Genomic DNA, 144,179 nt, shown 5'->3' with positions numbered 1-144,179 from the left:
CTTGGGACTTTTTAGGCTTCCTGGTTCTGAGGATTGAACTCTTTCAACAAACATTTCTAGAAAATTCTCAATTATTTTTCCTTCAAATATGCCTTTTCCCATTTCAAAATCTTTTATCTCTTTCTGGAACTCTAGACCACCTCACTGTCACTCTGTGTATTTTAACTATCTTCCATACCATGTCTGTCTGTTACAGCCTGGGTAATTGAATGAGATCTAGTTTCCATTTCACTAATTTACTACTCAGCTATGTCAAATCTGTCTAACATATCCAGTGAGTATTTTTATTGAGGTGAAATTCACATAAAATAAAATCAGCCATCTAGAAACATACAATTCAGTGGCTCTTCGTACATTTGCAATGTTGTGCAATGCCCATTTCTGTCTTGTTTTCATCAGAACATTTTCACCAACCCAATAGAAAACCTGTACCAGTGAACTGGTCCCTCCTCATACCCCCTCCTCTGGGAACTATCAATATGCTTTTGGTCTCTATAGCTTTAACTACTCTGGATATTCCATATAAAGAGCATCATACAATGTGTGACATTTTGCTTGTGGCTACTTACGGAGCATAATGTTTTTGAGGTTCATCCATGTTGTATGTCTCAATACTTCATTCCTGTTGATGACTGAGTAATACTCTCCACAGTGTGGTGTGTTTATCCATTTTTTCATGGGCATTGGGCTTGTTTCCAGATTTGGGCTGCTCTTAGCCTGTTTTTTTCAGATGGGAAAACCAAGACACAGAGAGGCGAGTAACTTGCCCAAAGTCACATATCTGATGAAGTATGGAGCTGGGGTTCAATTCTAAGCAGTTTATCTTCAGAGTCCTTGTTTTTGAACATGCCCATGATTTGATGGTGAGGAGAGCTTGTATTCCAAGCACCATAGCATTTCTTCTGCCTCCCCAGGCAAAGCTGATTGTTTCCTTCTCCACTTTCCCAAGGCATTGCTTATTTGAAATCAGCTGTTCCATGAAACTTAAAGATTCCTGGGCACTAACTTTCCATCAAAGTGACCTCTAGCTTTGGCTTTATCAAACTTGAGCAAGATAAGGAAATGAAGAGGATAAACCAAGACATGTACTTAAAATGATCCCATTCTTTTCTCTTTTTTTCTTCATAATGACCCCGTGTGGAAAATATTATTATTTTGCAATGGAATGTCAATACTAATAACCAAGCATGCTAAAAACCAATAAAATGGATGAAAATTAAGAGATTAATGCTCAGCATCATACCTCATCAGGGAAAGGGAAATTTTAAAAAGCAGTGAGATATTACCATAAATCTATTGGAATGGCCAACATCCAAAGCACTGATAAAACCAAACACTGTAGGATGTGAAGCAACAGGAACTCTCACTCATTGATGGTGGGAATGAAAAATGCTATAGCCACTTTGGAAGACAGTTTGGCAGTTTCTTACAAAACATACCATGTGACACGGCAGTTGTGTTTTTTAGTGTATTCTCAAATGTGATGAAAACTTATGTCAATGCAAAAACCTACACATGGATGTTAGTTGCAGCTTAATTCACATTTTCCAACATTTGGAAGCAATTGAGATGTCCTTCAGTAGATGAATGGATAAACTGTGATATATCCAGACAATGAAATATTATTCAGCACTAAAAAGAAATGAGCTATCAAGTCATGAAAAAACATGGAAGAACCTTAATCTATATTACTAAGTGAAAAAAAAAGCCAGTTGGAAAAATGCTATATACTGTGATTCCAACTACACGACATTCTGGAAAAGAAGAAACTATGGAGACAGTAAAAAGATCAGTGGTTGCCCAGGGGTCGGGGGGGAAAGGAGGGGATGAATAGGCAGGGCTTTGAGTATTTTTAGAGCGTTGAAAGTATTTTGTATGACACTACACTGGTGGATACATGTCATTATATATTCATCCAAACCCATTAAATGTACAACATCAAAAGTGAACTCTAAAGTAAACTATGAATTTGGAGTAATAATGATGTGTCAATGTAGGTTCATCAATTGTGACAAATGTACCACTCTGGTGGGGGATGTTGACAGTTGGGGAGGCTATGCATGTGTGGGGTCGGAGGGTATATGGGAACTCTCCGTACTTTCTGCTCAATTTTGCAGAAATTGAACCTAAAATTGCTCTGAAAAATAAAGTCTATTTTTAAAAAGATTTTATTTATTTATTTATTTGAAAGAAAGAGAGACAGAAAGAATGAGCAGGAGCAGAGAGGAAGGGGCAGAGGGAGAGGGAGAAGCTGAGAAGAGAGCCCAATGCGAGGCTCCATCCCAGAACCCTAGGATAGTGACCTGACCCAAAGATAGATGTTTAACTAAATGAGCCACCCAGGAGCTCCTAAAGTCTGTTGTGTTTTAATTAAAGGAATGCATCTCCTAGGAAGTCTTCTGCATGAAGGAATACAGATTACAGTGGGAGGATGGAGCAGAGAGAGACTCTTAAGCAGATTCTGAAAGTACTTCTGGGTACTTTCGGGGATTTGAAGCTGATAGACCTGGTACACTGCCAAATGAGCAACACATACAAATAAATTAAAAGAGGTAAGAATTATTAACCCCAGTTTGCAGTCAAAAAAAATGTAAGACCTAGAGAGGCCATACAACCTTTCCATGGTCATACCTAACAAGAATCAGCTCAAAAATTCAAACCTCCATCTGCTTCACTCTGCACCCTGCCCTCACCTTGGGTCCTGACAGCCCACCCAGAGGAAATGCACTGGAAAGTGGGAAAGGTTCACTCGACAAAACTTGATCAGACTGTTTCTGGAATATTGACATAATTGATGAACAGTTGGCAAATATCAGTCAAGAAAGATTAAGGCAACTGAAAAACAAATTACCTTTTAAAATCATGAAATTGGTCATTTTGTGTGTCGATAATATTTAATTTAAAAATTAAGAATATAAAAAAGAATGTAATATACAAAAATTATCATATAATAATATTGGAACAAAGATATCATCTTCCAATTCCCATCCTTCCTAACAAGGTAGAAAACATAGATGTCCATCAACGAGGGAATGGCTAAAAAACGGGGTGTGTGTATGTGGTATATATGTATGTTTTTGAATAATATACAGCTATATAAAAGGACAAAAAGCTCTCTGTATAATGATATAGATAGTTTTCCATGAAATAAATACATTTGAATGAAAAAAGTAGCACAAAGTAGTAGCATGAGCCTAATGGAATCCCATACGTTTAAAACAAAATCATATAAACTTTTATCTGCCAATTTATCTTCTTTCTCTTCAAGCCACAAGATATGATCCCCAGGAATTAGTACCATGTCTGCCACATGGTAGGTGCCCAAAAAACCTGTTAAATGACTGAACATGTAGTTGCAGCTCAAAACAGTAAAAATTAATATAGTAATAATCAATGAGGAAAAGAAAATAACATTTGTGGGGCCCCTACTCTATTTCAAGCACTTAATTAATAATTGCTTTATACTTGTTCTTCTACTTAATGCTCACAAAATCCCTATGAGACTGAGAAAATTAAGACTCAGAGAAATTAAATAATTTATTCAAGGTCACACATTTAGCCTGGGATTCAAAAGGAGGGCTTCTTTCCATAGCTCTTGAGCATATTTTTAAGTCTGATCAGTAATAAAATTCCAGCGCCTTCTCGGTGGTATCTTATATGTCATCTTGATATGTTGTCTATATTATGAACCTACTTATAAAAAGCAAAAAGGAAGTGCAAAACCTGGCATTTCATTCATAGCTCCCTAAGGAATCTACTCTGTAAATTCAAAGAAGGAAAAAGATTTTACTGACTAAGCTTGTATGAGGCACCATCGTTGGTGTTTCCACGTTATTCCACCAAAGCACATGGGTGGGCAGGTCTTATTCTCCCCCTTTTGAGAGATAAAGAAACTAAGGCTCTGAAGGTGTCAGCTGCTTATCCCCCAAAGTCAGATATATGTGAAAGGTTTGAGCTGAGACCCCCCAGATTTGTGTGACTCCAGAATTCTGGCTTTTCCCAAACTTCTCACTTTTCCATCACAGGGTCAAGAGAGGTACAGGGGTCAAGGACACAGCCCTCCTAAAAGCCTACACTGGTGGATACATGTCATTATATATTCATCCAAACCCATTAAATGTACAACATCCTCCTTCTCTCAAAGGCTCAGATCTGGCCAAGTGAAGACACAAGGAGAGAGCTGGGCTTGCTGAGCTTTGGCTATGAATTTTTGGTTAGTAATCCTTGAAGACCTAGTGTCTCTGAAAATCTGAACCCCCCCCCCCCAGATGATGGCAGACAGATAAGCCCCACCGCACAGTAAGCTTCATCATCTCTGTCCTCAGACCATACAATCCGTCATTAAATAGCTGTCAGTTTCTTCTAGATCGCTGTATTATGTATGGGTTGCAGGGCTACCAATTAGTTTGAGCAAGTGCTAAAAATAAATAAATGATGAGGAGCCTTCTATTTTCATCCAATGTAATTAGGACCTGCGTTTGGGGTGATGGGGTGGGGTGGAGTTAGGGAGTCTGAGTGAAACATTAAAGACCACATATAGTCCTTGGACTCCATTTGGCAAAACCAACGGTCTGCTCCATAGTTTGTTTACAAATGGACCGATTGCCCCAACTGGGCCCCTTCCTTGGGTCCGGGGCTGAAGCCTGGAGAAAGGCAGTTATGCAGTGCTCATGATTTTATTCTTTCTTAAGATCCTCTTATATAACCGATTAGTTGTGCAATCGAGCAGTTGGTGGTTCACGGAAGCCGGCTCGTACCTATAGATAAGAAGTTGAATTATTCCAGGGGTCATTTGGAGTCAGGCAGTCTGGGAGACAGTGAGGAGTAAACTGGGCCTCCCACACAGGACGTGGTACTTTCGCTGAGAAGTTCCCTATACGTAGAGCCACAGGAGCCCCCCATTTCCTGAGCATCTGTATCTGGTGAGCACTGGAAACCTCTTGCTTTCCCACTGAAGGCCCCTTGCTTCCTCTTGGTAAAGTCAAAAACATGACCCAGTTGCAACAGAGGCACAAAATAGCAGTTTGGTGTGAGGAAGGAGGCAAGGTGGCAAGAAGTCTCCGTAATTGAAATGATCCCAGAGAATCACAAGAGCAGTAATAAGTCGCTTCAAGATTCCATACGTATGGATGTGCACACTCAAGCATGCACATGTGTACCCATTCGTGCAAACACTCACACCTAGGACAATAGCTGGTGGTGGCAGATGGGAGTTAGAGGAGAAAAGGGGAGAAGGGGATCTGAATGCCTTGTCCCGAGAAGCCTAATGATCTATACATTGACTTCAGTGTTTTCTTTTCGGAAAAAAAAAGTTGAAACAAATCCTAAAAATACTACATTAGAATTTTTATTTCCTTGCAGGCTTGCTTCTCAGTCATAACAGGATGTGGGGAGCCGGCGGTGCTCTGTCTTCCACTGTTCCACTCCTCATGTGCAAAATACCTGATCCTGGGTCTCCCCAAGGGAGAGGTGGAGGAGACTGACATGTTGTTCAGGCCTTTTTCAAAATCAAATACAATGACCAAGAGAATGATGTTCTCTCCCTCAGTCCCCGCACCTTTATGGTTTTTCCATTTGCAAATCCAGAGGGTGCTGGTAGCAGAGTAAACGCCTCCTATGTATACACATTTTGATTAAAAGAAGATAGGACTGTGCCATAATGATCCTATGCCCAAGGGATCCTAGTGACTTGATGGATACTTGAATCTCCATATTTGTGGTCCCAACCTACCTTGGGTAATAAAGGTGTTAGACTATCCTGATTTGAGCTTTCTCTCACTTCAGAATTGGGTGTTCCTCTTTACAGAACTCCAACCCTCTCCAAATAGAAACTTCCAAAGATCCAGGAAAGGCCATGAGGGCAGCTCTGTCCTGCTACATGCCTTGGTGAGGAGAGAGGCCTTCGGCGCTCAGGCGCAATGGAAGAGCTCCCTTTCTGCTACGTCACTCCTGGTGGGAGACCTGCTGCTGCCCTGCCTCTGTCAGTGCTCCTAGGTCTTTGGACAAGCAAAGGGCAGAGACTGATGATTAGGACCAAGGGAGAAGATGAAAGCCAAAGACTATAAAAGAGTCAAGTGCAAGTGAGAACAATAGAGAAAGGAAGGGAGGTGATATAACAGAAATGGGAGATGCCCTGGTCCATCAGAATGAAGGCACGTAACACAGAAATAAGACTACAAACAACCAACACAAGCCCAGGATGGCTCAGCACCAGGACCTTGGTTTGCTGAGAAAGATGTACAAACCTAGGGAGAGGAGCCAAGTGCCCCAGATGATGGCAGGCTATTATTATCCTCATATGGGGATTTTTCAGAGTCTTTTGGGGAGAGGAAACAGAATCATCTAGAAGAGACAAAGGGAGAAGACTGAGATGCCAAAGGGGATGTTTAGGATGTTCACGTCCAGGAAAGTCTGCTTTGCACCCCAGTGCTTTGGAGTCAAGTTTGCATTTTAGGGGATGGGAAGAAAGGCTGAGTGTGGGCTCAGCAGGGGCCTGGTGAAGAATCCCAAGCCATCCTCAGCTGGCCTAAAAAAAGAAAGCGACAAAAAGGAGAGTTCTCAAAAGGAGAATTCTCTCCCTCTCCAGGTGTCCCCCAGCAGCCTGTTACATTAGTTTTCAGTGCAAAATGAGCATCTTTGGAATATCGCCTCTTGTTTTCCCAACTTCAGCAAACACTTGATTTGTCTTGAGCCCTGATTTCCAGTACATATGTGATATGATCTGTCATTAAGTCCCTAAGTGTTTTCGAGAGTCTACTATACACCTAGAATGGGACAAGGAAGTTTGGAGGCTCTAAAATAAGCAGAGAAGAGAGTCAATGGCCTCGAGTTGATTGGTCTTTTAGTTTCTGAAGCGGTAAGGAATCCGAGAGACAAACTGAGGCAGTACAAATACATGACACAATTATTCCAAATATAATAGGAATTTAGAAGATGGGAACAGCTGGTATACCACCCACCACTTATTGGCGGTGATGGGGTCCTGCGCATCCACCATGCTCAACGCTTGATTTATGTATTAGTACTTTTGCTCTTCCCAAAAGCCTAGTAATACTGTTGCACCCATTTTACAGATATCAAATTGAGGCTTAAAGAGGTTAGGTCAGCTTCCCAAGGCTTTAATCCAAGAAAGCATTCGAGGTGGAACTTAAAACTTACCTATCTGACCTAATGTATGGTATCTTAAGTACAGTCACTGCATCTACATTCCATGCAGGAGCAAAGGGAAGACAGAGGAAGGAAAAACTTGCACTGGTTGGGTCTTCTTCCCTTTTATCAGGAAGGCAATAGCTCTCCCAGAATCCTCTCCTAGTAGAAGTGCTCATCGGTAGAACTAGGTCACCCACCCATAGATGCTGAGCAGATATTTTTACCTGAGCATATAGCAACCCCCCTCCCAAATATTTGGAAATCTTTTAATAAGTGAGGAAGGGAGAATAGATACTTAGTAGTCGACCAGCAGCCTTGGCCACACTGGGCACCTTGCATATGTGGTGGCAGGATGCTGGTGTGAGGTCCTAGAGTCTGGACTAGGATGTTGGAAGTAGGAATTCGAAGAAAATAATACAAATATCTAAGAAATAATTTTAAGAAAATAACTCACTTGGAGGTGGATTTGCAGAGCTCCTGAAAACGAATGATGAATGAAAGAGGAAGCCAAGGAGAACAGGGATGCAGTGAACAGTATGTGGGACTGCAGGTGGCTGGGGTTTGGGACACTGTGAGCTTGACGTGATGGTAGGATATCCAAGTGGATGTGCCCTCCGAGTCGGGGCTAATCACAAGTCCTGGGGGCAAAGGGTTAGTCAGGGCTGGGGGTGTCGCCTCAAAATGATGTCGGCGTAATGGATGGGTTTCTCAAAATAGAAAGCCTGATGGAAGAATGCGGGGTCCAAGGAGCTTGGGGGAGCATCCCCACTTAGACGTGGGGAAGAAAGGGAGCTGAGGAGGTAAGCAAAAAACCTTGCTGGCAGTTCGGAGGCGAATCAGGCAAGTGAACCTTTTACAGGAGCCTGGGCTCTAATGTTTCAAGCAGGAGGTTAACTGTCAGGTGCAGCTGAGGGGTTAAAGAGGAAGAGGACTCAGGAAGGCCTGTGATTTGGCAAAAGGAGATAATTATTATCTAGAGGCAGCAGAGTGGAGAAGGATGAGGGGAAGAGAAGCCAGAGAGTTGTTGTTCTCAGCAGTGGCCCAGAGGGTCTTTAAGAAGGGCGTTTGGTTTAATTATGTTCCTTCCAATAATGCAGATATATCATATAATTACATAGAATATCATATAGCATATGATAATTATGTACTGTATTACTATAATTATACAATTATATAATAAATATATAATATTTATATGATCATGTATTTATAATGCAATGTAATATCTAAAACATATATAACAAAATAGAACATAATCTATAATATAATTTTATTACTTACATATGTGAATTTGTTATTTTACATTATGTTATTTTATTTACATGGATTTTCATAAGTACAATTGATACTATTATATATTTATATGTATATAGTGATATATTATACAAGCAGAATATATTATTTTATGACACTATTGTCCTTTAAAATTTTGCTATTCTTACCTAGTAGGTATGTGGCAATTTTTTAATAAAATTGAATATTGATTAAATACTTTGTGGCCATTCCCCAACCATAGCAGAAAACTTGTATTTTTTTTAAGATTTTATTTATTGATTCATGAGAGACACAGAGAGAGAGGCAGAGACACAGGCAGAGGGAGAAGCAGGCTCCACGCAGGGAGCCCGATGTGGGACTCGATCCCAGGACCCCGGGATCATGACCTGAGCCAAAGGCAGACGCCCAACCACTGAGTGAGTCACTCAGGTGCCCCGGAAAACTTGTATTTTATAGGATTACATGGATCAGGTAACAAGCAGAAAGATAAGCCATACATTTACACTCTGTGTTTTTATTTCATCCACAGTCCACTTATGTTAAGAATCATCCACCCTTCCTGCCTCTGAAGAGCATTCCCACATGTTCTGTGCCCCATCTCCAAAGCCTGGTGCTCCCCAAGTCCGGTTGTCTTTGAAGTCTTTGAAGTCTCCGTGGGAGAAACTGGAGTTTTTGAGATAAAAAAGTGCCTTTAGGTGATGTGAGTGCCAAGTCTCCATCACCACCTCTTGAGACTAAAGACAATTTTAAAGTGTAATGTTTTTCTCCCTTTCTATGAAAGAAGCACCATCCTGAGCTATTGATGCTTCAAGGACAGGAACCTGGGGGAGCAGCCAACTGTGGTCCAGGATTTGTCAGGATGTGGACCATTCACAGTTTTTAACTGAATTCCATTCAAATAATTTCCCTATAAGCTGAAAACATTGAATCATTTGGGTACACACACACACACACACACACACACACACACGTGCATTTTGCCCTCAATTACAAGTGGTTCATAGACACCCCCCGCCCCGCCGCCCCACTAAAGTCTATCTGTGGATCCTGAGTTAACAAACCCCAACCACACCTAATTTGACAACTATTTTCTTAAAGCTAGTTTACAGAGTCTTTCTAAAGCAAAAAAAAAAAAAAAAAAAAAAAAAAAGAAACCCTAGAAATTTGCTGACTGCTTGGTTTTGTTTTTAGTGAAATCCTTGACATCAGATTATTTTTTTATGATTATCTGTCCTACAATTTAAACAGAGCCTACAGTGTTCTGGAAATTGAAGTTTCTGGTTAACCAAGATTTTGCTACCCCTTATCTATTTCTCTATAGCTATCTAGGAGGTGCACAAAGAGTAACCCACAGAATAGAGCCAGTAGTATCTCAGGAAGATGGTGCAAAAGAGGCCACAAACAGCTAACAATCTAGAAAACTCCAGTCATCACCAATGGGAGTGAAGGTCAATTGAGTAGAGGACGAAGCAGCACCTCGTAAGGAGGTGAGGCTGTGAAGTAAGCTCAGTTTGTGTTTTGGCATATTTCAGAAAATAAAGAGGATCAAGAAGACATGAAGTGACGATATAAAATAATCCAGAGTCTCCTGGCCAATTAGCCCTTAGAAGGCTGAGTCCCTGTGCCCCTGCACCCCCACAACACCTTCCCACATCAACGGGAGAGGTCACTTTTAAGCCCTGGAACTTTCAACTGATAACATGTCATCGGGTGACCTTAATCATGGTGCAAGAACCAACAGTAGCCTCTTTGACTGCCATCATCCTCAACTTTGGCAGCACATTGCAATAATCATAAAAGGATCTTGGAAGAAAAAATGTGGTCCCCACCCCAGACTTACCAAAACAAAACTTCTGTAGGTGAACCCCAGGCATTTGGATTTTTCCAATCATCCCAGGTGATCCTGTTGACCAAACCAAGCTAAACTCCTACTTGTGCTGAATGACAACCACACACTTAGTTGGCTGGAGATGCAAAGTGAGTCCTGCCCCTTCCCTATGAGGTAATTCGTCATGCCTCTGCATTTCAGTGACCTTGGAGTGTGCTCTAATTTCTACTTTTGTTAAGGGAAATAAGTATTTTTGCACAGAATACATATACATCTATGTGTTTGGGGGAAAAACACACCAAAATGTGAAGAGTATACATTTTGAGGTAGTAAGATAATAGGTAATTTTTATCTCTTTGTCTGTATGTTACATTTTTATATAGGGGTGTTTTACTGAATGTTACATTTTTATAGAGACCATATATTTCTTTTTTTAAAAAAAGATTTTATTTTTAATTTTTTAAAAATTTTTATTTATTTATGATAGTCACACACACACACACAGAGAGAGAGAGAGAGAGAGAGGCAGAGACATAGGCTGAGGGAGAAGCAGGCTCCATGCAGGGAACCTGATGTGGGACTCGATCCCTGGACTCCAGGATCACCAAAGGCAGACGCTCAACCTCTGAGCCACCCAGGCGTCCTGGGACCATATCTTTCTAAGCAAAGCTTATTTAGCTAGTATAGCTATCCCTCCATTTATTGTGGGGTACTTCCCAGCAAACACATCGTAAGTGTTGAAAATAGTGGAAGCCCAAAATGCATTTAACACACCTAACCTACCAACCGCCATAGCTTTCCAAATGTACTCAGAACAGTACCTTAGCAAAGAGTGGGCAAAATCATCTAACACGGAGCCTATTTTACAATGAAGGGTTGAAAATCTCCTGTAACGCATTGACCACTGTACTGAAAGTGAAAAACAGAGTGGTTCCCTGGGTACAAATGGGTTGTAGGCCGCAGTGGTTTACCCTCGTGACCCAGTGGCTACCTGGGAGCAGAGGCACGCTGCCCCCACCCAGCATCACAAGAGTGTACTACCTCCTGGCTAGCCCAAGAAAAGGTGACAATTCAAAGTCCCAAGTATGGTTTCTGTGTGTATCTCTTTCACACCAGTGAGAAATGGAAAAATTGTAAATTGAACCATCGCAAGTTGAGAATTGTCTATATTTCAGGAAAAAAAAATCGAGGAATAATTTCTGACAATGTGCAGGGAGTCCCAGAATCCAGTTATGTCCTAAGGAGCACCCCTTGCTAGAAGGTGCTTCTTGGGGCCAAATCAGGTGGAGTTTTGGCTGAAATGGGGGAAAAACAAAGAAGGAAATAAAAGAACAGAGGCACAAAACTGAAAAACAACAACAAAAAAGGAAGTGATAACAGAAAACTCAAACAGTCCAGAGCAGGAGGGGAGGGGGATGGCAAAGGAGGAAGATGAGAGTTTTAAAGACCAACTCTTGAAAATATGGGGGCTCTCGGGACAAAAATTTCTCTTAGATGTGATGAGTTTTGAACCAGAAGGCAGTGGATGGTACTGATATGTTTGGAATCCTAAATTGAACCCTGAACACGAAAAGTGAATTAATCTAAATCCTCAAAAAGAAGAGTCCATTTTTCTCAATGCTTCCCTCAATCAAAACCAAGCTGATGAAAAATAAAGTTCAGCCCTGGTGAGAGGATTTGTTAAAGCCAAGCTGGAGAGAATAGTCGACATTAGGAGAGGTGTTTAGGGGGTAAATAGAGCATGAATGATGGGTAGAGAAGGGAATGCAAAAAAAAAAAAAAAAAGCTGATGGCCATTATCTTACTCTTTAATTATCCCATGGTATCAGGCATATGACTGGTTTGAGTAAAAAATTTCCAATCTAAAATACAGAGACAACAAGAAAAGCTACCCGCTGACAGCTTTATCCTCTGAAGTTTAAACCTAAGCCATCAACAATCCACAATCATCGCCCTGTCCAATGGCTGATTCCTTTTTCCAAGCCTTGTCCTTTTGACTCAAGTGGCACAAACATGACTTTTAACCCAGTTAGAGCGGCTCTCTCGCTGGCATTTTCTGTCCTTGCACAGAGGGAACATTTGCTGAAAGCTGACACTTCACCTCCTGGAAGGCAGAACAACGTTTGCGGCTCTTGGGCACCCTTGTCCCTTGAGACTGTCTCCCTTGTCACAGAGTTGTCAGGAACTGTCCCCTGCTGACGTTTGAGCTGCCAACCTCTGGATCAGCAGAGACCAGAGTAAATTGGAGGTAAGGAGCTCTCCTTGGCTCTTCTGGCTATCTCAGAGAAAAAAAAAAAAAATTGCTTAGTGCCCAATTAAAAATTCCTCCATCGGAGACCCTTCCCCTGCCCTGTCTCCCCAAAGCCCACCCTTTCACTCAGTGCTGTGGGCTACTAGCTCCCTCTCAATGCCCAGTCCTGTCCTAAACAACTCCCTGTAGAAACAGACAGATGGAAAAAGGAGATTTTTTTTTTTAAGTCAGTACTTTGTAGAATGCATTTTGGGGGAAAACCACATTATTCCTATTCCTATTATTATTTGCTTTTCACAACCTGGTCTAATGTGGGGTTACCTCATTGCCCCATATCAACATAGAAATAAATTGGGAGTATGTTCTGTTTATGGTCTTTGGTGGCTATGACCGAAATCCCAGGCTGTAGGCCTGGAAAGAACGTTAGCCGAACATTAGCTGGTTTGACCTCCCCTACGCTGCTTAGCCAACCCCCTTGAACATTTTCCCAACCATCTGATGATCCAGCTTCTATTTAAACATCTTCATTAACAGGAAGCTGTTATAAGTCCCATATGATCCAGTTCTGGGGCAGATGTGGGTGCTTGAAAATCCCTTCCTCCCCACGTCTCCACATCTGGGTTAGGACCCCTCGTCTAGGTACTTATGTCACCTGTCTGACCCCATCCTGACATTACCACCCTTGCCTTATAGTTTGTGCATTAGCTTCCTGGGCTCTATCCTCTCCTCCCCATGCTGTAGACTCCCCAAAGTCATGTTTCTCTTCGACATCGCGTCCTCAGCCTATAGCACAGCACACTTACTAGGCAGTCAGGGACTTTCTGTTGAATGACTCAAGAAATGAATAGCATGCACAAGTCAGCATCCTTGTGCTCAGCAGATAAGGCTGGAGGAGAAGATTAATGACAGCTATTTAAATCCTGCACAGCAACTGTGTGAGCAGTTGCTACGTGCCTTCTGCTTCTGGAGCCTCTGTTTTCTCACCTATACCAGAGAGCGTTGGGCTCCACTGTTTGCCACCAGGGGCAGTGCCAAGCCTTTGTGGGGGGTGGGTATTGAAATACGTGGGGGCCTCTTTGGCTGTCACAAGTTTGTCAACTGGATGCTACTGGTGGAGGCCAGAGACTCAATGTGCTCTGCAATATGTAGGGCAGTCTAGCGCAGTGAAGAAATGCTCACCACCAGCACTATCCCCATGAAATGTCAATAGTGCCCCATGGAGAACCACTGTGGGCTGAACACGGGTTGCGAGTCGGAGGACTGGGATTCTAGTCTACCACCAACTAACTGTGTGACCACGAGCATCCTGACTCACCCCTCTGTGCATCAATTTCCTCATGGAGATAAAGATATTTGCCTGATGTTTTTAAGATCAAGTAATCTGGGGTGAAACAAATAATCGTGGTGATCATCCTGCAAATAATGCAGGAGGGCCATATGCATAAGGTCTCATTGCTGTTCCATGAGAAGCAGAGCAATTGGGCCAACATTTCTGAAAGTAGGAGCTATTATCCCTGAGCAGAGCCCTGCCAAGGAGTGGCGTCTGTTAGGGCTCCGACTCTGTACGCTGACCCTGACCTCATGCCATTTCAAGAGCAATGCTGGGATGGGAAGGAGAGGAGGGGGAGGCGAAAGAGGGCAACACCGACCGAGGAGGCACATATGTGGAAGGAGCGTTCTCTACCCTTGCCCAGAGTTGCCTTCTTCTGGACTTCTGCTGCCAAACTCCTGCTGCAATCACCTTTTAAAGCCAGAAATCAGATCACAGTCCTCTCCTGGCTATGGCCCCCAGTGGCTTCCCATTGCATTGAGGATACTGTTCGCCATGACTCACAGACAAAGAGATGGTTCTCTCTGACCTCATCTCAAACCATCCTCTCCCTCTCTCCCTGTTCTCCAGCCACGCTGGCTCTTAGCACGTTCCTTAAGCTTTGTTTTATTTTGTTTATGGTTAGATCCACCTAGTTCTTACCTAAGAGCCTCTACCATTTCCTCTGCCTCATGTGCTAACTCTGGATCTCTGTATGGTTTGTCTTGACTCAATATTTCCTTCTCTGGGACACTGACCCAAAATAGTCTCCTCCAGCTCCATGCCCCCATCCTCCATCACTCCCGATTTTCTTCTTAGCATTTTGCATTGCTGCCTCAACTCTTTATATGTTTGTTTGCTTATTTATTTTCTTTCTTCCTTCAGCAGAATGCAATTCCCATGAGAGCAGAGGCTTTATCTGCTTGTTCAACACTTTAACCACAACACTTAGAGCAATGTTTGGGCATAGTAAACACTTCAGATATATTCTCTAAATAAAGGGATGGATGGATGGATGGATGGGTGGGTGAGTGGACGGACGGGTGGATGGATGGTTGCAAGGATGGATGGATGCAGGGACAGATGGATGAGTGGGGGGATGGATGCATGGGTGGGTGGGTGGATGGATGGATGGGTAGATAGATAGATGGATGAGTTCTTCTAGGTTTGGTTCAGGCATTATCTCCTCCAGAAAGCTGTTGTTAGCTTCTCCAGGCCCATAATGCTCCCTGCTCACTTGTCAATCACAGAGTTGACCAGCTCACCAAAAATTCTGCTTATCCATTTGTCTCTCCACCAGCCTATGAACCCCTCAAGAGCAGGGATCTTGTCTCATTTATGTTTGTGTCCTCAGTGCCTTGAATATTGCCTTGCCTATAGTCATTCAACTCATTTGGATTAAATATTGGCCTTGGGCAACCCACATTTTCTTCTTGATGTGCAGTGAAGTGGTGGAAGGGATGATCTGCCCACCTCATAGTGAGCAAACTTCATAACCCCAAAAGTCTTTGGCAAGGAGTAGCAAATGGCCAGCTAACCCTGAGGCATTCCAGTAACCACTACCTGGAAGCTGATAATAGAATTTTAGATGTTGTTGGTATCTGTTATTGAATTTTAGGATTTCCTTTTATTTTGGTTAACAGATATCTTCCCAGAAAAATGCATATAAATCAAGATTTTGCCCTTTTAGATAGAAAATTATTTAAAATTCAAATTCAAGATGAACTATGAAAGATTAAAAGATTGAAAAATATTTTTGATATCAATCTTGTGCCAGACACTATACTAGGCATTTTGAAATGTGTTATTTCACAACAGCCTAAAACAGAAGTATTTTGTATGTCCAGAGGACAAGCTTGAGGTTCAAGGTGGTTAAGTAGCTTGTCCAAGGTCTCACAGCTAGTATGTAGCAGGATCTGGATTTACTCCTATATGTAAATTCTGTGTATCATGAACAACACCACTAGAAAACAGCAGGGAACCTCTACTTAACCTGATTTTTTGGTTAGAATTCTTGGGTGTTGGGCTTTCTTGAAGAGAGGGTCCCCACAATTCCTTATGCGGCTCTCTATCTCCACAATTCAGCTCCTTTAACTGCTGGCAGGGGTTTAGCATGAGAATTATACTGACTAGGTCTGACATATGGGTATTCCTACTTGAATGACAGATCGTTTGTGTAGCTAGTCCCTTTATAATAAAAATGAAGTACTTGGGAAGATTGAAAGCAATTTGGGTTTAAATCATTGTTGGCTTTGTGGTCCAGGGCATATCAGCAAATAGATGAACAGCTGCTTTCCTTAAAAATTGTACAGAAAAATGTCATCACTGGGTAAAAATCAAGTCTCCACAAACCGAAATATTTTGGCTACAAATCCCCATAACAATGATCACATTGTCTGCAAGTTCTGGCCATATATTATTAATGCATTTTCAGAGACAGAGTTTTAGTAAATGCAAGTTTTATGGATCTCACTTCAAGCACAGATACTTTAGAGATGTTCCAGGTAGAGTTTCTTCATTGGATATGTTTTGGCAAGTAGGAGGGGAAATTGCAGGGGGGACTTGAGATTTGCTTTAGTTTATTTTGGGATTCAGATTTTTTTTTTAATGCTTGTGTTAATACAATCATGTGGACTTTAAATCTAATATAAATGTCACATAATCTTTAAGCCAACTCTGGCCTTTCCTGTCATTTCTCCTTGGCACCCCTTGTTCAGAAGTCCTGCAGCATCAGCATGGCAAGGCAGCATGGCGAGAGCCGGGGTCACCTAGTCTATGACTTGGGCACACCTCTTTGTATGGAAAGTGTGTGTCCAAATCTTGGCTCCAGCCTTTATTAGCTGGGTGACCTAGAGCAGGTTTCTTAAGCCCTCCAAGCCTCAGTTTTCTTAACTATAAAGTGGAGATAATAGTGCCTACTCCAGAACATTTTTTCAAGGAAAAATGAAATAGTAGATATGAAAGAGCCTGGGATAGTTCTGAGGCCATAGGGGTGCCTCTTGCTTTGCCAGTTACAGGATAGAAAATAATGGCATATGGATAACTCAACCTTGTATTTCAAAATTTTTGACAAATTAGGTGCAGATTCATTCATCTGTTGGATTCACCCAAGCCCAGTCTTTGGGTTGTATGTATCTCTACGTGTGTCTGCATTTGTGTGCTCTCTGGGAAAAAAGAAATTAAGTTGTGATATGCAGAGACCACCTAGATAATGATTAAGAACGTGAGTTCTGTAGACAACACTATATTGATTTAACTTCTTGTTCTGTCTCTTATTGACCGTGTGGCTTTGGGTTATTCCCTAACCTCTCTGTGACACAATCTGTTCATCCGTAGAAGGAGGGGATGGGGGCAATAGCTTAGGCTTGATGTGAAAATTTATCATATATATGTGTATATACACTCTTAATATCAGCTGTTTTTATTTAACCCTGTTTTGTGATGGAGCTGGAAACAGAGCTCTGTCTGGCTTTTTAAAAATATTTTATTTATTTACTCATGAGAGACACAGAGAGAGGCAGAGACACAGGCAGAAGGAGAAGCAGGTTCCCTGTGGGGAGCCTGATGCGGGACTCAATCCCAGGACCCAAGGATCATGCCCTGAGCCGAAGGCAGACGTTCAACCACTGAGCCACCCAGGCATCCCTCTCTGACTTTTAGACCCCAAGTCAATAGTTGTGTTCTCCATTTCTAGGAGCAGCAGAACATGACAGAGGAGAAAACTGTGGCAGTGAAGGTGACAGAGATTCTAGGGAGGCTGGTGCTCAAGATGATGCCAGGTCAATGATCCATGATGGGATAGAAGCCAAGAGCCTAGAAGGGTCCAACAAGATGGGTAGAAGGGAGTCATTAATGGTATAGAGCAGAACCCAGGCCCCAGGGTGCTAGGGACACAGGGATACTCTGCCTCCTGTTGATGACTAAAGTTGAAAGTAGGATTTGCAACTTGGGGTTTGGGAATATTGCAGGCTTTGGGGGTCACCGCATGTGGAGATGCAGGTTAAGCAGCGTGGAGGAAGCCTGCAGCTCCTGCTTGGCATCTGCTGAAGTGGTCAGGCCCCATCTTGTAGTGCCATGTTGAGGGTGCTGGCTGGTGGGGAGAGCAGAGGGTTCAAGGAGGCACGTCTTTCCAGGAGCCAGAGAAAGACACAATCACTGCCCTGCATGGTGATGTGGGGTGAAGGCCTCCTGTACGGTTAGCAGGTGACAACTACAGTTAAGACAGAAGAGAAGCGTAATTACATAATCTGTGCTTATTGCTTTAATGTCACTCAGGCCACTAAATACACTGAGTTCTGGGAATTGGGACCTTATTGTCAAGCTAAATATGTTATAGATGATAATGTACAAAGGGGAGCCATACACGGTCATGTCTCATTGCAAGGACTCGGGAACCAGACTTCCTGGGTAGGAAACCCACCTCAACAACCCGTGCAGTAGAGTTTAGGGAAAATCACTTAACTTCTCTTCGACTGAATTTCCTCATCATTATGGGCTGAACTGTGTTCCCCCAAAACTCGTCTGTTGGCACCTCAGAATAGATGGTCTCTAGAGGTAGGGCCTTTAAAGAGATGATTCAGTTAAAATGAGGTCATTAGAATTGGCCCTAATCCAATCTGACTGGTGACCTTATAAGAACAGGAAATTTTGACACAAAAAAAAGGACACCAGGGATGCACCAGCATAGAGGAAAGAATGTGTGAAGGACAGCCATCTGCAAGCCAAGGACGGAGGCCTCACAAGAAACCAACCCTGACACCTCAATCTTAGACTTCTAGCCTCCAGAATTGTGAGAAAATTAATTTCTGTTGCGTAAGCCACCCAGTCTGTGATCTTTTGCCATGGTGGTCCTAGCAAATTAATATGCTTGTCTATAACATGAAGATTAAAAATAGTATGTGCCTCGTGGAGTTGTTAGGAAGTTTAAATGAGATATTCCTTGTAAGGCACTTGTCTTCCCTGGGCCGTAGTTAACACTCCATAAATGTTAGATTATAAAAAGTGCACCTATAAGTTCTGCTGTGTTGTGGGTGTTGAGTGGAGAGGGGACAGGTTCTCTAAAATGCATAGGTCATGACTTAAGTGACAGCTGTCATGTATTAAGTGTGTGGATCCTCTTTAGAATTAGAATTCCTGAAAAAAAAAAAAAAAGAATTAGAATTCCTGAAAGGAATAGAGAAGAAGTATTTAAATAAGATAAAGTGTATTTCTCTCTCCCCTGCCAGTATCTAGAAGCCAACAGTCCAGGGTAGTTACGGTACTCCATTATGTTAGAGACCTAGGCTCTTTCTAGTTTGTTAAATCGTCATGTGTGGATTTCTTTCCCCAAGTCTCCATATTGCCCAAGATGGCTGCAGGAGCTCCCGCCATCGTACCCCAGTTCTCTCCAGGGTGAAGGACAAAAGAAGTGCAAACCTTCATTTTAAAGACACTTCCAGGAAGTTATGCATACCCCTTCCACTCGCATTTCTTTGACCAGAACTTGTTCCTATCACCTCACTTAGGTGTCAGGGAGTCTGGGAAATATAGTCTTTATTCCAGACAGTCAAGAACCCAGCTAAAACTCCAGGATTTTATTATCAAGGATAAATAAAAGGGGAGAGGAGATATCTGGAAACAACAATTGTCACAATGTACAATGTGTGTCCTTGTGAAACAGGCATCATTATTGTGTTATTTTTTTCAGATAGGGAAACTGAGCCTTGGTTTCTTCTTCAAGGGCCATACAGCTAGAAAGTGGCCAGGGTGTGATCCGATGCCCAGTCCCTGTCTCTGATGTTATGATCTACCTCTTAACAAGTAAGATCGACTGTATGTAATCAAGGACCTTGAGGTGATGGGGACAAGCTTCCCAAATCCCCACTGTCATCAGATGGAAAACTGTAAGTTGGACTGCAGTCACTTGAGTCATGAAGAAGAAAGTGTTACATCTTACCACAATGATGTGTGGCAATGGGTCTGGAAGAAAATTGTGACATCATCTTGCCACTGCTAGGAGGTGCTTAGGGACAAGCAAGAGAGCACTGCGTGGGATGCTTTGGTGGCTCCTCCCTCCACAAGTTGGCCAATGGTGAATCTATGATTAGAACGAAAGGGGCTAATATACATGAAGAAAAAGTTATGATGGCTGTATCTGGTTAGGTTAAAGGTCTCCAGAGAAGAAAGAAATCTGACAGAAAAGTTGAAGGAGCAAATGTTAGACTGGAATAGAAAAAAAAAAAAAAAAAAAAAAAAAGCTTTCACCAAAATGTCAGGGGAAAAAGAAGTGCTGGGAAGTGAGACCATTAATAAGTGAGCACTGGATAATGCTGGCGGCAGTTCTGAAAAGGGGGGAGCTACTGGGCTACTTTTTTAAAAATGTTCATTTTTTTTTCTTTTTATTCAGCTCATTTATAGGTGTCCATTACAGAACATCTAATCTCTTACAGGCAAATAGACTAAATAGAACATTGAAGTAGTCTCGATCCAATGAATTAGGCCAAGTCTGCAGCTCGAGGAAGCTCAGGAGACTGCATGGGGTGCTGGGAGCAAGAGTCTCAGGAAATAAAAGTCTTCCCAAGCACTGCTTAGTTGAAGCCCTGGCTGGGTTGGACTAGGGAGGATGTGGGGATGGATGACTGAATTCAGACATCATCAAGGCAGATGGACGACAAAGAACGACCTAAATCCTACCTGACAGCTAAGATCTTTGCCAGACTTTTGTTGTAAGGGTTCTTTTAAAATGACCCTGACCAAAATTTTCTTTTATTGGCCCGGAAGAGAGAAAAGAGTGCTAGGACTCATCCAATGGTATTCCTCAAACACATCAATCCTCCAAGTGTGCGGGACGTGTGTGGAACGTGTGGTAGGCAGCCGTGACGAGGTCTGAGGGATGCAGGGCAGTTGGTGTCCCACCACAGATCTGGCCTTGACCATCTCCTCATTTTAGAGTATTTGAATACTTATTTGTTCTAGCCTTCCACTGGGTTAAGGTGTTGTTCATCCAAAGCAGAGGCTGAAAGGCAAAGACCCAAAGCATAACCCATTCGCCCTGCAGGGCCTTCACACAAGTGTTTCTTAGATTCAAAATCCAGAGAGGCCCAGGGTTGGCTGACTAGGCCTCACTGAACTTTAGAGACAAGTGGGGAAAGAGGAGGAGGAGAGGAGGGGATGGTGGTGGCTGGGATGGGTACTTGGGATGGGTACTCAGGATGGGGGTGGCTGGGTGGGGATGGGACCAGAGTGATGAATGGGAAGGTGTGGGGCCTCCTGATGGTTTACTCTTTCTCCCTGACAAGTTCCACCAGGGTCAGATCTGTTCTCACCTAAGGGCTCTTCTTCTTCCTCAAGCCCACTGGGCAATTCACCCTGGAGTAAGCATCTGGAGAGGAGACATCTCGATTCCTTTTAATTATTAAAACAAAAAAATAATCATTAAGCATTGGTTCTTAACTTGGGAGAGAGGTGATAATGAAAATCCTCTGAGAATCTGATAAAAACTGTGCTTCTCCTTCTCAAAAAAATGCATTTTATGCACAGCCACACAAAATATATTTTCATTTGATTTATGGACACTGTGGGAGCCCATCTTCAGATCCCATAAGAAGCATGGCCTCCTGGTGTAAATGCTCTGATTTATTTTTTAATAACCTAACACAGATTTTGGTTTTGTGCATTATTTCTACATCTTCCATATGCATGCAAAATTGTTACTGTGCAATCATAATCTACATACAATTTATGTGTTCTACTTTATAAAATCTGACATTATCTTGTAAACATTTTTCCATGTTGCTATATAGTCTTCATAATTATAAATTTGAATGAATGCATAATATTATATTGAATCGTTGCAGTGTAATTTTCCTAACTGTTCCTCAATGATTAGTGCTTAAATGGCATCTAATTTTGTAGTATAGATAATGCTGCATTGAATATCTTTATACATTTATCTTGCTTCTGTTTAATGTTTCTTTCAGACCAATTCCCAGGAGCGGTTTTACTGAATCAAAGAGTAAGAACATTTTTAATGGCTCTTGTGGCATGATGTCATATCGGTTTCCAAAGGGGTTATGGTTTTTGCTATTGCCAACAACATAGAAGTAGCTCAACTTCACTACACCTTTCCCTGTAATGGGATAGAATCACTGAAAATTTTTTTTTCCTAATTTAATAGTTTTAAGAGCATCAAGGGGACAGACAGCCCGATGTTGGGTTGCCGGGGGGGTGGTGGGGGGGTGGTGAAGTGGAGAATGAGAAGTGTGTTGGGAGAGTGGGAGAGTCTGAGTCTATAATGGGAGTGGGTAACTCTCTTCTACTTTTAAGTAGGACCAGGCAGGAGATGTGCATTAAAGAACAGACCATTTGATTTAAGAAATAGTACCTCCTAATCGTCTGTTCAATCCCTTCTCAAGCCTTCACTTCTAAATTCAACCAGTCAAAATGGAAACTGGAAGCTGGGGTTCAGTCAGAACCAAAAGGGTTACCCTCAGTCACTTTATAAGGCTACTATTTAATAATCCATGTTATTGATCTATCCCCTTGGGCACACTGATCCCTCAAGCAACTCCTTGTGCCAGATAGCAATGTCATTCAATAGAAGCATGATACAAGCCATACATGTAATTTTCAATATTCTAGTAGCCACATGAAAAAGAAAAAAGAGGGACGCCAGAGTGGCTCAGTGGTTGAGCTTCTGCCTTTGGCTCAGGTCATGATCCTGGGGTCATGCAGGGATCGATTCTCACATCTAGGTCCCAGCAGGCAGCTGGTTCTCCCTCTGCCTATGTCTCTACCTCTCTCTCTGTCTCTCATGAATAAATAAATAAAATCTTAAAAGAAAAAAGAAACCAGTGAAATTAACCTTTATATTTTCTTTAACCCATCATACCCATAATCTATCATTTTTGAGCAGGTCATGTTAATCAATACAAAAATTAGTAATTAGATATTTTACATTCTTTTTTTCATACTAAATCTTTGAAATCTGGTGCCTATTTTACACTCATAGCACATCGCAACTCCAACTGGCCACATTTTTTTTTTTTTCCAACTGGCCACATTTTAAACTCTCGTTTAGCTGCATCGGTCCCGGCCACTCTACCGGACAATGTAGTTCTATGGTCTCAGCCTGTCAAAGGTGGATAGAATTTACCTCTTCATGCGTTGAGCTACTGGGAAATCAAAACCATCTTTATCAGAAAAGAACATTTTATTAAAAATATAAAATATCCTGGGTTCTATGGCTCGTTGCCCTTGTAGAGGAAACACAGGGAAATTGGGCCATGTGCTGCCATCTATCAAAATACATAGATTCTCAGGCCTCACTCAGACACACTGAAATAAGATCTTTGGGGCAAGGGGAGTCCAGAAATCTGTACTTCTAAAACATATTTTTCATTACAGGTTTTAATGACATAAGACATGGTGCTTGTTATCAACAGGAGGAAACGGAATCCCATACAGAGTAAATGACTTACTCATGTTCTCGTAGTCAGGGGTCAGCCAGCAAAGGACCCTGGTTTGACCCATAAGTTCATTTCCACACCATCACACTCACTGCCAACTCATCTTCCAGCACAGTTCCTGCCAATAAAATAATCAGTTGGCGAGTGACAGGTTTCGGAACAGTCAAAATAACTTTCTGGAAAGGTAACGTATATTTAACCATTAACACAAATAAGAGGAGGAAGGATGAATTTCTTTCTCTAATCTGCCTTTGTTGAAATTGCTCTCTTGGCCAATTACAAACTAATCATGGCATAAAATTAGTAGGCCAAAAATGACCCTCGTGACCTGTCTTTAACAAAATATACAGCTCTAGTCCCTCTTCCTGTTATCACTGTAGAAATATGCAGGTGCCTACCCGGAAAGGAACATTTGAAACAAACGCCTCTGACAAGTTTCAATCACAGAGAAGAGCCAGCCGAATGGCCTGCGTCGGCCAGGGCCATGTGGCCAAATACTCTTCAGACCCAAGTGCGATCATGAAACAAGAACGTCGAGAACAGCAGGTCTGTAAACATCCTGATGACAATGGGGGGACAAACAGCTGGGCTGAGGCCAAATCAGTTCAGGCCAACGTGCTCATGCTTTTGATCCAAGAGCAAGATGAACGGATGCAGGGGAGGCAGCAGCTGCAGCACAGCTGGACTCAGGAGGCATGTGACAGCGTGACTTGCAAATCATGCTTGAAAAATTCATTCTACTGAGCTTGGACGTGAACACAGTCACATGGGCCCCCAATCAGCTCGCACACTGCAGCCAAGAGGGAGACAGATATGTAACTGGGCTAATAAGAAGCATTAGCCCCACTTCTGGCTGGACATGGCTGCCTTTCAGGGATGGGACTGCACAGGATATGTACTATATTTGGAAATGACCCTAAATTTAGAGCTATTTGAAGGATGGGGCTGGCTCAAGCAGAGAGAGAGAGAGAGAGAGAGGGAGCTTGGCTGAGAGTTTGCATAAATGCATTCTGTAATCATGTAAGGCATTTGTTGGGGTCTCTATCTCAGTGTCTTTGTTTTTTTTTTTCATTTGTTTTTATTGAAGTTCGATTTGCCAACATATAGTATAACACCCAGTGCTCATCCCAGTGTCTTAAAGGAAAGATTATTCTGACCTCTTCTAGTGGTCTGGCATTTTGGGTGTGCAAAGAGCCTTACGTTAACTTTCACTTCACAGATGAGTAGATGAGCCTCATAGAAATCAAGTAAACATCGCATGTGTGCGTGCGCGCACACTATTTATGTGTATCCTCCGTAAGCATATTCCCGACACCGCATACTTTTATACATCCTGTATTTTAAGATCATATGCACTTATGGATGTATATATCTCTCTCCACATAGTAGTAGAATCGTTCATCCCACAGATATTTACAGAGAAATCACTAAGTCCTAGATTAGTCTATAGGTGCTGCATCAATAAGGGGCGGGGATGCAGACATGGCCTCACCACTCATCCAACTTACAATCTCGGTAGGAAGAAAAGGTTAAATAAATAATCACACATGAATATATACTTAGTCTGGAGAATGTGCTACCAAGGAAAAGCACAAGGGGTCACGAGAACGTACAGGAAGGGCCTGGCCAGCCCGGAGGAAAGGCCTTGGAGCTGAGGTATCAAGATGAGCAGGTGTAGACCACAGCCTATACGCAGCATCTGCTGAGAATCTAGAAATGAAACCACGGGTATGGGGGTTCATCACGCTGTGGATGAGGCAGGAGTTTCCTGAAAAGAGACCAATTTCACAAAGCTAGATCCTAAGTCTCAGCCCAGATCAAAAGGTAGGAGGGCTTCATGGTTAGCTGAGGTTAAAGTCCAATCAATTAGTGACCACTTAGAACGTGGCATGCTGTAGAAATGGAAATCTGAACACAGATGAGCTCTCCAATAGGTTTTTCTGCTCTTTAAGCTTGAAAAAAAAAATAGCAAGAAGCACAAGACTTGCTTCTGGCTGTCAGAGCTTCCTGGTTTTGATGTTTTTCTCTCCACTCCCCATCATTTCTTTCTTCTCTGCCTCTACTTCTCTTTCCTCTACTTCTGGATTACTCTCAGCTACTCTGTTAATCTTGATTATAAATACCCATCCTCTTCATGTTGAGTGCTGACCAGTTGTCTTCTAAGGTCCAAAATTTAAAACTATATATGACATGGCAAAGCCTTTTACCGTATCACAGAATCAAGCTTTTATTTTGTATTTACACACACACACACACACACACACACACACACGATCAATACCAAGGGTTGTTGGTGCAGGCTGGCATCAAATAGTTTTCTGGCGTCCAACACTGGAGGTTCATACACATTCAGGAGAGCTCAACCTGCTCCTGGATGGTTGACTTAGCCTGGAGGGCCTTTGCAAGCAGGTAGTAAAACCAACACAGCATTACATTACAGCAACGTTCTCAAAAACAAAGAGCTGGATGCTTGCTGTTGCCTTTCCTAAGTAAAGGAGAGATTTCCTGCCTTCCTTGCTCCTATTCAGCAGTTTCCAAGAGGCAAGAACATCAACACTTGGGCAGAAGCCGGGGTGGAAGGGGGGGGGCGAAGCTAGCCAGTGGCCCCCAGTGAAGTTTCCACACAGTGGTTGCCTTGGAGCCCATTTGGAGGTTAACTTGCTCTTGTTTCTCCAACATTTCCTTGCTCAAGGAGGTTTGTACTCCAATTCCTCCCTGGTTCCAGCTCCAATAAAACAGCGATAAGATGCCCTGGAGGGTTGAAGTCAAGCCTGAGGGGCAAACGGGGTCAAATCGCATCATGGGAACAAGATGGGATTTTACATAGTTTGAGTGTTGGCTGTTTCCCACTCGCCAACAGTAGGACGTTTGTTCTTGTTGTTAAATAATTAAATAGGCAGTTTGTATTTATTTAACATACAGGCTCCAGCCAATTCCCGCTGACAGCTACCAAAATAACCCCGCACTGCCTGGGCCCCAGTGGCTGGGGAGGCTGCTGGCTGACTGTGGGGGCACCTGGGCGAGCGAAACTCCCCTCCAAGTCTCCGAACACCTTTTTTCATCACTTGGAACAATAAATCAATTCACAGCGTGGGATCCAAAAACAACAGGCCGGTTTTATTGGATGAGATTCCCGTGCTCCGAGGCGCTTCCCGCCACCAGAGCTGAGCTGTCTTGAAACTATGCTGGGCTGCGAGGAGGATGAAAAAAAAAAAAAAAAGGCTATATTACGTTCCCTCGTTTGTGCCTGTCCGGGAAGGAAAGTGTTCTGTGCTCTGATGATTTAAAAATAGCAGAGGGGGTGGTGGGGGGAGTGGATGATGAGAAAGGAGAGAGTTTGGGAGACGCAGGCCATGGAGGGAGGGTCGAGGAAGGATGTATTTCAATGTCGGGTTGGGTCACCTGGGGAACTTTGGAACAGTCCCTGGTAAAGTGTAGGCCCTGGGTGGTTCCCAGAGGGGGGTGCCAGGAGCCACCAAAGACCAAAGATCCTCTGGATCAGGAGAGGGTGCTGCTGAGGGGATGCTGGGCATCTTGATGTATTCATTGTCAAGGCTTTTACCCTATCACAGGTGCAGAAAGTGTTAGCAGAGGAGCTAGAAACCAGACGCCCCTCGAGGTTTCCATGGGCTAGTGCTTGGGGTATGTAGACAGTGCCTGCTCAGGAAGGGGTTTTAGTGGAAGCTGGAGCCCGAGGAGGAAGCCCTCTGGGCCTCCCTGTGTAGGGAGCATCGCCCATTGGCCAGCAGTGTGTCGATGTGTGGGTGCCACCAGGCCACATCAGCTTCCTTCTGATGCTCCCATCAAGGTGGGCACCAAAGGACCCCCCCACCCCCGACCCCGGGGAGAAGCAAGCAAAGGAAGCAACAAGGCGGATGCCCAGGGGGAAGAAGGTTTCTTTTCCAACTCCCCATTCTACCCTCATCGCCTCCCTGACTCTGGAATGGTCCCTCTTCTGGGCCGTTTGCCTCTTCGAGTGGCTCTACGGAGGGTGGGCACCGGGAAGGCCTCTTTATGGTCAATGTGAAAACTAAGCATCCATGAGGCAAAGTGGCCCCGCTTTGAAGGGTTCAACTTCAATAGCAGCACAGGTTGGAAGGAAGGTAAAGAAAACCATCCACACAAGTCAGAGGTAAGAACCTGTTCGCATGGCGCAGCATTTCATCTGGAATGTGATGCCCGAACCCTGTCACCTGTACATTTTTAATGGTCTGGCCTCAGTTTCCTCATCTGTGAAATGCACCCCCCCCCCCATCACTGTGTCATCCTGAGGACTGGAAAGCATCGTGGGAATGGAAGTCACTCTCTGCCATTCATCATTAGTGCCATCCTGTTAACCAACCTGGGGGCACCAGGGTTCAATTTCTACCTCTTCCAAGATGGGAAACTATGGATCAAACCTCAGAAATAATTTGTTGTTGTTGTTTTTTCTTTTTTTTTTTTATGAAATCTTTTTTTTAAGAGTTTATTTTGTTTTTTCTTTTTAAGTGGTCACTTCAGCCCCTGATTTTCTCATTTGCAAAGGGAGGAAGTTTTCCTATAAAATCTCCAAGGTTTCTTCCAACCTTAAAGGAGAAGAAGAAGAAAGAAGAAGAGGAAGAAGAAGGAGGGGGAGGGGAGGGGGAAGGGGAGGAGGAGGGGGAGGAGAAGGAGAAAGAGAAGAAGAAGAAGAAGAAGAAGAAGAAGAAGAAGAAGAAGAAGAAGAAGAAGAAGAGGAGGAGGAGGAGGAGGAGGAGGAGGAGGAGGAGGAGGAGGAGGAGGAGGAGGAGGAGGAGGAGGAGGACAGTCTTCAGGAATGTCACTCATAGGGTCTTGACCAACTTTGGAATGAGAAGCGACTTCTCATTCCAGTAAACCTCAGCTCAACCTCTGTTAGCTCAGCCACAGAAGCAGATGTTCTGGGCTTGGACAGCTCAGGAGCGGAGGCAGAGACCTTGGCATGTTTGAAGGCGTGTTGAAGTGGGCGTGGGTACCAGAGAAGTGTGTCAAAACTGCGCGTTATCCGGGACCACACTCCTAGGAGGCCCATGCAGCTATTCATAGCCAAGAGCCATTCCTGGTCACGGTCCCAACTCTCCTGTGGGAAACCTGCTTCGGGTGCATCACCTGTCCCTGGTGAGCTTTGCCATTCCCCCAGACCATGAATCAAGAGACCACTGCCAGAAGCAGTCAGGTGGCTGACTCTGGATTTTCTAGAAGGGTCGCTCACCTCTCGCTGCACTTTATTTCTTCTGCCCTTCTTGCCCCACCCACAGGGACCCTCTACTTTCTTCACTATCATCCCTTTTCTCTCCTGATCCTTTCTCTCCCCTTCATTTTCTCCTTCCTCAGCACCTCCGCTGATGGCAGATGCTGTTTTCCATATTTCTAAGCTTCTATCAGAATCCACACAGCCAGCTTCACTTACATTTCCCTTCCACCCCTCCTTGCCTGTGCCATTATGATTCCTCCCCACGGAGGACAAGGGGGCTGTGTCCAAACTGGGACCAAATGCAATCAACAGGGACTTTAATAACGCCCCACGCCCACAGTACCCTAAACCCCAGTATCATGTTCAGCAGGTCAGAGGACCAAACATCAAGCCCTTATTAGGATGGGATATTTTTGATCCCTGTGGAGACTTCGCCTCTGCCAGTCGAATCCCTTGACATCCATCATACAGAACTGGATAATGGGCAAAGAAAAAAAAAAAAGATCACAGTTTGGAGGTTATGGGAAAAAAAGTCAGAGAGACAAATCAAAGTAATGTGATAAATACCGAGCGAGAGACATAGAGCTGAATGAGATGGAGAAGCATTTTGTGGGAAGGGGGGCGGGCAGTGTTAGTGAATGGGAACAGCAGAGTAACACGGGGTCCAAGAGAACTGGGGCGACAAATAGGAGGTAGGAAACGTGTCTCTGGGTTATAAGTTGGATCCTCACAGCCGTTTTTTAAAAAAGAGATACATCTTGGAGGCTGGATTCCTTCTTGATTACTTTTGGCTGTTTGATCTATCAGTCTTTGAACATACGTCTCTCTAGAAACGGAGCCATGTGAGTCAAGGAGGCAGATGGTTACACACTGGAGTTTAGGTAAATACAGGAACTTCTGGGTTGTCTTCAGATTAAGCTCTGACCACTGAGGTTTAGGAAGGGTGATAATCGCTGGAATTTCCCCTACAGCACTCTCTCATCAGACAGATATTTTTTTTCCCCCAAAGGGGAGTCATTTTAGCACAATTGGATAAAGAGATAAATGGCATCCCTATGAGTCTGGTATTTGATGCATCCGTCCTCCCCTGAGAAGCTAATGCCTTCATTCCAGGCTTACCTGAAGCCATTAGGAGACTACCAAAGATTTAAAACTCCTGTGCTAGGCTGAGAGTCAGTAGGTTTTAAAGCTAGAAGAATTCTCTCTCCGTAGTTCAAATGGCATTCAGAAATCCAATTAATGTTTGGTTTTTAAAGCAGAACCTGTAATTGTGTTCAATACCGCCAACTGTTCAGTCTGATAATAAAATAGGCGACTCCGAAGATGACTTTTAGTCATTAGGGAAGTCTGGCTCTGTAGGATAAACTTTCCCTTTGGAATAATAATATCTTACATTTTTATAATTTCTTTTATCCAAGAATTTCACAGCATTTTAAAATAGTTTGGGGGTAGATGAGAAATGTAATGTTTCATAAGTTATGTTACATATGTCAATACTTCGCCTGGGGCCAGAAATTACTTATGCTATGGCAGTGATGTGGGTATCTCATTTTATTCCACTTACGCTGTGAAAGTATCACTGTTAATCATTACAATAGCTATTATTTGTTGAAAGCAGAATGCTTCTTCTGTTAGGCTTCACTGTATTAAGTGCTTTACATGTATTAGCTCATTTAATCTTCCCATGAATCTAATTCTAAACCTCGAGTCATCCTAGTACGAATCTTTGAGACAATTACTGTTTTTATCCTTCCTTCACAGATGATGTAGATTAGACTCAGAGAGGTTAAGTAACTTGTTCCCCTGTCACACATCTACTGAGAGTGATCGTGTCCCTTATTGGGTGGGGATCAGTCAGTAAAAGTTCTGGTGGTCAGCCACTTTTCCAAATGTCATCTGCATGGCAGTTTATGCAACCTCTTAGATCATGAGGCGATGCACTTCTTAATCCTGGAACTGTGTGGCTGAAGTCTCTGCCAATTCTTCAATGTGCTAAGGGGTGGCTCCATTGTCCCTTGACACCTCAGTAAGTAGAGAAAACTCAAGGGTGATTTTGAAAATACAGCAAATGACACCCCTTCTCAACTGTCAGCCAGTTCTCTAGAATTACAGCTACACCACGTACCACAGCCAAAAATTCTAGTACTTGGAGATATAGGGCCACCATCTTTCCCCTGGATTGTTGCAATATCCTCCTCTTAATTGGTCCTCCTGCTTCTACTCTTGTCCCCCACAATCTCATATTGATTGCACATTTAGAAAAATCATCCTAACATGTAAAACCAAGTTAATGCCCTGCTTACCATCTCCCAGGGCTTTCTCATCATATTTAGAATCAAGACCACAGTGGAATGCTCTACAGGATCTAACCAAGTCTACCGTCAACTTGCTCCCGTCTTATACCACTCTTCTGGTCCACTCCATCCTAGCCTGACCCATTCAGCCTTTTTCAGATCTCTAAACACACCGAGTTCATCCTGCCCATGGGTCTTCATGAATATTGTCACTTCCTGCTGAAACCTCTTACCCCTGGTCTCCTCCCAAATCCTTTCCTCTAGTCTCAGGTCTCAAAAGTCACACCTAGCTTTTAGTGACACGCACACACACGCTCCTAAATTCTCTCCTTGCCACATTTTCTCCTAATGCCTTGTGTTTTTCCTTCATAGCTCTCATCCATATGTGTTTCCTATTTTTTTTTTTTTGAGTAATGAGTGCCATGAGGAAAAACTCCTTATCTTTTTCGTCACATTGGACTCTCAGCACAGGAGACATTGCCTGGCATGCTAGGTACCAATGAAATATTGGTAGGTTGAGCAACTCAAAATTTGATTCCTTATCAACCACCTAATTGCTAGTTACTTTGGAAATATATTCAGTTTCTCTAAGTCTCTGTCTCTTTCTCCGGTAAGTGGAGCTCACAATAACTATGTTACAGAATCTATGCAAAGAAGATGTACGATATTGTGTATACCACGCTTCATAAATTATTAAACCTTGTATTATAGAATTTTAAATTTTAAATTTCAGATTCAGCTTCACCCCTCGGAAGCAAAGGGCACTTCCTCCTGTGTGCTAGGCTAAGCTTGCAGAAAGAGCAACATGTGGGCAGTTTTCGCAAGGCTTGTAACTGGACTCCAGGGCGCTCAGGGGCTCAGAAAGGAGTGAAACGGGTCCAGCTTGTCCCCTGAGAAGTGCACTGGCCCCTCAATGGAGCTAGATGCTCAGATTGCTTATTTAGGCTTCAGAGATTCAGCCACCTCCTGTTGGCCTTTCATCCTCTTTCCTAACTGACTTCTCCCCCAAAGCACAAAGCCAAAGGGAAACCCACAAGGGCATGTGTATCAACAGAGCACATGTCCTTGGAGGGGCAGGGTGATCTGTGGTTATTTTAGGTAATAAAAAGATGGAAAGGCTCTGCAGTCACCTCAAACACGGGGCTCTTATCTATACTCAAAGTAGACATCACCCTCTTGACTGCTTATAGATGTTTGGAAGGAAGGGCTACGTCTGACGCAGACTAGGACTTTCCCCAGGGGTTTTGATGAAAACCCCCTTGCTTCTTGTTGATCTGGACCTAAAAAAGCAGTAGCATCAGTAACTGTATTAGGGGAAAGGTCAGGATGACTTGAGGCCATTTGCTAGGGGAAGAGGTCACCTGTGGACACCAAGGTCTAAGATATATGCTTTCCTTTGACTTTTTTCTTTGCATCAGTGGGCGAAGCATCTGTGGAACCATCCTTGGAAGTTCTCCAATCTTCTCTAGCACCTCGAAGTAAACAGAGTACCTCAGAGCAGACTACAGAGCTTCCTTGCCTTACAATCACTTACATCTTGATAAATCCATTGAAATATCATAAGTAGAAAGGCATTTAATACACTTCACCTCCTGAGCATCGTTAACTTAGCCGAGCCTGCTTTCAACATGCTCAGGACACTCACATCAGCCTACAGCTGGGCAACATCATCTAATGTAAAGACTACTTTATAATAAAGTGCTGAACATTTCACACGATTTCTTAAATACTGAAACTGAAAACCAAAATAATTGTATAGGTACAGAATGGGTCAGTGGTTTGCCCACATTCAAACCCAGAATTGTCAAAGTCTGGAGCCCAGATTCCAATCTAGGATGTTTCTCTTGACCTTGAATAATGAGTAGAACTCTGGGATGAGTATTTGAAAGTACTTCTTAAAGTAGGAGTCATAAAGAAAAAAGAGAGGGTGGGGTTGACATGGCACCAGCCTGGGAATCGATATTGGAACAGAAACTTGAAAACTGGTGTGTCCTGCCTGGAGGAGAATGTGCTGAGCGGGCCCAGCTGTGGTTGGTGCACACCTGGTGAGCAAGCAGCCGCAGTTCACATAGCACCCTGGGCTGGCAGCGGGAGCTCCAGGGAGGGGAGCACGGACTCCCTGGCACTCCCTCTAACCAGGCTGCTGCTGCTGGGATCTGCTGTGAAAGCAAAACACTTCCCTCCTTAAACACCAGGTAGGCCCCCTCCTGTTACTCTGACTAGCTGTAATAAGAGCTGAAGGGATGCATCAAAGAAACAGCAGAGCTGGGGATCCCGTTCAGCAAACTTTAATTGCTCCAAAGGAACGGTTATAGTGTATCTACATAAAAGCCCCTAATTATCTGTTAACCCAATAAAACAAATTTCAAAGGGCCCACAAAGACCTATTAACCAAATGTGTAATCTGTAATTACAAATCATCCATTGGGCAATCAATAGACGTTTTAGCCATTACTTGAAAGTTTATGTACTTCTGTGGGAGGTGGTTTTCCTGAAGCCTTTTATGTTTATTTTTCAACTGAAATATACATAAAAATTGGATCATGGGTATGAGCTACCCACTGTTAAGGGAATCCCACATCAAGACGGAATATCTGAACGCTGATGGGTTTGCAGATGCAGACGACGATGTTGAGAACAGTTCCTAAATTGTACTAAAGGCAATGTACGAACTTGAAATTGGGTCTACAGGAATAAAATGCTGGTCTTAATTCAAGAACTAACAGCTTTTGGTGTGTCTCAGCCATGAAACTAGAGCATCCTGGCCCTTGGGCTGAACGAGACCCTCGTAGGTGGTTTCATCCACGTATATGTTCATTCAGCCAACAAATATTCATACTGTACTCCTATGCCAGACACTTTGCTACACAGGAGGATTAGATTGACAAGGCCCTGCTCCCAGTGAGCTTGTATTTGGATGTTGGCAAGAAATAAGTAAATGGATAAGATAATTTCAGAGACTGGGTCGCTATTGAGACACTAAAGAGAGATGAGGGGATAGTGATGACCCAGTAGGAGGCTGGAGAGGGACTGATCTAGATTGAATAGAAGGCCTCTTGGGGAATGGGATTCTTTAGCAGAAGATTGATGAGAAGGATCCAGGAACATAAAGATCAACAGTGAGCTTGCCGTGTGTGAGAACCAAACAGAAGGCCAACGCGGCTGGAGCACAGTGAGCAAAGTGGTTACAAAACAATATCGGAGAGGCAGGCAGGGGACCAGCTCATCTGGGAAGTTGTCATTCTGTGTTTCATTTTAAGTGCAGTAGGAAAACTGTAGGAGTGTTCAAGTAGAGGGATGACTTGAAAATATACATTTAAAAATAAAGAGCATTCTGACTACTGAGCTGATAATAGATCACAGGAAAGCATGAGTAGACAAGGAGACAGCTCAGAGGCTATTGGAATAATCCACACAAGAGGAAAAAAGAAAAAAAAACATAGGCTTGGATTACAGTGATAACAATGGAGATGGTGAGAAGTGGTTGGGCTTGGAATCTATCCTGGCCTCAGAGCCAACAAGGCCTACTTCATATGGAGGATGACGGAAAGTGATAAATGGAGGCTAATTCCTGGGATTTGGACCTGGGCTATTGGGTGGATGACGGAAGTGGTCGCTGAAATAGGGGAAGGCAGATGAGGAGGAAGTTTCAGGAGCTGGAGCTGCAGGAATCGATAGGTCTACTTTGAAAATGAGTTGCATCTGCCTGTTGGGTATCGAAGCGAAGAGGTCAAATTGGCACCGAATGACTTAGAGCTCAGAGGAGAGGTCAGGATTGGAGCTTTTACATATTGAAAAGTATCCCCATGTCAGGAAAACGGAGACTTGGGCAGAGGGGTCGTATATGATTGAGGTCCTACAGCTCATGAACATAACCTCCCAGACCCCCGTGAGGGCCTCCTTCTACCCCTCAGCGGCATTCACGGCCCCCTTGCCTGTTGAATCTCCAGCCACACTGCCTTTCACTCTACTCCTCAAAGGTCCAGAGCTCCTTCCTGCCTGGAGCCTTATAGCTTCAGCCCAGACATTCTTCTAGTTTTCTATCCAGCCCAAAGTCATTTCTCAGAAAAGCTTTTCTGACCCCCTGAAGTAGATCGTGTATATCTCTGCAATCCGTATTCACAGTTCCTTTTATGTGTTACTACGTGCCGTAATCAAATTTAAATAGGTGTGATTATTTGATTAACTTCTGCTCCTCCCCTAGAACATAAGCTTCATCAATGATCTCTTACTACCACAAATCCAGGACCTGGTAATCAGGAAATAGACACTGAAATTGGCAATTCATAAATAGTGGCAATCGATAAATACATGTCAATATATGTTGAAAGAATGAATACGTTTTTAAAATGTTATGATTTTCTTATTGAATTCTAAAAATTAGGGCAGCCCTGGTGGCTCAGCGGTTTAGCACCACCTTCGGCCCAGGGCATGATCCTGGAGACCCGGGATCGAGTCCCACATCGGGCTCCCTGCATGGAGCCTGCTTCTCCCTCTGCCTGTGTCTCTGCCTCTCTCTCTCTCTCTCTCTGGGTGTGTCTCTCATTAATAAATAAATAAAATCTTTAAAAAAAATAATTGATGACTAGATGGATAGTTTTGTTGCCTGAATGATGTCAAGGAAGTTATATAGCTTTCCTTCATCTTCTGCTAGATGTATAAAATTAAAGTGAAAACATCTTCTTTATCCTTCTGGGGATGTTAAAAGGCTAAAGATAAAGTGCTTTGCTAGTTTAAAGATAAGACCTGTATAAGTATATAAGGGTATTTCTAGACACAGAGAAAATATCCGTACTAAATCCATACTAAATATCGTTTAGTTAGCAGTCTACTTTATCAAACCTTTTCTTAGAGTGGCAAACAAATTCATTTGAACAGATTCATGTTTTTCCTCCCTTCTCATCCTTTGCTCACCCACTTTTAGAAAGTGGCAATATTTAAAGAAAATGTTTCAGTTTGAGAGGGACCAGGAATGTCCCTGGTAATCTTCTAATAACTACGGAGTTAATCCCCAGAGGTTAGAAAAGCTGAGTATTTTTCTCTCCTGTTGCCTTCTTCATTGATGGCCAAAAGACTTGGGACCCAATAAAGCCATCACAGGGCATCTGTGGGCCATGGGAAAAAAAGTGCCCTTCGCACTTGAGCCAAATGTAAGAAGCCCAGCTACCTGCTGGAAAGACCATGTGCAGAGGGGAGAGGTCCTGGGATTACACCAGGGTCACTGGGAGCGTGAGAGCATAGCCCAGTGAGCGGTGCAGCCAAATCTCCCTACCATCCCCACCAAGGTCCCAGAAATATGAGCAAATCAGGTCTGGAGACTTTAGTCCCTTGGCCCCCACCGTGACTATAGGCACAGCTGACTCTGTATGTGAAGCAGAAAACAAACTGCCAAGTTAGTCCACAGAATCACACGAAATCATAAATTGTTGCTTTAATCCTCTAATATGTGTGATGATTTCTTAGGCATCAATGCAGAAGATTATTGTATTTTTATATACCGCTCACAATAATATTGCTTCAAATATCATTTATACATCAAAACAATTAAATATTTAGGACTAAATATAACAAGAGCTGTTAAGATCTATGCGCTGAAAGTTATAAAATGTTACTGAGAGAAATTGAAGAAATCCTAGGTAGGACCTACTTGCTAAATTGGATGCTGCCTGAATCAAAAATCCCTTAATCGAGCCAATTAGATAGGAGGAGGAGGAGGGGGGAGGAGAAGGAGGAGGAGAAGGGAGAGGAGGAGGAGGAGGAGGAGGAGGAGGAGGAGGAGGAGGAGGAGGAGGAAGGAAAGAAGGAAGGAAGGAAGGAAGGAAAGAAAGAAAGAAGAGCCAAAGGAAGGAAGGGGAAAAGAGGGAAAGGAAAGACAATAGAGAAAAGACAAAGGAAATCCTAAATAAACTGAAAGCTAGGCCAATTTTCATGACCCAGAGATTAATAGCATAAGATATCCATCTCCTCAAACTAATCTACAGATTTAATGCAATGCTAATAAAAATTCCAATAGGTAATTTTGTCAAAAATTGACAAGGGAATTCTAAATTTTATATGGAAGTACAAAGGGTTAAGAATAGCCTATCTACTCCCTACATCGTGAAGAAGTTCTAATTTAGAGAATTTAGATTACTAGACATCCAGTCTTAATTATAAAGCCCTGGTAACAAAGACCGTGTGATGTTTGCACAAAGATCTACAAATAAACAGAGAGCACAGGATAGATTTCTGCCCAGATGGACACTTTTATTGACTTTAAAAGTGGCAAAGTAAAGCAGAGGGGAAGCTACGCTCTTTTCAGGAAATGGAGCCATTTACTTGTACACTTTCCTGAACGTATATTCCACTTCAATAAAAATGCCTATTAAACAATTACTTTGCCAACGTGGGACGGGCGGCCCTCCTTGGCCTTCAGAGGCGAGTCTTGAGAAGAGCACGTTGCTGGTTTAAGAGTCCAGCCTGGAATGCAAAATCTGCGTCTAACCATGATGAGCATCACTCAAACCCCAAATGAGGAATGATCTACTTTAAAAGTGTCAGCGTCACGCAGGACAGAGAAGGGCCGTGGAAATAGTCCAGACCAAAGGTAACTAAGGAGGCACAACAGTGAAACACAATACCTGATGCTGTGCAAAAGGAGTGAACTAGATCAAGAGATCTAACTGGACGACGGCACTACTTTCATGAAACCCAATATTTAAGCAAAAAGGGCGATAGTGAATGAAGATTAGTCTCAGATGGCTCAGAGAAAAAATATTTCACATATATACACAAATATAAGTACACATAGCAGGTGAATCTGGGTGAAGGATAGTCGCTGTGTTTTATGGACAATTCTGATTCTGGCATATTTTCTCCAAGTCTGCAGTTATTTCAAAATAAAAAGATTTCAAAATTGCACTGGCTTATTGGATACCTCCGCGGCACAGACACTAGTTGACATGGTTTCTGAGTTTATACGTGTTACAAATAACTGAATAAATGGTTGAATCGCCCGCCACAGCCTGTTCTGCGTGGTTCTCCGGGCCCAGCCACCCAGCTAGGTGTAATGAAAAGGGTGTCCCCCCGTAACCCTACAGGTGGACTCAGCAATCAGATTCTGTAAGTGGCATTGGCAATGACTTACAAGTCATGTTTAGTGTCCCTCAAACTTGGGAATATAGAATGTCTGTGACACTCGCATGTCTTTCCTTCTCATTGATCAATTCGCCCATGGAGCACCTACTATGCGCCAGGCCCTGCTTGAGGCTCTGAGGGTAGGGCTGAAAAGTAGAGAACCCACATACTACCCGAACTCCAGAAGGGAACGTTAGAAGGGAGCGACATAAGAACAATTTAATCGAGGCAATACTGATTTCACAAATGCTTATTGACTGGATTTCGATACAATGGGAAAGTTTTTCAAATGATGATTAAATACACAAACAATAGAGCTATAAAAATTCGGTCTACTTACTGGGTAAGGATCCAGAATTACCCTGCTAGGGTGGCAGGTGTGTGGCCATGGCCTTCCCCCCATATATTCAGAGCCGCCCGCCAACCTCCCATGGGGTGCACACCAAAGAGAGCAAAAGGAATGGAAGCAATCATCTGTGGAGAGATTATTGTCTACTGGACGCTGAAGGTGTTCGGCTTGGTGGTGAGTTGAATCATGCCCCCCCCCAAGACATACGTGGAACGACTAGCCCCCCTTTACCTGTGAATGTGGCCTTATTTAGAGAATAGGCTCTCTGGGCACCTGGGTGGCTCAGTGGTTGAGCATCTGCCTTTGGCTCAGGTCGTGATCCCGGAGTCCTGGGATCGAGTCCCGCATCGGTTTCCCTTCGAGGAGCCTCCTTCTCTCTGTGTGTCTGTCACAAATAAATAAAATCTTTAAAAAGGGGGGAAAAAAGAAAATAGGATCTTGGCAGATGTAATCAAATTAAGATGCAGTCATAGTAAATGAGGGTGGCCTCTAACCCAGTGACTGGTGACTTTGTAAGAGAAAGGACAGGGAGATGAAGCACATGGAAAGCGGGCGAGACATGCCCTTGACATCAGAGGCAGAGCCTGGAGAATGCCCCAGGATCGCCTGCAGCCACCAGCCACTGGGAAGGCAAGAAGGAGTTCTTCCCTAGAGTCTTCAGAGGGAGGCTGGTCAGCCCTGCCCATAGCTTGATTCTCAGCCTCTGGACTCCAGAACTTTCCAACCACCCAGTCTGGGGTGACCCTAGGAAACTAATGCAGCCCTGGTTTATCACTGAGGATGCTGGAGTTCAGAGATGTTACTGCTTGCTCAAGTTCACACAGATGGTTATTAGCAGAACCAAAAGCCCATCCTGGCACTTTCTCTCCTTCTCTCTCCAACCCTGACCTCTCTCTCTCCTGCATCACACCTGCCATATCAAGATGTCTATCTCGTAGTGTGACTGGATGACGCATAAGCGTCTCTTCCATGTCAAAATTAACGGGTCAGAAATGAACTCTTGAGTCTACCTTCTCCCCCCCCCTCCCCAGACTCCCCATCCCAATAACTTATATCGCCATCCACTCAACTTTTTCATTGAAAAACCAGAGTAACCCCTGCTTCTTATCCCCCATTCCCCAATCCCTTATGTCTAATCCATTAGCGAGCGCTGCTCAGTTCATCTCCAAACTGAATCCTCAAGCTGGCCACGTGTTGTGGCCCTCAGTGCAGCCACACTGGTCAGGACGACGCTAACCCATCTCCACCTGGCAGCCGGGGTGACCTTTGACAAATATAGATCAGGTCCTACCACTTCCTGGTGAAGGTCCTCCAATGACTTCCTATTTGCACTCAAATAAAAAGCTAACCTTTGTCATGATAGAGTGGACATCTGTCATTTCTTTGGTGATTCAGAATCCAAACCTGCTTTCTACATTTGGGGAACTCCCTGATTTGTGAGTTTTGATGGGTGCCAGAGTCTACTTCCCACTCTGGAACACTTCAGATACTCATTTTCCAGGCTGTTGTGTCCCCTAAAATGTGGGCAAGTGACCACTCAGCCAATGGGCTGCGCTTACCCACCACAGTGGTTAAGTTTATGTGTCAACTCGACCTGGCCAGGGAGTGGCCAAACGTGGGGTTAAGCATGATTCTGGGTGTTTGTGGATGAGATAAGCATCTGAGTCAGTAGACTCCGCGAAGCAGATAGGTCTCCCCAGAGTGCGCAAGCCTCATCACTGAAGGCCTGACTAGAACTAAAGGCAGAGAGGCGGAGTTAGCTCTCTCTGCTTGAATGTCTTTGGGCTGGAATGTGGGGATTTTTTTTCCCCTGCCTTCAGACTGGGACTCAGGGACTGGAACTCACACCGTTGGCTCTCCTGGGTCTCCAGCATGCCAACTGCAGATCTTGGCACTTCTCAATCTCCATAATCATCTAAGCCAATTCCTTATAATAAACCTCTTTATCTATCCGTACACGCATAGCACACATGTCCTACATCCTACTGGTTCTGTTTCTCTGAAGGACCCCGATATACCCACCGCTTGCAAGCTCTGGTGACTTCAGGGAATCGTCCTGACGGTGGTGGCTTGAAGCAGCTTGGTTGCCATCCAGGGAAGTGTCCGGCAACCAGTGCTGGCAGGGGAGGTAGCATTGTCCGAGTCCAGCTGCCATCCCTTCTCTTGTCACGCTTCCATATCTGTCCCTGGCAAAACTACCTAAACTCTTTTCAATAAATTCCTTTTCTGATATAATCAACCAGTCAGTCTCTGTGACTTACAAAGGGACCAGTTTATGGTAAATGTGGCCTGTAAGCCTTACAAATGCTACCTCCTTGTCCAATTTCATCATACCCCACCCTTCCCACTGGGTCCCTACACTCCATCTCTCTGGATCTTTTTTCTCCAAACCCTTGCCTCCTGGGTCTTTGGTGCTCAGCCTTCCCCGGGGGTCTTTACATGGTGGCTCCTTCTTATTACTGAGGATTCAGCCCAAAGAGCTCCTCTTGGGGAGGACTATCCTGACTGTGTGACTTAAAGCAAGTCCTTCCCAACCAAGATACCTTCATTATTTTTTTAAATTTTCTTGATAACACTTGTAACTACCTTAACGTGTCTTGTTCATGTGTTTACATGTTTATGGTCTACCTCTCCCATTAGAGGTGAGCCCAGGAGAGCAGAGACCTTTTCCTCCCCATCAGTGCTGCATCCCCAGGACCTCGAATGACATCTGGCACATGGTCAATGTGCAGGAATCATTTGCAGAATAGAAAAAATAAAAATAAAAAAAGAATGAAGGCCCTTCATGGGAAGCACCCAGGGCTAGACTTCTCGGGGGCCCTCTGCCCTGCTCCAGGCCTCACGCTTCATGCCCGAGCATTCATTTCTAAGTGTAGTAAACTCATGAATTTTTTTCTTTCTGAGGATCTGGGCTTTATCCCCCTCAGGGTGCCAGCAGGGGTGGTTCTGTCCATGTCGATTACTGCCATTTAAACTCTGAAAACTGCTAGAATGTTTGACAGGGAAGAGTTAGAAGGCCAAAGGCCCTGACCACCCCCAGCTACAAATGTCATCAAGAGAGCCCTGGCTGTGCTGGCGACAAAGGGCATCCACTGGTACTTTTCACTGAGTAGCAATAGTAACAAAAAAAGAAAAAATTCTTTCTTTGTTCTGGTCTGTCCTAATCCTATTAGCATGTTTCTTGCTGGAGAAGGGAGGGCACAGGGAAGAAGAGGACCTGGTTTTTCAGGCTTTGGGAGGAATATTTATAGAACCAGGCTGTTTGGGGTGGGCATGGGGAGGAGGATGCAGATAGGGGGAAATCGGAGGGGAGGGAGAAGGGAGGGAGAGAGCCAATCTCAGAGGGCAGCAGCGAGCTGGAGGGAAGGAGGAAATGCAGCAGAGGGATGAAGGATGGAGGCAGGAAAGGGGGAAGGAAAGATAAGAGCAGGAGGGAAAGGGAAGGAAGGGAAGGAGGAGGAAGAGAACCTGAGGCCAAGAAGTGGGACAGGTATGGAGAAGTGTGGATCCCAGGCCACTTTTTTTTTTTTTTTTTTTTTTTGTCCTCAAAACAGCAATTTCCCTCAGTGAGGTAGTAGAAGGCGCTCTTGTGTGGTTCATCTGGATCCCGTGCACGACCCTCCCCTCCTTCCTCCATCCTCCAGACTCTGGCCCATCGGACTTCCACAGCGATGAGCAAACCCAGCACACTTGCAGGGGGCCCCACACGGCTCATGTTACCCCTTAAGCCTTGCCAAGGCCCTAGGCTGGAAGGCTGGTGCCAGTGGCCCCATTTTTCAGATGGGAAAACCGAGACGCACAGAGGCGAGTTAAGCCTGCCGGGGGTCATACGTCTGATGAAGCGGCGCTGGGGTTCGACTCAAGCCGTCGAGCTCCGGAGTCCGACTGCTGCAAACATCCCTCCCTGCCACAGAGAGTGGAGCTGCCAGTGCACTCGGGGCTCCCTGACGCCTCTTCCACCGGCCCAGGCGAAGCTGGCCACCCCCTTCTGCGCTCCCAAGGTGTGTGTGTGCCCCAGGTGTCGTCGTGATAGATTGTCCCTGGATGATCTGCTTGCCCCGGGAGCCCTGACGTTGCTCGAGGGCCGCTGGCTATGCCTCCTTTCCCACGTGCACCTGGCACCCAGTCGTGCACCTTGCACACAGCAGGTCCCCACGCAGAGGGTGTGTGTTGGCTCACAGGGAGTGCACCACTGCTCTGCCAACGTTACCCCCTCAGAGCCCAGCGCTGCAGGTGCCGAGGCCGCAGTGAGGGCCCCAAGGCAGTGTGCGATCGCCTGTCCCTGTCCCGATCCACATACTGCCAACTCGTGTAGCCCAAGGCGAGCTGGGGGGCCGGGTGGGGCAAGCAAGGGGTGCAATCACCAAAGCGGGGGGGAGGCAGGGGGCATTGCATCGGCAACTCCAATCCCCCAAGGGGCCTTGCCCAGCCCAGGGGGGCTCGGGGCTGGCACAGCATCTCTGGGATGCGAGCCCTTGGCGGGGGGCCCCAGTGGGACAGCACCGAGGGGGCCTCGGTAGGACAGCAGACCGGGGAAAGGTCACCCTCCCTTCTCAGCAGATGCCACCGCCTTCACAGTATCCCAGGCCCCAGAGCTCAACCCACTGGTGGTTTGCAGAACCTTTCTCTTGCCTGAGCAGCAGGACCCTTTCTTCCGACCAGAGCCCACAGTGGAGAAATGTCAGGGGGCTCTGGTTAACACGGGGGGCGGGGGGGGGACTCAGACGTCCCACCACTCCCACCTCCACACTCACGGAGTGTTTTGAAAACCACAGAGGCAGCACGACTGGCTCATTTCAAAGAGGGCGACCCTGAGCCCCAGAGAACCTGAATGACCTGGAGGAGGTGACCTCGGGGCCAAGGGGCATGTGGGTGGGATGAACCAGACCCGAAGATGTGCCCTCCACTATGTCCCTCTGCTTCTTTTTAGAATAAATACAAATCCACTATGAGCAGTGATGAGAAGGGTGCTCCGAACCCTCCAGTGGGTGGCTGTCAGGGCGCTCGCTGCCTGCTGGAACCCGCCGACTGGCCCCTGGACAAGTGGCAAAGCCCTGGGTTGTGTTCCGTGCGCTGGTGTTAACACCCGACGGGCAGAGAAGCTCTTTTTTGGATGTGGTGGTGTCCTCTGCTGAAAGATGAGTTTGCGTGACAGGCAGATGCTGCTAGAAGACAGACACCTTCTCCCTTCTGTCGCCTTCGCTTTCTAGAGGCTGGGTTCCCGGCAAGGCCTTAGGCAGGTTTGCCCAGAGGGAGTGAGGTGGCAACTGGACTCCTGTGGGGGGCACTGGGGTGGGGGAGGACTTGGAGAGGCTCCTCACAGGGCCTAGGAGCTGCCCTGGAAGGCAGGCAGCTAGGATTCGAGCTCCACACCAGTAGGGGGGCAAGTCCTCAGTGGACAGAGAGCCAGGCCCAAGGCAAAGGTCAGGTCCCCCCCAGCAGTCACCAAAGCAACAGGCGTGCCTGGCTTCCAGGGGACCGTGCATGACTTTTCTTTCCCCAGCTTTATTGGGGTATAATCTACAAATAAAACTGTAAATATATTATATTTAAAGTGTGCGATGACATAATTTGGTATATAAGTGCATTGTGGAAGGATTCTCACTACTGAGTTAATGCACACATCCATCATCTCACATCGTTACTTTTTGTTTGTTTGTTTTCTTTTTTAGTGAGAACACGTATGATTAATCTCTCGCCAGCTTGGTAGGATGGGGGTGTGGAGCAGCTAAAATTTGATTTAGAAAAAGAAATGTGACTTGTCTTTTGGAGACAAAAATGCTGAGATCCCCATCATAGACAAGATTGAGGGAGCCAAATAAGCCAAATACGCTTGGCGCCTTATCTTCTAGGCTCCGCACTATGACGTGAGGTAGGTAGGGCACGTGCTACTGCTATATTCTCATTTTCTCAATGAGCAAACTGGGTCTCCGAGTGGTTTAGTGTCCCACGGCTACTAAGAGGGTCTTCTCCTTTTTCCTCCAAATATCACTTCCAAGATTTGTCTCAGAAAAAAGGGTATAATTGCTTCTCTCTCTGCCTGTGTCTCTGTCTCTGTCTCTCTCTCTCTCTGTGTCTCGAATGAATGAATGAATAAAAAATAAATAAATAAATAAATAAATAAATAAATAAATAAATAAATCTCTTTAAAAAAAAAGGGTGGTGGGGGATCCCTGGGTGGCTCAGCAGTTTAGCGCCTGCCTTCAGCCCAGGGTGTCATCTGGAGACCCAGGATCGAGTCCCACATCGTGCTCCCTGCATGGGGCCTGCTTCTCCCTCTGCCTGTGTCTCTCTCTCTCTCTGTGGCTCTAATGAATAAATAAATAAATAAAAATCTTAAAAAAAAAAAAAGAAAGAAAAAGAATATATTGGATATGATGTCATGGGAGAGCTTGCTACTCTTAAGAAAGTAAGGGGATGGGTTCCTGGGTGGTTCAGTCAGTTGGGCGTCTGACTTCAGCTCAGGTCATAAATCTTGGGGTCCTAAGCTGGATCCCCACATCAGGCTCCCCACTCATTGGGAAGTCTGCTCCTCCCTTTCCCTCTGCCCCTCCCACTGTTCATGCTCTCTCTCAAATAAATAAAATCTTAGGAAAAAAAAGAAAGTAAAGGGATGGGAGTATTTTTGTAATTAGATTCCCCCACGCTTGGACCCAAAAGGATGCACAGTGACTCAGAAAAATACTTAAAGTGGGGATGCCTGGGTAGCTCAGAGGTTGAGCATCTGCCTTCAGCTCAGGTCTTGATCCTGGGGCCCTGGGATTGAGTCCTGTGCTGGACTCCTTGCAGGGAGCCTGCTTCTCCCTCTGCCTGTGTCTCTGCCTCTCTCTGTGTGTGTCTCTCATGAATAAGTAAATAAAATCTTTAAAAAAAACTACTTAAAGTGTAGTGTAGGGAATTGGCCCCCTGCATCCATTGCAACCTTCTTCTGTCATTTGCAGCTAACAGGATGTCCTAAGCTCCTTGAAGCTAGGGTTCTGACTATGAATTAGATTCCACGCATTTCAAGTGTTTATGTGAGATGGAGCAGGTGAAAGGGACACAGTGCCATCTTTCCCCTGCCGCCTCAGCTGCTGCGTTGGCCCACATGGGCACTGGGACAGGGGTATTCTTGCCTGGCCCCTAGCTTCATGGGTGTGAAAGGCAGTAGCAGCAACTCACCAACAGCCATGTCTTCATCCCTGCACTGCAGCTCCGAGGGGAGCTTTGGAAGTCAACAATTCCAGTGGCGGCCTCCTGATTTTCATTTCCTGCTCATAGACATTAGTTAGCTGACTCTGCAAAGACAGTTTTTACAATAGAGGTAGCTGGATTTAACTCCTGCAATTAAAAAAAATTCTGAGACAGTGGAAGGATGGGGAAACACCATTTTATATATTTTTAAAACATATTTTTAATATCTTAATATAAACATTTAAAAATTATGTATATATTTATATATAAACACATAATTTTAAATTACACAAAAATATTACACAAAATATTAAATATTACACAAAAATATTCATTATACATATATAAAATATTTCTATAATATTTATATTTATATAAGCAAATTAAAATATAAATATTATATTATATTATATGATATATGCACCAGAGACAGCAGCTCCTTTGGTGAGTCAGTTCAGCAGTGTTTTTCAGAGGGCATACTTACAGGACTGGTCTAGAGCCCACCTTTTAATGCTTTAAATCCCGCATAAACACTGAATCTCCTGTATTAAATCTCTCTCTACTTGAAATAGAACAGTTATGGGTTTTGTATTGGTACCTTGAATGATACACAAAGTTCCATAAGATAACATAAGCCTTAGAAAACTATACTGGAAAATGAAAGGAGGGGCAAACGAGGCATGTGATTAGTACAAAGTGTGTATCATCACACTGTCTCCGTCTGCAAGTGGTGGATCGCTCATTTGGTTCTAACCTTTCTAGGAGTGACTCCTGAGAGGAGAAAGAAGCATTTGATTTGCAAAATTCATTAAGCCAAAACATTCCATTTCAGGGAAAAGCACCATTTGTTTCAGGACCGGAAAGAGATTTCTCTCATGGCTCTTAAAAATGCTGTTAGTGACAATAATGTAGTAGGAGTGATCTGGGCACAGTATTTCACTAATTGATTTAAAAACAAAACAAACAGAACCCCAATACTGATTAAAGTGGGGGGCGATTATTTACCAAACCATCATGATGCAGGCACACCTTATACCTTTTATTTAAATTAATCCTATGAATATATGTTTGTTTCACACTCTTTTGGTAGGGTAAGGCCCTTTCTTTGATTCTGAATCTTCTGCTTTGAGTTATGGTGTCATCTTTCTTCTGTAAATCACATCCACAATACATCATGACTTGAAGTTAAACTGGAGCATGAAATTAAACAAATTGTGAAGTATTTTGAGTGTGTATTTCTTCTGAGGTTTTTATAGTTTTTTCCCCCATTTTAAAAATTGTTGTTATATTCATACCTACATTGAGAGCAATTTTTCTTGGCTACTGATCTTTATGAAGTTTTTCCAAATATTTTCCTTTATTTTTATTAAAATAAATTGCAGTCATACATATTGGAGCATTTTAATGTAAATATCAAAATATATTACTGTGATAAATTCAACTGACATAAATATGTTTGGAATAAAACAACTTGGCTGGTATGAGCACAAGTGGGAGGGCAGACGGGAGAATAACCCTATTGGCCCAGAGTGTCCAGAAGGTCTGGACATCAGTCTTTATGATTCACAGAGGGTTTAGAGGACTCTGGTGAAAGTCAAGCTCAAGTAAGACCATGAGCTGAGTACCGTACTGCTAGAACTTAACACAGGTTATCTCCTGTAATTCAACAAACAGCCTATGAGCTAGGAGCTGTTGTTATTTCTATTTAACAGATGAGACAGCTGAGGCTCAGAGAAATTACAGGACTGGCCTAAAGTCTTATACTTAATAGATGGCAGGGCTGGGATCAAAACTCAGGTCTTCTCAGGGCTCCTGAGTGGTGCAGTTAAGTGTTCACCTCTTGGTTTCAGCTCAGTTTGTGATCAGGATTGTGAGACTGAGCTCTGAAACAGCTCGGTACCCAGTGGGGAGTCTGCGTGAGTTTCTCTCTCCCTCTCCTTCTGCTCCTCCCCTCACCACTCCCTCTCTGAAATAAGTAAATCTTTAAAAAAAACAAAACAAAACAAAACAAACTCAGGTCTTTTCAACTCCAAACATTAACCACAATAATGTTCTTTTTATAATATCCTTAATCTAAGGTGGAAGCCAATGGAATATCTCAATGTCTAATTCAGCAAAAGAATTTCTGGGGATTATGGGACAATATAAACCTAGTCTGTGCACACAGCTTTCTTCTGTTCATGGATAGAACTTGACGTTCAAATGAGAGGGGAGATGAACTAATTATTCTTTAGACAATTGTGCATAAGCATGGTTTCTATCTATGTGGTTTTCAATGGATTCTGAATGTCAGGGAGTTGGAGGTTACCCTGCCTGACAAGTACCTGGAACACAGCTATTTTCACTGTCAGGATAAAAGCAGACTAATGCTTTACTAATCAGCCCAAAGAGGGGCAAGGATTGACATTCATGGGAGCAGGGGAGTTGCGATCATTGGGCAGCAGTTCGAAGAAAAAGTGATAACCTATTGTAGTCTGAACAGTTCACATCTAATGTAACCATGGTGTGGTTTGGCTTTATTTTACTCAGAGACAACTGAGCTCTAAAGCATGGGTGTGATTGAGAAATAACTCCTTTCTTCCAATTTCCCTTAGACATCTAAGAAAAGCTAATAATCTTACTTTTTAAATGCATTGAATGAAAACCAATCCAGGCAAACTAATATTCCTTCTACTTTCTCTGTCCTTTTTTTTTTTACCAACTAAAGGATATTATACTTCCGGTCTTCAATAATGAATGCATGAACCCGCCTAGCACCGCTCTGTACCCTCTCCTATGGATCATCTTTATTTAATAAACTGACTAAAATGTATTATCACATACTTCCCCTTGATTTAGCTTCTTACCCAAACAAAACAATGCATGATATCCTCTACATTTGTTAGAAGTGGACCAAAAATATTAGGTCTTAGACTTCCAGTCGCCAATGTGGCAAGCTCTTATCTAAAAACATCAGGTTTTTGGCACGTCCATCCTACGGGAAATCATACGTTTAATTTATATGGGATGATCTGTCGTGATAATCACCATATACTGGAAGTTAAAAATGTAAGTTGTAGTATTAATAATATTCCCATTTCTTTAAAAAATTTTTTAAGATTTATTGATTTATTTTAGAAAGACAGAGAGAGTGGAGGGAGGGGCAGAAGGAGAGGGAGAGAGAGAATCTTAAGCATCACTCATCACTGAGCATGGAGCCCTGCTCAGGGCTCGATCTCATGACTCTGAGATCATGACTTGAGCTGAAACCAAGAGTCAGATGCTCAACTGACAGAGCCACCCAGGCGCCTCTATCCCTATTTCTTAAATAACAGGAATGTACATATATATCGAAAGGTATGGAAGGAACCATACCAAAATGATCATTGATTACCTAAGGGACAGGTAACAGCTCAACAAATCTTTTTAAAATAATAGTATATGACATAAAAGTTAAAAAGAAATTTAGAAACAAATTGGTGCTGGAGAAGTCTGGAAATATTGCAGACAAGGAAGGTGTACTTTCTTCTCTATCTCCCTGCTAAGTCAAAAGGGGAGTCTGCGGTTAAGTGGCTGGGGACTGCCCCTGAAGTGCTGCAGGCCTGGGTGTCTTCCAGCAAGAAGAGGCATGAGCCACAGCCAACCACAGCAGGTGGGATGGCATTTTAAGCTTCTGAACTGCAGAGGACTTTCAGTGGTCTTTGTAAGATGAGAGAGTCTGGGGGTAGCTGTGGGACAGGGGTGTAGAAGCCCGGTAGGTAGACTTCAGGGACCCCATTGCCACTGTTATGGAATTTTCATGTAACTTGGGCTGCAGCAGAGGCAGCAACAAAAGAAGTTGAAAATTTCCAATTCCACTCAGAGGGACTTTGGAGTCAAACAAAATGTACTTCATCTCCCTCTCACACAGCTTCCTCATCTGTGTAACATAGATAAATTCAGACCTTTTAGGGCTGTTAGGAGCATAACAAGAAATAATGCAGTTAGGTACTTAGCATTTGATATATGGTCACTTAAAAGAAAAAAAGGGTCACCTACATGGTAAATAGAGGCACAAGTGGGGCAAGTGACAGGCTTGGAATACCTTCCACTATACCACTGTCTTCGACTTTCTCTGTCACCTTTAGACATTATGCTTTTCAGAGACCTGGGTTAAATGGTCACCAACATGTGTTCTGAGCACCTGTTCATCCTAGGAACTTACTCTTTCCCTGAGAAAGTCATCGCATTTTGCCAGGCTCCTCCCTAAATGCTCATCAGCCTGGGAGGAAAGAAGGCCAGTAGGACACAAAGCTCATGTCTAGTGATTGTGATGGTGAAGACCCCCTTCTTGGATTGTAGGCCAGGACAAAATGCAAGGCCTTTACTGACCCAAGCAGTCTGTCTTGATCGAAACAGGATAATAAATACACAGAGAGGAAGTTTGACATGATGTTCAGAACCCCAACTCTGAAACTAGACTCCCTGGATTCAAATCCTGCCCCAGCCCTTACTGACTATGCGGACTTGGTCAAGTTACCTGCCCTCTCTGTGCCTTAGTTTTCTCATCCATAAAATAAAAACTATTGCATATGCTTGTTGAGAGGGTCAGATTAGTTAATGTACACAAAGCACTTAAAACAGAGCTATGTAAGTGTGCGCTATAAGTGAATTCACACACTACATTTCTCATCGACATAAATCGATGACAACATTCTTTTTTACTGAATCTCTTTGAGGTCTCTGTAGCCTTCAGATCAAAGCCACTCTATGTATTGTTAATTGATTGGCTCGCCAAATGAAAACTATTTTCATATCATATTATAATGTCAACTGGAATGTTTAGAGGTAAGCAGTAGAGAGAGTCAGTTCCCTCATACCAGTTCTCTATGTCAAACACTCTGCAAAAGTAAAAATGTATTTTTATTAGAGGCAAATGATGCCATGCAAGGGAGATTGGGCACTCAGACCAGGCAGCTTGCTGTGTGGACACAAGGGTTTTCAGCAGCCCTAGAATGCTTATTCACATCCTGAGACAAGCAGCCATGAAAACGTCCTTTTGCCTGTCCTCATTCTTCATTTGCTATAGAATACGAGTGGCTGCTAAGCCACAGACCACAAAGAAAAAGGTCAGTCTCATAAAATACGCCACAGTCCTGCTGATGTGCTTGAAAAAGCACGCACACTTCAAAGCCAGCTATGGACGGAGACACATGGGCGAACCACTCGAGAACATTCATTTCAACTAGGAACATTTACCCTGAGGACCCAGCCCTTGTGAGGTTAAACCCCTCATAGAAGAACCCACATCATAAAAGCTGCATTTAACCAACAAAAGTGGAATCAACAGTGAAGGAGACATATGGCTAACAGCTTGTTAATTTATAACCAACAATAACAACTGTTGAAGGGAAGGCAAAGTGGTGTTTTCACCCCCTACTCTCACTGAACCGAAATTCTTGATTTGCCCTCTCTCTCCTGCTCTTCTCTGCACTTCAGACCCCACCCCCTCCGCCAACCCAACATTTTGTTTTTCTCGTGAGGCTCAAATGAACAACTGTTGTTTGAAACATAAAGGGAAAAATGTTCCTGGAGGGTATGGGGGAACTTTGCGTGGTACAAAAGGGAGTGGACAGATGAGGAACCTGCGAGATTGATAGATAATTCTGGAACCTCACATTTAATTTTTACTTCAACTGCCATTCTCGCCAACATTTAGAAGAGCTGGTAATGAGTAGCAAAGTGGTTGATTTATCTTTTCTTATACTTTTGAAGGTGAATGAAATGGCTAAAAGATCACCCAAAGCCAAAAAAATGAATAATAAGGGACTTGCCCATATACCAATTGGATTGGTGACATTATTGTTTAGAATCCTAGGATTCAGAGGTCAAACAAACTAGCACTTGCCTCTCAGCTCCACTGCTCTTAAACATGAGGTTTAAGCAAGATAGTGAGCCTCTGAGAGGCAAAGTTTTTTCATCTTTATTTTTTAATGATTTATTTATTATTTATTTATTTATTTGAGCGAGAGAGTGAGAGGGAGAACAAGCAGGATGGCGGGGAGAGGCAGACAAGCAGACTCCCCAAAAAGCAGGAAGCCTGACTCGAGCCTCCATCCTAGGACCGCAGGGTCATGGCCTGAGCTGAAGGCAGATGCTTAACCAACCGAGTCACCTAGGTGCCCTTTTCTTCATCTTAAATGCAGATAAATCATAGCTACCTCCTGGTGGTAATGTGAGGCGTAAATAAGGAAATATGTATAAAACAGCCGACGTAGATCCAGGTACATGGTAGACACTCAATAACTATCATTATCATTATCACCGTCATCATCATCATCATTGATGATGATCCAAACAAGGTAAACCTATCAGTTATCACTGTTAATTATATGACCAAAACATCTAGAAAGATCCCAGAGACAATAAATGAGACTGGATGAGTGTGTGCATGCTGTAAGAGAGAGTCAGACATGTGGTGTCATCTTACAAGGCAAGAATATTGAAAATTAATCCATGGAAATTATTTTAATATCTATTAACTACAAACAGGTATGAGAGAAATTGAGGGGAGGATGAGGGCAATGTTCTAAAACTGAATCATAGGGATGGATGAACAACTTTATAAATTTAATAAAATCACTGAATTATATACTTACAATGAGTGAGTTTTATGATATGTTAATTATACCTCAATAAAAATGCCAAAAAGATTCTCCATGGACAGGAGCTGACGGGGAATTCAGATAACAGGAAAACAGAAACTGCCTTGCATGAAGCATAAAAAGACAAAAAGAAGGAAAATGTGAAAGTTGGATTAGAAGACACTGAGAACAGAGTAAGAGACTCTGTGGTGCACTGAGCGGGAATCCCAGAAGAGAAACATGATGGGCAGAGGCAATTTTAAAAGGGCTGACAATGTCTCAATATTGATGAAAGACACCAGTCCACAGATTCTAGAAACCAAATAATCCCTCAGAAGATAAATAAAAAGAGATCTGAGTTTAGATAGACGATAGTGACACTATAAAGACCAAAGGCAAAGGGACAGTGTTAAAATCAACAAATAAAGCACAACAACTATCCTTAAAAGAACAAATTGATCTGACTTCTAAACAGCAAAGATGGAAACCAGAAAAGAGGGAAATAAATGTGCTGGGATGAATGTGCTGAATATAATTGCCATTCTTAAATTCTACTTCCAGTGAAAATACTGTTCAAGATTAAATGTGAGGGACCCCCGGGTGGCTCAGTCAGTTGACCATCTGACTCTTGGTTTTGGCTCAAGTCATGATCTCGGGGTCCTGAGATCAAGCCCCAAACTGGGCTCCGCAATCAGCAGAGAGTCGCCTTCTCTCTCCTCCCTTTCCCCATCCCCTGCTCATACACACTCTCTCTAAAATAAATAAAATCTTGGGGGATCCCTGGGTGGCTCAGTGGCTTGGCGCCTGCCTTTGGCCCAGGGCGCAATCCTGGAGTCCCAGGATCGAGTTCCGCGGTGGGCTCCTGGCATGGAGCCTGCTTCTCCCTCTGCCTGTGTGTCTCTGCCTCTCTCTCTCTCTCTCTCTCTCTCTGTGTGTGTATCATGAATGAATAAAATCAATCAATCAATCAATCAATCAATCAATAAATAAATAAATCTTAAAAAACAAAAAAGAACAAAGGTGAGATAACACCTTTAGACTCCAAAAACAAGATTTGCCACCTATAGACCTTCACGACAATCCAATTCCTCCTGGTGTTGGGTTTTTGTTTTTTGTTTTGCTATCACTGAAACTCTACATTTCTTCCATGAGTTGGGCCTTGATAGTCAATAATTAGATGCAGTGCCTAACTTCAAGAATCCCCAAATCTAGAGTTATTAGATTTAGCAAACAAAATAAACCCAGCTTAGTGGATTTAACAAAAATGCAACCCAGTTTAGTTTGCATTTCAGATGAATGATACTAGTATCTGTGTGTGCCAACTAGCACACAGGACATTTAACTGGGTAGCCTCTGTTTTACTGGCAACCACAGTCTATTTGAGGGGAGAGATGTCAGAGATAGCACTGGAAATTGTCAGCTCATAGGTGATGCCCACATCCCAGGGTGGGGACTGGATGAGACAGATCTGAGCTTGGTGAGAGCACGTCAGGTGAAAGAAGACAGTAAAGGACCAGGCCCAGCATTCCAACCTTCGAAGAGTGAAAAGAAGAAAAACAGAGAAGAGGAGGACAGGGAGGGCAGGCCAGAAGGCAAGTTCCAACGAGGAGGACTTTCCCATCACATGAAGCTGCATTCATTCGACACGTATTCAGTCTGCTACAGACCAGATAGCCTGGTGGACATTGTTCTAAATAATAAGAAAAATTGAAAAGGATGCCCTGAAATTTGCACTTTGGAGATTGTATTCTTAAAGTTCTTCGAGAGCCAATTTTACTACTCTAGTGAGGACCAGGTCACCGGCTACAATATGGAGGGATTTTGAGGCCTTCCTGTTATGGATTGAATTATGTCCCATCAAATTCATATGTTGAAGTCATAATGGTAACTAACTCCCAGGACCTCAGAAGGTGACCTTATTTGGAAATCAAGTCATTGCAGATGCAGTTAAGATGAGTTCATACAGGAGTAGGGTGGGCCTTTAATCCAACAGGACCACTATCCTTATAAAAAGAGGAAATTTGGATGCAGACATACACACAGAGGGAGAACACCATATGAAGACGCAGAGCTCTGCAAGTCAGGGAATGCCTGAGATTGCCAGCAAATCACCAGAAGCTAGGAGCGAGGCATGGGACAGATTCTCTCGCAGCACTCAGAAGGCGCCAACACTGCCAACACCGTGTTCACCTCCAGAACTGTGAGACAATACTTCTCTGTTGTTTCCACCCCTTTTCCCCCGCAACATGCAGTACTCCATTACAGAAGCCCCAGAAGACTAATACTTCCTTCCACAAAAATCTCCTTGGATGCTGACCAGATGGTACTTCCTTTCCACCCCTTTTCCCCGCAACATGCAGTACTTCATTATAGAAGCCCCAGAAGACTAATACTTCCTTCCACAAAAATCTCCTTGGATGCTGACCAGATGGTACTTCCTGCTACAGCTTAGCTGGTCCCAAGTCCCCTCATGGGGGGTGTTTCCCCATGCAGATGCTGCCCCCCATCAGCCCTCTCCTAAGATCAAGCCTAGAATGGTGGAGGTCTCCCATCAGCAGTTTCTGTACTCCCAGTCCAGGGACTTGTTGGTAGCTCCAGTGCCTTTCCCCCATTCCAGCTATGGAAAGAGAATTTCTGCCACTGCTCCTTCCTGCCTACACTTCCCCATCCACCCAAGTCCCCCTTTTGTCTACTTCTTAGCTCCTCACTCCCACAAAGCAGCTGTGCACCCCTCACCAAGCCTGCCCAAAAGAACTTTCCTAGTTCCCCTTTCCCTTTCTCCCGAAAGAAAGACTTAAAAGCCCTCTGACTCACCTCCCACTAATGAGTGTAAAATAAAGTCCCACTCTGGGTAAAAGTTGTGCTTTCGTAGAGTTCCTATCTTTCCTGGACCCATGTCTTCCCAGATGGCTCTCCCTTACTCCATGCTGATGGGATGTTTAATTATTCATTCAAAAATATTAATCACTCATGAAGCACTGTCCTAGAATCTTCCTGAGTGTCTGAGACAGAGACCACCTGTGTCTCAAGAAAGGTGAAATGTGGTAATCATCTAAGGGTGACAAGGCTTAGGCTAACTCCAATAGATCTGTATGGGCTCCCTGGAGAAGACTGGGACTTCTAAGGCACCTTGGCTCTTTGAGAAAGAGTGATAGATGAGTGATGTCTGCATGCACATGCAGTGAGGGACGTCAGCATGGGAATACTCGCCACCACCAAAGTACAGACTCCAATCTGGATCCAAATTCTGGCTCCTTGTCTACTAAGTGAACTTAGGGAAGTCTTAAGCTCTCTCACAACCTCCTGAGCAGTTTAACCTTTGGAGTGTTAGATAAATATTTTAACAAGGAAGTGATGATCACTAAACCTAGCAATCCTAGCACATAGAGGTATTTTATGTTAACTGATTTTAAGACAGGATAGAGTGGGGGGTGAGGAGGAGACATACGAACCAAAATAATGACCGTACAAGGCAGAAGAGATTTTAAGAGCAGTCAGTTTGAGTACAGAACGCCATGGGAATCGAAAGCCATCTTCCAATTGAGATCATTTCCCTGGTCTTGAAAGGTGGCAGCTGATAGGAAAGGAACAGACAATATGAAGTCTGAATGGGTGGAGGCAGAAAGAGTGGGGCATATTCATGGGTATATGGTATATGTAAGAGAAGCCAGGAAGGAAGGCTTGATCAAGGACAGGGAGCCCTGCATTCCTGGCTAAAAAGTTGGAATTTTAATAAAACACAGAAATCTCCATAGCAAAGTCAAATTTCACAGCAAACTAGTGCGATATTGTTTGCATTTGGGGAAAAAAAAACAACTAGAAGCAAATGTTGACGGTACCGTTCCACATGGGATACCAGCTGGGTTATGCTGGTACAGGAGCATCTTCTTTGTTCCTAGTAAGCCTAACTAGTCTTGACAAAAGTTACCATTTGTGAGCACTATTTATGTATTAGGCATATGAATGTGGTCTCGACAGCTTCACATTAGTACGTTGAGGCAGATCATCCTATTACGGAAACATAAGATTTCAAGAGCCGATCTGCCCAATATCACGCATTTTAGTAAGTGGTCAAGACAAGGCTGGAACCAGGACTTGAGCCCAGGTTTAGCCAGGACATCAAGCACCTGATGCTACTGTGTGATTAGAAGCTGAGCCGGTCGACAGACACATGAAAAATGCTCCACATCACTCGGCATCAGGGGAATACAAATCAAATCACAATGAGGTACGACTTCACACCAGTCAGAATGGCTAAAATTTGCCAAGTCAGGAGAGGACAGATGCTGGCGAGGACTCAGAGGAAGGTGGGCCCTCTTGCACTGTTGGTGGGAATGCAAGCTGGTGCAGCCACTCTGGAGAGCAGTATGGAGGAGGTTCCTCAAAATGTTGACGATAGAGCTACCCTATGACCCAGAAATTGCACTACTGGGTATTTACCCCAAAGACACAAACATAGTGATCCAAAGGGGAACCTGCATCCCAATGTTTATAGCAGCAATGTCCACAATAGCCAAACTATGAAAAGAGCCCAGAGGTCTATTGATAGATGAATAGATAAAGAAGAGGTGGTATATATACAACGGACTACTACTCAACCATCAAAAAATGAAACCTTGCTATTTGCAATGATGTGGATGGAACTAGAAGGTTCAGAGAAAACAATTATCATATGATCTCATTCGCATGTGGAATTTAAGAAACAGGATCATAGGGAAAGAAAGGAAAAAATAAAACAGGATGAAATCAGAGAGGGAGACAAACCAAAAGAGACTAGACTCACTCTTAAATACTGGAAACAAACAGGGTCACTGGAGAGAGGGGTGTGGGGGAATGGGGTAACTGGGGGATGGGCATTAAGGAGGGCACAGGATGTAATGAGTACGGGTATTATATAAGACTGATGAATCATTGATCTCTCCCTCTGAAACCAATAATACATTATATGTTAATTGAATTTAAGGAAAATTGAAAAGAATTAAAAAGAAAAGAGAAAAGCTGGGCCAGTCAGGGAACTAACTGGAGGCTAATAATACAGGGGCCGTCGACGGCTTTTAACTCAAGATTTCACACAATGAAAAAGTCTAAATGACACTGAAAACATTCAGAAAGAAAGGACTTCTTTGTTTTGTGGTCAATTAGCATTCATTCCTGTCTGTAATATAATAATGGAAAAAGCTTGGCAGAAATGTGGGTGCTTTCACAGACAATTGAAGTGTTCCTGGCCACACCATTCCCTCCTGTAAAAGGATTCTTCTTCATTGTAGGTCGCACCTTTCACCCTTCTTCCTTTTCCCTTCTGGAGCGAACTTCTGCAGGTTTGGACGCCACGTCAATAAAGAAAATCAAAACTGATGGTGTTTTATGTGCCTAACTCATTTTTAGGAGGATTCTGTGGTTCAGGGTTGTTGTTTGTTTCAAGATGGGAGGACTCGCAGGCCCTGGACAGGTTTCCCTGGTTTGGACAGTATTTCCTAATCACAAAGGATGCTCCGGCCACAGGACAGGACCCAACTAATTGGCACAAATCACCTTCCCCCAAGCAAGAGACAGAGCTTAACTGTTCAGAAGCAAGTGAGAATAATGGTTGAAGGGTAGAGCATGAACATCTCATGATGGACCAAAACTCTTTTCAAAATCCAAGCCAACAAGAACACACACCAGTGTCTTGGGAGTCCTCATGTCAACCCTGTGGATTACTTTACAGTTCACGTTCATTTTTAGGCAATCTCTTTCAGGAGGAAACATGCCAGTTATATCAGACTGAACCACATGAAATTGCTATTTAGCTATCATTTTGCCCACAAAAACGGTCATTTCACACAAATCAACCTAATTATAATCATAGCAATGCATAGTATTCTCAAAATGTTTCCTATATTTATTTTTCAATTTACACGGGGACACTGGGTTGCAAAAATAAAAGGAGAAAATACAGCACATACTAAATTCTTAATATATCTGTTGAATCTTCAAGTATATAAATCCTAGTGATGCGACGGTCTTGCTCAGATCCTAGGCCTGCCAGGAACAAACTTTCTAATGTCAGAGTGAATGCACTTTAACACTTTGAGGTTGGGTTTCACTAAGCTTGAAGAAATAACCAAAAAATTCCACTTGATTTATATATGTACATTTTTATTAGAATTCTTCAGAACTGTCAACAATTGGACAACATACCAGGAAGAAAAAAAAAAAAAACACATGGAATACCAACATCCTTTAAACTTGCACCGCTTACTTATTTACACATAAAGTTACTGTATATATAAAAAATATTTTCAAGGACTCATGGGCTTAGGAATATTCAAAAGACATTATTGCTACATTTCAATATTTACAAAAAAAGCCATAAAATAATTTCAAACATTAAGCCACTGCAAAGAAATATCCGATGTAAAAAAAAATTATAAAAATATAAACTTTCAAGAATATCCAAGACAAAACTCTCAGTGAAGTGCCCCTGAAGTACCTAGACATCTACAATTAACAACCACTTTTCTTACCATAATCAAAGTCAATAGAAACACAAAGGAAAGTTTCCGACAAAGGAGAGCAAACAGCGACAATCTCTTACGTGACGACAAAACCCCAAAACCTGTTACCTTTGGAAAGGTGCAAGAGTATAGAACTCCAGTGCAAATGGTTACTTCCAGATAAATGACCACAGTTCTCTAAAATGTAGTCTAAGGGACCCAGGAGGGGGGAACCATGAAGGCAGCATACCTGAATCTCGCAGGACAACACACGAACCTTACCGCAAACACGCGGACCTCTGACAGTTGGGCAGTGAGTTTAATTAAAAAAAAAAAAAAAAAAGTGACCTCTAAGAATAATATCGAGGCTACAGCATAAAGGGTAAAATTTAAATATGCTTTAGCAGGAAAGTAGCCTTAGGTCTAAGGAATAGGTACAGTATATTGAGTCTAAACAACAGAGTGCTTGAAGTGTAGGTGGACTGCAAATAAATAAGTATTTAAGCACTCTGCTTCCTATATGGACGCTATGTAAGCTTTTGGGAAGCTCCTCTAGACAGCTAGGTTCAGAGAAATGAGCAGTACTGATGATAAAAGCCAAGCTACTACTTGGGTACTGAAGGACCCTCCTGGTCTCAAGGCAAAGAACACCCCCAGAAATATTTTTCTACAAGCACACACACACGCATACACGCATACACGCGCACACACACTTATATAGGTACTGGCCCGGCGTCCAGGACATGCCTGCAGTTGGAGGCTGGATTTAAATTTAATTTCTGGCTACCGAAGAATCCAAACTAAAAGAGCACTGTATCGTCACTCCCGCGGGAGTCATGCAGTAGTAAATCAAGTCACTTTTTCAAACGGCATCAAATCCATTGAGCGCAATGCCATTCTTTCTGAAGCTGGTAGGCTTGTTCTGGAGAATCTGCAGAGCAAGTTCATAGACTACAAAAGGAGATTTTTGTGAAGATTGTGCTTGGCAATTATGGGTTTTTTTCTTAAAAAAGAAAAAAAGAAAAGAAAAAGCACGGTTTCCTTCAATCCTGTCTGGCTCTTCATCTATTTCTACAACACAGCAGACTTGAGCCAGGGTCGTATCCAGAAACTACATCTTGTGGGTCCCCCCCCCTTCAAATATAGGAACATGTACAATTTATAGATGAGTATATACAGATGCTGGCTGGGGAGGCCTTCTCTCCAATTCTCAGCGTCCTAATAGCAAACTCTATTTACAAACCAGGTCAGTAGTACAAAGGCTCATGCACAGCAGCGAGTCTTTATTCATGCTCAGGGAGCATTTTTCCATGGCCTATGTCTCATTCCCAGCATGAAATACTAGATTTCTTAAGCCCAGACATTCATAAGCTTCTGCCCTTTGTTCTAATAACATTCCATTTTCCACATCAAGAGATCAGGTTTCAGCTTCTAATCTTGCTGCATCATCATATCATTATGGATGGTTAGGAGGCCCAAAGGCGACCACTGCCATTTATTCAAATAAACTATCAACTGTGCTTTTCAAACAGAAACTGGAGAAGCCTTGGAAAGGACTCGGGGTGTCTAGCCCATCCCATCCTCCCTTGCTCCAAGTCTGTATTATTTTTTTTTCATTAATGGGGGCTTCCTTGCTATTGGGAATACAATATGCAGTCTGAACTCTTACAACAGGATGGTGGCTGATGACAAAAGTCACTGGCCACTAATTAGGGTGTGCTCATAAAGAGGGAGGGACAGAGGGGTGTCCGCTACCCTGGAATAGGATGCAAGCCGAAGGAGGACAGAATAACCAGTATAGGAACCAAAAGAACAGGGATCGCTCTTGTTGGGGAGACCCCCGGCACTCCTCCTGCTTCACACATCTTCGTGTACCAGCAGAGGCTGGGTGGAAGACGCGCTGCTGCCCACGGAATTGATCCGCACGGAATGGTCCACCACGGGGCGCTCTGGGTTGGGGCTGCAGTTCGCGAGGTTGGAATAAATCTGAGGAAAACAAGTCCACAGTTAATATGCCAGTCCCCACAACGGACACAGCAACAAGGGGGGCACATCTGCATTCTCAGGATCACAAATAACTCACAAAGCTTCTTAAGGAGAAGAGATTTACAAGACTTTCACAGCCAAAACCCCATATTGATGAAAGAAAATATAAGCTTTGTCTTATTCCTCATTTCCCCCAAGGTCTGATGCATAAGACGTGATGGCCAAAAAAAAAAAAATTTACTTTTTGCTGGGACACATATGGAAACAAGTACTATCTAACCTATTAAAAGAGTTTCTAAACCTCTGTAGCCAACTATAACCCAATGGCTGATGTCATTTACTGGGAAACGGGTGGCCTTCCCAGGGGCCCTCTGCTGAGAATTAAACACATAGGTGGGGAACGCTGTTTAATTTGAAACATGCTCTGACACCCAAAAGAGCAAGCTTTAACCCCAAAATACCAGTGGTATGCTTTTAGAAAGGATAGCTCCAGGCCAATCCATCCAAAAAGCAGCTTTAAAAAAATCTGAGTTAAAGTAAGGATCACTAATTCTTCCGTAAGAGGGGGAGGAGAAATAATGGATTTGAGTTGTTGAATTCCACCCCTGCTCCCCTAAATCACTGGCAGGGATCTCCCAAACTCAAAAAGCTCTTCATGTTATATGGCTTGTGGGCATGACAGCTAGCTGCCATTTCTGGCTATGCTTGTTTGAGCAGAAGGCTTATTTCACTGCCGTAACAAGCTGTCTTTTCTGTGCTTTTATTCTAGTTCACGTTACCCCAACCGTCCGAAGGCTGAATGGCCCAGACACGTGAGGCAGAGACCACGCCGACCCCATGATCAGCATTTGGGGTGGGGAGGAACCATGGCAAATCTGTATGGCAGGCTCAGGATGGGGGTTGGTCCAGAAGAACCTGTTTCCATTGCCTTCCTAGCCTCCCCGAAGCCCAGTACACTGCTTGAGCCAAGGATAGAAGGGATGGGTAACAGAACCCCAAGAGCCTGACAACCCCAGGAGAAAGCAGGGAGGTTCTACGGCTGGCGGGAGTGAACTCACATGATTGGTGCTATCTGAAATCTGCTTCTCAATTAGCTGCACGATCTGCTTGAACGTCGGCCTTTTCAGGGGATCAGCATCCCAGCATGTCTTCATGATGTCATACCTGCAGAGCGAGGACCATTTCCTGTCACTCCTCAACGCCCTTAGCCTAAGGTGTCATGCGACAGTCTCAAAAAAAATTCCAGGGCCATGCAAACTGGACATATCACGCATGAACTAAAACACCGTGCATGTGAAAGGCTGCTGAAACTTTCTGTATATTTGGTGACAAGAGATTATGAAAAGAAGCTACAAAAATGACATTTGATCACGACATGTCATAAGAAGGAACCAGGAGACACTGCTGTTTCAAACCATGAAACCCTAGTGAAAACCCTCAATACTCAGGTTTCGGTCTTTGAAAAGGAAAATAAAAGGAGAAGCATGATCTCAAGGGAAATATATCTCGGCCCTTACATTTCAGCAGGTGCATGCTCAGGGCTGAGCATCCGGAACCCTTCCTTGATCATCTTGTAGAACTTTGAATCGACTGGCATCCCAGGGTAGGGGCTGCTTCCTGAGGCACAAACGGTTTGCAAATCAGCATTAATAATAAGCAAGCAGGACCCTGCTAACCCCTTAAAGAAGATGCTCTCGCCCAACCAAGGTGCCTTTGCCCAGGCGTTTTACCTAAAGAGAAGAGCTCCCACAGAAAAATCCCATAGGACCAGACATCACTTTCAAATGTGTACACACAGTTGAAAATGCTCTCAGGGGCCATCCACTTCACAGGTAGCCGAGCCTGTAATGGAAGCACAACAGATCCGGCAATGTTAATTAAGAAGCTCAAAAAAAAAAAAAAAAAAGAAAGAAAGAATAGAAAGTATTCCTACAGACATCGCTCCAGCTGAGGGGGTGAGGGTGAGAAGGTGACGGCCATCTCACAAAGGCCTTTTACCCTATGACCTCAGAGGACTCCTCCCCACTTCTGAAATAGGTGGCTCACATGGTACTACCCTCATCTTCAAGATGGGGAACATTGAGGGACACCTGGGTGGCTCAGTTTGTTAAGTGTCTGCCTTCGGCTCAGGTCATGATCTCGGGGTCCTAGGATCAAGTCCCACATGGCACTTCCCTGCTCAGTGGGGAGTCAGTTTCTCCCTCTGCAACCCCCACTCTGCTCATGCTCTCTCTCCCTCTCAATTTCTCTCTTACAAAATCTTTTAAAAAGGCGGGGCGGGGGGCACCCTGAGTCCATACAGCATGGTGGTTAAGAGCACAGATGTCAGAGACAGACACATGGGTTCTATTCTTGGCTCCACCACTGGCCTTGATTAACACAGAGATTTGTTAGTTGCCACTGAACATGTTTTCCCTTTTTTCCTTAATAAGAGAAACATGGCCCTCCTACAATAAAAACTACATTCCCAGCTCCTTTGCGGCTTAGCAGAGCCACGTGACTCAGGGTCAGCCACTAAGTGGGAAGTATGATATGGCAGGTGCAGGGAAGCCTTCTTAAGACATGGCTGGCATGTGCCCTTTGCTCTTTTCCTTCTTGTCCCTCCTCCATCCTGCCTCTGGCTCTGGTGGCTGGCTATCTGGTGGCCATCGCGGCCCAACGAGGAGGGCCACACCAGCCATGGTAAGAAAATAGAAGAGTAGAGGGACTTGGTCCCTAGTGCTTCACAGAAGCTCTACACCTGTTCTGGCCTATGACTACGACACTTATTTGACTCTTCTTTTGGGTTTTCTCTCATACGAAACCCAAACTATCCTTTACAAATACATTGCAAACGTCACTTAAGTATCTGTAAGTAAGCCTCAATATGTTCTTGTGTCAAGAAGAAATAACGTTTCAAATTTCATGAGTCATTTTGCGGGTTAAATGAGATCGTGTGGGTGGCCAAAGGTGCTTAGCACAGTACTGCTGACTCACTAATCTCTAAGCAAATGCCTCGCATAAGCAGACACACAATGAACAGTAGGGGCTTATGGTGACCATGACTATTCCAAGGTGGCGAGCGGCAGTTCGGGTTTTAAATTCAACAGCTGAACCTCACATCCCAAACCCTTTCTGCTAAAATTGAGCCAAACTTGCTGTGACTATTCCTCTTATAGACACTGTGGGTTCTTGGATCTTAATCTACCATAAAAAGCTACATCAATCCTTCTCTTAATCCATTTAGGGTTGAAAACTGGGAAGACCATCTTTTTTCTAGCGTTAAAGTTATTTTAGCCAGCAGGAAAAAAGAAAGTAAGAAAGAGAGCAAGTGGGTGCCTTGGTGGCTCAGTGGTTGAGCATCTGCCTTCAGCTCAGGTCGTGATCCCAGGGTCACGATCAAGTCCCACATCGGGCTCCCCACAAGGAGCCTGCTTCTCCCTCTGCCTGTGTCTCTACCTCTGTGTCTCTCATGAATAAATAAATAAAATATTTTTAAAAGATAGGAAGAAAGCCTTCTAGTATCCCCTTCCCAGATTTTATGCTAATACTCCCATGGGGGCTCTTAACCTGAGACCTACTACAGGTGTCTTGGGTTCAGGGGCCTGTGAAAGACCTTTCCGAGAAACCGACACAGGGACATCTCAGTGACTGTGGATATAGTGAATTTGGGGTGGTAACAAGCTGTGTGAGCTTGGTGAGGAGAGATTTGTAATTGGTTAGTTCAATGGCCCTGAGCTGGAGCCCCCGATCTTGAAGCCTGGTGGGACCTAACCCATCCTTTTCCATTCCAACTATGGTCACTAACCAGTAACAAGCTAGTAAGAAGCTGCAGCCTAACAACCACTGTCATGATTATTTATATTCCAAATCAGACATCTATAAAGAACAGTTCGGAAGAACAAGTGCCATGTATTAGCTGCAATGTGGCTGGCACTGTTTTAAGCACTTCACATAGATTAACTCATTTAATCCTCACAACGTGATGAGTCAGGTGACAGTTATTATTCCCAAGAGGAGGAAAACAAGCAAAGTTGAGAGGCACTGGGTAATTCTTGCCAAATAATAACACACAGCCACCTAACGACGGAACCAGATTCAAACTGGGGGAGACTGGGTCCTGAACCTGCTGCCTTCCTCCTCGTGCCCTTCATTCTTTCTTCCAATACTGCATGGACCAGGATGGAGAGAACTTGCTTCCATTAACCCTCATAATGATGGAACCTAGTCTTAGAAGAGGTTTATTAGAAATGCATGCATTGAGGGGCACCTGGGTGGCTCAGTGGATTAAGCATCTGCCTTTAGCTCAGGTCATGATCTCGGGGTCCTGGGGTCAAACCCCTGCATCAGGCTCCCTGCTCGGGCTATTTCTCCCTCAGCCCCTCCCCCTTGCTGGTGCTCTCTCTCAAATAAATTAATTAATTAATTAATTAATTAATCAAACAAGGAAAGAAATACATGATTTGATCAGGAAGTAAAGCCAGCAGCATTTCTACAAAACCAAGTCAAGTACAGAGATGCCATGGTGATGGAGGAGAAAATATTACATTATCATAAGGCACATAAATAGTTACCTCCAGAAATAAATCTGGACTGGGGAAATGGGTCTGGGCAAATCGATGTAGAAGATTACATAGATACAGGACTAATATGGCTTCCCATACTAATGGGACGTTGCTCTGGAGATCGTGGGCTCTGGTTTCAGCCTTTACCGACCTGTGTCAGACTTAGTTGATGCTTATTACTAAAATATATAAAATAGACTGAGCTTTAGTTTCTCCAACGCTGAAAATGTGAAGACACTGCACTCCAATGCCAGGGGCTTGTTCTGATGCTACATGGAGAATTGGCAGGGACATAAAGCACTTTGAAATAAAATCACTATGTTCTCTAACCCAATTATTACTTACGAACCTATTTAATATGCTCTCTATTGATTAGAAGATCCAACATTCTACATACCTAATTCTGAACATTATCTTAGATTTTAATCTTTTGCGCATAGCATGTCAATCTCCAAGTAAAATTCCCCTGCTGTGACCTTCAGGCCCACATTTGTTTCACTTGAACAAAATAGAGTTCATTGCTATTCTCAGGCTATAATGAAAATTAAGGCTATTTCTGTTTCCTTCACATGCCCCATAATTACACAATTAGAATTAGGAATTCTATTATCGGAATGTTAGTTGTAGTAATGTTCAGCCTACCATGCAAATTTTGCTGAAGTACACTTAATTTGACTGCTAAAATGCATGGTATCTCAAAGGTAGGATTTGCATTAGGAAACTCATAAAAAGCAATTCTTAGAAAAACTTGAAACTAAAATCCTTCACTGGACTGTCAAGCAGAGTGGGTACTCACGTTTCCTTTGACCACATAATTAGAATCATTCTTGATGTCTCTGGCTAGACCAAAATCACAAATCTTTGTGATTCGACCATGAGTAAGGAGGATATTTCTAGCAGCCAAGTCTCTGTGAATACACTATTAGGAGAGTGGGAGAGAAAAAGAAAACCATTTACATTTATTTTAAACTCTTCAAGAATGAAAACTCTGTTCAACACGAGAATGCTGCTATGTCACACAAATCCAGTACCTTGGCTTTGCCTTGAAACTCTTCGGTGCACCAAAAATAAAGATCTAAATTATGCTCTGAATGATGTTCAAAATTTGTGTTTCACATCGTTTAGGACCTTAATTACGATAATCGCTTTCCAAACCAACTCGAATAAATTTTTTTTTCTTCTTATGACTTGCTTTCATTCATAGGAAAATACATTATAAATAGTCGTATCATATTTTTTAAACCAAAACCTCATTTTGCATGCTTCTCTTTGAATGTCCTTTTATAGAGTTTTTAAAATGTCTTTGCAACTCCAATTTGATGTCTCCCGAGGACACAGGGAAGAGGCTCTTTATTTCAGCCATCCTATATCCCTCTTTTAGTTTCGTAATTGTTTGGAAATGTCACCAATGACACTTAAGGGTAGGATCTGTTCCCTCCTCCTGGTCTGCTAGTCTCATTTGCTACTGAATTCCTCACCCTTCCAGAGCCATGTTCCTTGCTTTGGTTCCTTCGTTCTCTTCCCATTTCTACCTTTTTCCCAAATGCTTATTATTCTCTCCGATTCCTTATTCCCCCACACTTCATGAAGCCACACGATATCTGAGGCCCAACTTCAACAAGACCCAAGCATGTGCTTCACCAAGCACTGCAATTGCATGAGGTAACGCCTCCCTTTGCTGATGAAACCATTCTCTATTTTCTAAGAGCAGCTCCTGTATTCTAAGAGCCAGGATTTTTAAATGAATTTGCTGCATAAAAAAAAAAAAAAATTCATAGAAAGTTCATTTAGACAGGCTTATACTTTAAAGCTTATAAATGAGAATAGGAATTCCAAAAAGATAGCGGTTGGAACATGAAGAAATGAAATTTCCCCTGTTTTGGGTTACCACACTTCAAAACGACACTGCGCATTCTCAAAATGACACTGTGCATTCTAACTATGAACTCTAAAATGCGCCACTGGAGTTAGGGGATTGTGGGTGGGGGGGTTGGCAATACTCCTCGAGAACCACATCCACTCACATTCTTCGAGGCCAGGAATGCCATACCCTTGGCCACCTGGTAAGAAAAGCTCAGCAAGTCCTCTAGATCTAGAGCCAACTCATCATCTTCCATGATGGCAGGAGTCACATCCCTTTCTATGTATGAGCCTGTTAAGAGAAGAAGGACTTTCTTAGCAATTAAGCCTCAAAGCTTGGAAAACAGAAGACAGCACAACAACAATACCAAAGGTTGGTAATAAGGAACTGATGTGACCGCGCAGGCAAGTCACCCACCCGGCGTTGAGGAAAGTTAAGTGCCCAAGCACCAAGTTAATATTCACAGTCTGGGGCTTCAGGGGAGAAGGATGGTGGATAAATACACAAATCTCCTATTTTTTTTTTTTTGATGTGTAAAATACCTAGTTGATACACATATATCTTCATTCATGCAGTGAGATGCTCCTATACGATAATGAACACTCTCTCACCCCAATGCTCACTTGGAACCCTGACCTGCCACTGACTTTTGCCATCGGGCCCTCCTGGAAAGGAGAACCAGTCACTATGGGGCATAGTAATGTATTTCCCAGCAGCATGAGAAAGCCTTTGTAAATGAAGTTGTTTTTATTATTTGATAGGTACCCACCTATTCTCGCAGATCTCCTTTTGTCTGCCTTGGTTGGCACAACGTAAGAAACGCCGGGTTTCATGTCCATGTATTCATTAGTACTGTCACTGCTGTGAGAGATGAAATATCCATCCATCAAATTATGACTGAATAAAATGGGAAAATGGGGGAGTTCCCATGGGGCAGGCTCTATCTCCCCACTGCCTTTTTACGTAAGAGGCTGATTTTATTCAGAGAAAGTATTACTAGGTTTGAATGAAGAAAAGCTTGTTCGTTATACAGGAGTTTTTAATATTCAACATCAGGGCCCGATGCCCAGGAATGAGACGGTCTCTTTTGTGTTCATAGATGGGACTCACGTTAGAAATGTCCCATCTCTTGACACCAGAGGTGTAATGGAAACAGAGAACCATAAACAGTATCCCCTGTTCCCTCAAAGTCTCTAAATTAGCCCCAAGAGACAAGATGAAAGACACAAGAAAGACGAGAAGAGCAAGAGCTCTGAGATGTGTGATGGGGAGGAAGGCAGGGATCGCTAACATAGAGCGACTGATGGAAGAAGGTTTAAAAAAACCAAGTTTAGTTCAGATAAACACCAATAATTTGGATGATTTTCTGAACCATCTGGACCTCTTGAATCTGCAACATTTGGCTGGAAAGTCTTCAAGATTTCTAGTACTTCCTGCTTCTGATTAGCATAGAAACACTATGACAACAATCTCCTTCAGAGTGTGCTGGTGGTTCCAGTCCCATATGGGATCCCAAAGCACAAAGAACACGACATCGGATAGAACAATTTGAGCCATTATTTCAGCAAGTTGAAAAACATGTATGGGGCCAAGGTTTTAGAAATAAGGCAAAGTGGCTCATTTATTCACATAAGGAGCATATGCTCTGGAGAAACTAACAAAAGGTGGTTTGTAATGTGTTTTTACTACCACTTGACACTACCCAAGTCTATAGGACTAAAAAAAAAAAAAGTAAAATGAAAAGGCTTCACCTGGGGTGAAGAAACCCTTTAGTCAAGGGGTACAGAAAAGGTCTTTAAGAAGTAACCACCCATCAATAATAGTTGCTGAGGCCTTCTAGAGGGCCTGGAGCTAAGTTTAAGAAACACAGTCTTGCCATCTCAAAACGTAGGGGACAGAATGAATAGAAAGGAGAGGAAAAAATCCACCACACAACTTCAAAAATATAAAGTATAAGGGATTGGGCATGATGAATATGATTTCTGTTGGGCTGGGTGCATCTAGGAAATCTTTCTCAACCTTTGGAAAGAACAGGCAAGGCTAGGCAGAGAGGAATCCTATTCTGGTTGTTAAGCCACACTAATTGTTCTTAAAGGAATCTGAAGCTCTTTGTACGTCATTCAAATTCAGAAGGATATTAAAGAGGAAAAGAGATGAAAATAAGGTACAGAATTTTTAAACACGTGCTAGAATCGTTGTGCCTTTTTATAGCATGATTGAGTTTTTTTTTTTTTTAAAGAAGGGCAAGGTATACGGAAATAATTCAGAGGTAGATGGTGAGAAACCTATGTGCAGAGATATGTTCAGAGCTCTTTTGCCACTCCGTTAAAGGTTTTCAAGAAATTTACCGAGACAACTTGACAGACTTTAGCATTTTCCCTACAGTGTCTCACTGCAGAGATGCATACAGTACCAAGCCCAACAGAATAAATGAAAGGACACACGAGAATAGAGCCCTGATAAGTGAAACAAGTACAGAATTATTCAATTGAACAGAACACTTTGAAAAAAAAAAAACTAAAGATGCATTAAAAAAATCAATAAAAATCTAAGTTCAACACTATTTAAATCTTTACAAACGCTATTCAAACTTTCTAAATTGTTGACGACACCTAAATGATTTAATAATTCTGATTTGGCACCTCGAAGTACCTCTGTTCATTTGTTTAAAGAATCAGCCTTGATTGCAAACCCTTTCGACCCCCTGAACTGCCTGTTGACAGCTATTTATGTAAATCAGTCTTACCAGGAAGACTCCTTTGAATGCAGAAGGTTCTTATAAAGTGCCACTTCTCCGTGATCTTCCTGCTTTGAGCAAATAAATGAATCACGTTTCCTTCGCAAAAAATTCAAAAGATCACCATAGCAACAATATTCAGTAATGACCAAGGTGGGCCCTGCAGATATGTAAGAGAAGGTTAAAGAGAGGTGAGCTCTCTAGACGATCCTGCCCCCTTTAAATAGACTCAGGGGCCATCATGACCGTTTTCATTCAGGTTCATTGATAAGGCAAATACTTAGCAGGCTTAGCAAAAACCAGCATTCTGAGGAGGACAACTCAACAACTAAGCCTCCTTTTACTCCTTCCTAAGTGAGGTCAGTGCTCGGGGCCTGGCCTGACTTACATCCAAGTTACCAACTTTCAACAATATCCCACAATCATCATAATTTCCTGCACGAATCCTTCCATCCACTTCGATCTGCAACAGGGCTTCACACCCTCTCCTCGTGTTATTATGGAAATGATGAAGGGCAGAAAGTGCAGCCTCAGAGGAAAACCGACAGCACAGGATGGCCAGCTGAGATGACCCTGGAGAGGGTGAGCACCTGGCACGCCAGGACACCACCTGCCTTCTGAGCACTACCGGCCACCAGTGTTTCCGGGGCTGTAATTAAACCTCACGCTGCAGCTCTGAAGTCAACAGGCACCCGATTAACTTGGGCAGGAATTTTTACCAACAGGTCATGATGTGGAAGCAACATTTATAGGGGCTGTTTTAAGAAGTTAGCTAAGCTGTCAACTTGACCGTGAACCTCAGTACATCTTGAGGAATGGCTCATTTTACACATCTCTGTCCTTTTAGACCAAAAGGTTTTCTGGAAACATCGCAGAAATCCTTGATGGAAGGCTCTACCTCAGAACTGCTTCCAACTGGAAATTTACTTTTTTTTTTGCCGAGGTGAAGTGTTTGTCTCATTTGGTGTGTACTGGAGAACTTGCAGGCTTCAAAGTCTATCTTTAATTATGGATAGTAACCCTTTAGTGACTAGATAGGCTCCAGTAAAATAGCTTGAAAGATAAAAGAAAAGTTTTCTGGAGGAGATGAGAGGTTCTCAAGATACTCAAGAGGTTGATACTGATGCAACGCCCATGACAGTAACTAGGGTATGTCCCCATGATGATAAAACTCAAATATACATTCTTAAGAATGGCTTTTGGGGCAGGGGTGTGAAACATCTACAAGAGGTAACAACCCGGGTAAAATCTTGCAATAAGATATAACCAAGCACTGTCGCAATGGTATTAAAATCTCCCCTCTTCAGATAATTTGAAAGATAATGAAAGTTAATTTGGTCATGGCCCTACCTCCAACGGTGCACGCTCCAAGAAGATTCACAATATTCATATGATTACCGAGGTAACTCAAGACTTTGAGCTCAGACATTAGGGCTTCTCGTTCGGTTAAATGGGCACTTGCTAAAATCAGAAAAAAATTTCATTTTAGCAAGAAGCAAATTTGGCAAGCCAATGTTGAGGGCATGCAGCCACCTGCAGAAACTTACGTTTGAGCATCTTAACGGCAACAGTCATGGCCGCATCCGACTTAATCAGGCCATATGCAGTGGCTTCAACCACTTTCCCGAAGGCACCAGCACCCAAAGTTTTCCCTGCAGAAAGGAAGAAAAGAGTAAGGGGTGGTGGTAGGACCAAAGGAGCATCTGGGTAATTTCAAAGTCAACAATCAAGGAATTGTTAAGGAATTAAGGACAAATCCAGCTAAGGACATTTCTCTATAAGGTGCTTTATGCGGAATCTATCAAAAGTGATGAAACTTCACAGAAAATACTTATTGTCTCAGTTGGAACAGAACAAAGGAAGCTAATGGGGTTCCCTAAAGTCATTGTTACACGTACACAAAAAGGTTACATGGAAAGCCCCTGTTTCATACTGACCAAAGCTCAGCCTGTTTCTGGGAAACTCCCATTTGTGATCGTAAGGAAGCTGTGTTGGGTCTATGTAAACATAATTGTTTCCATTGATCTCCTCAACAACCTTCCACTGTACTTCATACATGGGTTTCTGGTGTGGGGAGAAAAGAGAGACAGATCATCTTTTAATGAATAACATTTCGATCATTATAGCACTTAGGGTAGAGAACAAATGAATGATTACCTGTAGATACTTGTAGGTAAGAATCATCACGATAATGCACATCATTCCAGCTGCGATCACAAAGCCAATCAGCAAAGGTGTGAACAGGGTGTGGGGATGGATTTGTTCTAAAATGAAAGGGGAATGTGGAATTACAACGTATTAGCAGGGGTGGAGCTTCATGACAACCACCTGACCCCAAACTCACCCATCCCCCGCCTTACAGACCATGGCAGGATTCAAAGCCAAGGGCATCTCATAAACTCCTTGCCTTGCTAATACTACCTTCCTCTGGTTATTCAAAGGGATCTCATGAAGGAACAACTTCAAACCAGACTACTGTGGAAGTTGAGATTTCTGTAGCCCACAAATAATTTTATGGCTGTTTTGTCAATAAAAAGCAACATTATAAATGAACTTTGTATTTCAACTAAATTCCTGCCTTGGACAACTTTAAGAAGTTTCCTTTACGGATAGTTATATTTTCTTCCTTACGCTTTCCTGTATTTTCCAAATTTTCTACACTGATAAGAATTTCTTTTACAACCAAGAAAATATCTTTAAAGTGTTCTTTTCATTGCCTGAGGGGGGAAAAAAAAAACCTGTGATGAAGAACAATGTAAGATTCTCCCCCTCATTACTCAAAAACTGGAAGTATACCACTTACTGGCACACATCTTTGCCAACTCAAGAAAACAAAACTAAGCCCTGGGAATGTAGATGCCCAGCTTCTTTGTCTTCTAACTTCATACCAATTCATCAATGTATCCACAAGGATCATTTCACTTAATGTTCAGAGGTAGTCCCTCATGAATCAAATCTGACAGACACGAAAGAAATGGCTCACTGACATAACTTCATAAAAGGCAATGTTAACTTTCTTGTATAGCATCCGGCAATGTGTTCAAATACACGATTTTCAAGGACTAAAATTTTAAACTCAATTTAAAATTTTTAACTGCCCTAATTCTGGTTATATCTGGCTGTGAGGCAAATATAATTCCCTATTTTCTTTCCCCGCCCCTTTTCAGTAGGAATGACTGGAAATACGCAATTCACTACATACACACACACACACACACACGCATGCGTACATACATACGTGCATATACACATGCAAATATATATGTATGTGGTTAAAATCACTGCGTACATGTTATTAACAGACTAGTACAGGATGAAACTTAGTGAGTTTGATGACAGCATGGTACAATGTGGAAATTACCAGAAATGACATGGCCATTGATGGAATGGACTTAAAATCATGATTGATATGGCAGGCAGAGCCTAAACATCCCCTTAAATTGGATTAAAAAGAAATATACCTTTGCTGTTACCTTTAAATGCAAAGTTAAAAAAGGCAGAACTCCTGCCTACATTGTTGTAAGCCCTACACTCGACTGTGCCATTGTGCTTGAAGGCACTATAATCGATGGAACTCTGAACCACTAGTTTTCCAGACGGTGACAGAGACGAGTTTTGCATCTGCACATCCATTGGCCCAATAGGGACAGAACATCTAGAGGGAAGAGAAAATAACAGCCTGGATTTACTCTAGGAAAATCAATCAATCAATCAATCACATTGGAATTGGCATACGTTTAAAACTAAGAGAGTAGGTCATAATCAGAAATGTCCTTTTTCAAAATAAATAAATAAATAAATAAAAATAAATAAATAAATAAATAAAAAATAAAAAAAAATGTCCTTTTTCAACCAAGGGTGTGAGGATGCATGAGCACTCCCCTGGCGCCGTGAGCAAGAGAAGCAGGGCGGAAAGGAAGAAATAGGGAGTGAGACAGGAGTTTGAATCCGGATTCAAATACCTGTTTTGTTGACAAGCTACTTAAAACCCTCCAGGACTCCGTTTCTACAGCTAGAAGGTCGGGATGGTAATACCCACTTTGGAGAGTTACGGAAAGGGTTAGAAATGAATGGAAGAAAGGTAGTAGCTGGCACACAGTAGATCTTTATAAAGTAAGTGTGAAAGGGTACATGCGTGAGGGTTGAAAAAAGAGCTTAGAGGAGGAGAGAGTTCAAGTCTACAAGGATGAAGACAGGTCAGCCCCCCAAATCCCAGCAGCTGAGATCCTGATCCAGGTTTTAGAGGGAGACAGAGGCCAGACCACTGGCTTGTACTCGAGGTAGCAAAGCCCATCCATCAGGGGCTGGACCCCCATTTTAAATTACGTCCCCCATATACCTAATATTTTTCTATTCCCTTATACCTTGCTTTATTTTTCTCATTAGCACTTAACTGTTTATTTCATCTTTTGCTCACCTCTCTCTACCCATTAGATATAAACTCACAAAGCTGGGACTCCGAGGTGTGTTTGGCTCACTAGACCAGGGTCTGGCATACAATTGACGCCCCATAAATATTTGCTGTATGGAGAACAGTAACTGCTGGGGTTACTTCCTGCAAACTGTAGGGGCTTTTCCAGGGGCCTCGGGTCCTTCTTACTGTTCCCCAAAGAAAACATTCCACTAAAACGCCGCTGAAAACAACAATCCTATGTAACCTCTTCCAACGTGTTGTGATAAAAAGGACTATTCTGTGAGAAATAAAATTTCTATTATTATCCTGACTATTCAATTGTGATGTTACACTGGGCTTTTAAAGCCCGAGCGCAAAATAGCATTTGATGGATAAAAACAGCCATGGTGACCCCATTTTCATCTTCAGGTAATGTGAAAGGACAATTTAAGGCTTAAGTGCAGATTGGAAGGGAGAGGAAGCACCCTGCCAGATGTGCTCTGCTCAGGGGCCGGGCACCTAATCAAGGAGAAAAAAAAAACCTTTTAAAAACACGCAGCTTACAAATGCCATATGTATGTTGTAACTGCACGATCATTACTTTTTGGTAACTTGGCAATTAACTTCTGAGGCAATTTTTTTTTCATGAAAACTACAGCCACATCTCCCACACACATTGCCTCCTGTGTACAGAATGGAAATCTAATTACTCTGTCCTGGAAAATTGCTTTATCTACCTGCAGGCTAGAAATTGCATGATAAATCCAAAAGATAACCACCAAAACAGAGAAGTAAGTCACTCAGTAATCATTTCTCAGCAAACAAAATTAATGTCTACCACGAAAAATATAGCAATTATGCCCCCCTTAAAAAGCCACATGGATAGGGAAAAAAAGGATAATCAAACAAAGCTTTAAAAAAAAGAATCTGAAAACCTATCTGAAGTTCAACTACCCTGCTGTCCTTCCCTCATGCACATTAAGTAGTAGCCAAAATAATCCTCTCACCTCTGCTCAGCTCCTGGACAGAAATACCAATCTACTGCGGGCTCTGGGAATCCTGCAACCACACACTGGAGCATGCCATTCGTGAGACTTTCATGAGTCAGGATTTCTGGTTTTGCTGTAGGAAAAGAGAAATGGCCATAGGTCAGACTGCTGGAACACCTCACCAAGGCTCCCCGCCACGGTTTCCAAATCCTTAGAACCTTCTTGAGTTTGAAGAGGACCCTGAGGGAACATATTCAAAGGGGAGCATCGGAACCAGTGAGTGAAAGGCACAGGGAGGCAGAAGCGAGGGTCAGACCAGGAAAGGGTTTCCCCCGTTTAGAGCTGCCTGGCCCCATTGTGGACTGTCCACACTGCAGGTGAGAACTCCCTGTTTGGGGTTGAGTGAACGGAGGTGGGGTTCACAGGACCCCTGGCCGGGTTTCTGCTTCCAGTTGGGGGGTAGGGGGGCAGAATTTTCAAGACTGCTTCTAATCCAAACTTTAGGATTCCAAACTGTTGTGAAGGTGGAAATTGTGTTTAAGATTCTTGCCATCAGACTTTCAAATTACTGAACCTGTCATAGAGAATTTCAAGTTATGGCACAGACTGGGATGGATAAAATTAAGAGGAGTTCTAGGAAATGAGAAGCCCCCCCACCCACCCACCCACTTCCCCCCCTCCAAGAATGTCCTCCTTTTTAGGGGTGGGGGCAGAAGGGAGTGGGTGGAAATAAAAGAACTGAATCACCCTATTTACGGAGAAGCCAAAACATAAGAGTAAAATACAATATGGGCTTTTAAACTCCAAATTTGTATTTCAAATGCAAAATATGGACAGAAAATTTTAAGAGGAAACCAGCCCAAGAGTTTTATTCACATGTCTATCTAAACCTGTATATAATCACTGAAAAAATAGGTTGTATCAGCAGGCATGCTCTAATTTGACGTTTCTGGGGAACGACAATAATCAACTGATATTCATTCAATCAAGGGTGCCTAAAAGCACTGCAAATTCTTGAGATTATTTTCTAAAGTGAAAGGAAAATGAACTTATTACATTCAGTTGTTCTACTGGAAATATAAGTGAAGGGGTCTAAGCCTTGGAAAATGAGTAAGCCGACCTGTAAGGATCTGATGGCAGGGGCGGGGATGCGCTCACCCTGAATCCTCAGTATGACATCAGACACAGAATGGGATGCACCCCACTGTGTGTGTGGGGGGGGGCGTGAAGGGTGTCCTGCCGCTGGCTCCCACGTTTACCAATAATCTGTCCCTCCATCAAGCCTCCTCGTGTGTCATGTGGGAATAACAACAGTCCCCATTTCATAACGATGCTGGGACAATTAAATGAGATGGAGCACCCAAAGGAGGAAGAATGTTTCGCAGACACGAGACAGTTTTATTAACCATTAATTTATTAATGATTCAGCTATCATTTCCTATTTCGGAATACCTACCCTCTCTGGTTAATCAAGTTTGCTACCCCTCAACTGTGTTTGCCACCAGGAATATTCTCTTCAGTGATCTAAAAATCTTCAGATAGCGTGATAATGAGTGTTTTAACCCCACGCGTTGGGAATCTGACCTTGATTAGGTTGCAACTGATAGGAAAATTGTACATGGTGAGAAGATAGGGACCGACAGATCGGAAGCTCAGGAGCGTATTTCTTCAAGGGAAGGGACCACTGTAGAACCACCTCTCAGCACCTCACCTCCTTGCAGGCAAAACGGCTTGGCGGGGATCAGTGTCCACATGCATGGCACACCCACCTGTCACTCAGCCTGGCCCGATGCATGGGCAGGCCATTTGGCAAATACACACAAAAGAGTGGCACTCCAAAGCGATCTCAAGGTAGGGGCATCCTTGAGAGTTTGGATCCAATGCCAGCTTTCACAAATAGAGCAAGAAGACGAGCCATCGTCTTGCGAAAGTATCCATCTGGCAAGTCTCATTTAATTATCATGGGCAACTGTGTGATTGCGCTGAAAAGTAGGACAGAACACAAAAAAACAGTGGAACTTTAGGAGAATGCTATTTGCTGAAGACGGCAGGCGCCATAAGGCAGGTCTCTCTGGACTCCATTCAAGTGTCATCTCCTGTTCCAAGCCATCCTCAACTCTCCAAAGCCAAGTTGGTTGGTCTCTCCTCCCTCTTCCCGCAGCATGCGAGAGCACCTGACACTCTTACACAACCTCCTGGGCTGCCTCCTCCATCAGACTCTACATTCTCAAGGGCAGAACCACATCTCCCTGATTGCACCTCCAACTCGGAGCAGAGTCTGACCTGTGGCAGACACACAAAGGAAGAGCTGTTTGAACCACTAAGTCCCCTCTAAAAAACCAAGTTCCTCGGAGTCCAAGGAATTCGATTAGAATCATAAGAAGGGACCTGGGACAAGAGCCCGATGTTGACTTTGCTGTGTTAGGGGCTCTATTCCCACTCTTACAAGAAGCTATCCACACATCTACCTGGTCAGGTGAATTCTTCTTTAACACAGAGATTATAGGTGAGAGGGGAGGTCTACACAGAGATGGCAAAGGTAACAGGATAGGACTTAGACTGGAATCGAGGTCTTAAGATGGATTCCCTCCTATCGACATTCCTTTTGTCACCCATCCTTCCTAATCCAGATGATTAGATTTCTTAGAGTGGAATTAAATATTAATTCAATAGGGAAAAAAAAAGGCTGAAAGGGTACCTTAAGATGTTAATGATGGTTACCTCTGGGTAAAAGGATTATGGATAGTTTCTACTTTTTTCTTTTGACTTATTTTCTCTCTTTTTTTTTTTTACGGTGAACGTGTAGCTAATAATGAACCAATAAAACATTTTTTAATTAAAAAAATTGGAACAGCTCAAAATTACATAATCAATTACATTCAGCTCTGGCTATAAGTGCTCAAGATCCAAGCCTTCCAGCGTGACACCTGGTGGCAGTTACACAACGGCCAGGGCTGGCAAGTGGTGCAGTCCGGCTGGCCTACTTGTTCCCGTGTGCTGGTTAATTGGGCAGATTTTTAAGCTACCGTCTCAGGCCAGTTGTAACCCGAGGCTAGCAGAGCAGCTTTGTCCTGTTGGTCCTTAGCCTGGCCAACCAAGCCCAGAAGGTCTCTAAACATTAATGTGTGTTGGAAGTACTAAGAAAATAAAGACTAAAAAAAATAGACATTTCTGCCCCCTACCCCCATCCCAGAGATTCAGTAAGCCAAGGATCTGACCCAGCAATGCACCTTTTTAGTGGACCTACAAAAAAAGACCCTGACTGGGGGTAGGATGAGGGTGAGGCAAGAGAAGCACATCAGATGTGGAATTTAAGAAGGCACTCACCCTCCTCAAGGTCTTGCAGATACAGGGCTGGCACCTCGAGTGAGCTCTTCCTTAAATTCTACACCCCAGGCGCCTCGCCCTAATCCCAGTCGTGTCCCTAACATTGGTGATGACAGACCTCATTTTGAAAAGGCTAAATTACACGAGTACAGTTTCAGCTCTACATGGCAAGTTGCACTACGAAAATGTTTAATGCATAAAGAATGAGCTAGGTATAAATCTGATTCCTAAAAATGAAAATCTGGGCTCATCTGCATTTTGTAAGTGCCTCAATGCACTGTGTAAGGCATTAAATATGCATTTTGCTTTTAAAGACACATAACTGCAATTCTCCAGGTTAAATCTGAGCTGTGGTTTCTGAGATATTCGGCAATCAGCAGTATACCAAATGACACATTCCCTAATTCCTCCCAAGTTGGAGGTTTGGATAAGCCTAAAAGGTGCATGAGTTATGTATTTCCTGCGGAGATTAAGAAAATAGCCTTTTCTCCTTTCAAAGCGTTGAGGGCCTGGGTCATTCCAGCGTCTGCAACAACACTGATCAAGTTGTAGGCTGATTTCAGAGTGCTTACGACTCTACTCAGAATTTATGGCTCGTGCAATTAAAAAAATCCTAACCATTTGCTGATTTACCCCAAAGATATGTGATCTTGAAAAAATACTCCTTCTCACCACCATCAGGTCCAGACGGGAGGCAAGAACAAAACAAATTTTTAAGACACAGCACAGATAATAAGAGCTGGGGTGGGGTGGGAGGAGATGCACGAGTCATTGATGGGGAAGCATTTCTGAGTTGAGCTCCCCTCTTGCCCCTGAGCACCTCGACCAGTTCCTGCTAATAAACCACATTTGCCCACACTCTATAACCAGCAAAGAACATAGACTGAAGCCTCCACAAGCAATAAAAGACTAAATGAAGAGGGATCATAAGGATGATTTTGTTTTTACGATTGTGGGTCTGCTGTAGTTTTAATGGCCACACAGCAATGCTTTCCAGCAATTTGGCCCTATTTGGGCCTGGGTCAAATCCACATTCCTGCCATAACACTGCTATGATAAAGGAACTTAAATCTGCTAAAACAGGACTATAAAAAATTTCAGATTAACTTTCACTTATATAAGGCTATACTTAAAAAAATAAATAAATAAATAAAACTGGAATAGATGTCCTGAGATTTAGCTCCGCTGAATGGATTCAGGCTCCATGCTGGGCAAAGAGCCTACTTAAGATTCTCTCTCTCTCTCTCTCTCTCTCCCCCTCTGCCCTTCCCCTTCCCTCTCTCCCCTTCTCTTTAAAAAAAAAAAGATTGTTAGAAACTGGCATATGGGCACTTTGATAGAAGTTTGTTTAACAAATCAAACAAAACTTCAATTATAGTTGCCTGTATCCAGCTGTCTTTAACAGAGTTTTTACTATTAAAAAAAAAAATCACCCTCCTAACGCAGTGACATTCTAAACTAGGAGTAAGCTAACTTTTATGGTAATGACTGAGGTGGTAAACAACTTCGGCTGTGTGGGCCTTAGGGTCTCTCTTGCAAATACTCAACTGTGCCACTGTACCTCAAATGTAGCCAGACATGCAAAGCCATGTGCACAGCTGTGTTCCAATAAACTTTACTTATGGACACTGACATTTGAATTTTATCTTCACGTCTCACAAAATCTTCTGATTTTTTTCAACCATTCGACCAAAAATCTTAGTTTATGGGCCCTTTGAAAAGAGGCTGCAGGCTGACTCCGGCCCTAGGACTACAGTTTGCCAACATCTGTTCTAAACAGTCAGTAAAGATCTCCTAGTCCTGAGATTAAGTTAAAAAAATTTAAAAAAGTGATACAACTAACTGCACAAAGCCTTGCCCAGCCAGAATCACGATGCTCGATTTACAGGGCACCACTGCCATGTGACCCAGACACGCAGAGAGCAGATGTAGACACACACGTGGAGGACAGGCATGTGATATAAATGCTATTTCTCTATTCAGTAAAAGCAGTGAATTCATTTCCAACATAATTCAAAAGTGGAAGGCAAGGGTTATTGCCATAAAACCCATGGAAAAATCATGCACCTATTCTCGGGTTAATTTAAATTTACACTAAATTATAGATGAGCCTGGATCCACGTATAAATGAAGGGAGCTAATCTGATGTAAAAACATATATGGGCTCAGATAGCAAGGGAACTTCCACAGAGTCGAAGTTCCACTAACACGAGGGAAGAGTACTCACACCGTCTTTAGAAAATTATGCCCCAATTCAGGGTCCATTCCTAGCAGACACTGACACAGTCGTATAACTTAAAACTGTTTCTCCTGCTTTTCTACCATAAGCACTAAATGATGGCCAGACCACACCAACAAAGGGCCCAATGATCTAGACGGGTTTCCTGTTCTCAGTTTCGGCCTTTAACTAGATCCTCCAAATTAGCAATACACCCCACCCGACCAACTTTCTCATGATACACGAAGGAAAAAGAATAATAATACATTTCCTAAATTTTTTCAGAATATAAGAGAATCAAAGTAGACTTTAAAAGTAGGTTGCAGTGATATCCCTTTTTTCTTTCAACTCAAACGTCTATAGCAATTCTTGCAGACACAGAGATCTTCATTATGAGAAGGAGATATTAAAGTGTCACATCAAAACAACACTCATAACTCCAAAGCATTTAACAACAAGAACTCATTTCAAATTCAGTAACAGAATCTGAAAAATAGAGCTCAGATGCTGTCAGGTATCACAAATGAACATGCACTACCTATAAAAAGATTAATATAAAAAGACAAGAGACTACTTTTACATAGACTAGCAACCATACTAAGAAGACCTGAAAATTATTCCTTAATTTAGAACTGCCCCAAAAGCCAGGAGAGTGAAATCTTCTGTGACATATGTTTAAGACATGGGCGAGCATGAAAGATAATGACAGATGATAACCTTATTTACTGCCAGGCACTTAAGCTAGGTCACTCATTTGAGATTAAACAAGATAATTATAAACCTTAAATAAGCATTTGATGGGTTTCTTTAAAACCCCAGTCAATCATTTGTGACCCATCCCATACTATACAATGTCTCAAAACTGCACCAGATGTGGGTTAAAAAAAAAATGATGCACTATCCATGCAACAGGATACCAAAATGAGGTTGCAGACAGGTATCTCATGTCATGGAAAGGTGTACGCAATGCATTCATTATTCAGCATCAAAACACAAGCTCATGAAGCATTAGGACCTCAGTTTTGTTAAAAAAAAAAAGTTAACAAAAAATGTTCACAAAGAACATATACAATAAGGGATATATTAAGCAACAGTATAAAATGTAAACCAACTTTAAGAGGCACAATTAAAATGTGCTTCTTGTTTTTGCTTATTTACATTTTCCAGCTTTTCCTATCCCTTGCGTGACATTTTTACAATAAGAAAAAACTGTTTTAATTTAAAACTGTTTTATGTATACATATGTTTGCACTAACCAAGCTACATTTCTGGTTACTGTGATAGCCTTACAGCAAATTTTCAAAAGCAAGTAAATCAATCAGAAAGGAATTCTATTAAGCACTGGTTTTATTTAATGTTTAAGAATTCCAGTCATTTGGGGGCACTTGGGCGGCTCAGTCGGTTGAGTGTCCGACTCTTGATTTCGTCTCTGGTCATGATCTTGGGGTCGTGGGATCAGGCCCCGGGTGGGGCTCCACACTGGGCTGGGTATGGAGCCTATTTGGGGCATTATCTCTCTCTCTCTCCCTGTCTCTCTCTCTCCCTCTCCCTCTGCCTCTCCCCACTGCTCATGTGCTCTCTCTCTCTCAAAAAAAAAAAAAAAACAAAAAGAATTCCAATAATTTTAGAGTAGATTTAATAGAATCCACCTAATAGGGGGAAAAAACACTAAAAAGCAAAACCTCTTAAGCAAAACTCAATGGTCAAGTGTGTTAGTCATAAGCCTTATTAAAACATTTAGCCTCTAATGCAAGAATGGTTTGGACACCCAAATGTTTGAAAGGTCCTATCAGCCCTAAAAAAGGGAGACAGATGGTAGAAAACACTTCTTCCTCCCAAAAAGGCAAAGTTCTAGTAACTCTGTTCTCATCTCACAGGGATCATGAAAGACACAGACCCAAAGCCCCTAAACTGAGCAATCCTTGAAGGCCAGCCCACATTACCATTTAACCCTGGGTGAAGGTCCCTGAGGACTTCCAGCCAGGTGGGTGACTCAGAGGGCTGTCTGGCCAGGGGGTCTAAGCCATCTATTTACGTGGCTGACTTGACACATCTGCCCTCACCTTTGGCAAATGTGCCACTTTGTCTGCGGGGTGCTCCCCTTCAGAGTGGCTTCTCCCTAGGAGGACAGATTGAACTATGACCAAAACTACATAAAAGGCAGCCCAGATTTTGCAAACGTGGTCAAAGAGAAACTTTCTCCTCATCAAGAGACCTCACTCCGGATGATTTATTACTTTGACTGATACGGGCACGCTGTATGATCTATAAATAATTGCTCATACCAGACAGGATGTTAATTACATGATACGGTGATTTAGAAATAATGCATTATTTAGCATTTCCTTAAATCGTTTCAACCCACTGTTAACACTGCCGTAAATGAAGTAGAGTCGGTGACTTTGAAAGTTAATTTGGTGTACTTCTGCAGTCATTTTGGATAGCCGGTCTAGCTTAACAGGACCTGTGTTCCACATAAGCCCGATGGTGAAGGGCAAGCCCCTGAGTTCTCTCTATATGCTTGTCCTCCCTCCCTTCCTGTGACCACCCCCTGAGCCCCCCCAGTACCACAATACTCTGACTCACCTGGGGAGGTTTGTCATTAAAGGGCAGACCTTTAAGACTGGCCAGAGATCTACGTATGGCCCCTTGATACCATTTCCCCCAAATTTTAGATTCACAAAGCTGATCTTGGAAAGGTTACCCGATAATGTGTTCAAGAGGCATTTTAAGACTATGGGTGAATCAAAAAAAGCAAAATGAGGTGATCACCCACACCGTTAGCACGTGTATTACCAAAAAGATAAGAAATAACAAACGTTGACAAAGGCACAGAGAAAAGGGAACCCTCACGCACTGTTGGTGGGAATGCAAACTGGTGCCACTGTGGAAAAGAGCATGGAGGTTCCCCCAAAGAAATTAAAAACACAACTACCATATGATCCAGCAAGTCCCACTTCTTGATACATATCCTAATGAAACAAAACTATTACCTTGAAGAGAGATCTGTACTCCCATGGTCACTGCGGTATTACTTACACTAGCCAAGGTATGGAAACAACCTAAATTTCCTTCGATGGATGAGCGGATAAATGAAAATGTGATACACACAGACACTGGATTATTGTTCAGCCTGAAAAAAAAGGAAATCCTGCCATTTGCGACAACAAATTAGGTTGGATAAACCTAGAGGGCATTATGTTCCATGTAATAAGCCAGATAGAGAAAGACAAATACTGCATGGTATCACTTAAAGGGAGTCTTTAAAAAAAAAATCAAGTTCATTGAAAAAGAGTAGAAAAGTGGTTGTCAAAGCCTAAGGGATGGGAGGAATGGGGAGAGGCATTAAAGGAATACAAACAGGTGTAAGACGAGTAAGGTCTAAGCATCTAATGAATTACATGGTGACTATAGTTGATAACTCTGTATTACATAATCGAAATTTGCTAAGAAAGTAGAGCTTAAATGTTCTCACCAAAACACAAAACAAGCACCCCGCCCCCGCAAAACCCCAGAAAATCAAAAACAAGAAGGGTAAACATAAACACGTAAACTGATGTGTTAATTAACTTGATGTGTGTGTGTGGGGGGGGGGGTCTTTTCAAATGTTTACATATATCAAAATCATGTATACACTTTAAAATCTTATTTTTCCCAGCTTTATTGGGGTACAATTGATAAAATTATAAGTTTATTAGATCTTCTTAAAATCATTCCACAGGAAAAAAAAATCATTCCACAGTTGTGAAAAAACAATTGTTTTATCATATTAATCATACTTTCCACCATCATGTAGGTTACTTCAGGATTCACATGGGGCATTTGAAATTATATGTCAAAATAAACTCATTAAATATGTACATTACTAACATTTAAGTCCACTGCAACGTTTGAGATTTAATCAAGAAATATTGGGTGGGGAGGGAAAAGAGACAGTGGATCACTTAGAGTTAAATGTGCATTTGGCCTTTTATTTGTCCTGGATCTGGTAAAAACCTCAATTGTGTGACATTTATTGCAAACAAAGAGACCATAGGTTTCTAACCAAGTATCATAGGCTACATATAGAACCTTGGTGGTGTCGGTTTTTCTAATACCTCTAAGAATTTTAGAAAGAGTAGGTCCTATTAGGAAAGCACTTTTATCATGTATATTATGTCATTGTAGCTAAATATATTTTTTAAAAAAAGAAAACAAGAAAGCACGTTTGGGTAGCTCTATAGATTTTAGAACTCTTTCCTCCCAATTTTGATCTGCAAAGGAAACAAATGGCCAATTTCACCAAAGATCTCAAACTTAAAAAAAAAAAAAAAAAGATTTTATGTATTTATTTGAGAGAGAGCGAGAGAGACCACAGAGGGAGATGAAGAGGGAGAGGGAGGAGCAGATTGGTCACTGAGCGGAAAGCCCGACGCGGAGCTGGATCCCAGGACCCCAAGATGATGATCTGAGCCAAAAGCAGATGCTTAACCAACTGAGCCACCCAGGTGCCCCTCACACTTCTTTTTGGAACTAAGAACCTGATTTCTTTTTTTTTTTAATTCAATTTTTTAAAAGATTTTATTTATTCATGAGAGACACACAGAGAGAGAGGCAGAGACACAAGCAGAGGGAGAAGCAGGCTCCCTATGGGGAGCCCAATGTGGGACTCGATCCCAGGACTCCGGGATCACACCCTGAGCCAAAGGCAGACGCTCAAACACTGAGCCACCCAGGAGTCCCAGAACCTGATTTCTATATACATCTTCAATAAGTAGGGCAAGGGTGACTATAGTAATGCAAATTCAATGCTTTTGTTGTTTGTTTTTTTTAATGAAAACTCCACCCCACCTTCACCCCAGCCAAAAAAAAAGTGGGGTGGGGGACACCTGGGGTGGCTCAGTTGGCTAAGAGTCCTACTCTTGATTTTGGCTCAGATCACGGTCCCAGGGTCATGAGATTGGAGCCCCGCTTCAGGCTCCGTGCTGGGTGTGGAGTCTGCTTAAGGTTCTCTTTCTCCCTCTCACTCTGGCCCCGACCTCAACTCCACACACTCTCTCTCTCATTCTTTCTAAACAAAACCAAAACCAAAAAAAAAACACAAAAAAACAAAAAAACAAAAACTCCCATCAGTTTCCACTGGGAGTTATGCTCAAAAATAGCAAATATGTCATATAGCTCTTGTCCTTTATACACCACCTTTAATGCCATGGAGCCAACTAACAGACCCATGTAAATCCTAGCTTGGTTAGAGGAGTTAAAAACAGACCTAAAACATTATCAAGTTTAATATGCTACACATTTTTCTCTAACACAAACTGATAGAACATGGTATTTTTTAAAGCCTCCCACATAAGCAATTAAAACACACACACACGCATACGCACGTACACGCACACGCTCAATGTACTCAAATCTACATGTGGAGTTTTTAAAACAAATGAATTTTTCAACGATCAAACATTTAACCATTCAAAATCGGGGATTTTCATAAGCATTTCTCCCAGTTGAATCTATTAAGCAATTATGCAGCAATGTCACTGAGGAAAAGTCACTGAACTTCTGCACTAATATTATGCATTTATTATTCTGATTTTTATCAATTCTAATTTTTGCACAGCAGAATTCCTTCCCTCCTTGGGGCTAAGCTTATTTACAGAACAAATCACACAGTGGATCTACTTGGCTCAGCTGAAATGTTATGTCAAAACGGACACAACCGCTCCGATTTTAAATTTCAAAACTATTTTTAGCTTTTGATTTTAAAGTGTAACATTAGAAACCTTTTCCAATTAAAAAAAATCGACAAAGTGATTAGCTAACTTTATCTGTAAAGAGCGATTGGACACACTTCACAAGAGGTAGATGTTTTTTAAGTTTCACACAAAAAAATACCACCTCTGTCAAAGTATGTGGAGCTCAAGAAATCCAACGTGTTAGGTAAATGAAAGAAATGCCTTTTGTCGGTTAAGGGTTTATAACAAACTGACAGCAATGAAAGACTTCCTGAAAAACTTTACCTAAGTGGAAAGACACTAAACCACCCTTATCTGTGTGCCCAGTGCCATGGAGCAGCTGTTCATCAGTTGATGCTGGGTGGGCATCTGAGACCTGGGCCCCCAAATAAACAAAGTCCTGCCCCAACAGGGAATCCACCCCCTCCAGAAAAAAAAATCATTTGGGAAGCTTAATGTGGTTCCCTATCTAGTTTCAAAGAGGCAGGAGTTCACCAGCAGAGGTGACTAACACCAATCGTGCGGGATGGCAAATGAGCCTGGTAAGTAAAATGGCAGCAATTTTGTCACCAGAAAAATGGGACTTCAGAGACATCTTTCTAAGGTCATTGACCCACAGCCTCCTTGACCTTGAAGCCAGGGAAAGACAGATGCAAATGGCACTGAGTTTTACAAAATTCCCCGCTCCCAAGTAGGGCTGAAGTGAGGCCTGTGGAGTAGGCCGCGGCCATGATCTGCTGTTACTGGTCCGCAAAGAGGTGAGGTGCAGCTGACAAGAAGCATTTAGCAGGAGCAGTTTTCTATCTATGGAATCTCCTTTAAAAAAAACAAAAAAAATTTAAACTTGGGTTTTGCATACATCTCTATTCTTATTCAATTCACTTTCCTAGTGATAGGTTCTTACCGTATTTTGTAGCAAGGACTGATCCCGAATAACTTGGAAATTTTAAAAAAAAAAAAAAGGTCCTTTCCCATAGACAGTTTGAGAAGCACTGCACTAGAGCACCCAAAAATCCAGTTTTGGGTGGATAATATGCATATTCGGCTTGTAAGAATACTGATTTACCTGTAATCGTCTCTTAAGTTACTTGAATATTGAGATTTTTCAGAAGCAGGTAATTTTGCCCATGTGCGCTATGCTAAGCTCCTCTGAATAACATCTGAATTAATCTAGAGCTATTTGAAATGCAGGCCAATGAGATACCATATAATCAACACTGTTCTGAGGAAGGGAGACGTTAATGAGTATGATTCCCTCAAAAAAAAAAAAAAAGGTAAGTTCTGTGGTCAAACAAGTTTGAGCTGTATACCCCATCCCACAGCCTCCTCCTGGCACATTAAGGATCCTGACAAGGTCTGTAGTTAAGAAATTCGTCTGGCGGGGGATCCCTACGTGACTCAGCGGTTTAGCGCCTGCCTTAGGCCTAGGGCGTGATCCTGGGATTCCAGGATCGAGCCACGTCGGGCTCCCTGCATGGAGCCTGCTTCTCCCTCTGCCTGTGTCTCTGCCCCTCTCTCTCTATGTCTATCATAATTAATTAATTAATTAATTAATCTTTAAAAAAAAAGAAAAAGAAATTTGTCTAGCTCCACAGATGTGATTTTAAGGATCCTGACAAGGTCTATAGTTAAGAAATTTATTTAGCTCCACAGATATGACCCTCTTGTTCTTGGAAATGAGGACAGAGTTAAAAGGCTCCAGATTAGGAATCCAAAGCCTTGAGTGTCACTCTCCTGTCTTCATTTGCAGCTGGATCATGCTACCCCTACCCTGTAAGGCTGAGCTGCAGCACCAATGAAGTAACTTGTAAAATGACTTCACAGAAGGTCAGCTCTTTGAGGACAAGAAACTGGCACCCCTCCTTTGTTCCCACAGCCCCTCCTGCACCCCAACACACACACACACACACACACACACACACACACACACACACACACGAAGCACTCAGCACAGTTACTAAGCTATCCCCTAGGGAATGTTCCAGATTGTCTCCTAATCCCTCACCTCCCAACACACACCCAGGATGGCTAATCCCAATGGTCCTGTTGTGGACCACTCCCCTGGAATTCTGTGTCTGTGGAGGCCTCCCATCCCCTGGTCCCCTGGTCCTCTGGCTGGTGTGGTGCGTCAGACACCTGCTGTCCTTCCTTGGATGTGCAGATGGGCCCTAGAGTAGAGCCAGGAGGGTGCCCTGCACGGAGCAGAAGCCCCCCAACTGGCGAGCATGCTCCCTTGGCCTCAACCTCTGTGCAAAGCCATTTCTCTGAGATGCTGCAGGGGCCACAGCAGGGCAGGACTCAGGTGTTCAGGTTCCCACGCCCAAAGCCATCCTCCCGCCCAAACCACCTGCTCCCTCTCCCACAGTCCCCACGTGCTTTGCAGGAGGGTCTCGTTGAGCTGGATCGATACTGCATTCGTCTTAGTGAGAGAACAATCTCAACACAAATAATATCACAACCCTGAAAGAGAAAGCGCTCTAACAGAGAAATCATGACGGAGCCTGATAGCATCTCTTGCCCAACTAACACCATAATCCAGGTCCTATTCAACCTCTGGCTCCCCATTTCAACAATCAATAATAATACATTTTCCCCCCTCACATGACGGTTATTTTTAACTTCTCTGGCTCCTCTGTTTGCTTCAACGGCAGCACCCGGAATCCGAGTGACCTCTGCAAGGTCGCGTGGTCAGTGAAATGTAGGGCAAGGAATTGGTTTTCGTACACATTCTTCCAACCACCAAACCACAGGGTCTTTGTTAAGGTCAAAATTATCATGAAACATTATTTACATAGTACACAACGAGCTCAGTGCTGCAGCTGTTCCAAGCACGAGCCACAACTTAAAATAATAAAAAATAAAAAGATAAGGGACCGTTCGTTTTACTCACTGTTCACATAAACATTAAATGTCACCGAAGAATTGACATCGGAATTGGACACTTGAAATGTGTAAGTGCCTCCTTCGTTCCCTTTTAATCTGGTTAGATGAAGTTCACTCACATATCTACAAAAGATAAAATAGAAAAGAAAAGAAATCAAGCACTCGTGGACGGCCTGCCTCGGGTGCGCATCTTGTCCACGGTTTCTCTCTGGAAACACATGCCTGTGGGAGGAAGAACCAGACCAAGCACTTAACTCAGTATTAACAGGATCCATGTTAACAGATACAAACCTATAGGCATGTATTGAATTTGGGCCCAATGGCTGAGTGGGGAGAGGCTTTCGTGGCCTCGTGGAGGCCGCAGCCTCTTTGGCCTCCTGGCTGCCCTCATGCCCAGGCCCCCTCTGCCCATAATCCTTCCCCGGTGTCCTGAACTCACCCGCCCTGCTGCCCTATAACGCTGTGCCCCTGGCAGGGCCCCCAGACGAGCAGGTGCTCACATGGAGGACCCTCACCTTCCTTCTTGCAAAGATCATAATCTCCCAATTCTCCTTTCACCCCCACTACTTCTTCCTGGCATCCTTTCCAGTATGTGCTATTCAAGCTTCTGTTTTCCTACCGGGATGATACTAGATACGGCTGTGTAGACTGAGCCCACAGGCCTGCCAAGGGAGTTCCCGACATGGGCGCTGGTGTGGGTGGAGCGCCCTGGGCAGCCCTTGACCCGTGTGAGCAACATACACAACCGCCCAGACATATGCAGTGGCCTCTTCAGACTTTCATCTCATCTCACAATGCACACGCCCCCGAGCGATCCACTCTCACAATGAACTCCTTGCTGTTTGCTCACAGCTTTCAAATCTTTACCTCTGGTTCAGAGTTCTCGGTCCTTCGCCTCCTCTACAGAGCTATTTGCATGCCTGCATCTCCCTGCCTTGTGGGTACAGCTTATAATGATTCACACCTGCAACATCCTCCCAAGTCTTGCCCTTGGACACTTGGCCCCTTTTGGACACTGACTGCCTCTCCAGGTCTAGAGCTGATGAGTGACTGCCTGTGGGGAGGGACAAAAGCTCTGAAGAGCGCCGCTGAGATCAGCCTGCCAATCACCCTTCCATCCTTTCTTTCCTCCTTTACCCTTCCTGCCCTGCTCTCCCTCTCCCTTAATGAAGCTCTTGACCCAGAATCCCTGTCTCAGGCTCTGCTTCTGGGGAACCTGCCCTCGATACTTCCTACCTGAATGTCCACACTCAAGAGCCCATGGACATTCTCAAATTCAACCAACCCCAAAAACTCATGGTCTTTGCCATCCCAACCCTTCCCCCTCCTCCTTGAAAGACATCACCTCTCACCATCCAACGTAGCTGATAGATACAGAATCTGAAGGGGTATCTTCAGCTCCTACCTCTCTCTCCTATCCCCTCAGTCGCTGAGTCTTACTAAAGAGGTAGCCTGGATACCTCCCGAATCTATCCTCCTCCCTCCAGCCCCTGCACCTTGACCCAGGACAGCCTCATCTCTCACCCATATTCCTACAACAGCCCATAGCTCTTCACTGGAAAAAAAAAAAAAAAGTCTATGAAGGCATCCACTTCTGTTAGCAATTTGACCTTGGTCAAGTTACATCAAGACTCATTTGTGTCTCAGTTTCCTCTTCTCAGAAATGAAAAGAATAAAAGTGCCTGTCCATGGGGTTTGTGAGGACTGAAATTATTGACTTAATATATGGAAGGTACTGAGAACAGTGCAGCGCAGGCAAGAGCACCTGCAGCCTACATAAAGTAAGCTACTTTTATGCTTTTGCTTTGTAATTTTTATTATTTTTATTAATTTTATTTTTACTTACTATTTTTATTTTATTTTTTACTATTTTATGATTGCTACTGTTTTTGTTAGAAATGTCTTGAGGGGGATCCCTGGGTGGCGCAGCGGTTTGGCGCCTGCCTTTGGCCCAGGGCGCGATCCTGGAGACCCGGGATCGAATCCCACGTCGGGCTCCCGGTGCATGGAGCCTGCTTCTCCCTCTGCCTGTGTCTCTGCCTCTCTCTCTCTCTCTGTGACTGTCATAAATAAATAAAAATTTAAAAAAAAAATTTTTTTAAAAAGAAATGTCTTGAGGATCAAATGAGAGATGTGGGGGCGCGTGGGTGGCTCAGTCAGTTAAGCATCCAACTCTTAGTTTCGGCTCAGGTAATGATCTCAGGGTCGTGGGACTGAACCCCACATGGGCTCTGAGCTCAGGGAGGAGACTGCTAAAGTTTCCCTCGGCTCCTCGCTGTGTGCGCTTGCTCTTTCTCTCTCAAATAAATTAAATCCTTAAAAAAAAGAGAGAGAGAGAGGTGTGATGTCATAGAACTTGGGAGTTCACTGCCTGGACCAAAGCTACTGAATGAATGAGGCTTAGTTTTCATATAGTTGGTTGTTTTACTTACTTACTTACTTATTTATTTATGACAGAGAGAGAGGACATATTTATTTATTTATTTGAGACAGAGAGAGGGGACATGCGAGCTGTGGGGCCAGGGTGGGAAGGAGCAGAGGGAGAGAGGAGAGAAGCAGACTCCTCACTGAGCCGGGAGCCCAACTCCAGGCTTGATCCCATGACCCTGAGATCATGAGCTGTGCAGAAATCAAGAGTCAGAGGCTTAATGACATAGGCACCTCTCTTTTTCTCACAGTTCTCATTTTTTATTTTTAAAGATTGTATTTATTTAAAGATTTTTATTTGCTCATTTGAGAGAGAGAGAGAGAGAGAGCACAAGCAGGGGGAGGAGGAGAGGGAGAGGGAGAAGCAGACTCCCCATTGAGCAGGGAGCCCAACCCAAGGCTGGATCTCATGACCTGAGCCAAAGGCTTAACCCACTGAGTCACCCAGGTGCCCTTGACAGTATTTTTAAAAAGTTTTCAAAACACTCACTTTCCTCTTTCCTCTGAAAAATAATTTAATGTGTCCGTAAAATATGCCATTCCCTGCTTTCAATCATCCTCCATATCAGAAATGTGAAAACTGATGCACAGACTTTTTGTGCGGGTTTTAAACACAACACAAAAGGAAACACTGGCCTGAAGACTCAGGAAGGAGCCCCACACTTCCTCCTATGCCAGGTGTCCTCTCACACACTTATGGGCCACAAAAATAGGATCTGGTAAGCCAAGGGACGTGGGGGGAAATGTCTAAGCCCCAGTGCGAGGCTCTTCTCTTACCTGATATTACTTTCATTGTCAGACTTGGGATAATCTTCCCATTTATCAGTGAAGGTTCTGTTCATATAGATCCACTGCTGGTGCTCCGGTTTGGGATATGCCTCATATTCAACAATCAGATCCACATTCTCTCCATCATTTACAAATATTGTAGTACTCATCATGGGGAAGATATTAATGAATCCTTTATCTAGTTATAACAGAATAAAACAGGGAGAAACTATGATCCACAACCACACAACAGAAAACACAGCTTCACCTTTGGTTATAAGGATAGCGGACTGGGGTCAGGTATTAAGAATATTTTGACTTGCCATTGTACCTTTTTTGGGTCTTTTTGCTCTTGTAGAATCACCATCATAAAGTGAGAAAGGACAGCCCTGAAATGTTCATTCTCCCACCTGTCTCTCAAGCAACTCTCTTAAAGATCTAGCACCATCTTGTTCAAAGTCTTCTAGAATGACTGGTCCTGATGCTTCTTAGGTCAAAAAACCTTTGGACTAAATAGTCATACCCAGACTCAATATAAATGTGATGATATGAAGGTGTCCAAAATCAAGATGAAGAAGAGATCCTAATGGTCAATGAAGATGTTGAAAGAACACCATTTAGTATTTGAAGAAAAATAAACATCCATCTTCTCATCACATCATGTATCACAGATGAAATGAAGGACAGCACCTTAATAACCCTACCATATTTTTAACTAAACAGAACTAACTCCTATCAAACTTCTAGGTGGGGAGGGGGAAGGGCAGTTTTCTAGGCTTTTTAGGAACCACGGAAGAAAAAGAATCATAAAATCATAAAAATCCCAAGAATCTGAATATATAAGCTTTTTTAAATGTCTATATAGTAAAAGTAAGGTAATAAGAAAAAGAACATGAAAATATAGATGGAGAAATATTTAAACTAGTACTTAAAATAAGGCGTCACTCTTCACTTATTAAAAATAGCAAAACTTCAATAAAGCTGCTAAAAAATAAAGTATATCCATCCTGTGGAAAAATAGGAAAACTAATTTGAAAGAAACTCAATAATTTTGCGAGTGTGGTAAAAGTAGCACGCCGAATTACACACTGTAAATTGGCACAACTCTTTCAGAAAGCATTTAGCAATATAGATTTTCTATAATTATCTATTCTCCCATTTAACCCTGTAATTCCCATTTGAGATCCCTTTTTAGTGGATAACTACAGACCAAAGGAACAGCTATCTACCCTGGACATAATAATTTTCAAAATCAGAGAACTGGTTTCTCAAGCAGCCCTTAGAAATGGTTATATAATAATAATATAAGAAAGAGTTTGGAAAAAAAAAGTAATAAAATTATTGCCAATATTAGTTTTATGGCCACCATTTATGGAATGTTTACTATGTGCCAAGAACTGCCCTATGCAGTTTAGCATACACTCTAATTAATAATTATGGCAAATATATAATTGTATAACAATACTGAAAGAGAACACTTAGAACTCCTAATTTATACATGAAAAATATCCAGTCCTGGAAAACTAAATGGTAGCTACCCAAAGGCAGAGCCCAGATCGGAGTACAGGTTCATGAGAAGCCAAGGCTGGCCTCTTCTTACAGTAGCAAATTCCCTAGATTCTCTACTTTCAGTTAGAGAGAGAGAGTGACATCCTATGTGTAACTGAAACCCTGCTGTGTACAAAAATATAAGCAATTTACCAAATCTTAAAAACAGTTATATCACATTAGTGGAAGCGTTTTCACATTTTATTCTTCCATTTCTTTCCCCAAATTTAAGAATTATAAAATTTAAAATTATTCATTATTTTTGGCACTACTCGGTTGAATATGTTAAGGTCCTACATGAGTTGTCATTCTAGTATTTACTGCCCTTTCGTTTCCTAGAGATTCAGAATAAGAAAAAGAGTCCAACTGCACCAATGAAAAGGATGTGTCACAGATGAGAATAAAAAATCACCCGGGTGAAAGCTGGAGATGGAAACCACCACCCTGTTCTAATGCCTGAATCATAAATGAAGCTCCCTCTGCCATTTTTAAAGCAAATTTAGATTTTCGGTTAATTTTGAAGGAATAAATATTTCATCGGAGTGCTGTGTTACAGTTTCAGGTTCTTAAGGTCATAAATTGATCCCACACAATGCAAAATACTCAAATATTACGGACCACAATATTTGCACTGAAATGAGTTCCCTCATCATCACCATACATAAAATACTTAAGTTCCTCCTGAGTTTTCCAGAGTCCTTTGGCTCAATATACTTTTATGTCCTTCAAATTCATGAAGTATCAGAATTATTCAAATCAAAGAATTCCATCAGGGTTGTTTTAACATAAAGTATGATTTTTTTCAGGTACTTCTACATTAAGAAATTGGTGATGATTAATATTTAATCAGTACAAACGCTATGCGAGGTACTTCTATGAAATCTATTGCCTTTTCTCCTCTCTATAACCTCTGGAGTTAGAGGTAGGGTTTCTCAGAAGAGAAAATGCAGGCAGAGTTAAAGTAGGGTGCATTCAAAAGTTGGGTGGCACGGCCCCAACTTAAAACCAAGTGGGGACCATCCCAAAGCCACTCCACATGGTATCCAAATCCTCCTACCCCCAGCCCCCAAAGAAATTACTTTTCTCTTTGTCTCCTCCTGTTCGTGTCCCATCCCAACCCATCCCAAAACAATAAAAAACCAGATTCAGGTTTCAGAGCCACAAGCCTTTCCAGTTACACAGTTATATTCTTGGAAATTGATGAATGGATTTTAAAAATCTGATTACATACAATAATATGCTCAAAACATCCTTACTAATTGCTTTCTGGAGCTGAAGCTGATATATCAACATGCTCCCTAATCAACTTAGCAAATTAGCACTTATGGAGTTTAATATTTTAAAAGCATAGCTTTCCATTCAAATTAATAAATGGTTCACAATCACGTTTAGGGAAAAAGTAATACTCTTTCTGCATGCTGGTTCTATCATTGCAAGTAAAGCGTGTTTCCCACGTTTAGTCTGGTGAGATGCTTTCCATTACAACATGGGCAGAAATGCCAAAATTATATGAGATTATTGTGGGATAAATCACAGACCTCTAACACTGCTTCATAAATTATTGAGGAAACACGGGGGAAAGAGGAGAAATGAAAACAAATATCACATCATTTTATTATTGCTCATGATGAAGAAATTTGCCACCCTACCAGTACTTAATCAAAGTCAAGCACAGAGACTATACTTGCATTAAAAAAAAACACAAGAGATTAAATTCAAACAATACTCACAAAACAAAAAAATGTGTAAATAAAGCAATTTAAAAATACTATTATTTCCAGTAAATCAAAAAACATCCAGGACATTCACTATCTTCTGCTCCCATTAAGTAAATCTTGGAAAATAAATATTTAGTGAGATTTCCAGAGTAGGGAAGGAAACTAAACCACTTGTGCATACCAGCTATGATGGGGTTAGGATTATAGGGTACCATGACCCAGTTTATGCTGTGCAGAACCAATGATTCAGGCCCCAGGGGACCTCCTTCCTGAAGGTTCACACTATGGCCTACAAGGCTGGAGGATGGGGTAAAGTGAGCGGTGTCCTAGGAAGAAGCAGCCCAATTCAGCCCTTCCTGTGACAAATGAACTAGACCCATGAGTGGTAAAAGATAAACCAAAGGCTCAGGTGCCCCCCTAAAAGATTCAGAGAACTACTTCAGGCTCTCAGCATCTGCACTCCTCCACTGAGATGGTCCACACCCATTTCAAAACTCGACTCATTCAGTAAAGACTCGAATTTTTGAAAAAGTTCCACTTAACATCTTATTTGTTTAGTAGGGAGGGGAGGGGGGATGGGAGAAAATGACCCATTTAAACAACTTCAGTTACAAGTTTCCACTTCCTCTCTATTAAACTGGTGGAATTTGCATTTGTGCTCTGGTTGGAAAAGGCAATAGTGATAATTTTCATTCATTCATTCATTCATTCATTCATTCATGTGGTTTCAATTAAATTTCTAGTAATCTCTTCATCATTCTATTAACATAAAAAGGAAGCTATCTAGCAATTTCTTCTTTCACTACTGCCAGTAATTTATACATTCTGATAGAGATATTTACCTACTACTTCCAAGGTTGTTGTGACATTTGCTGATCCAAAAGTATTATTGGCGTAACACATGAACACTCCAGAATCATTAACTCTTGCTGAGCTGATAATCAACTTTTCCTGACGTTCAAAATTGAAGTCACCATGATGCCAGCTATTACTCTGTGTCTGTGCATTAGTCTGCTGGTTTTGGAAAGAGAGAAAAAAAAATCCAAGATTACCATAAAATTTATATTCAGGATCTTTCCTAGATAAATTAAAAATAGCAGCAATTAACTTCTCCATATTAACATTCATTATACACTACTTAAGTAAGAATAATAAAGCATCATGACAAGTCTGTCATTGGAACACTTCATATTACAGGATTATATTGAAAGATAGTCATTATTAATGATTGGAAAAAACATGAAAATTCATTTCATAATAACCATGGCATACATAATTCCAAATTCTCTGTAGCACTAAATATTTTAACAGTGCCAAATTTTAAAAGTTACTATATTAGAAATATTACTGAATACTGATACTATACATTTAGTCAGCATAGTTAGGTCATATCAAGAACTCAAATCCAGTACATTCACTACATTCTGCTCTCAGTAAGCAGATCTTAGAAAATAAATAGTGAGATTTCCAGAGTAGGGGAAAAAAAGCGACACCAATTGTTCATAGTTAGGTCATATCATTATCTCTATATCCCAGTGATTGAAAGGAAACACATCACTAATAATAATATTCTATTTTATTAACATTTATATTATTTTCACGAATAAAAACTGAACCACAATGTCTAAAACTAACTTGGAAACTCATCCTACAGTTCTTATCCAGTAGAATTTTGGCAACTATTAAAAAGAGTTCCAAAGTATGTGAGACGTCTAAGACCAAACCCCAAATTATTTAAGCATGAGTGGAAGAGAAAAAGTTGCAAATTTACTCTTGTGATATCACCATTCTACTCGTATTATTTGCCTACAGACAAGACACAGAGAGATTTCTTGTATGAAAAACATCATGGGAATAAAACATAAACTATAGTCACTCTGAAAATATTAGAGGGAGTACTATAGAGCTTTCTGCATCTTCCAAATTTTCGGTAAAATGAACACATTCCTACAGAAAAAAATAACAACTGAAAACAAAACAAAACAAAAAAAAAGGAAACAGGAGCTGATGTTGACATGAAACGAGACCAAGGGTAATGCGCTGGCCAGGCTATGGTCAACCTATTAGCATGAGACCATTCTGACACTATTGTAAATCAGAACAATCCCTGTGGAAAGCAACTTGGCAATTTGTTCATACCCCTGATCAATTCCAACAAATTTATCTCAAGGAAATAACTCAATTTCTTAAAAAAGTTTCAAAATATTTACTGCAGTGAAATCTCAGAGATGGCCTAAATGTATACCAAGTATCAAAATTATAAATGTGAAAGTAAGAAAAAGGTTTATATTACTTAATAAGCATAAACTGAGTGTACCTTAAAACTGCAAACATGTGGTAATACATATGCATGGGAGCAGAGGGAAAAGAAATATGAAAAAAAAAATGGGCAATATAGTATTTATAAAGACCAGACACACAAAGACTACTGAGCTCTTGGAATGCTTGAGGTCCAACTTGTGTTATAAATATAAAGTGTGCCCCAGATTTTGAAGCCTTAATATGAAAAATAGTAGTGCAAAATAACCCATTGATATTTTTTATGTTAATTACATGATAAGATAATATTTTAGCTATACTAGGTTAAATAAAATGTATCGATTTTACTCTGACTCTGTCATGTGCCTACTAGAAAATGTTAAATTACATAGGAGGCTCACATTTTATTTCCCATTGCATAGCACTACAACATGCAATGGTGGAATTATATCTGTTTCTTTTTTCCTCATGTTATTATATTTTTGGAAATTTTTTTTACATTAAAATGAGCATACATAAGAGCAGACTGCCAAAGCGGAATGTTTTGAAATAAAAAGAAGAGAAACCTGCTTTCTTAACTAACTGTGAGATCTTGAGCAAGTCAAGGATACTACTAGTCTCAGCTTTTGTTTCTATAAGGAAATGAGAGGGGGGCCGCCTGGGTGGCTCAGTAGGTTAAGCGTCTGCCTTTGGCTCAAGTCATGAACTCGGGGTCTTGAGATGGAGCCCTGCGTTGGGCTCCCTGCTCAGCAGGAGTCTGCTCTTCCCTCTGTCTCTCTCCTTCTCTGTTTCTCCCTCCCTTGCTTGTTCTCTCTCTCTCTCTCTCAAATAAATAAAAGGAAATAAGAAAGCAGAGATCTTTAAAAGGCCTTTTCATTTTGAAGCACAATGCAGATATGAAGACACTCTCTTCCAAGAGATTCTTCTAATAATTGGCAGAAATCTGCCATCTCACTGCAGAAGAGCAATCAAGAAGATGCAGTAGCAAGGTGAGGGGACACTGTTTTGTCCTCTCCCAGTTCACCAGGTCACAGACTTCTCTGCAAAGGCAGAGTGACAACAGACAGCTAACATACCACATTCTAGATTTGTGGTATAGATATATGTAGCCCAAGGGTCTATAACAAGGAGCTAAACAGGAACAATGAACACATGTCAGCGCAGGAAGGAATAGCTTGGTCCTATGTGATACAATATCAACACCTAAAATCAAAGACCGTAATTCAAGATGATGTCAAATAACATAATTAAAAGTAAAAATACAAGGGTTTAGAGGCACTAGGAAAGCTAACCAAGATTCACAAGTGTTGAATAAACTCCAAGACTCTCTTAGGGTTTAAAACAAACAACTGCAAAAACTCTAGAATAGTCATTTTATCCTAAATTTCTCTGTGAGTTTTAAACTTATTCTAAACGGTCAGAATCAAATACCAGGAATTTTTAAGATAATTTGATAGCGCTCACAGTGCTAAGTATTCCGAATGAAGCCAAAGGATATCAACAAAAGATTCATGGATGAACCTTGGCATGGAGCCACGAGCCCCATCTGCAAGTCACACATTACATATTGTTTGCATGTGATTTGGTTTTCCTTAACCCTTGAGGTGCACACTGGGATTTCCCCAAAGAGCTCCCAACACTGAAGGCTTATCTAGCAGCGCCAGTGGATTAATTGGGAATGGCATGCAGGACTCCTGGGAAAAGTGGTTCAGAACAAAACTGCCTGGGGCAATTGAATTTCTCATGAAAAAAGGCTAATTTTCAAGTTATACAGAGGCTCAAATACACACATGGTCTAAACTGTTCTCTCATCTGAAATCAAGGATTATGGAAAGCCAATTAATATAGGATTGCGTTCCGTAGGGTTAGTCAAAAATCCATACATAAGCTATTGTTTTTATTAAATTATATGATATGGAAACTAAAACTTGTTTCTTTGAGCCACTGGTCTGAAAGAACAAGACTCTAGTACAATCCATTCTCTAGTCAATGGCAGGCTTCATTAGCAAGGTATCATCCATCACAAGTCTATGTGAATACCATCATAGTACTTTGCATTATGCTAATCACCATGGTTACTTATGGAGCAAAAAATTCTTTAAAGAGGCATGAAATTGCCCATGTTGAATACAGAGCATGAGAAGGAAGAAGAAGAGGAGGAAGAGGAGGAGGAAAATATATCATTTCTTTTCTCCCATGTAATGCATATGTGTGTTCTGAAGAAAAACCACTGTGATAGCAAATTACCTTAGATGGCCAAAATTATGCAAATAAAAATTACTGAAAATTCGGTCAATGGGAATTTTAAAGCAAAATATTTGGGAAATTAGAATTTGAAAGACCTTGCTATTAATGATTATTTAGAGAGAGGGAAAAAAAAAACTTCATATAACTGGTTAAAATTTACTTAAAATCTGCCTTCCACAGTATCTGACATATAGGAGACATTCAATATGCATTTGTTAAATGAATGAGAACTTAAACATGTCCAAATGTTTCAGATTAAAGATAACCATTTTATTAATAGTGACTAAAACAAATAGAAAACCATTAGCAACTTGATCTCAGGTAACCAGCCTCAGAGGGGAGAAGTCAGATCAATAAAAAAGGAAACACAGCTCTCAAATGGATAGGCCACTTTGTGGGAAAGGAGGGAGCGCCCCAGTTAGTATGAGATCATTGACTGTTTTTAAATATGGAAGGGGAAAAAAATTGACAACTTTTCCCAATATTTTAAATCATCTGGCCTGGATAATTTTAAGAGTCTTAAAAATCAAGGTTAACGTACGTGGCTAACAATAAGTGTTCTTATAAATTTCCCTATAAAAGTCAAAGAAACAGCACACGGTATAGAACAGGAGTCTGAAGTTCTCTCTTCGGTCTTCTCAAAATAAATTTACAAAATGACACGTATTTGTCGCTAATAATGAATATACACATCCACATATGGTGTTACAAAAGGGGGAAATGTGCATCTCGACACACGCCCAGACAGCCCCACCTCAGACAGACACACCAGCTGAGCCATCCCCAGGATAATTAATAGACTGTTTTAAGGGGAAAACCTTAAAATGTCCCCCACAGAGAGAACAATGTATTGAGAAAAACAAAGGAAACAAGCCACTTACCTGGCTGTTTTCCTTTATCCACATCGAGTCCACGAAACTAGACACATCTTTTATAAAGCACATCACAGAGAAGGCTTCCCCTTCCTTCAGGAGAGAGCTTGTTTTGGATACTGACACAACTGGTACAGCTCTGATGGCTAGAATAAGAAGAAACGTGGCCCTCAAATTATTTGTTCCGTGATCATATGCCATTGTCACCTACTGCTTTTCCTCAAATGCACCCAACTTATTTGGGCGTCTTTTAAATAAAATCTCAAGTACTAATCAATCTGTATTACTTGCCTATCTGAAGACATCAGCAATTAAATCTTGCATCCTTCAAGCAAATTCATTAATATTGAGTGAAAAAAATAGGAATGTCTGCTTTGAGATGATAATGCTCCTGGCCAAAGCTATTTTGAAACAAGTAGAAGCCCTGGCACAGGGAAAGTGGCTTTAACCCTGATGGTTTCATGAGGACGTGACCTACGACTAATTATATTCTTTCAACCAAACAGGCATCATTCCCATGTGCCGTAGTGATAATATCTTGCTCATTTCTGGAAAAATCTCCATTTTAAATAGTCAAAGTTTCCTTAATCCCAATGAGCACCCTTTTTCAAAAGCCTTCATAAAAACCCCTCCGTAGCAGAATGTCACCCGGTGTTGAATTTGATGATCTCGGAGACACAAAAATCTAGACATCTTCCGGCTATGAAAATAATCAACATAATGCCATGATGATAACAAGGGCCATACTCAGTTGGTGCTTTCCTCCTCAGACTGGGAATAAGTCTGGGAATGCATTAAAATCAAATCGCTGAGGAGAAACTCAATTCCTCTATCAACAGTAAATCAAGGGGTGAATAATGTATATGCTAATCTTTCCCAACAGTGGAATCAAAGCTCCGCAGTGAGGTTCCCTTGGAAGCACACCTCGTGCAGTTATGAAACTTTGAGTGTCCTGATGTTGTGAGGTTTCACAGCTGTCCCCGGGAGGGTCTACACACTGGTTTCTGGCAGATGCACCTGCCAACGGTGACCGTGCACTGGTAGTGTGGGGCTTGGGGCTATGAAACAAAGAATTCACCGGCCACTGACAGTAGTTGGGAGCTGGGGAAAGTGATGAAGAGCCAGCCACCTGACCGCTGAGAGTAAGACCAGGGAGAGGAGACAAGTCACCCCTCCATCAACAGATGCTCCGCCTCCCCACAAGAAAGAGAGAAAGGGCCCCTACCTGCCCTCACTTTCAGGGTGAATTTCTTGGACAGCACCGTCCTGCCCTTCTGGTCCGCAGAGCAGTGCAAGCAGAGCCGATGATACTCGCGCTTCACGTTTCTGATCGTGATGCCAGCCTTGGGATCAGCGACGAACGTCAAGTCCTTGGGAAGAGGCTTCCCCTCGCACCCCCTGAGGGAGTAATTGGTCACTTCTGGGTCCGTCAGAGGACAGCGGACCAGCGTATCATTGCCTTCTTTCCCATACAAGGGAAGGTCAACGAGGAAAAGCTTTGCAGGATCTAAAGCATATCAAAAATCAGTCGTCTGAATGGCAGGCCACAGGCACCGAGAACATATTTAAAACATCGCGGACGACTCCGCATTTTGTTCGCTCTTTGCAAGCAACAGAATTTATCCAAATACTACGAATTGAGTAACAGTTAACATTTGTTATACACTTCCCATGTGTCGGACACTAAGCTCGGACCATTACACTTTAGCTCATCTCATCCTCAAAGCACCCCGACGTGATGGGCACTATGCTTACCCCCTTGATGTGATGGGCACTATGCTTACCCCCCCCCTTTTTAGAGGTGAAGAAACGGAAGTCTCAAAAGTGACTCTCCTAAAACAGTGACATGGCCCAGAAATGGCTGAGCGGAACTCAATTCCCTATCCAACTGATACCACGATTTGAGCCCCTAAAACTCGGAGGGTATTTTACTATAATAGTTACTATTCTTCTACAACAGGGAATACTCAAGCAGCATGGGCTAAGACAAAGGCTGTGTGATGATACCCATTAGGGTCAGGGAAAGGTGTTCTTTCTCTACCCTTCTGGTGGTGGGGTGCGGGCCTTTCCAGAACTCCCAGTGGCCAGGACCTTTCGGCTTCTGCATAGAGCCTGGGAGACCATCAGCCGGCCACCCTGTACAAATGTCATCATGGGCCCCACTCTCCCTATTTCTTGAAAGATATGTATAAGCATAAACTTCTGGAAATCAAATGAAGCCATATTCCCAAGGGGGGTCTTATGAGTTTCGGGAATGCTGTGGCAAATACTTCATCATCTGAACCAGGACACTCGTGAGTGAAGGGGAGTGCCATTAATAATTATGCCAGGACACCAGGTGTGGACTGGAAAAGCCTCGGGCACACTGGGACCTCCTATAAGCAACAACAAACCTCATTCTGTACACACAATATGCGGCCACCCCTACCGTGTAAAGATAATACAGATAGACGGTTGGGCCAACAGATCATGTTTAAAATGTTTTTGTTTTTTTTTTTCACGGGCACTGAGGGGGGCACTGGATGGGATGAGCACTGGGTTTTATACTATAGGTTGGCAAATCGAACTCCAATAAAAAATATACAAAAATAAATAAATAAAAATAAAATAAATTTTTAAAATTTCTTTATTCATTGTCCATTCCACTTGGAATTTCGGTGTCCCACAAAAAATCAATTTGACATTGGTGAAATATATTTATCATTTGATTTTAAGAAAAAAAAAAAACTTCTAGAATGAATAATACGCATGTCCCAGCCTCACTCCTTTGTTCTATGAATAAAGCACCTCATGAGGATAGAACTGAGGTCCGAAGCCATCGCTGGTTATCATTCCATCTCCTCTTTCTCAGTTGCTGGAACCCGGCTCCTACAATGCCCCAATCTCCTTCACTGCTGTAACAAACTACTCAAGCATCCAAAACATCTCAAATCAGTAGTAGTTTGGTGTAGCTCTGATTTATTGAGGAAGACTTCCCTTCTATCCATGAACTGTGTGAGACTGACTTGGCTACTTGAGCAGTTTCCCCCCATTTATTCAGTCATCTATCCACTGTATTCATATGCAGAATGAGACTTCATTACCACCTGGAAATCAGAGTATCTTCTCGAATGCCAACAACCAGCACACAGGATACCTCCACAATTACAGAAACATACCCAGAGGCTAAGCTGTGCCTTACCAATGGGTAGGTCTCAGTTTACCCACGTAGGAGAATAACAGATACACCGAGGAGAGGCAACCTTCTCTACAGCGAATACGAGGTGAGTCAACTTTATGAACCCTTGAGAGAGCTAGAATTTGCACGATTCTGGTCTCCTGAACGACAACAATTACACCAGGAAGACAGAGCAGGAAACTCTCAGTGTTCCGGTGAGAAACCGAAACTCTTGAGGTCCCTCAGACCTGCAATCTAGGACAGATGTATTCATTATTCCCCCACAATACTGTGGATGAGGCCTCCTACGTAGTCCCGTTTTCACTGGACAGAAACTCAGAGCCAGACCCAGGACTCTATTCTTCCTCCTATGACCTGAGGATTCATCTCCTAAAGCTCGAAGTACTTGTTTTTACATCAACAGAAAGAGCCTCCTGCCTCCCACACATCAGCAAACCTCCTCTTGACAAGGATGTTAAGCAAACACAGGCGAATCACCGAGTTTATCATAGGAAATGAGGTACGGAAATCCAACAATCATATTTTTCTTCTGTTTCTAAAAAGGTCACCATTTTGTTTTGGTTCTTTGTTTCTTTTTCTTTTCTTTTCTTTTTTTTTTTTTTTTTGTAAATGAATCAACTGACAACTATTAAAGAACCTAAGAGGGACATGGGGTGATTTAGCTGACTGGGTTATTTTTCTGGAATTTGCTCCCTAAAAGTGGGTCAATTCTTTTTGAAGTGTTGGTCTGTTTGGGCCTTCCGAGGCCTTTTGTTCCCTGAAGTGTTTTTACTAAGTGGGAGTATCTAGGATCTCAAGGCATTAAAATGCAGCTTTCCCAAAGGGCCTAATTTATTCTCAGGGTTTACTCAGAGTGCCAGGACAAATGGGCTAACCATATTGTAATCTCATTAGGAAGAGCAGCGCAGGCTCACAGACCTTCGGCTGAAGTCATACCCACAGCCACGATGTATCAAGAGATGGTGGGGGGGGGGGACCAACAAAGAAAAATTTGTTTTAGGCTTTCTAGACCTAGCCATATTTTCTCTATGGCTCAGCCATCTCTATGTCATCCATAATTAAGAACAGGATATTAAGTTCTCTAAAGCATAGCATGAAAGAAAGCCACACATTTACCTCTGACAAACACATAAATGGACCTGCTCAAGCCATCTCTGTTGGTGCACGTGTAATTGCCCGTGTGGCCAGCCTCTGCCTTCTCTGTGATCCATTCGTTGTGTGTGTTCTCATTCAGTTGACCCAGGGTCTCAAAAGTCCACTTGACAAATCCTGGGTCGGTGCAGGACAGCCTAAGCTCGTCGCCGACACTGACTATTAACTCTGATTTTGCTGGATGGATGGATGGGAGAGACGGTTCCCCTGGACTCACAGATGGTTGAGAAGAGCCTGCCAAGAAAAATAAGAATCGTGTTGAGTATGATCTTTTCCTTGGCGAAATAAAGCAACTCTTCCAATATTGATTTCCATCTTCTGTGCGCTCTACAATAAAAATAGGACAAAGCTGCCCCACTATTTATAGTTAGAAAGAGTTCTGTTTAAAGTTTCTTAAGTTCATCGAGAAAATTATTTTCTGCAACTCTCCATTAATCCTGAGGGTCACACTTGGTATGCAAGCCATCCTCACGGGATGCCACGCATGGCCCTTCTCTGGGTGAAACACACAGCTGGGTCAAGTTTCCACTCTGAATATGGGCCATCGAAATGGTACTGACATGCTGACACCCTGCTTAGAAACAACAAAAACAAAACCCCACACTATTAAAAACAAACAAAAAACCTACTGGCCTGTTACTCTTCTGGCAAAACATACATGACCATGACATGGGTTGGCTGTGAATTCAGTTATTTGTGTGAAATTCTCCTTATACGGTGATGTTCCCCAAAAGGAGAACTATTTAAGAGTCTCAAATAATAAGGCAGCACATGAAAATCCCATTTTAAAGATCAGACCATGAGGGCAGCCCGGGTGGCTCACACCTTCAGCCCAGGACGTGATCCCGGACACCCAGGATCGAGTCCCACGTCAGGCCCCTGCATGGAGCCTGCTTCTCCCTCTGCCTGTGTCTCTGCCTCTCTGTCTCTCTCTCTCTGTATCTCTCATGAATAAATAAATAAATCTTAAAAAAAAAATCAGACCATGACATATCTCATGACATATGTTGGGCTGCAGCCTAATCAAACTAATGCCTAGATAGGCTTCTTAATATAAAGATGCAAACTTTAGACTCGGAGTATGAAACTTGAAGCTTAGAAAATTCACGGCAGTTCATTCATTCATTCATTCATTCATCCACCTATCTGTTGCATGAATGCAAATGTACCTGTTCCTTATTCATGGTCTGCAAAAGCTTCGAGCTGGGTGCTGGGGAAACGTACACATAAGTGCAACACCTGGTTCTTACACGCAAACCAAAGTTTAAAGAATACACTACTCACATGTCAGAATAAGTGAAATGCAGCTGTTCTGGCTTCAAGCTGAAGAAGGAAGAGGTGGGCTGGACCTTGACCATATCAGAAATGGTGAAAGAGAAGACAGACACGGGCCATAGATGTATACCATAGAGACCACACAGACCATGCAGAGACACTCGATATTTTCCAGCAGAAAAGTGACATGCACAGTAAGATACCAAGATCTTCCGGATTCAAGGAACTCAGTGAAGAGCTCCAGTCCTCAGAGGTTGGCAGAAGGAATAAGACCTACAGTAAGGGTCTGAGACTAAAGGAGCATTATTATACCATCAGAGGAAAAACACATTAATGGTTCTAGCGTAATTAAAACTACAAAGACTGACTCACATTCGACCTGGGTGAGTGAGTGGGAAGAAAGGGTCCCCGGGTGAGGTAGGCTAGAGCAACAGGGTAACAGCACTCCCCCCTGAGGGGGTGGAGGGGGAAGGAGCTTTCAATCACTTTTGCAGGGTCATAGGCAAAATGGCATATCTATCCCCTCCGCACACATACAAGGTCGGAGACAAGAAGCGACCTGAGTTCTGATGTTGGAGTAAAAATCCTCCAATCCAGGTGGAGAAAGGAGCAGGTGGGAGGCAAAGGCAGCAGGTAAGCCGCGCCAGGAAGCTCTCCCAAAGTCTGGCATGACTGGGGGTGGGGAGACCTGATCAGAAACGTGTGGGGCCAGGAGGGCCAAGAGCCCTGCTCTCAGGGGCTCCCGGGCCAGTGGATGGGACTTCTCACCTTATGACCTGCATTTCAGATGGTGGAGGAAGAGCAAATAACGTGTGAAGTTAAAAGACAGGATCAGGGGACGCCTGGGTGGCTCAGGGGTTGAGCATCTCCTTTGGCTCAGGTCATGATCTTGGGGTCCTGGGATCTAGTCCCGCATCAGGCTCCCCCGCAGAGAGCCTGCTTCTCCCTCTGCCTATGTCTTGCCTCTCTGTGTGTGTCTCTCAGGAACAAACAAATAAATAAATCTTTAAAAAAAAAAAAGGCAGGATCAGATAGTCAAGGGTGAGGGCTTGTGGAAAAAAGAGGCACACACAAAATACCAATCTTGAAGAGCTCTTCCAGCTAAGAGGGTATAGATTTGAGATTTAAAAGTCAAACAAAAATGAACAAGCTACAACAACAAAACCACCACCAGAAAGGAAGAGGGTAGGAGGGGAAGGCAACACATCAGAAGGTTTCAAAGAGAAGGTGGTGGGGACTAGGGCAGATGCTGAGCGAGATCAAGAGGATGAACAAAAGTGACCAAGGGAACAAACCAAATCTATTTGGTGAGAAAGAAACTGCAGGAAATGCAAGAGTACAATTTCAGGTGAGTGGGAATTTCCGTGTGCTCCCAAGGTCAGAGGCTCTACATGTAGACCTCTCTGTGAGAAGCTACAGCACAGGAAGGCACAGAAACAGACATATAGTCAAATGAGGTGAAAAGTTCCAGAAGAGGGGCGCCTGGGTGGCTCAGTGGTCGAGCGTCTGCCTTTGGCCCAGGGCGTGATCCTGGAGACCCGGGATCGAGTCCCACATCGGGCTCCCTGCATGGAGCCTGCTTCTCCCTCTGCCTGTGTCTCTGCCTCTCTCTGTGTGTCCCTCATGGATAAATAAAATAAAAATCTAAAAAAAGAAAGAAGAGAGAAAGAAAAGAAGAAAGAAAGAAAGAAAGAAAGAAAGAAAGAAAGAAAGAAAGAAAGAAAGAAAGACCCAGACGAGACTTGTTGACACGCGAGGACAGAAGAGGAGAGGGACAGACCAAGGATGCTCTAGAGCAGCAGTGAAACCATCCCCTGCAGGTGCATATAGATGATGACTGGTCTCAATTCCAATTTGTTACCCAATATTTCATCTGGGCACCTTTCAACCATGGCTTCAATTGCAGCTCCGTGAGGTCATGCCAAGAACACCCCAGATTGAAGATACTCAGCAAACCTCGATTCGCAGAAGGTAACAACAAGGTCGATTACAATCATCAAACATTATTAAGCACCAATAACACATGAAGGGCTATAGGCAAGATCATCTGTCCCTTGCTGGGCTCAGCATCTAAATGCAGGGGGCCAGAATAGGAAACGAAGTGCTTAGGATTGTTTTCAAAGTCATATGCAGTGTTAAATAATGAAAATGGGCACAGCAATAGATGGAGACGCTATTATGTCAATTATTTATCCCCTTTTAAAAAGGGGGTTGTTGCAAGGGAATAGCAGTGACGTTGACAGAAAATTTAATCCAAAAATCCTTAAAGAATTTATACTGCAATACACTTCAACCAATTTAGCTTTCTCGGGAGGGGATCTTAAGGGCCATAGGTAGTATGGCAATCCAGCTGAATAACCATCGCCAACTTCTGGAGAAGTACCGTAACCAATGGAAGCTAAGCCTCGCTGCGTGACCTCAAAGGCAGGCCACTCTACTTCTCTGTGACCAAGTTTCCAGATCTGGAAAATGATAAAAATACCCTCATCTCATAGAGTCCTTATGGGAATCAAATGTGACAAATCCATGCAAAGAGCTTAAGACAGGACAGGGCACATTGAAGATGTTGGCTATCACACTGAGATGGTCGAGCATACTCAGTAAGAGCTTGGCTCTGGAGTTAAGACTCTAGATTTGCATCCTGGCTCTGCCAAGGAGTTAAGTGTGTGATCCTGAGGCGAGTTACTAATCAATTCTGTCTCGGTTTCCTCATTTGCAAAGTAGGGACAGCAACAGAACCTATTTCATAAGGCTGTCATACAAAGCACTCAGAACTCTTTCTATTACGTAGAAAATACATAATAAATGTCAGACACAATTTTTCTAAAAACAGAACCTCTTATCACCCCTCCAGTCAGTCCTGACTCACTCACTTCCCATGAATGTAAACGGTTCCATCATTTCCCAAATGGGTTCCTGCCTGACTTCTGCCTCCTTGGCAGCAAATCCCAGCCATTTCTCCTTTGGAGCCTCTGCCTCTCATCCTTGCCTGCCTTTCCTCTCCTGCTGCCCTACCCCAGACTAGCCACCTACTACCACCCAGACAGATGACATCTTCTCCTAGGAGATTTCTGTGCTTCCAGCTCATCAAACTCCCAACTCATCAAACCTCATAGCCCTGAGATCCATCAGGCCAAAAAAAAAAAAAAAAAAAAAAAAAACACTGTCCTTCAACAACACCAGTCCCAGCTTCAAAAATCTCTGTCAGAGGCAGCAGCAGCTAACACTGACCTCATGGATAGCTCACAAAGCACCTGCATGGGACTTAGTTTCTAGCTGCTTCCTCTGGACTTTTACCTCCCTCTCCAGTAAGACAGAGTCTTAGGCTGGCGGGCTAAGGAGCCTATAAACAATTCCATCCCTTCATGGGCCCATCTTCCCGCCCCCATTCCCAACCCCAGAACACATCTACTCCACCAATTCACCTTCTTGCCATGTGGAAAGCCCTGTTTTTCATAGGCATTGGTCCCTAACCACGATCACCTGCCCTCACTAACTCCATCCAACATGTCCAGCCCCATCACCCATGTTTGTTCTGATGCTCACCGTGTTCTAAATCTAAGTCCTACCTCCTCCACCTACTCCAAGGATCCTAAATTGTATTTTCCCCCTGGAAAAGCCATAAAAACATACCCTTCAATCCCTGAACATAGAAAAGATCGGAGGAAGGACAGATTCCTAAATACCTAGCCCCTGTAATGGGTGTCAACAGTCCACTGACCTATCCCCAAAAGAGGACAGATGTCATTTCTGGTGTTCCACTAAGAAAAGGGAGTGGGGTTCTATGCATCCATTAACCTGCTATGGATGCTTCTAAAAAAGAGTCCTCCGAACTTGAGGTCATTGGTTTCTGCTTTACCTCTAGAGCTTTAGAGAATAAATTTTAAGATAATTGGCACCAAAAGATTAAGGGTTTTATTTTCAAAGTAAATTACTTATAAGTTCAACCCTCAAACTCATCCTATAAAATGAAAATAGAGCTTATATTAGAATGGGACTCTAGGTATTATTTATTCTCTTTTTCCCAAACTATCTTGAATGTTGTTATGAAGCTCTTACAATAAAGACTAGAGATTCATGTTAAAAAGTATGTACCTACCCTTATTATATTTAAAATTCAATATCAATAAGGTATTCCAACTGAGCTTAGAAATTGCCCTGAAATTACACATTTTAAAAAGGTGTCTGGTACATAGCAAGTTCTCAACAAATGTTTGTTGAATTGGGTTTTATCTACATTAGGAGTCTCTGCATTAGAAAATGTACTTCTCTAATCATGTTTGGCTAAGGCTAATTTAAGAGTCGTTTTCTATTCCCTGAACACATGTTAATTAATGAGCCAGAAAAAAAAGAAAACAAGATAGATGGCAAAACCTACCATTCTGGGGGCCAACTACTAGAGCATATGATGGTTCTGGACTAAGAATTCCAGGAACTAATCAAATATTGATATATTTATCCCAGGTACCTGGCTAAGGGCTGAACCTAGAAGGCAGTCCGTGCTCTCAAAGAACAATAAGGGAGAACAGGAGCATTTATGAACAGTCAATAAGGTTGCAAGAGTTTAACAATATCACGATAAATGCCAACATACCCTCTATAACCCCTTTCGCTCATGTAAAATCCAACCATATCCAAGAGAACCGAGAAAGTAGGGATGCAAACAGATATTGGCACACCCATGTACACAGCAGCATTATCTACGATAGCCAAAAGGTGGAAACAACCCAAGTGCCCATCCGCAGGTCAATGGATGGACAAGTGGCAAGATCGTGCGATGGAATATTATTTGGCCATGAAAAGGAAGGAAATTCTGACACAGACTACCACATCCGCGAACTTCAAAAACATCCTGCAGCGTGAAATTAGCCAGAAACAAAAGGACAAATGTCGTATGATTCTACTTACATGAGGCACCTCGAGTACACAAATCTGTAGAAACAGAAAGTAGAATGTAGACACCAAGAGTCAGGGGGAGGGAGGAATGGAAAGTTAATGGGGCTAATGGGTACAGAATTTCCATACACAACATTGTGAATACACCTAATGGCACTGAACTGGACATTCAGAAATGGTACATTTTGTATTGTGTGTATTTTACCACAATAAAAAAAAAAACCTAGGGGCACCTGGGTGACTCAGTGGTTGAGCGTCTGTCTTTGGCTCAGATCGTGATCCCAGGGTCTGGGATCGAGTTCCACATCGGGTTCCCTGCGAGGAGCCTGCTTCTCCTTCTGCCTGTGTCTCTGTCTCTCTGTGTCTCTCATGAATAAATAAATAAAATCTTTAAGAAAAAATTTTAAAATTTAAAATAAATTTAAAAACCCTAACATTAAACAAAAAACAATTCTTCAAAGCCCTGGCTGGTGAGCCTCAAAGCTGCTCTGCTCTCCTGGCTCTTTCTTAGCTGACTCCTCTGACCTCTGGTATTGGCCTCAGTGAGCCCCCTGCCTTTGTTTTAAATCACACCATCTAAAAAAATTAATTGTTGTCATTATTTGTATTTGTCCCACACAGTTGTGCTTGCGGGCAAGCATACCATCTTGGTTCCCATCTCTCCGCTACCTGACACAAAGCAGGCATTCATAAAAGTGCTTTCAACTTTCTGGGCTGAATAAGCTCTAAGTTTTAAACCGGGGGACTTTGAGTGCTCAAGACTGTGAGGTTCTTCTCTCTGGCACCTCTGCTCTCCTGCTTGCACCATCAGAGTCACGTGGTCTTATTCTCAAACTGTCTACAGAAGCTAGACTTGTGGCGTATTATATATACAGATTAAGTGCATGTTATAAAAACTGATGAAATAAGAGTGTGTGTGTGTGTGTGTGTGTGTGTGCACGCTGAAAAAGAGCTGTTGATTCTCTGGTAACAAAGAAACCCTCAAAGGGTGACTCAACTAAATGGAGTGTCCAATTAAATGGGATTGAAACATGAGAAGCCTGGGGGGGGGGGTTACCCCCAAGGGGAGGGGGGCTCTTTATCCCAAGTGCTATTTCATAAGCACTATACTAAAGGAAACTGAAGTTAGAAACTGCAGAACTGGCTTGCATTCTGGGTGTGGTGTGTGGTGAGAACTCCCGCCCCTCATCCCAAACTCAAAGTCAACCAAAACTCAAAGAAAAGGTTCTGCTTCTCCATCAAAATGAACACAGCTCTCCATCTTTCTTAAGGGAAAATAAACTATTCAAGATACACCTGTCATCTTTGCCATCTGTCGATTAAAAGACTAATTGAGAGTCCAGGCTGCGCTGGTCCTATAGAATGTTCTCGATGACCAGTGTAAGAGCCACCTGCTTGAGTGCAAGGCGCTCCCTGGTCAGCTCCGTGGTGGCTGGACCACCCATTATTATTGCAAATCTTGTCCCAAAGATCCCCCCCGCCCTAAGGGGTCTGTGCACTTCACAAATGTCTAAGCTGCAAAGACTGGATTTATAGCCGGAGTTAAAAGTAAGGAAGTCATTTCAAAACCTTTTCTCCTTTGGACACAAATATAAGGAACCAGGTAAAATAACGGCAGGGAGGAAAACCCATGTAGAGAGGCCTATTCTGGTTTTGAGGAAGTAGAAAAGGACCTATAGCAAAGACAAAGCTCCAAGCTCCATTGTAGTCCAACTACTCTTTAGTTCATGTACTATTTATTTAAATATTCTATTTAAATTCAGTTTGCCAATATATAATGCCCAGTGCTCATCCCATCAAGTGCCCTCCTCAGTGTCCGTCACTCAGTTACCCCATCCCTCCACCCACCTCCCCTTCCCCAACCTTTTGTTTGTTTCCCAGAGTTCAAAGTCTCTCATGGTCTGTCTCCCTCTCTAATTTTTTCCCCCGCTCACTTTCCCTTATAGTCCTTTTCACTATTTCTTATATTCCACGTATGAGTGAAATCATATGTTTGTCCTTCTCCGACCGACTTACTTCACTCAGCATAATACCCTCCAGTTCCATCCACGTCGAAGTAAATGGTAGGAATTCATCCTTTCTGATGCACTATTTAACCACAATTTGTGATTCAGGAAAAGAAAAAAAAAAAAAAAAGCTCATGATTTGTATATCCTACTGTTTCTGACATACTTTTAGATCCCCACAGGAATAAACTGGATAAAAACCAAGATGGAAGGATCCTAGTAATTGCCCACAACACCCATGAGGCTTTAAAAACAAGTAGATGATACTGGAAATAGAATAAAGCTGGGGTGGGAGGAGAGAGAGTATGAGCTCAGTGAAAACCAAACAAATCTGAAAAAAAAAAAAAAAAAAGCTCTTGCCCAGAGAGGGGGTGGGGGGTGGCACTGTAAATCCACTCTGGATCACCCTTACAGAGTGAAGGAAGCCATGCAACGGAGGATCCCAGAATGGCCCCCACTCTACTGTGGTGAGTTCATGCTACCATAAGCACTGAAATCTTTGGCTTCACCATGCATCTGTTGCATAATCATTAAATCGGTAGTGAACCAGATGCTGATGGAGGAGCTCAGAGACCAATGCAATATAAATGAAATAAAAATATGGAAAGACATTCCAGGACTCAAAGGGAGCGGCTACTCTTCGCCTAGAGCACCATGAAAATGTCCAGAGGGATGGGGGCCCTGAGAGCTGGGCCAGTAAGACTTGGTCCATTTGCATGTGTCCATGTTTATGTGTAATCAAGGAGGGGAAAGGCAAAGGCAAAGCTCTCTGAGTGCAGAGGTGTGTGGTAGTCAGGAAAAGCTCCTCCCTACAAGCACCCCCCCTCTCCTGCTCCTACCTCACCCTCAAACGGTAAGCTCTCAGAATCCAAAGCAAAGTCTGTGTCTCTCTCTCCATCCCCAAAGCCTCACAGAGCACCAGAAATACGGAAGGGGACAATAAATGCATGGTGACAGAGTTACTACATATATTAACTGGGGAGGTGCAGGACAGGGGAAGGTAATTTGGAACACCATCCTACAGAGGAGTGCTTCTCGGGATCTCGGGTGCTTTCACCCCGTCTTCTGGGAGGTCCATTTCTTGCAGGGACAAATCATTTTTTAAACGCTTTTATATTATCTATCATAATATGGAAAGTAAAAGAAAAATTCTGGTGGAAAAACATGAGCTTTCCGAGAAACTTAACTACCTTCCAGCCACATCCTCCCAAACACACCACCCCAATCCCTAACTTTTAACAGCACCTCCATGGACAAGTTTAAACAGTCCCCTACTGCATAGCAGGATTCCAGATTCACAACTCTGCTGTTTCCAAAGGATTTTCTGGGTAAGGGGGAGTTCAGATGTATCTCTAACCTTGTAATACAGAGATTAAAGCACTTACCCAGAAAGAGCTCATTGTGAAAATCTACTCGGGTCAGACAGGAGGTAAATACTAATAATTGACACGATCTCCTCACTGTCTTAAGTCTTTCACTGCCCTAGTCCTGTGTCCGTGGACTCAAAAACCAATTCCTTGGCACGGTGCAAATTTGTACTTAGTCCTTAAAAACAAAATAACTTTTCTATTTGCGGGCCAGGGCTCGGTACTACAAAATCATACAAGACGTGTTTCAGTATTGGAGACAGTTCACAGTTTTCAAGCCTTGTACAATGATCAGCCATTTGGAAGTCAGTTTAAAATCCCAAAATAAGAAAGACTTCACTGAAACACAGTTTAAAAAAAAAAAAAAGGCAGCTCCTTAAGTGTATTCCAGCGTTGGCCTAATGATGATGAACTAATTGACAGAAGGGAACCGAAGGACAGGGAAATAAAAGCTGGAGCATTAGTCATTACTGGCAGAGAGACGGATCAGTAACAACGCAGGCACTTCTCAAACTGTCTTCATTGATGAACCGGTAACTGAGCTCCTACCAGTGGTCCTGGGAGAGGCTGGGAACCAGGAATACAGAGCAGGGGCTTGGGGCCCAGTGGGGAAGATGGACTCAGAGATAATCACCATAGAAGCAAGCCAGCACAGCCAACAGGGGAAACTGGGGCCACGGGAGGGTCAGAAAAGGATTCCCAAAGCTCAAATTAAAGAATGTGTGTGACGTGGTGAAGCCCAGGGGTGGAGGAGGAGAGAGGTCTATTAGGTGTGGGAACCGCAAGAGCAACTATCCCAGACCTAGTAAGGTGTGTGCCTAGTATCACAGGATCGTTCAGAATCGCTGCAGCATCAGGGTGTGAGGCCACGGGTCCTGGGGGGCACCATCATCTCAGGGCCCCCTGTGTCACAGTTAAGGGGGTGAGCCCACCCTGATGTGCGCTTGGGGGGAACCCCTCAGGGAACAGTGAGGGTTAGGACTGATGGGTAAGGGTCTGGGCTGGATCTGGGCAGTGAAGGAGTGAGAGGAAGAAGAGAGGACACCTGTTTTTGGCTTAGGTGATGGGGAGACGGGGTGCCAACAGAAGAGAAGAGGAAGAACAGGTTTAGATGCATATGTGGACCAGTGGGAGGCACTGAAATGTCCTGGAGATCAAGCCAGGGGTGGTGGCCGGTGTCAGGGCCACCAACGTCCTCCGCAGCACACTGTAGGCAATGCAGGGGGGCGAGGGGTGGTAACCAGCCGTGTTCATAAGATCATCGAGGGTGGGCGTGGAGAGTACAAAGAGATGGCCCAAAACGGAATGACAGGTGCAGGGTGACTGGAGTTGGGTAGAGACGGGGAGCAGAAGTGAACGGAGAACCAGGCCCGCCACCCCCCGCGCACAGGACTGGTCCCTGACCGACGTGAGGAAGGACAGGCCATGGCGTGTCCTGCATCCCTCCTGACAACCCTAGTCGTTCACCCCACATTCACCCCTGACATCGCCCCATGCCCATAGCACCAGGATCTCCCACGGTGCCACAGTCCTGCCAGGTGGGAGAAGGAGCCTTGACTGGCTCGGGCTACTGGGGGAGGGCAACGTCGGGGCCAGCCAGGGGCAGGGGGAGGAGCAGGGGGAGGACTCTCGGAGCTGGAGAGCAGGGGAGCCAAGGGCTCCCAGTGGGGGGTGGGGGGTGGATCACAAAGAGCAAAGAGGATTGAAAGGCAGGCAGAGAGGACCGACCAGCAGAGAAGGCCAGAAAGTATCCCGGCCACAGGCTGGTGCGCTGTTCTTGCCTGACCCTGGGGGCTGAGGCATGTGGCTATAAGGGGCATGAGCCCACTTGGGGTTTAAAGGCACCAAAGCCAAGGTGAAAACACCAATTTCAGGTCCCTTTTGCTCCGGGCCTACTCATTTCAGAAAAATACCTGTGGCCCAAAGGGGCCAGGGGTACCACACGTGGGTCCTGCATTCTCACGGACGTCCAAGGAAACAGTGGTTCACCAGGCCCCCCGGTGCTAAGAAAGGGATATCCCCCATCACCAGGGGTGGGTGCTCTTCTCCGGGGGGGCAGGGCCAGGCCGCATCACCCATCTTACCTTCTCACCCACTTGCTTTTCTGTGGGCTTTTCAGCCGGGGGGTGGATTCACCTGTGGTTTGGACCCTTCCTGCCTCTGCAACTGAGAGCGGTTTCCTCTCGGGGGCCGGGCCGGCTCCTCTCCTTTCTGCCTTAACCGCGGAACCGGTAGGGTGCGTGCCTGGAGAACCCCAGGCCTGCTCAATCACCTGCGTGGAGCACACCTTTCCCGTTGCACTATTTGCATTCGCTGCTTTTCCGGCCGTTACCGGGATCCCTGGTCAAAGTCTGCACGCCCGGTCCTCTGCCTTTAAGAACCTGCCACTCAGGTCCCCCCAACACCGCACAGCGGGGAGCTTCACTGTAGCCAGAGCCTGGATCCCTCCCTGTCACTAGGTCCTGATTCACAAGCATGCCATCTGATGGCAAGAGAAGACCCCCACCCCCACCCCCACCCCTTGAGCTGACTCTGATGTTTGAAAAGGACCCCCCCAAGATCAAGGAGATGTTAAACATTCTGCTTGCCTCTTAGGACACTTACACTAAGAGGACCTAGGAGCCAAGGTTCAAACTTCCGGTAAATGCCTTTTCAAGATACAACATCTATGAAAGCTTTGCTCAGGTTGAAGGAGACTAGCAAAATTATTAATTGTTTGGTCTCTGCTACGATATGCAATATTTGTAGGCTTTAGATAAAATGTATAACAGCCTGTTTTTGCTCTTAAGCAGTTCAGGGAAGGGTGTGAAGGAAAAAAAAAGTCATGGTGGAGAAATGCAGCTCTGGATTCTAAATCTTGGGCAAGTCACTGAGGTTTCTCTAGGCCTCCGTGTCCTCTTCTAAAAAATTATGAAGAGGTCATCAGAAGCTCTAGGATTCTAGGGTCTGTTATCAAATACGTAGGCCACGCAAGGGTCAAGATCCCGAACAGTGGCTGGACAGACCAGGTACTCAATTCACTGCAGCAAGAATGAAGAGCAGTGATTCTCTTGTGACATAAATAATGTAACTCATCACTTACTTTGTTTTAAAACTACTGTGTGAACAACAGAATAAGGGCCTAGACGTGGAATCTGATCCCTGGCCCTCACATCTTATAAAAGGAACAGGAAGGGGGCACCTGGGTGGCTCAGTGGTTTAGCTCCTGCCTTCAGCTCAGGGTGTGATCCCAGGGTCCCAGGATCGAGTCCCACATCGGGCTTCCTGCGAGGAGCCTGCTTCTCCCTCTGCCTGTGTCTCTGCCTCTCTCTCTCTCTCTCTCTCTGTGTGTCTCTCATGAATGAATAAATAAAATCTTTCAAAAGGGGGAGGGAGACAGGAAGTGTGGAAAGGTACAGATCATTCAACCCTGGAAGAAAGGCCCTTCTCAGCTGATTATTTTGCAAAATTTCTTCTCGCCAGCAGCAGAGGCTTTCATAGGACGACTTAATGCATTTCCTACTCACTCACTGTAAGAAAAATACAAGCCAGTGTCGGAGGAAGCAGGACTTCCTCTTTTGATCTCAAAGACACACAGGGAGAGGAAACCTTTCTCAGCCATTATGAAGTCGGTCTTTGGGGAATCAGATAAGGTCTGGATTTGACAAGCACGATATATTAGGATCCATCCCTGCAACAGAAAAGAGGAACTTTCTCATTTCCAAGGGGGGTTTTCCCAATAGCCCAGTACAGCTCCTGTTGTAAATACGCAGACTTCCGTGTTTCTGAGTTCTGGAAAGCACTCACTGAAATCGGAACCAGATAAGAAGCATTAAGGGTTTGAATACAATAACCACCACAAGACCCTCGCCATCTGTGGGGTTTGGGGTGGGGGTGGGGCAGGGGAGCTCTTGACTTCTTTCAACTTGAACTTCCTTAACTTAAAGGACTGAGGAACGACGTGAAAAGGAACAGGGCAAAAAGAGCATGGGGAATGTCATCGACCAGACGAGTCAGTGGCCAGCTCTACCCCAAAACTCACCAAGCTCTAAGGAGGCGCCCCACATGTGGGTGTCTCATCTCAAGGCCGACCCTTCAGGCTGCACGGCCCAGATCCTCGCAAGAAGTTGCAGGAGGACCTGTTGGGCATCAACTGCCTTCACCTTAGCATCGTCCTGGGAATTGGGAGCAGTGTGGGCAGGTGTGGCCATACCATTTCCTCCCAGCAGGAGCCAAGAACTCCTCAAAATGCAACTCCCAGGTTCAGGAGGGGGAATGAGGCTGAGCTCACAGCCACTGAAAATGCAAAGACATAATACATACCTGCCAACCATAAGCTCTCTTCTAATTCCACAGCATCTAATTCTAATGACGTCAAATAAAATGCCAATGAGTAGGGGGTTTGGCTCACAAGCAGAAAGATAACCCCAGTGGGGCATTGAAAATTTTGCTTTAGATCGAACCTAAAATCTACCATTTTTACCATTTTTAATGATACAGCTGAGTGGCATTAAATACACTTACAATGTTGTACCACCAACACTGTTATCCACCTCGGGAGCTTTTTTATCATTGAAACTTTGTACCCGCTGAACAGAAACTCCCCAGTCCACCACCACCTCCCCGCAGGCCCTGGCAACCACCATTCTACTCTGTGTCTCTACGAATGGACTATTCTAGAAACCTCATATAAGTGGAACCATAAAATGGTTGTCCTTTGGTGCCCTGCTTATTTAAATCGGCATCATGTCTCCAAAGTACTTCGGTATTGTAGCATGTAGCAAAATCTCCTTTTTAAGGCGGAGTAACTAACATTCCATCCCAGTACCTACCCCGTTGATCTTCATCCATTCATCCTGACATCTGGGCTGTTTTCCTACGGCATCTTTTAAACCTTGTCTTCAAACGTGGATCTACGCTTCTGAAAGGCCTCCCTGATTGTCTAAGTTATAAAAAATGCTAGGAATTATGCTTGGCTCAAATGGATATTTAAGCTGATTTCCCCCATAATGGGTAAATCAGTAAGTTTTACTGATGAATAAATTCCAAATCCTGCTTTTAATGGACCTGTCGGATGAAGGAAATTGCACCTTCCCCTCCATCCCATACCCAAACCGGACAGAACGTGTTTTCCTTCTTTTTCCACTTTCAAAATGTCGTTTTCTAGCCACAGGGCTGGTTTACACCAAAGGAAGTAAAAACAAAAGTAGTTTTTTTTTTTTTTTTTAAGGGAATTTTATCTGAGCCAGTGGCCAGAGAAAAGGGTTAGCAGCATTGATAACTGTCTTTGCAAACAGACTTGAACTAGCGGAGACCACAGTTTAGCTGCAGGTCTGGATAACAAGCTGAGGGATTCGGAATCCCCCCCTGTCCCCCTTGCCATAAAATAGGTAGAAACATACAAAAAGCCCCTCTCTATCTGCCCTTGTAGTGCCCTGTCAAGAACAGGTTCTGGGTTTCAGGTGCTAGAGAGGGCCAGTGTCCGGGAAGGTGCATGACTTTTAGGGTCTAGTTGAGGGCAAAGTCAAGAAAGCTCAGAGGTGTACCTCCTTGGAGTCATGGTCCCATGCTAAAAGAAAGAGGGAACCACCCTTGGGTTGAGGACAGAAGAAGGCAGTCAGTCGTTCTGGGTGGCCCTCAATGCTCTCATAAAATACAAAGCAGAGAGAGAGTTGCCTTCAGAGGGCTCTTCAGGGAGGGAGGCATATTAGCAACTTATTCTCAAATGGTTCAGAAAAAATATAGTATGTATATACACAAAGGAAATGTGTCGAAATGTTGACCATTAGAGAGTCTAGGTGAAGGGTATCCCGGAGTTCTTGCGACTCATCTTGCAACTTCTTTGACTTGATTCAGCACTATTTTCAAGGCTTGAAGCCAGCTCAGAGGCTGGAGGTGATGGTGCTCCCCTGAGCCTCTGGGAGCAGGTGCAACAGGGATGGAATGAGAAAAGGGTGTTGGTTTTGGAGGCAGACAAGCATGGCTTCCAATCCAAGCTCTGGGAGACTTCGGAGAAGCTCCTTGACCTTTTCCAAGCCTCAGTTCTCATGTATCTCACTGGGGGCAAAATATTTCAAGATTCTGACCTCGTCTCCAAATCCTGCATGTACCTGGCAGTTGCAAATGGTCCTGTTACAAATCACTTGCTAAGATGACTTGGCTGCAACAAAGGAGGGCGAGGGAGACCCAGAGAAAGCACCAGAGCCAGGCTGGAACCAGAATGGGCCTGAGAGCAGGGGGAGGCAGCAGGGATGGGGAATGAACCACAGTTGAGGAGGGAAGATGGCATCTGATAAACAAAGGACACAAGCACCAAAACATAAAATTACAGCCATGTGTGCCATCCCCGCTCCTGGCCAGCTCAGCAGATTATAGCTATTCTGATGTAGCTGTTTGAGTGAGAAATTGTGTTTATGATTTTTGTTGCAAAACACATTGCATTTATTACATTCGCTTAATCTAAAAGGAATTTACAATAGGTCTAAGAGTATGTTAAGCCTCAGATGTAAAAAAAAAATTTTAAAAAAAATACACAGCATAACAACCAACTATGCTTGACAAATAGGCAACGGATCAGTTCTATTAATAGCAAGATTCCCATAAGCATGTCAGCATCTTTACCCTCTAGGTCTTGAAAACCCTATCTTAAAAAAAAAAAAAAGAAAGAAAGAAAAATTGAGCCCCTGTTCTCCATGTATGTATTTTTATAAACTACACACGTGCAGGCTCTTGGCAATCCTATTAAATATCAGCACAGCTTACTTGGTGTCTTATACGAAACAGATGCCCCCACCTTGAAGCTACTGCCTCTGGGAAGCAAATGCCATGCTCTCTCCTTCTGGAACAGAAATAAAAAGTCTTACTTTATCCAGGTCAAGACCAACAGACTAAAATAAGGCAAAGAAGGACATCTCTGTTCTATTAAATGGACTTGGAAGTGGGTGGGAAGACACATAGTGCCCCAGCATCAAACTCTATTAGCAAAGCAGGCAGCCCCCTTCTTGGAGGCTCTTGAGGGGAGTGGGGACAATAGTCGCTTCCCTGAGAACTTCTCAGGTGCCACTTCCTCCACTAGAGCTGCTGGCTTCTAGCACATGTACTATGAACGTCTCCAAGATCATATGATCTCTCTCCTTCTTTCCCATATTCCTGGGATAGTAATACTCAAGAACTTCTATTCTTGGATGTCCCAAAAATCAGACCCCAGATTAGAATCAGGTTGTGAGACTCCGCTGCCACTGTGCAAGGGGCTCGCCAGTCCAGTGGTAGGATTCGATGGTGCTGACAATCGATCCCATAAGTAAAATTTATTAGGGGACACCTCTCTCCAAATGCATACATTATCCAGTCCTATGACCCAGGGATAAAAAGAGGACTGTGCCCTCCCATTCATTCCTTCATTCATCCATCTGATAATGTTTACTAAAAGCTTGCTCCTTGCTGGGCCCTTGGGCAGCAGGGAATATGCAAGCTCTGTCCCCCTCTTGGAATTTATATTGAGCTCCAGGGATGAACATGAGGAATAAACCAATCATTATATAATTGTATAATTACAATGTGATGAGTATGATGAAGTGCACTGTACAGTGAGAACTGACCTGACCCACACTGGGGGGTCGGAAAGGATTGCAAAGGCAACAAGCCAGTTGCAATCTGAAGTGCACTAGAGACCAACCAGGGAGGCAACAGGGTTCCCTGGCAGCTGGCAGAGGGGAGGCTCCTGCAGAAGCCACAGCTCCAAGGAGCAGGATACCTGGAAGGGGTGAAGAAAGCACGGACAGCGAAGGCAGGTGTTGTGTGCAAAACATAGATCTGAAGGAGACCCTGGAGGCCTCCAGTGGGATCTACCTGGATTTAATCAGAGAGGGGCATGGTCATATTTGTCCTTTCAAAATACCACCTCAAGGCACAGCCGGTCAGGTCATGGGTCAGGTCAGGTCATGACCTCGGTCCTGGGGGGTCGGCTCAGATCATGATCTCAGGATCCCAGGATTGAGCCCAGGGAGGCTCCACACTCAGTGGGGAGTCTGCTTCAGATTCTTTTTCCCTCTCTCTCTCCCTCCCCCCTCTGCCCCTCCCCACTTACATGTGCTCACTCTAAAATAAATAAATAAAACCTTTAAAAATTAAAATACAATACAATACCACCTCTAGAGGGGCCTTCCTGTCCCCTCTCGCTCTGGCACATGCACTGTTCTGAAGGCCCCCTGCAGCCTCTACTCAGGCACCGTCCGCCAGCACTGCGATTGTCTGTTTTCCTGTCTGCACTAACCGAAATTCATATCTATCTTTTTAGTGCAACAGAAAGAGAACTGAGAATTGCACCCTGGTCTGGCACTCACAAGGCCACACGCGCTTTAGCTTTTCAATTATCACTGCCTGACGCCGTGACAAGGCCCAGTAACTATAGACTCCTGGTTTGCAAACTTCAGCCTGTACCAGAATCACCTGGAAAGTTGTTGAAATGGACTGGGAGGCCCTTCCCGGAGCTTCCCATTTCAGTGGGTCTGGGGCGGGGGAGGGGGAGTGCGGGGGAGGGAAGAGTCTGCACTTCTGAGAAGTCCCAGGTGATGCCCCTGCTGCGGTCCAGGACCACACTTGGAGAAGCAGTTACTCAACCCCACAAGACCATCAGCTACCAAAAGAAACCCATGAATGGCATTAGTGCCGAATAAGAGAGAGAGAGACAGAGAGACAGAGAAGGAAAGAAAGGAAAAGGAAAAAAAATGAAACGAAAAGAAAAGAAAAGAAAAATTTTACCAGTATCTGTATCTTGGAAGTCAGAGCAAACCTACAAAAACAGATTTTCTTGAGTGAGCAAATCTGCCTGGCTTTTACACCTAGAAATCGGCCTCGCACTGGGTCCCCCTGACAAGCTTTGGCAGCCACTCGGGCACCAGATTTCTCGAATCCCCAAGCTTTAGAAGTGGGAAATGTTGCAGAATTCACCAGTCACAGCTACAGGACTCCAAATAGTGACACTGGGTGGCAAATACAACTTCTGCAGCACATCAGACCTCAATCTGGTGCACTCCATCTGAGGGCCCCGAGCCCAAGCCCACAGCCCCTGCTAATCCAGTGCGGGCCTCTGAGCTCCCATTTGCAGCGGGTGAGAAACAGAGCAAACAGCACAGGCTTCTCCCGAGACCGTACGTGTTCTTGCACATGGCCCTATCAAATACCAGACATTTCTTGGTGAGGAGTCAGATACCATCCACCAATTTTCTAAATTGCTAATCAGAAAATTGCTGCAATAGTTAACTCTGCATTCTACATTTGAATAAACAAAATAAAAAATAATTAGACCAAAACAATCACAATGGTCCTAAAAGCACACTAATGGACAAAATTAGCTTATTCAAATTTGTTGCGACATTCATCAGAACACTTGCTGGTCAATTTGCTTAATGAGTGCTCACTTTTCCCTTAATTTTTCTTGGGTGACATTCACTTAGAACAACACATTAAGCTGGCTACCCTTCTGCAAAGAATTCTTAATGACCAGCTCTGTTTTCAAAATGATTTCTTCTCATCTCTTTGTAGAAAATAAGAGGAAATGTCTGAAAATGATCTTACTATGTTTTCCAGAACTTTTTTTAAAAAGTTTCCAATATGTCCGTTGAGAAAGTTTTACTATTTCCTTATATGACTTTAGAATGATGGCTATCCTTAAAAGCAGGAGGGATAAAGAGGCCAATTCTAAAATTGTAACCTTCTAGTAGGTAATTTAAATCAATGGCCAGTTGAAAGAAACTCAAGCTGGAGGAAAGAAATTTAGTATTTTTGGAAACCTAAATTAATATTACGTCAAGCCCTGGGAGCATATTTTTTTCAAATGACTATAATTAAAGATATGTGAATTTTTCACAGGAGAAAAAAAGCTGAAAGTGAAAAATGCACCTAATTAAGTAATGATTTTATCTTTATTAGATGGTATTAAAAATATTATGTGGTTTAATGCTTTTAAAACCATAAAATAGCATTCTCTCTTTCACAATTCAAGGAATATTACACCAAACAATGGCAAAAGTGTGTCACTTTCTGTATGTTTTTCTCAGAAACAATAGCTCAGATATGAGTTTCCTGGTACTCTGATGATTCAACCATTACATTTTGTCATAAATAAGCTTAGAAAGCTAATGCTAGGTAGACCATGAAGTGTTCAGTTCTGGTTTTCAGATAGCTACAACTACTAACTTTTCTCTCTACACCACATTTTTAATAACTTATTTTGTAAGAAAAAATATTTTTAAAGTCAGCTACCAGTGATGTTTCAAGACTTTTCTACTTTGGTCCCAATTTGGTAGACCAAAAAGTTACTGAATCTTATGTTAAAAAGTCTATGTAGAGGCACCTAGGTGGCTCAGTTAAGTGTCTGCCTTTGGCTCAGGGCACGAGCCCAGGGTCCTGGGATTGAGCCCCTCATCTGGCTCCCCACTCAGCGAGGAACCTGCTTCTCCCACTTTCCCCACCCCCAAATCTTAAAAAAAAAAAGAAAAAAAAAGTCTATGCAGATTCTGGCAAGGTGGCAGCAGTGGTAGTAGCCTAATTATTGGATCTCCCCTACCTGCACCTACCCTAACGCTAAAAAAAAGACAAATAGAGCAGAACCAAAACCCCAAGAACAACATCTACAACAAACCCAGGTGATAGAGTATTCCCACCAATCCTATATATGACAAGATGAGGAAAACCAACCAACAGCTTCAAGAAATTTCAGAGAGCCATTCTGAGAACACCCCCTACAAACTGGCAGATGGCATTACAGTTTTTAATTTCACTAGGTAAGTGCAGAGGGAATTGTGACCCACGGATGTCTCAGTGCTGGAATGTCCTCGGTGGGGGGAGGATTGATTCTTATAAAAAAACAAGAGAGGAAAAAAAAAAAAAAAAACAAGAGAGGAGAAAGCCCCCGTATGGAGGAGAAACTGCTGAGGATGAATCTAAGATGAGCAAAACAGGGGCAAAGGTTGGGTGGGCAGGTGGGAATGGGAACCAAAAATGTAACATCTTAGACTTTCGAAAACTGGAGTCCACATACCACTCTGTGAAAACGACATTAATGGTACTCCAGAATTGTGAAACTAGGAAAGCTATACTGGCCCCACTAAAAGCACAGGAAAACTCATAGTGAGCAACAGAAAGGAACCACAGCTGAATTCCAAAGTTATTTAAAGAAAAAATAAGGAGCAGAATGACATCCCCAGTACAGACAATAAAATCATGCCAGAAAGAAGGAAAACAGATGTAAACTACAACCCGGTATTTCAAAATAAGCTAAAAGAAATGAAATCAAAGAAGCTATAAAGAACCACGTAAGAAGTTTTAAAACCCAGAAATTAGTTGACTGGAGAGAATGGAAGAGTGGAGGCAGTGAAGAAACCAAGAAAAGAACTAAGAAAAGAAGTAAAAGAAATGAAGGGTAAATTTTTTTAAACACACACACACACAGAGCACATAAAATGAATTGTGCCTTAAAAGAACTGGAAGATGGAGAGGAACAAAATTTTTTTTTTAATTTTTTTTATTTATTTATGATAGGCACACAGTGAGAGAGAGAGAGGCAGAGACACAGGCAGAGGGAGAAGCAGGCTCCATGCACCGGGAGCCCGATGTGGGATTCGATCCCGGGTCTCCAGGATCGCGCCCTGGGCCAAAGGCAGGCGCCAAACCGCTGAGCCACCCAGGGATCCCCCGGAACAAAATTTTTTAATTCACATAAATAATGAAGACACTGAAAGGTTCTGGGAGAAAGTGATCATCATAGAAGACAGGCAAAGAAGATCTAACACACATATAATGGGAGTTCCTGAAGCCAAAGAAAAAAGAATAGGACAAACAGCTAAAGCTATGCTACAAGAAAACTTTCCTGAGTAATTACACATTTAAGTAGCATTATTATGTGACTAGAAAACTCAACACAGAGTGGCCGACACCGTAAAATACTACTGGACTTCAAAGAATAAAAGCAAAACACATTCCTTTGGGTATTTAGGCAAACCTACCATGTTAAACGTGAGGAAAAGAAAATCAGAGTATCAGCAGACTTGGACAACACTTTATGGCAAAGGACAGTACCATAAAATATTAAAGATACTTGAGCAAAGAAAACATGAGCCAAGGATTTTACATCAGCCAACCTGACTTTGAAGTAGAAAGGTGACCGACAAGCTGTTGTGAACATGTAATTCAGGAAATACTTCCCATGAGTGCTTCCTGAAGCATCTAGCAGAGAGGATGAGCTTCAGAAAAACAAACAGCCAGGAAAGACAGGACATAAGGACCAGGGGCCAGCATCAAATAGATATTTACCAGGAGAACAGAGCAGTAACAAAGAAGAGAGGAAAACATGTAATTATCATATATTCTGATAAAGCAATTTTAGTACAGCTATCATTAAAATTAGGGGAGGGAGGGAGGGGCATTTGAAAAGTAGTATATGATCAACCGATTGTATAGATAGTAACTAGGATGAAAGGCCATGACTTCAAATGCCAAGCTGGGGGTGGGGGAGGGAGAAGAAAGAACAGGCTTCTAGCTAATTTAAATGTTACTCACAGTAGGAAACCAATAGAAAATAGCACCCCACCACTACTACCAAAGAGTGAAACAAGGATATTATAGAAAAGTATCAGCATAAAAGCAACCAGCAGAATGAAAAAATACCAATCTTTGCCAGCACCCCAAGGAATACCAAAAGAGCAGAAAGAAAGTAGACTAACAGAAGAACACTCCAATTATTAAGTACTCTTGTTAGGGGAAAAAAAAAAAAAATCAAACCTGAATATGACCAAACCTCTAAATCACAAATGCATAAGAAATACAGGGAACAAAGAGCCTGTTCACCAGCACCATGGGGATGCAACCAGAAGAATCAAGAGAATCCTGCACAGGACCAGTACTCAGTTCCTTCAATGGAAATGGGGGAATAGGACCTATGGGTGGCCCAGCAGTTTAGCGCCTGCCTTTGGCCCAGGGCAGGATCGAGTCCTGTGTCGGGCTCCCAGCATGGAGCCTGCTTCTCCCTCTGCCTGTGTCTCTACCTCTCTCTCTCTCTCTCTCTCTCTATGTCTACACTGAATAAATAAATAAAATATTTTAAATAAATAAATAAATAAATAAGAAATGACTTAAAGACCACATGAACCAACTGCAATATGGAAATCTCATTTGGATTCTGTATCAAATGTGTACAAATTGGTGTGTGTGCCTATTTTCATACATATTTTTATAGGTATTATATTTCCACAGGGAACTGTGACTCCTGGGTAATCAACAACATCGTGGGAAATACATTGACTTGGAAAGCTGTGACACTGGCATTATCACTACGTGGGTAATCTTTGTATTTCAGAGCTACATACTGAAAACATGTCTAGATGAAATCCCATGATGCGTGAGAGGTGCCTCGAAATAATGGAAGGATGAAGTGGACAAAGATGAAACAGAAAACGCTGCTTGCTGATCCAACTGTTGAAGCTGGATGGTAGGTATAGAAAAGTTCATTACACTATTACCTAGGTCTGAAATAGCCTTGTGCTTTATATATTTAGATATGTAGAGATATATCAATTTTTATGTATATACACATATATCATTTTCGTTTTTCAGAGAGAGAGAGCATGAGTGCCTGGAACAGGGTTTGAGGGAGAGGGAGAGAGAGCAGCATCTTAAGCAGGGAGGGCTCGATCTCACAACCCTGAAATCATGACCTGAGCCCAAATCAAGGTTTGGATGCTTAGCAAACTAAGCCATCTGGGTGCCTCTGTATTTTAAAGTTAATGTGAGGTTCAATTGCTCCATCTTTTTTTTTTAAGGTTTATTTATTTCTTTTTTGAGAGAGAGAACCCATGTGTCAAAACAGGGGGGTAGGGAGGGGGAGAGGGAGAGAATCTCAAGCTGACTCCCCGAAGAGCACGGAACCTGAAATGAGGCTGGATCTCACCATCCTGAGATCGTGACCTGAGCCAAAACCAAGAGTGGAATGCTAATGCAACTGAGCCACCCAGGTGCCCCTCAATTGCTCCATCTTAAGATAAAATGGCTACTACTAGGTTTTCAGACAACCCAAGGAATAGTCTAAAAGTTCCAGGCCCCCTACATTTTTTTTTAACCCTTCTCTAGTTAACTGATAGCAAACTTAAACAGGATCTATTTAAACTAGGCCCTGAAATTCTCACCCAAAACAGTGGGAACTAACCAGTGATGACCAACCACACTGGATAAAAATAATTCCCTGACTTAGAAACACCAGTCTTTTGTCAAACGTGAAGCAAGTATATGACAGCAACGGGTCCCATCATTACTTAAGGACCCACACTTGTATATCTTAAAGCTGGTCATCTCAGCAAAATTGTTAGCTGACACCCTACAAAGCACCTGGGGAAATCTTGAAGGCCTTCCCGCCAAAGCTGTGGTCACTGGGGTCACACCGTCTTGCCCACAACTCACAGGGGTACCACTCTTCCATCGCCAGATGGTCTGTATCTTGGATTCCTTCCTGAGCATCAACCCACACTATACCAAAGGTGACAACAGTCCTACTCGATGCCCAAGAAACCGACAGAGAAGGAACTTTCTAGTCCTCAGTAATTCTCATTTGGGGGAGTCCTAGATTTGAAAACTAGAGAGCTTATCACTTCATGGATCTTTGAGAGGTCACTCTCAGGCTATGCAGAGTCACCTGAAGCCAAGCTGCTGCCACCCCACCCCGGCCACCTACGGTGACATGAGAGTGGCACACGATGCGCCCAATACCTGTCCTGGGCTGAATGGCCCGGAGTCGACACAAGCTGCCATCGGCGGATCGTAGTTATCATTAAACCCAAAGATGGTCCGATTTTAACAAGAAAAGGCTGAATTTAAAAAGGAGGTGAAGAGCCTCTAGTCCTTGGAGATGACCTGAAGAGCACTCAGGCTTGGACCCCTGGAGGATCTCTCTCAGCTGTGAAAAAGCATTCTGGTACATTCTGAGAAAATGATTCCAAGCCTCCAGCCGGTGGGTCCTTCCAGGAAAACCTGCTCATGTGGCTCATCATTGTTCTGGAGGCCCCTTCCCTGGGCCCCTCGCCCCTTCCCTGTCTCTCCTCTTTCCCCTTCTGGTTTGCCTTCTCCAGTCCCTCCTCCTTCCTCGTGAACCCAGGCCGCCCCGACCCCCTGAGAAACCTTTACTTTTCTCTGCTCCCTTCCCTAAGTGACCAGAACACAGAACTGAAATAAATCTATATGAAGCCGCTTTCTATGAGAGACCCTAGGCTTTCTTCTTCTCTTTCTGGGCTCTTTGTGGGGCCTGGGCTCATGAGCCAAAAAAAGAATTCACTGGAACAGAAGCCCCAAGATGATGTGGATTTTTGCTTGGTGCTCTCCCCACTCCCCCGATGCTTTAACAATCCTGGATGAGCCAACCTATGAATGTTAAAAGATCTTAAATTTTAAATTTTAAAAATTAAATTTAAAAAGATTTTATTTTAAAAGGTCAGTTTAAAAGATATTAGAAGGGAGCAAGGGAATGAAACTGAGTCATAAGCCTACAGAGTCATAAGCCTACAATTTTATGGATAGAGCTGCTGGTCCAGATTTCCCATAGGGACACAGAAGCCGGCTTACACCCTGCTAAGGACTGTCCTCACCTGCTGGCCCGCCACCACCTCGGCTCTCCAGCATCCCCCTCCCTTGGCCAGCCTCTCTTTGGAAGGCAGTCATTCCAAACCTAAGGTGATCATTTAAATAATATCCCTTGAAAATGAGCAAATGTAAATTAGGCTACACATTCAGATCTACTAAAAAATTCATAAACCCTTCTACATATGCTAGTTTATTTTAAAAAGCAAAAGAGGGGGGGGGGTTCTTTTTTTTTTTTTTTTTTTTATGAAAGTGATGCCTTTGGGTTGAGCTAGAAACGTGTCTACTATTTCCCTGCAGTAAATACCCTGACGATACTATAAGTAGAAAAAAAAATTTTTCCACATCCCAATTAAACCTTTTCAAGTGGCTCTTCTAATGCCATCTTTTGGATTAAGAATCCGGGTTTCATTTAACAATGACAAGAAGCCTAATGACCACCCTGTGTGGTTTTTATTACCAGGCCAGTTCTTAAAACGAAGATCTTCCCAAGGTACATGGACTCAACGTCACCCATTAAAAGAGAAATCAGTGGAAATCAGAATGGAAATGCATTTAAAACACTTCACAAGCCAAAAGACCGAGTCGGTTTAAAAGTACCCATAGCCTTTCCAAGTAGAAGAATTCTCAATTTTTTTTAACATGCTCTTGTTTTCTTTCAAACCATGCGCCAGCCCAGTAACAGAGAGCCAATGCCCCCACCTCCCCACCCCATCACACTTCTAAAATCGCCAGTGTTTTCCCCAGAAGCCAAATCTATATTAGAAACCTTTCTATAAATACCTCCTTCCAATAAAAAGACACACCAAATAATCCCCAAAATTCTTTGTGATGATACCCCCTTTGTTCTAACTCTGCTAAGCAATTCTGCGGCAGCTTACCAGCCTACCTACATAGGTCATTCTATGTAAATGACTGGCAGCCCGGGATTGTTTTTGAAGAATTTTCTAACACCCTTTGAAATAACCTGAGTCATCTGGGGTAAAAATCCCAAAGAAGCTAGGTATTTTGCCTCACTCACTCAACTCACTCGGGAACTTAAAAGATGCAAGCGAAGGAGTGAGGGTGTCTCCTCTTTTCGTATTTCCCTATTAGTTTTTTTCCACTTGGTCAGGAACAAAGGCACTCCCAGGTGAGTGCCATCACACACCTTTATTTTTTTTTTCACACCTTTTCTTTAAGTGATTGACTTTTCCTCTCACCAACAGCCACCTCCTCACCTAAGGCTCTCTGCTTTGGGGAGGGCAGGAAACCAGTGCCCCCAATTACCTTCCCAATGCCCTCTAGTGCAGGGTGGAGAACCCAGAACAGAACCTCAAGATGTCCTAAACCCTACAGGAGAGGTTGATTATCAAGGTTGAGAGGCTTTGCTTGTTCCTGGTTTTTTTGGAGTGGGTTTTTTTTTTTTTTTTAAAGGAATGGATTTATGCAGATTGCCACACGCCTGGATTATCATTTTACTAAATATTTAAAATCTGCTAATAAGTAAAGAACCAAAAAACCATCTAGTGCCACTACGGGACGTTGAGCCTATGAAATCTGTAATCTTGGCTGGCGGTGGGGAGGTAGGAAGGTGAGGGAGGGTAATTAGCCTGGACTTAAAAGCGACTCAAAATACGTATCCGTGGCCCTACTCTGGATTTGCATTGTACATGCATCATGTGTAATACATGCAAAAGGAAAGTCTGTAGTTTTTCCATTTTTTAAAGTTAATTTCTCTGAATAAGTAACTACCTGACCAGATTACACTTAACAAAAATCTCCTCACATATGGCACCGGAGGAAATACTGCAATTACTGACGAATCAAAAAAAAAAAAAAATCCTCAGAAATTACCCTATCTCATCTTCCAGTAGATTCTTTCCATGGGAGTCTTTTGGCTAGCTGAAACCCCTTCCTTTAAGATTCACACCTTACCCCATGCCTTCACCGAGATTTAACTCAGGCCCCACATCTTCCTCTGATTCAGCCTCTCTCCTCCAGAAGGGATGCCTATGCCTCTAATCCAGTGGTAATGAATATGCATCCTGGCTTCTGGTCCAGGACTGGTATTTAAATCTTATTACAAATCCTATTACATTAGCACCGACCCCAGCCCTTATCTTCCCATAGCTCCCAGGCTCCTTCAAGGCAGGGATCACATCTCAGAGCATCATCACACATTTCAACATGACAAGTGAAATGGCATAATCAACTGGAAGCTGTTGAATTGCAATTTCATTTCTACCGTCCTCCCTACTGGACGGCTGACTGATCTGATCTGTGCCATTGAGCCATGACCATGAAATGACCCAAGGGAAAGGGCAGGTGGGAAGGGAAGTCTGGGTGATGGGTAAGCCACCGGGCGAGCAATCCACCCCTGAGCAATCAAGGAAAAAGGACTTCCTTCATCCTCACAGATCTCTGGGCCTAGCTGCAGCACGGCTGGCTTTCTCTCAAAATTATCAGTGGGGGGATCACAGAGCACAATGGTTCTCAGGTTAGGGTGAATTATGATCAATTATAGATTCCTCTGGACTTCAGACTTCCTTTTGTTCCTCTTACTTTGGCACTTGGCTTAAGTGATCCCACAGCTGCATGATCCACTCTGGTGAGATAGCCCCAAACCCTAAGAGATCAATAGCCCAGGCTTAAGCTGTGGGTTCTTTATTGGCTATTTTCAATATGGCCAAAAACTGTGAAGAGTGGTGGATCGTGTTAGAGTCGAACCAGAATTTAGAGAAACACTCTCCCCAAATCCAAGGCAGGAAAGAAGAAAAAAGTGGCTGGTGATTTTATTTAGAAACGATTTCAGACAGGCCCTTAAAGGGTCGTCAGACCAGCTGAGGTAAGCAGGACCTAACCATTTCAAATGACAATTATCTGACTCTCTTCATACTTGCAGCAAAGACCCTATAACTAGCTCTGGCAATGCAATAACGTATTTTCCAAAGCTCCAATCAAGAATCCCCCCCCCCCAAAAAAAATCTCAATTTCCTTCTGGGGCAATTTAAACTATTCTCACTTTGTCCCATTCTTCACTCCCATATTGCAAATATTTGAAGACTGTCATTCCCTAAAACTTCCTCACCTTATCTTCTCCAGGCTTAATAAATCCAATTTCTTTAAGTTGCCTTCAAAGGGCCTATTTGCCAAAGCTTTAATCAACTCTGTCCTCCCTCACACCCACACTGTCCATTCTGTTCTCTGAGAAAACCAACAAACACTTTTGGAAAATGGCTTCATGTGGAGAATAAATGCAGAATTATCCTCCTGCTATGTATTTCTTTTCGTGAAAATTTACCTTTCATTGTATGACTGACACACAACACGCAATTCCTTAAAAATCCCCAAATCCTACCATTCATATCACACAGCCATGTCCTGTTGACTTCTGGGGCACAGTTTTGCTCTTACGTGGACCCGACCCTAAGAAGTATCCCATTTGTATCTACCATCATGAAATGGAGTTTCAAGGAAATGTGGCCTGTAAATAGTCAATAAATAAACACAACAGAGTCCAACACCATATTCCTCTTCCTCCCCTCAACCGGACTGCTCCTCCTCTGGCTTTATTTCCATGTATGACATAGTACCTACCACCAGTTCTCCCAGTTACCCATGCCTACTGGGAACTCCTGCTCCCCTTCCCCTCAATCTCATCCATGCCTGACACATCCAAGATGACTGTAAATTTGCCAAGTGAATTAAGTCTGCCATCTTGATCTTCCCCACATCTCATTAGTGTTTTCCCTGCTTCCCTGAGCATGCACCCTTCACACTCAGGCCCTCACCCCTCCTTTCCCCAGAGGCCATCTAAAGAGTGACCATCGCTCTACCCTGCTCCCCATCAACACACAGCTCAGCCATGAGACTGACTGTCCCCAAAGAGGCTCCTGAGAAACTCTCCCTTAGGTGTCTATACGCCCATGTTCACAGCAGCATTATTCAGAACAGCCACCCAGTGGTCCATTGATGGATGAAAGGATAAACAAAATATGGTATAAACTTATATATGTGCATATGCATATGCAGACATACATACACATATACATACATTTCCCTCCTTAAAGAGGAAGGAGATCCTAACGTATGTTACAACGTGGATGAACCTTGAAGACATTATGCCAAGTGAACTAAGCCAGTCACAAAGACAAATCCTGAACGATTCCACTTCTATGAGGTCCCTAGAGTAGTCGAACTTGTAAATACAGAAAAACAGAATGACGGTTGTCAGGGGCTGGGGGAAGGGGTAATAGGGAGTTAGTGTTTAATGGGCACAGAGTTTGTTTTGCAAGATGGAAAACGTTCTGGAGATGGACTGCCCAACAACGTGAACGTACTTAACACTACTGAACTGTACATCTAAAAATGATTAGGATAGTAAATATTACGTTGTGTGTATTTTCCTAAAATGCACACACAAGCACATACACACCTCCCTTGGTCTTGGTTACCCACAGCAAGGGGGTGCCCAAGTTTTCAGGGGAGGTTGGGGATTGGATGGAATGGTGGAGTGAGCAGTCCTGGCCTGATGGTGAGCAAAACCCAGAGAGCCACTACGGGGTCAGGTCCACGCTAGTCCTGACCTCTCAGCTCTTTTCAGAATCTGGACCAGGACGCCTGGGTGGCTCCGTGGTTGAGCATCCACCTTCAGCTCAGGTCGTGATCCCAGGGTCCTGGGATCGAGTCCCACATGGGGCTCCCCGCAGGGAGCCTGCTTCTCCTTCTTCCTATGTCTCTACCTCTCTCTGTGTCTCTCAGGAATAAAACACTAAATAATCTTTAAAAAAAAAAAAAAAAAGAATCTGGACCAAACACAACAATAAATATTCCCTCCCTCCAATGTTCCTTGAGGCTAATCAAAGAGCCCACCTTTCCTGCCTCTCTTCCCCTCCGATTCCCTACCCACCCCAACCATCACACCAACTGGAAGATGTGACAATCCTCAAATAAGATCCTAGGACTTGTCCCCTGTTCCCACAGTTTTTTCCCAATTGAAGCCTCAACTACACTCTACCCTCCAACGCACAGAAATCGCTTTGCACTTCTTTTGACACCAAGTTGGATTTAAATTGGAGGCTCTGCTCTCAGGCCCCCCTCCCCTCTGGCCCACACCTGTAGCGCCTGCGAGGACCAAGGCCTAGGGATTGACAGATCTTCCTAAGACCCGTTCTGAAAGGTTTACTGAGCATTTACTATGTTCAAATGCTGCACAAGTGCTGGAGATCGGGAGATGTTAAGCTCACATCCACGGAGCACCGCTGTATGTCCAGCCTGAGGCAAAGGCCAAGGTCAGCCGGGTCCCTCACTCCTAGGGAAGGTGGTCACAGAAAAACCCCTCATTCTTGAGGTGCTTTCAACCCCACTTCACAAAGTAACAGGGTCCCTGGACCCTAAGTGAGCTACCCTCACTTATTCACCTTGAGAAAATGGCCATCTACAGACCTGTCCCCTCCTAAACTTTCATCTGGAAATCCGGATCCACCAAGACAGGGCTAAGAATAAAGTGGAACAAAGAACCAAGGGGAGAACTATGCATTGCCACTACCAGTGGATTTTTTTTTTTAAAGCTAGACATGAAGTGTACACATTTCTCACCTTAGTACCAAAAACAGCCCTCTACAAAATCTGGTTTAAAACCATTTCCAATTTTTTTTTTTTTTAAGAGACAAAGCTGAAAGAGGGCCATGGAATCAGCCTGATGTGGAGTTCCCATGCTGTCCCCGTGAGACACCATGCTAGGGCATGTGATCCCCTTTTGGGAGCCCATGCCATCATCCCTGGGTCACACATGAAGGACTGAGGCTTACAGAGAGGAAGAGTCCTCACCCAGATCGCACAATGGCAAGGGGCCCAAGTGGACACAAACCTCAGGTGGTCCCGTTTAGGAGCCCAAGGTCTTAACTCTGATGCCACCCGCCCTGGATAACAATTTAGCCTGACGTTTGCAAGTGTGGAAAACGTAACCATCAGAAAAGGGGGCAGGTACCCAACAAAGTGTGTGGTAACCAAAATAGAGCATGAAGGCCAGAGCATAGGATGAAAGGAAAAATCAGCAGATGTGAATGTTTTCACTGGAGAAATCTTCTGAGTTGTTTGTCTTTCTGGGGGAGAAAAAAAAAAAAAAAGTTCAAGATCCGTCCAGTCTCCGAGTAGGGATTCCCAACGGTTAGGTCAAAAGCTATATAAAACTCAAAACAAGAAGTAAAGTTTATTTCACGTTAAAAGCTGTCATGTTAGTACTTAATTGGTACCTTGCATGAAAGGTTCCAAAGAGAAACCGTCAAATTCTACATCCTCACAGAGCTCACTCACTCATTAGGTGCCCATCCCATCCCAGGCCCTGTGCCAAGCATCTGGACAAGAATCTCTTTCTGATTTTTAGGACAATCATATGAGAGTAGGCATGATTTCCATCTTGGGGAAAACAGTAATTCCTATTTTACAGATGGTAATTATTGACTGACATGTATTGAGCTTGTACTGGCAACCATTCTAAAAACGCTACACGTAGAACAGATTTACTGGAACAGAATGGTTTCGTAATTTAAAGTCGCACAGCTGAAACGAGGGTGAAAAAGGAAATTCAGTGGGGTGACAGACTTGCTCCAAGCCCCCAAAGCTCTCAGCCACGAAGCCAGCAGACTAATTAATACAAGGCTGTCTTCACTCCTTAGGCCTGTGCTCCATCCCCTAGGTACCTGTCCACCAGGTACCTGTCCACCAAATACCTGTCTACCAGATACCCATCCACCAAATACCTGTGCACCAGGTACCTGTCCACTAGGTACCTGCGTGGCCCATCTATGCTCACCAGCGCCTGAGGCTTAAAGCCTACAATGTCTAAGGGCTGGCAGCAAAGAGTGGTATCTCTTGGAGCCTCCTAAGGAGCACAAATCCCATCTAAAGAGGCAGAGTTTTCTGTTCTTCAAGAGAACAGAGAAATCGAGAACTTGACATAAATTCTCCAGATTTTTAAGCACTGCCTCGATGTTTTCTTAAAAAGCAGCATGTGGAGGAAAACAAAACAAAACACACATGTCCAGGGGCCAGCAGCCGGTAACGTCTCCCTACCTAGTCTGAAGTCAAAAGCTGGGCTGTCTCGGGTCCCAAACGTCCAGAATCAGAGGTCCTGGGCCAGGCTTCCTCAGAGTGCCCCCCTCCCTTTGACACAGATTTACCCTGGCTTTGCCCTGGACTCACACCGGTACCTCTGCTTACTCCCTGGCAGGTGCTCCTCGCTCTGGACTTGCAGTCACAAAGCCACCTTCTTCAAGTTACAGAAACCGCCTATGAAATTTTGCACACTTGAGATTCCTTCCAAGGCCTTTCAGTCCCTTATTTGGAAAGTCCCCTCCCGTGCCTGCTGCAAAACAAAGCACTTCCCTCGTCCCAGCCTGTGGACCCTCCAAATAAATCCATTCTGGAGCCAACGCTGCTGCAGCCTTGACCACTGCCTCGGAGAGGTTCTCATCCTGCAAGGCCAGCTTTAAGATTTCTGCTCGGGACACCGGGACGCCGTGGCTCATTTCCTGGTGTCCTCTCATCGGCTGGGGGTGGGGGGGGAGACTTGAGGAAATGAGTCAAAATCCTAAGGGCAACTTCTGGCAGCTGTCAACAACAGCAGCAAAATCCATCAGCACAACAACATCTGTCCCTAAACAAACGCGCACGACCAGGGAAGCCCACGAAACACTTGGCACGTTTCTGATGAGGATGTGTTTGGGGCTATGAGTGGTAAACTGCCTTTCTGGCTCAACTGTGCCCATTCAGGGTAAATAGCCAGTGGTGTGAACTCATTCCTGGGAGTCTGCTCTTTCACAGCTATGCCACAAGTATACGATAACGCTAAGAGCATTTTAATTTTTTGGAGAGGGGGATGGAAACAAAAAATCTCAACTGACTTTCATCATCATTTGAGAGACCATTGGTCTTCATTTCTGAGGCCTTCAGAATGGGACAGCTAACACCTACAGCCCTCAGGAGCAGGGTCAGTTGCCTAAGTACCCCCCCAGGGAAGCTATATTGAATGACTCCCCCTCCCCAGTGAATACTTCCCTCAAACTGAGAACACTTTAAGTCAGACATCATAAGACAGGCAATTCTAGGTCTTTTTTTCACCAAAATTTGGAGGGCCATCCCATATTCTCAGAGCCTCCAGTGATACCCTGGCATACAAGATATGCTCAGTGAATAGCTTCAAATGATCTCACAACTGATTCTGTTAAGGCTGTGAATGGATATACAGTTGGGCTAATGTCAGGCTTCACCATTGATGACTTTGATAACAGACTTATCCTCAGCCAGTGTCTCCAGCTATAAAATGGTAAGGATGGTAAGACTACTGCCTCCGGGCTTGTTGGGAGGACTAGAAATACCACATGAAACCCTCTCCCCGACTCCCCCACCCCAAAACACGGACCTGGCCCAGTTTTGAATAAAAAACAACTACACAACACACAAAATGAAATGTAAAGCACATCAGAGAATGCATCGTAATAACACAGCATGCAGACTTTATCAAGTCATTAAAAAAAAAAAAAAAATGTGTGGATGAGGGGGAAGGACCAGAATGGGGCTAAGTGACTTTTCTGGGATCCCTTTACAGGACCACCGTATTATTCCCAACAGGATAAGAACCAAAATGTCCCTTGGCCAGCTGCTGGGTATGACTCTGGCCTCACACCTGCAGGAACGAGAGGAAAGTGTGATTCACTATTCCTGGCAGGCTCGTGTTGCCGGGCACAGGGGTTGTAAATACTGAGGGGAGCGGTGATGGAGGGTCCTACGGAGACGGCACCTCCTAGGTTGTATTCAAAGGGAAACTAGGCAAAGGTGGGGACTGGGGAGGGAGCAGGAATAAACCACACCCCCCTGCTTTAGCATAGGGCTCGAGCAGTAGCAACCACCAGTGATCCCCGGGAGGGGAGAGGCAGAGCAATTTCAGGGAGCCAGAAAGGAATCAGGGAAAGAATTCAGAAAAATTGTAGTCTACACCCAGAACACTGGAAGAGGAGAATGTGGAACCCAAAGGATCCTTCATGATGCCGATGCCTCACTGTTCTCTGGAGGACACTGGGACCTCCAGAATTTAAATGACCTGCCAAGGGCACACCGCTAATACATGCTGCAAAAAGGAGAACGAGAAGGGCAGCTCAAGGCTCTGTCACTATACCACACTGCCCCCCAGGAGCCAGCCCTAAAACTCCCTCTGCCAAAAATCTATTGAAGGGAGCAGGATATTCATGAAGACAGAGGCGACCGATTCATGTAATTTTTAAAAAGGGAACTATTCTGGGTGGTCTGTCTTTTCTGGCGCCCTATTCGGGTCCCTGAACATACCTTAACTGCAATTTAAAATGCCAAGGCACAAAGACAGGAGGACCAAATGTGTCATTTGAAGCTTAAGCGGTCAAATCCGCCACGGAAACCGGGCCCTGGTCCATGATCCACGCCCCCTCCCCCCCATCTCACGGGGTCCAGATGCAAGGCCTCTCTTCCTCCACAGGAAAGCCCGCACAATGCCTTCCAAGCCCGGGAGCAGGCCGGCTGGACCTGGAGACTTTAGGGGAAACCGCCCGGCGGTCAATGGAGTACACGACAGTTCATAACGATGCTTCCTTTTCTTTCTTTCTTTTTTTTTTTTTTTTAAGCCCCTTAAATTCCAGGTCAGACTCACTTTCTGTCCTTGTACCATCGGGGTGGCCTTAAAGGGTTTTTCAAAAAAGAAAAAAAAAAATGACCTGGGTTTTATGGCTTAGCCGGGCGCCCAGCACTCCCTCGTGCACTAGCGACACCCAGAAAAAAAAAAAAACGGGGGAGGGGGGGTGGAGGGGAGGGGAGGAATCTGACCCAGGGCTTCCAGGAGCCTGCAAGTCCTCCTCCTCCACCACCACCACCTTCAGACCCAAGTTCCCGCGCACACAGAACCGGGTTTTCACTACAGATGCAAGTACGATTTGCAGAAAGTTCCACTGCGTCTCCCACCCCCGCCCCAGGCGGCCCCGGAGGAGTGTAGCTGTCACGTGGGGCGGGGTGTTGCAAACCTCCCAGTTCCCAGGGAGGACAGGGCCCCGCGGTTCCAGGGCGCAGACCCCGGCTCCAGCGGCTCGCAGAGCCCCGCCGGGCTGTCGGGGGCGGGGGGGGCGGGGGCCCCGGGGCGCCCCAGCGCGCGGTCGCTGCCTCCCGGCCGCTCGGAGGCGCGTGGCAGGAAAGAAACGGCCCCGCGGCGGAAAGGGGCGAGCCTCCGGCGTGGGATCAACAGCAAAAAGTCTGCAGCCTAGCGGCTGCTTTGCACGCGCCCTGCCCCAGTGGTCCCCGCAGCCGCCGCCTCCAGGCTCAGGGGCCCGGCTCCCCGGCGGACACGCCTATAACCGGGGGCGGGGGGCGACCCGGGGGGCGGCGGGGACGGGCGGCGGCGCCTCTGTCCCCAGCTCCGGGCCACAAAGGGCGCCCGCGGTGTGCAGAGCAGAGGCTCTCCAACTTCGCCCTCGGCGCGGCCGCGAACCTGCGCGCTCCGGCCACACACGCGCAACTTTCAACAAAAGGAAGCAGCGGCCGCGCCTCGCCTCGCCGCGCCGAGGTAACGCGCTGGGTGCGGACCCCGGACCCCGGACCCCGGACCCCGGACCCGCCCGCCTCGGCCCCCGCGCGCCCCGCGCACAAGAGCCGCCCCGACCCGCACAGCTCGCGCCCTCCCGCCCCGCCGGACCCCAGCCCGGCGCCCCCGCCGCCCGCCCCAGGGGCTCCCCGCGCAGGTGAGCGAGGCGGGGCGCGGGGCCGTCCCGGGCACGCCTCGAGCCTCCGGGGGCGGAGAAGCACGAGCACCGGAGGGTCGTCGGCCCCCGCTGCGGACCCCCACCCCCACCCCCACCCCCACCCCCGGCCAGCGGGCTGCAGCCCCGGGGCGCGCCGGCGGCGCCGGGGTGGGCACGCGGGGGGCGCGACCCGGGGGCCCACCTGTCTGGACGCCGAGCAGCAGCAGCAGGAGCAGGACGCAGAGAAAATCCCAGGCGCCGCGAGCGCCTCTCATCGCGGTGGCTGCGCTGGGACCGGAGCTCCGTTCCCCGTTCCTGCTCGCGCCCAAGTGCACGGAGCGCCGCGGAGCCGAGCCCCCAGAGCGGCGAGCGCCGAGCGCCGAGCCGCGGCCCCTCCTCCCGGCGCCCTCCCTCCGCGCGCGGCCACGCCCCTTCCCCGCGCCCCTCCTCGCCTCCCCCCGCGGGGCTCGCGGGCCGCCGCGCCTCCGACGGGCTAATCCCCGGGGCCCTGCATCTCGCCGGCTCTCCGCCTCCCCTGTGATGCGGTCGGGGGCCCGACGCGGCTCCCGGGGAGGGGCCGTGTGAAGCCGGGCACCCGGCGCACCTTAGGGCGCGGGCCCGCCCCCTGGCAGGTGCTCCCCAGACAATAAGGTCCGCCGCCCGGTCCCGGGCTCGCCCCCGGGCGGGGGTGCAGGAGCCGGCAGGAACGGGGGGCGCCGGGGATTAGCGGTGAGGCCCCCGCTCGCTCTCCCCTTGCTGTCCACCGTGGGGGCCCCAGGTCATTCACTCCGCTCGGCTTCTCCACCTGCTCCGCGCCGGGAGCGCACCCGCGGCTTCCACGGGGCGCTGCGGCCTCCGCCCGCCGAGCCCCCGCCGCGGCTCTCGGAGGAGCGGGCTTGGCTTGCGAGCCGGGGAGAGGCGGCCGCGGCGAAGTTTGCTCTGGGAGCCCGAGTTTTTAGACGACTTTGCGCCACAGATGCAGCGCGAAGCAATCCGGGAGCCCCCCGCCCCCCCCGCCCCGACCCACCGACCTCCCCGCCCCCGCACCCCGGCCGATCGCAGGGCGTCCCTGCCTCGGAGCCAGAGCACCGTCCCCGGGTCCCCTTAGCTGCCCTAACCTGTACCAGGGGCAACGTACTAGCAAAATAATTCTCTTAAACCAGCTTCCACTGCCTGGGAAGGGCTCGATCCGAGGCAAGCCCGGGGCTTTGCCGCTCCTCCGGGCTCTGAATCGGGTTTGAGGCTCACAGCAGCAGCTTTGCGAGGCAGGAAGAGCGCAATGCTCCTTACTTGGGGTTTAAAAGTGGCCTCAGATCTCACAGCAGGTACAGGGGCGAGGGAGTCCTTTTAAGGCTGACTCCAGGTATGAGGGCCTTTCCCTTTGGCTTCTTAATAAACCCAGTAAAACACCTTACCAGAGAGTTTAAGAGTGGAAAATAGACAAAAAAGGGTGCCCATCGGAAAAAGTGGTCGAATAATATAGATATACCTGGACTTTTCTCTAAAATGACATCCAAAATGTGTAAAGTAACCGCCCCACTTTATTTAATATCGAAAGCTCTCCTGTTTGATAATGATAGGACCCAAGTTAGTTTTTTTTTTTTTTTTTTAAAGAAATGAGTTTTAAAGCTAATCACTTAAAAATGATCACTGCTAGGGGTGCCTGGGTGACTCAGTCGACTAAGCCTCTGACTTCTGCTCAGGTCATGATCCGGGGATCCTGGGATGGAGCCCCCCTCATCGGGCTCCCACTCAGTGGGGGAGTCTGCTGCTCTCTCTCCCTCTGCCCCTCCTTGTACTCATTCTCTCTCTTTCTGTCTCTGTCTCAAATAAATATATAAATAATCTTTTCAAAAAATTATCACTTCGAGGTCAATATGTATGATTGCCTCTCCTTAAACTCATGTATTCATTCAACAAGCATCTAAGTGTCTACTCTGAACAAGGAATAGCTGGGTACGGGGAGGACCATTTTTAATAGACAAAGGTGGACCCTGCCACCCTCCTTAGAGTCAAGACTGGGAACCCCCACCCCCATGTCATGTCCTAGCAAATATGTCAAGTCATACAGCTGTGGGAAAACTGAAATTCAAAGGTCTCTCTTTGTGCTCTGGGCCATCAGACCACATCTTTTTCTTGGGATGACAGAGATAAAAGCTACCACTCAAAGCAATCATAAGTTTCTGGGATCTTGATTTATTTCTAAAATCCATTTTGTAGCAAGAAAAAAAAATCACTGTGAGTTAAAATATCAACATTATGCCTGAGAGAGAAAATTTACAATTTTCTTCTTCAATCAACTGATATTGGAGAGGATAACAAGTCTTCAGAAGAGCGGGTGAAAAGGGACCATATTGCAATTTAATTCTAGGCAGGAAACTTCTATCAGAAAAAAAAAAAAAAAACAGAATAGGGAATTATACAATGCTGGGCTGTCAGTCATCCCAAATATCTATTGAGCCCCTTGGTAGGCACAAGACTCCCAATAATTCATAAAGACAAAGTCCTTGCCTGGGAAGGTAGGCAGATCCCCCCAAAGAAACTCTGATCTCTGCTAACGTGGTTTGTGTTCAGCCAAGACACACCAAGTTGGCCATACAGGTTGTTAGAATATTGAAGTCCTTCTGAATCAACTGGGAAAAAAAGTCACTGCCCCAAACCCCCAAGTACCCCTTCATTCACTCCAAGCTCTTTCCTGAGAGACCCCAAATCTCTTCAGGTCCAGCAGTGAAAGACTGAATGCCAGGCATAACAGGAAACCGCCAGCCGCTGTGCCTTTAGGGTTACAAGCTATTTTTAATAACACCTCATGCCAGCCATGTACTGAAAGAAGGCATATAGGAGGTACTGTAAGTGACCTGCTACGCGAGTGAACTCTATTTCAGAACACGTCCAATAGAAACACAACGATGGAAATGTTTTACATCATCAGGTAGGGTGTACAGGGCCAATTCTGTACTTTTTTTGTGGGACAGCCCTCCTACAGCCTTTTATAAATTATATTTTACATAGTTCA

The 144,179-nt window shown here is 43.8% G+C and overlaps 1 protein-coding gene across 4 annotated transcripts; it reads right to left on the bottom strand.

Moving 5' to 3' along the window:
* Positions 1 to 58,100: 58,100 nt before the first annotated feature.
* On the bottom strand, positions 58,101 to 141,537 carry KIT (KIT proto-oncogene, receptor tyrosine kinase). 4 transcript variants are annotated; one of them, XM_077848043.1, is made up of 21 exons: positions 141,366 to 141,537; positions 105,245 to 105,514; positions 102,176 to 102,457; positions 100,960 to 101,096; positions 96,415 to 96,586; positions 92,316 to 92,505; positions 89,119 to 89,234; positions 74,988 to 75,102; positions 73,049 to 73,242; positions 71,745 to 71,851; positions 71,525 to 71,651; positions 71,135 to 71,239; positions 70,938 to 71,048; positions 69,597 to 69,747; positions 67,620 to 67,711; positions 67,014 to 67,141; positions 65,786 to 65,908; positions 62,176 to 62,287; positions 61,963 to 62,062; positions 61,504 to 61,609; positions 58,101 to 60,445 (listed from the first exon to the last, which is right to left on the bottom strand). In XM_077848043.1, exons 1-21 carry the CDS (start codon positions 141,436 to 141,438, stop codon positions 60,317 to 60,319), a joined length of 2,940 nt encoding a protein of 979 aa, XP_077704169.1. In that variant the 5' UTR covers positions 141,439 to 141,537; the 3' UTR covers positions 58,101 to 60,316. The 4 variants fall into 4 exon arrangements, with proteins under 4 accessions (XP_077704169.1, XP_077704171.1, XP_077704170.1 ...); XM_077848045.1 differs by having other exon boundaries at positions 73,061 to 73,242; XM_077848044.1 differs by having other exon boundaries at positions 96,415 to 96,583.
* Between the last annotated feature and the right edge of the window lie 2,642 nt (positions 141,538 to 144,179).

This window comes from Canis aureus, chromosome 14, assembly GCF_053574225.1.
Source record: "Canis aureus isolate CA01 chromosome 14, VMU_Caureus_v.1.0, whole genome shotgun sequence".
In the NCBI taxonomy this organism is placed as follows: domain Eukaryota; kingdom Metazoa; phylum Chordata; class Mammalia; order Carnivora; family Canidae; genus Canis; species Canis aureus.
This window is presented reverse-complemented; position numbering and strand designations above follow the sequence as displayed.

Bases quoted from the DNA above. Each gene is read 5' to 3' on its own strand.
- KIT (XM_077848043.1), bottom strand. From the start codon at position 141,438: ATGAGAGGCGCTCGCGGCGCCTGGGATTTTCTCTGCGTCCTGCTCCTG. The intron at 71,049-71,134 runs GTAAGTTTCTGC...TTCTGATTTTAG, and splicing joins TGCCGTTAAGATGCTCAAAC to CAAGTGCCCATTTAACCGAA. The intron at 67,712-69,596 runs GTAAGACTGATT...CATCTCTCACAG, and splicing joins CATTCAAAGGAGTCTTCCTG to CAGTGACAGTACTAATGAAT.